Source organism: Salvia hispanica, chromosome 6, assembly GCF_029641045.1.
Source record: "Salvia hispanica isolate PSC_SH4W2 chromosome 6, Shi_PSC_v1, whole genome shotgun sequence".
NCBI classification, from domain to species: Eukaryota; Viridiplantae; Streptophyta; class Magnoliopsida; order Lamiales; family Lamiaceae; genus Salvia; species Salvia hispanica.
The window spans coordinates 44,076,538-44,196,091 of record NC_142697.1 but is presented as its reverse complement, the minus strand read 5'-3'; the positions used below and the strand labels follow the sequence as shown (position 1 = coordinate 44,196,091).

The 119,554-nt window shown below is 36.8% G+C and overlaps 11 protein-coding genes and 11 pseudogenes across 14 annotated transcripts; 1 reads left to right on the top strand and 21 right to left on the bottom strand.

Annotated features, from left to right (window-relative positions):
* The first annotated feature begins 439 nt into the window (after nucleotides 1-439).
* LOC125208427 (dihydroceramide fatty acyl 2-hydroxylase FAH2-like) lies at nucleotides 440-3,155 on the top strand. 3 transcript variants are annotated; one of them, XM_048108033.2, is made up of 7 exons: nucleotides 440-584; nucleotides 1,401-1,481; nucleotides 1,646-1,738; nucleotides 1,854-2,050; nucleotides 2,171-2,276; nucleotides 2,492-2,638; nucleotides 2,799-3,155. In XM_048108033.2, exons 2-7 carry the CDS (start codon nucleotides 1,431-1,433, stop codon nucleotides 2,916-2,918), a joined length of 714 nt encoding a protein of 237 aa, XP_047963990.1. In that variant the 5' UTR covers nucleotides 440-584; nucleotides 1,401-1,430; the 3' UTR covers nucleotides 2,919-3,155. The 3 variants fall into 3 exon arrangements, with proteins under 3 accessions (XP_047963990.1, XP_047963991.1, XP_047963992.1); XM_048108034.2 differs by lacking the exon at nucleotides 440-584 and adding an exon at nucleotides 608-916; XM_048108035.2 differs by lacking the exon at nucleotides 440-584 and adding an exon at nucleotides 958-1,112.
* Nucleotides 3,156-3,157: 2 nt separating this feature from the next.
* Nucleotides 3,158-4,941, bottom strand: LOC125208425 (monolignol oxidoreductase AtBBE-like 15 pseudogene; annotated as a pseudogene).
* Nucleotides 4,942-10,246: 5,305 nt separating this feature from the next.
* LOC125203494 (berberine bridge enzyme-like 21) lies at nucleotides 10,247-12,088 on the bottom strand. Its single transcript, XM_048101846.2, has one exon. It carries the CDS (start codon nucleotides 11,991-11,993, stop codon nucleotides 10,398-10,400), a length of 1,596 nt encoding a protein of 531 aa, XP_047957803.2. The 5' UTR covers nucleotides 11,994-12,088; the 3' UTR covers nucleotides 10,247-10,397.
* Nucleotides 12,089-16,812: 4,724 nt separating this feature from the next.
* Nucleotides 16,813-18,549, bottom strand: LOC125204925 (berberine bridge enzyme-like 8). The gene has a single exon (XM_048103699.2). The coding sequence runs from the start codon at nucleotides 18,537-18,539 to the stop codon at nucleotides 16,956-16,958; it is 1,584 nt and encodes a 527-aa protein (XP_047959656.2). The 5' UTR covers nucleotides 18,540-18,549; the 3' UTR covers nucleotides 16,813-16,955.
* Nucleotides 18,550-22,176: 3,627 nt separating this feature from the next.
* LOC125204919 (tetrahydroberberine oxidase pseudogene) lies at nucleotides 22,177-23,885 on the bottom strand (annotated as a pseudogene).
* A 4,193-nt stretch (nucleotides 23,886-28,078) lies between these two features.
* Nucleotides 28,079-29,802, bottom strand: LOC148923869 (tetrahydroberberine oxidase pseudogene; annotated as a pseudogene).
* A 4,090-nt stretch (nucleotides 29,803-33,892) lies between these two features.
* Nucleotides 33,893-35,513, bottom strand: LOC148923868 (tetrahydroberberine oxidase-like). The gene has a single exon (XM_089059861.1). It carries the CDS (start codon nucleotides 35,511-35,513, stop codon nucleotides 33,939-33,941), a length of 1,575 nt encoding a protein of 524 aa, XP_088915987.1. The 3' UTR covers nucleotides 33,893-33,938.
* Nucleotides 35,514-37,872: 2,359 nt separating this feature from the next.
* Nucleotides 37,873-39,670, bottom strand: LOC125205783 (tetrahydroberberine oxidase pseudogene; annotated as a pseudogene).
* A 3,787-nt stretch (nucleotides 39,671-43,457) lies between these two features.
* On the bottom strand, nucleotides 43,458-45,192 carry LOC125208136 (berberine bridge enzyme-like 18 pseudogene; annotated as a pseudogene).
* Nucleotides 45,193-46,865: 1,673 nt separating this feature from the next.
* On the bottom strand, nucleotides 46,866-48,647 carry LOC125204926 (tetrahydroberberine oxidase-like). The gene has a single exon (XM_048103700.2). It carries the CDS (start codon nucleotides 48,628-48,630, stop codon nucleotides 47,008-47,010), a length of 1,623 nt encoding a protein of 540 aa, XP_047959657.2. The 5' UTR covers nucleotides 48,631-48,647; the 3' UTR covers nucleotides 46,866-47,007.
* Nucleotides 48,648-51,613: 2,966 nt separating this feature from the next.
* On the bottom strand, nucleotides 51,614-53,389 carry LOC125203232 (tetrahydroberberine oxidase-like). The gene has a single exon (XM_048101543.2). The coding sequence runs from the start codon at nucleotides 53,366-53,368 to the stop codon at nucleotides 51,761-51,763; it is 1,608 nt and encodes a 535-aa protein (XP_047957500.2). The 5' UTR covers nucleotides 53,369-53,389; the 3' UTR covers nucleotides 51,614-51,760.
* Nucleotides 53,390-55,983: 2,594 nt separating this feature from the next.
* Nucleotides 55,984-57,732, bottom strand: LOC125208276 (tetrahydroberberine oxidase pseudogene; annotated as a pseudogene).
* A 10,022-nt stretch (nucleotides 57,733-67,754) lies between these two features.
* Nucleotides 67,755-69,592, bottom strand: LOC125204853 (tetrahydroberberine oxidase pseudogene; annotated as a pseudogene).
* Nucleotides 69,593-76,308: 6,716 nt separating this feature from the next.
* On the bottom strand, nucleotides 76,309-76,722 carry LOC125206906 (berberine bridge enzyme-like 18). Its single transcript, XM_048106120.1, has one exon. It carries the CDS (start codon nucleotides 76,720-76,722, stop codon nucleotides 76,309-76,311), a length of 414 nt encoding a protein of 137 aa, XP_047962077.1.
* Nucleotides 76,723-81,043: 4,321 nt separating this feature from the next.
* On the bottom strand, nucleotides 81,044-82,857 carry LOC125204395 (tetrahydroberberine oxidase pseudogene; annotated as a pseudogene).
* A 2,446-nt stretch (nucleotides 82,858-85,303) lies between these two features.
* On the bottom strand, nucleotides 85,304-87,129 carry LOC125208389 (tetrahydroberberine oxidase pseudogene; annotated as a pseudogene).
* A 2,170-nt stretch (nucleotides 87,130-89,299) lies between these two features.
* Nucleotides 89,300-91,024, bottom strand: LOC125206904 (tetrahydroberberine oxidase-like; annotated as a pseudogene).
* A 1,398-nt stretch (nucleotides 91,025-92,422) lies between these two features.
* On the bottom strand, nucleotides 92,423-94,132 carry LOC125206903 (tetrahydrocannabinolic acid synthase-like). The gene has a single exon (XM_048106118.2). The coding sequence runs from the start codon at nucleotides 94,088-94,090 to the stop codon at nucleotides 92,558-92,560; it is 1,533 nt and encodes a 510-aa protein (XP_047962075.1). The 5' UTR covers nucleotides 94,091-94,132; the 3' UTR covers nucleotides 92,423-92,557.
* A 3,936-nt stretch (nucleotides 94,133-98,068) lies between these two features.
* Nucleotides 98,069-99,873, bottom strand: LOC125203799 (berberine bridge enzyme-like 18). The gene has a single exon (XM_048102249.2). The coding sequence runs from the start codon at nucleotides 99,840-99,842 to the stop codon at nucleotides 98,253-98,255; it is 1,590 nt and encodes a 529-aa protein (XP_047958206.1). The 5' UTR covers nucleotides 99,843-99,873; the 3' UTR covers nucleotides 98,069-98,252.
* A 7,976-nt stretch (nucleotides 99,874-107,849) lies between these two features.
* On the bottom strand, nucleotides 107,850-109,243 carry LOC148923867 (uncharacterized). The gene is made up of 3 exons (XM_089061113.1): nucleotides 109,189-109,243; nucleotides 108,745-109,097; nucleotides 107,850-108,458 (listed from the first exon to the last, which is right to left on the bottom strand). The coding sequence occupies exons 1-3, from the start codon at nucleotides 109,241-109,243 to the stop codon at nucleotides 107,850-107,852; spliced, it is 1,017 nt and encodes a 338-aa protein (XP_088917239.1).
* A 1,431-nt stretch (nucleotides 109,244-110,674) lies between these two features.
* Nucleotides 110,675-111,723, bottom strand: LOC125208272 (uncharacterized). 2 transcript variants are annotated; one of them, XM_089062106.1, is made up of 2 exons: nucleotides 111,271-111,723; nucleotides 110,675-110,957 (listed from the first exon to the last, which is right to left on the bottom strand). In XM_089062106.1, exons 1-2 carry the CDS (start codon nucleotides 111,601-111,603, stop codon nucleotides 110,829-110,831), a joined length of 462 nt encoding a protein of 153 aa, XP_088918232.1. In that variant the 5' UTR covers nucleotides 111,604-111,723; the 3' UTR covers nucleotides 110,675-110,828. The 2 variants fall into 2 exon arrangements, with proteins under 2 accessions (XP_088918232.1, XP_047963813.1); XM_048107856.2 differs by having other exon boundaries at nucleotides 110,675-110,933.
* A 2,377-nt stretch (nucleotides 111,724-114,100) lies between these two features.
* LOC125204419 (berberine bridge enzyme-like 18 pseudogene) lies at nucleotides 114,101-115,873 on the bottom strand (annotated as a pseudogene).
* Nucleotides 115,874-119,554: the final 3,681 nt, after the last annotated feature.

Sequence of the window (119,554 nt, the reverse complement as noted above, 5' to 3'; positions counted from 1 at the left end):
AAAACAGTTTTATTAAGTTATCATATTTGCAGTGAAAATTATTTCTTAATTTTTAAATAAGAAAGATTTTTATTGGAATATTTTCATATGGAAATATATATTGAATTAATTAGCATAAGAGAAATTTTTATTAGAATATTTTCATATGGCAATATATAATCCGTATTTAATTAATTAGAATTAGAATATGACCCTAGCGATATATATTTATTGAATTTATTATCATTATCAAAATATCAATGGCGATTACATGAATGGCAGTTTAAGTGAAGATCGTAGATAATTAAATAAATAAATTAATTAAACACAACGACGACTACCAAATATAGTCAAATAATTATTAAGATTTTTTTTCCTTAATTAAGAAATTAGAGAGTCAGCATCACAGGCTGTCGGAATATCGGCGGCCACGATCTTCTCTCCCCATTTTATTTATAAATTTTATTCATTTATTTATGGAGAATCCAATTCCCAGCCTCCTTCACTCTTTCCTTCATCCACTTCACGCTTTATTCGCAGTTCAACTGCGACACTGCTGCAGGCGGCCAGGAGAGTGTGGGTTTGTTTAAACTCTCCGCTTAAAAGTAAAGTTTGTTTCTTTTTTGGATATGGATCTTTGATTTTATTTTTTTTGCTGAACAATTGCTGCTGTTTTGGGTTTTCTGTTTATGGATTATACTTGATGGCGATGGCTCAGTTTGAATTTTCAATAAATATAAATTTAATATATTGCGTTAGGTATCCCTCTCAAGAAGCATGTGAATGCTAATAAAGTTTGAATTTTTATATCTTAATACATCTTAGGCCTTCTTTTGATAAGATATAGCTCTTGAAAATTAGGACCCTCTCTTTAATTTTGCTTTAACTACAATGCCAAAAGATTCTTCTTCATTGTGAAAGGGTGAAATCAACAGGGGTAAGATAATTGACTTTAACACTTGGGTGCAGCTGCCTTGTTTGATCAATTTTAATGGGCTATATGCATTAGGCGTGTAGCTTATTAATTGTCATTAATTAGTTGAATTTGTATCTTCATAAGTTGTGGAAAATATCTTTTGGATAGTTTTTATTCACATTTTCTTTTGCTTTTCTGGAAGTTGCACAGTAGACAGGTTAGTATTCTTGAATGTGCTTCAATATAATGATTTAAGTTGCTCACTTGGAGCTCTTGAATTCTGGTTGTGTGAGTAGCTTCCCATCACGAGATTTGTGGATTTCGGTGATAAATTTACATGATGTTCTAACTGAAAAAATGTTCTTTTGATTACTTGTGAGCATTCTTGTAGTTTATGGAGAATGACTCAGTATCAATACTTGTTATATAATGTGTTCATATGGCTTGCTTTAGTGGAAATTTTAATTTCAGCCAAGTTTTTTTTCTTATAATCTACTCTGCACAGAGTCACAGACTTAAGTTTACGTGAACGGAGATGGTGGCGCAGGGATTTACTGTTGACTTAAACAAACCCCTTGTTTTCCAGGTAAAATGCGCTGGTTTTATTCGTGTTTCTGAAAACTGAAACTTTTCCACTTTTTGCATAAAGCATAGTGCCTTTCTTTTTTTCTCTTCCATCAACCTAGTCTCATAACTCATTCAGTCATCTCGTTCTTCTTGTTTCTAATCTATTTGTCTGAACTTTCATAGGTCGGCCATCTTGGTGAAGATTATCAGGAGTGGATTCACCAGCCAATTGTATGCAAAGAAAGCCCTCGATTTTTTGGAAATGACGTCGTGGAGGTATTGATGTGCAGCCAATCACTTAGAAAAATAATGTTATAGCTACAAAATTGTTTTCAATAGTTTCTTGGGGAGTCATCTCTGGGCTACATCAGTTACTCTTTTCTTTGAACAGTTTTTGACGAAGAATAAATGGTGGTACATTCCTGTTATTTGGCTCCCGGTAGTCGGTTGGTTTCTCTCAATGTCCATTTACATGGGTCGTACAATTCTTGATGTGGCATTATGGGTAGCATTTGGCATTTTTACCTGGACATTGATGGAATATTCGCTACATCGATTCCTTTTCCACATTGAGACGAAGAGTTATTTGTGAGTTTCCTCACACCTTTTTCCAACTAATAGTCTCTGTGTGTTCGAACAGTCTTTGTGCATCTCAATTTGTATAATCTTGTCTTTACCAAACACATCCAAAATTTTAACAACTTGCAGGGGTAACACACTTCATTATCTACTGCACGGCTGTCATCATAAGCACCCTATGGATGGTCTGCGCCTCGTTTTCCCACCTGCTGCCACTGCAGTTCTTTTATATCCAGTATGTTTCTTATTAATGCCTCTCTTGCATTTTTTTTCCTTTAAAGAATGATACACTCTTTTTTCCAGCCAATGCTTCTCTACTTATGATCATGTCCTTCTTCATAATGCAATTTAACTCAAAATCAACATTACTTGCTGATATTGCTACTTTCTCTTGCAAATTATGAAAGCCTCGAGTTCTAATTTTCAACCTGTTACCAATACCAATTGCAGTTATGGAACTTAGTTAAATTGTTGGCTACTCCCACCACTGCTCCTGCTTTATTTGCTGGTGGACTTCTGGGATACGTGATGTATGATGTTACTCATTACTACGTGCACCACGGGCAGCCCACCAGTGAATATCCAAAAAACCTCAAGGTAAATAGTAATGCTTATCTGTTAGAGTTCTGTTCCGTTTTGGCTGTCCTCATCCTTGTTCTTGTAAACATAGGAAAGAATAATTGTACCTCTCTTTCGACCAAATAGGCCGTTTTTCCAAAGAGAGACAATAACGCCACTCTCCTTTCTCCTTGTGCAGAAATATCATCTAAACCACCACTTTCGCATCCAGGATAAGGGTTATGGCATTACTTCCTCGTTCTGGGACAAGGTCTTTGGAACTCTACCCCCATCAAAAGTCGAAGGGAAGAGTAGATAATTTTTTGTTTTAGATTCTTTCTTTAGTCATATTAGCTACCAAAAATGCCTTCTAAAAAAAAGAGCTTTTTGCATCCACAGTTTGGTTCGTCCAGCTTTAAAATGTACGTCGTGCCTCCTTAGCAACTTGTGTGTCCAACTGTATAAATTGTTATGGATTTTGTGTTTAGATGGAGTTCCCCCTTCTTAGCTAACTTGTTTAGGAACTGGTATTATCAATATGTACATTTTTTTTCAATCTATTCAATTTCAAGTTTTTATTGCAAAGTGAAATCTGAAACACATCACTTATACTAATAAACATAGCATATCTTGTCAAACTTTTACATTACTAAGCATAGAGATTTGTTAGTGCATCATGCTGTTCTCTCCACCATGGTTCATCAATGGCAGAGTTGGAATGCTCTGCTCATGTCTGAAGAAATTACCAGGATCAACTTTAGTCTTCACCTTCACAAGTCTGTTGAAATTGTCCTTGAAATACCTCGTGCCCCATGAGTTCGCCTGTATGAAACTCGATCTGTTCTTGTTCATTCCCAGATCAAGATCTCTGTAGTTGACGTACGCCTCTCTGGGGAACGTGGAGGCGTACGAGGCCATGTAGTTGTACAGCCTCCTGATCCAATCCACATGCTTCGCTGCCGTCTCTGGCTTATCGTCTGTCCAGATGCTCATGTACTGGATCATGAATATCACGCCCTTCCTGTGCGGGAATGGAATCTCGGATTCCGGAATATTGGCCATCATCCCTCCGTAAGGGTTGAAGATTATAAATGGGATATCTTCTTCAAGCATCTTCTTCCACAGCCCTAGCAGCCCATCTTCAGGTATGGGAGTTCTGATGAAGTCTGACTTGGCTTTGAAGTAGCTTTTGGAGAGAGATATCCCCTGTAGGAGAATCTCGGGTTGCGCGTTTCTCGGAAAGCCTCCAATGTAGAGCACGGATTGAATCCAGCTCATTTCCGTGCAGTCTTTCTCGGTTAGTCCCAATTCCGGGAAGCTCTGTTGCATCACCTGGAGCAATCTGTCGGATCTTCCGAGGAAGACGGCGTTGTAGAGAGTTTGGACCGTGCGATCGTCTTTCCCGGCACTCTGCACCTTCCGTATGATGACTCTCATGAAGAGATCTTCGTCGACTTTGTCTGCGATTTGTTGCCATTTGTAGAGAATCTTCGTGGCGCCTTGCTCGAGGGTCTTGGGAATAGAGAAGACCGTGACAGTTTCCGGGACCAGGACGAGCTTGACCTTCCAGGCGAGGATGATGCCGTAGCTGGCGCCTCCGCCACCTCGGATGGCCCAGAAGAGGTCCTCGCCCATAGACGCCCGGTCGAGGATTCTACCGCTGGCGTCGACTATTCTTGCGTCGATCACGTTGTCGGCTCCGAGGCCGTATTTCCGCATCATGGTGCCGTAGGCGCCGCCGGTGATGTGGCCGCCTATGCCGAGGCTAGTGCACAGGCCGGCCGCGTAGCCGTGGGTCTTGCTCCTCTGGGAGATCCTGTAGTAGAGTTCCCCCATAGTGGCGCCGGCCTGGGCCCATGTGCTGTTGCTCGTAAGGTCGACAGTGATGGAGCGGAGCTTTGACAGGTCGAGGACGATGAAGGGCTCGTCCGCCGTGGTGGAGATGTAGGAGAGGCACTCGTAGTCGTGGCCCCCGCTACGGACCCGGAGAAGGATGCCGAGGTCCTTGGCGCAAGTGACAGCGACTTGGACGTGGTTCTCGGTGTAGGGGGTGAAGATGAGCGTAGGTTTGGGCACGGTGGAGACCAGGCATCGGAAATTCTGCGCGGAGGATTGTAGGAGAGGGGCGAACGAGGCGTTGCCGGGGGCGAAGAAGGCGGCAGAGAATGGGATGGAGAGCTCGGAATTGAGAGTGATGCATTGGTAGAATTTGTCTGGGATGGTTTGGGAGGATGCAGGCAGAGATAGTGCAAGAATTGCTAGGTTTAGTATGAGAAGGATTGAGTTAGGAGATATCATGTTTGCTTGGTTTTGTTATAAAAGAAAGAGGGGAGTATATATGGATTTTGATGGTCTCTATGCTTGATGGTTATGTACAAGATTTGGACATTTATGGCCTAGTTGCAAAGAATTTGTTGGCCACAATGAGCTTTTAGATTTGAGGTTTGTTTTAGATTGTCTAAATCATTTTATTTGCCACTACAAACGACTAAATAATTTTGTTAATCTCAATAGATTTTTTCAGAAACTTATGCCCACTTTGAAAATTGAAACTTGGCAATGAAGTGTTTGCCCCTGTATTATCATGCCCACTTTTATCAGACAAATCCCACTTAGTTTAATGCATTTCTTGTCATAGTTTAGTGCAAAATAGTGTTGTAAACCAAATTAGTCATATATAAAAAATTACTTCTACTTAGTAGTACTTTTTTAGAGATTAGTCCCAAGAATTAAAATTATTAGTAGTAAACTATTTTAGTTCCCTAATTAATGAAATGATTGCTGTTCTTATTTTTATCTTTGTGATAGCTCGAACCTAGAGTTGTCAACTGGCCCGGCCCAACTCAGCCCAGGCCCTGCCCATCTATGAAACGGAGTGGGCCTGGACTGGGCTCAATAGTTGAAATGGGCTCCATGTGGGCCATTTTGTAAATCCAGGCCCGGCCCAGGCCCAAGACCAGCCCACCTTATATAATTTATATTTTTAATGTAATTAATCATTAATAATAATATATTTCCCGATTTATGCATGTAATCTTGTGCATGAGTCATCCTAATATTTTATGTATTGTTCTAATTTTATAAGATTTCACTGAATAGATTTAATATATACCCAAGTTCTCAACTAAATCCACATGAATGCAATATTCCATATTGACGGTATACAATTTTTTTCTTATATTTATTTTTGTCCAAGATGTATAAAGGATGACTGTGAAGTTTATTTTTAAAACTACTACTCATAGCTTTGATATTCAAACCTCAATCTCTAATAAATAACTATAGAGTAGGATTTTAAAATTTATTAGTTATTTCATAGAATAACTTATATATCATCATCTATTTACAAATGTGGTTCCTCATTTAGTAAAGAATGAAAAATGATATTAGTACCAAGTCAGTAAATGAACTTAATTATTATTTCAATTTTGATTTCGTGTAAGTGAGACATAATACTTTTAGAATCTCTTTAATCTACATAAATAAAAAAAATCAAATAAAGTCCGCCCCGCCCCAGGCCCAGCCCAGTCCCACTTGTGTCACACCCAACCCCTCTGACGTATATCTTATACTCCCTCCGTCCACGAATAAGAGTCCCGTTTTTCCATTTTGGTCAGTCCACGAATAGGAGTCCCGGTTCATAATTACCATAAATGGTAAAGAGACCCCACATTTCACTAACTCATTCCACTCACATATAATTTAAAACTAATATATACAAGTGGGACCCCTATTCCACTAACTTTCTTCCACCCACTTTTCTTAATATTTCTTAAAACCCGTGCTAGATAGAAACGAGACTCCTATTCGTGGACGGATGGAGTAATAAACAAACCCAAAAAATTAAAACTATTAACCCACATGTCAAATAAAACACATATATCAGATACATTCAAAAACCAACATCTATCTATATCACTAATATCTTATTCCTGAAAATTAAATACTAGTGGTTAATATGACCACAACTCAGTGTATATATAAATTTCACATTACAATTATCAAACATATTCTCTAACCAATACATATAACCATAAGCATTAAATATAATAAACAATTTCACATCAATATACATATGCCTCTCCGTCCAGTTCATTATTATGTGACAAATCAAACTTGGTATCTGCTCGGGATTTTCAATATGTCAATATGATTTGACCTGAAGGTCCCAATATGATTTGACCCGTAGGTCCCACTGTGATTTGGCCCGAAGGTCCTAATATGATTTGACCCGTAGGTCCCATTGTGATTTGACCCGTAGGTCCTAATATGATTTGACCTGTAGGTCCCATTGTGATTTGACTTGTAGGTCCCAATATGATTTGACCCGATGTCCCATTGTGATCTGACCCAAAGGTTCCATTATGATTGACCCGAAGGTCCCAATATGTCCACTATGATTTCAGATCCAGATCAAGACCGTCACAGATCCTCTTTAATTCAATGATTTAAGTAATTCTAATGCCATATCTATAAAAATATATCAATTGCACCACTGACATAGCTATTGCACCAATCACATATCCATACATTCAATCCAATTTAACATAACAACCACTCGTAGAACTCATGTAAAATAAAAAATGTGATTTATATATACATGAATAAAAGACTAATTATCTATCTGAACGCACAACCCACTCTACAATCTATAATCATCGCTCCTCCTTACACGAAAAGTTCGATCACTCATCCTTTGAATTTATTTGTTTCTCTTCCATGTACTCCATATTATAAGGAAATCCTCGTAATATATTTACTAGCATCATGTAAGCCGATTTACCCAATGACACTTAAAAAAATTGACACAGTTGCCTACATGTGTCTTTATGAGAATGAAAGTAATTTAGTAGGAGTATATATATTTGAAGTGTTGAACTCATAAATATATCTTGGTTATGCCTTACAGGCCTAGTATATAACTATATATGAGTCCATGAAACATTAATCTTTAATGGATCCTTCTGAATTTTTTTTACTGAAAATGGGCTTATTAATGGCCATATTGGATAATGCTGTGTTGGCTTAATTTATTTGCGTATAATGTACTAATACTATTGATTTAATAGAATCATGCTCGTTAAATTGTAAATGCACATATAAAAAATGATGCACACGTTTAAGAACATTAATGCTCATGCATACTACCTAAATAATTCATAGTTATAGAGGCTCAAACTCTACTTTACAAAAGAGGGAATTGTTGAATTAATTGCTATGCCAAGCAGGTCTTATATGAGTGATAATCCCTAGAAAAAAAAGATTTATACCACGAGAGTCTTGTACTCATATACCAACTTTCTCTTCAAAATCTGATTACATAATTTAGTTAAAAAATGGACATCTCATTCCTCACAATAAGAAGATCGAAGTTCGATTTTAATTATGTTATTGCTCAATATATTCCTTGTATATTCTTCTGCGAGCCAAGTTCCATTATTTGGAAATTTGTATATGCACATAATTTACTTCACCAAGAAAGTATGGTTTCACTTCTGTGGATCACATCATGTTCTAGAGTTTCCACAATGCCAAGCACTGTCACACCCGGAGGAATGAAGCCGGAACTTGATGCGACGCCTCCTTAGATCGCAGTTGCTTTCATGTCCATAATGTTTTTTACCTTTGCATCAATATTCTTAACTTACATTGATCATACATGTAGTCAAGTAGTCAACTATAAATTGGACCAAATATGTATAGCATTTTAGTATTACAAACCATACACATTTATGTGGCCCATCCCTAAACATGGTTGGACCTGCCGTCACCCAACACTGTAGGAAGCACGCGTTAATTTTCACATTTTATTTGGCTAGATACAGTATCATTTATTGAAGCGTGCTTGATACATGAAGAGGATACCAATGAAACCCTAATTAAATTCTATATCAATACACTAGTGAGATTCTTTTAATATGGTGTCACAATAATTGAAGGTTTTCTTGTTGCGTATAAGCATTGAAATTTTCTTGTTGTGTATATAGTTCACATGATGAGAATGATTCGTGATTTTTGTAGGCCCTTGTACATTTGAAAAACATGTAAAGAGTTTATTCCATGATACCTTTTGAAAAAGGACAAGTGCTAATATTTAAGATTAACCTAATTAATAATCATGATCACGGATCACATATATATTAACAAAAGAATTTTGCTAACCAATTTAGTAATGAGTAATACACTATTAGCAATTTGGCATTATAATAAACAGTCAACTTTCTTAGTTTCTTCTTAGCTACCATATTAAGTCACGTCCCTTATATTGAATAACTTGTTTTAAGATATTTGATAAGACTAATCACGTTCTCGAGAAAATTTGGTACAATTAATTAAATCCAGTCAATTAATTAACCCCACTAGGTGAACCAATTATATCTAGCCCTCCATCACAAAGTTCAAACTTTTTTCCACATAGCCATGCATCACAAAGTCCAAACTTTTTTTTTCAGTAAAATATAAAATTTTGTTATTTAAAGTCTAGATTAGGATTTTATGATCCTAAAATATCATGGATTTTTAATCAAACTTTTTTGGAGAGGGGATTTGCAAGCCAACTTAGTTAATTCTGACTAATTTGAGTGAATCCCCCATTAGCTAAAACTGATTGTATATAATATCATTGATTAATGAGATCAATAATACTATCACTTTAAGTTTGACTGGATCAACACATCAACGAAAATCACTACTAGTACTAATTAATTTTTGAATAATCTAAGACTAGAATTATCAACTAAAATACTTCATCTGTCCAAAAAATATAGTCTTATTTGTTGACAGTGCGAGTTTTAATGAGAAATACGTGTTCACTTTTTCAATTTCATTTCTACAGAAATAGGCCCGTAAAGATTTTGGTAGGCATGGCCCACAATAATTGAAACAAGATAGCAAATCTTACCAATTTTGAAAGAAATAAATATGCTCTATTTGTTATGAATAGTGTGGATTTACCATCAATTCTCGGGCTTCAATGAATTGTTTCTTGTAAAGCAAACAATGGAAATGAGAGATTTAACCCCATTTCTTGGTAGTTTTTGGCATTTTTTGTAAAGTACTCCCTCCGTTTCATAGTAATAGAGTCATTTTGCGATTTTGATACGTTCCATATTAATAGAGCCATTTCCATTTTTAGTAAAAGTCAATACATTTTTCCACACCTACTTTATTCTCTCTTACTTTTTTCTCTCTTCATCTCTCTACCTTTTTCATTTTCCACTTTATTCTCCCTTTACTTAACTCACCTAACATAATTTTTCTTAGTCTACATGCCGAAAAGAAATGCATCTGTTACTATGAAACGGAGGGAGTATGAGAGAGAGGAGAAAAAGTGAAAAGTATAATAAATTTTTTTTATTAAAAAATGAGACTATTTTTTATAAATATTTAAAAATCATTAAATAAAACAATTTTTTTATAAATGAAAAGAGTAATAAATTCATATGTAAATTTCTTCAACAAGTAGACTCTAATCATCCATCCTTAAACATTTTAAGATTTGGATTTCGATCCTCAGTGTTTAGGCATGTCTCATCTTCAAATTAAAGATGCCTAATTTTTGTAGCTACCCCACATAGCATACCTCGTAAGGCGTGGACAACTTATGTTCCACAAAATTGCTTCAAATCATCACCATAAATATCCAACTTATTAAATCTCATCTCATTTTATATAATCTTTTAAAAGTACAATGTATAGAAAGTACAAAAAAATTCTATAACGAATTGCACCATATCAACTGTAAAATAGAACACCAAATCACCAATAACTGTATACCCTCTCTTCCAATTTTACCCCTCTATTTCCCGGATTTCCTCCCTCCACTCGAGGGCAAAACCGGAATACTCTGCTCATTCCTGAAAAAGTTGTCGGGGTCAACCGCCGTCTTCACTTTCACCAGCCTATCAAAATTCCCCTTGAAATACTTCACGCCGTACACTTTTCCGTCACTGTAACTGTCCTTACCGTTGTCGGTGGTTCCAATGTCCAAATCTCTGTAGTTCAAGTAAGCCTCCCTCGGATTACTCGAAACGTACGGCTCCATGAAACTGTACAGCGCCCTTATCTGCTCGATGTAGTCCTTGTCCGCCGCCTCCCCCTCGTCCTCCCAGCTCACCGAATACTGGACCTTGAACAGATTCCCGGCGCGGTGAGGAAACGGCGTTTCGGACGCCGGGATCTCCGCCATCCTCCCGCCGTAGGAGTTGAACACAAGCCCCACTTTCCCAATTTCCACCATTTTTTTGAAGATTGTTTCCAAATCTGAAACGGAAATCGGGGTTTTCACGTAATCCGATTTCCGTTTCAGGAAGTTGATTTTGTCCGGCTTTCTGTTCAGCAGCACGGACGGAGATGTTTTGTTGTCGAAATTGCCCCAGAATAGGACTGATTCAATCCACGTCATTTCTTTGCAATCCGATTTTTCGAGCCCTAATTTCGGGAATTGGGAATTTGTGATTGGGAGGAGCTCATCGGCGCCGCCGAGGAAGAGCGCGATGAAGGTGGCGCGGACGCTTTTATTCTTGTTACGTGTTACCGGCTGGAGGAGAACTCTGATGAAGAGACGGTCGTCGATTTTGTCGACGATCTGTTGGTATTGGAAAACGGAATCTGTTCTGTTGTCCGTCTCATATTTCTCGAGACGGAAAACAGTTACTGCGGCGGGGACGGGGACCAGTTTAATTTTAAAAGATATGATTACTCCAAAGCTGGCCCCGCCCCCGCCGCGGATGGCCCAGAACAGATCCTCGCCCATTGATTTTCGGTCGAGGATCCGTCCGTCGGCGACGGCGATCCTCGCGTCGACCACGTGGTCGACGGTGAGGCCGTGCTTGCGCAGCAGGTTGCCGTAGCCGGCGCCGCTGACGTGGCCGCCGACGCCGACGGTGGGGCAGATGCCGGCGGGGAAGGCGTGGAGCTTGCTCTTCTCGGAGATGCGGTAGTAGAGCTCGCCGAGGTAGGCGCCGGCGCCGACCCAGGCGGACTCGTCGGCGACGTCGACGGCGATGGAGCGGAAGGCGAACATGTCGAGGATGAGGAAGGGCGAGGCGGCGGCGGAGACGTAGGAGATGCCCTCGTAGTCGTGGCCGCCGCTGCGGATTTTGATCTGGATGGAGAGCGTCTTGGCGCAGACGACGGCGGCGCTGATTTGGGGCTCCGTTGTGGGAGTGACGATGATGCTTGGTTTGCGGGTGGTGGAGACGTTGAAGCGGCGGTTTCTGATGTAGGCTTGGAGGACTGTTGGGAAGGAGGGGCTGTTTGGGGAGTATGCTATTTTTTCGATTTCGGCTTTGGGGATTTTGGCGTCGGAGAGGCACTTGACAAACGGGTCGTAGACATCTTGAGCGGAGGTGCAGACGAAAATGAAATTTAGGAAGAAGAAAAATCTCTTCATTTTTGATGTGGTACGAACTCTAGCATTGTGCACATATATATACAACTATATGCAAGAATTTAATTTACTAACTTAATCATGTCGGATTTTGTGCGATTGTGTTGAATTTTGCCTAATCTCTTCATGCCTAATTTGGGTATAATATGATTTGAAATGTTAAATTTAGATATTTGCCTTTTTGCGTAGGGTGATTAATTGCATAATTGGAGGAAGAAATGAGAAAGTGGACCCAATTTATTAATTGTGCATGTGAGGTTTTGGCGATATTATGTAGGGATAAATATTATGCCGTTTAATTACACTTTGCATTAAAAAAAAAAGAAATAAATATAGATAATGTGTTATGAATAGTAAATAAAATATGTAGTGAAGTATATTCTTGCCTCTGCTGTGGGTAGAGAATAATTAGTGGCTTTTGCAGATGTTTATATTATAGGAAAATAAGATATTAAAGCTGTTGCAAAACGAATAATTTAGGTCTTCAAGTGGAGTAATAATTTATACTACTAATAGTCTACTACTCCCTCCGTCCCGAATAATTCGGGTCATTTTGACCGGGCACAGGTTTTAAGAATTGTAATGAAAAGTGGGTTGAAAAAGTTAGTGAAATGTGGGTCCTACCTTTATATATTAGTTTTATAATAAAATGTGAGTAGAAATGAGTTAGTGGAATATGAGGTCCACTGTCAAAAATAATAAAAGTGAAATGAGACAAATTATGTGGGACGGACCGAAATGGAAAATTGGGACGAATTATCTAGGACTAAGGGAGTACTATCAAAGAATGAAAACTCACGTACGATTACTTTTCCAATAATCTATTGGGAAAAAGACTCATTTTTATGTCTAGTAATTTACATTTCGAGCAATTCACTGAAATAATAGACTAGTAAGAGTAATTAATATAAAGACAAATTGATGAAATATTTGATGGAATTAGATTTTGTTTGTAATAATCACATATGACGAATATTTTGATGAAATTATATCTGATTTGACAGTTGAAAAATTGGATGTAGCATTTTTTGCCCTGAGATGATTGCGAACAAATCGTATATATTGGCTATTTTAAAATTTGATTGAATTTCATAATATTTTGACAATTTAACATTAATATGAAAGGAAAAAAGAAGTTATTTTATGTGATATAATGGAGTTAAATTAAGCATTGACTCGGGAAAAAAATTTCCAAAGTCAAACAAATATTTGTAAGTATTGCCAAATCTGTGGTTGGATGATTGCTGTGTGCTGTATCTTATTGCGTAATCATAAATAAAATTTACACTTGCCAAATGTCATCGCCGCAAAATAAATTTTGGAGTTTTTGAAAGGTTAATCGAAAAAAATCAATTATTTTGTACAGGCAATGCAATTAATTAAATTGAAGCGTAGTAGGTATAATTTGATATTGTCATAAATTTTCTAGAGGAATGATTTGCACTAAACGAAGAAAAGTCGATAATGAGTAATGACATTCACCCTATTACGTAACATTGACATTTTTTTTTGTATTAATAAAGGTTTATACATACCCTTTCTTAAGGAGTAAAGATAAATTAACAAAACATTATATATACAAAATACCCTTGAGAAAGGAGTAAAGATAAATTAACAAACATTATATATACAAAATACCCTTGAATTTTGAACCGATTTTTATTTAAAACGGTTTTTTATCAACTATTATTTCCTTACTATATTACCCTTTTTATTATATTTGTAAAGTCATATTACTCTCAAATTACATTGATGTAATATAATTAAATTCTGGCGCATTATTTAGGGAAATTACAAATGGAGCTAATCTAAATTTCAAATTTCAAATTGTGTTTTATGCATATCGTAAACAAATCAATATAATAATGTATCTAGAAGTACCATAAACATAATAAAATATATATAAGATTATTTAGAACTTTTAAATTTATTAAGAAAGTGGTTGAATCCTCAAAAGTTTGAGTAATATAATATTCATTGCTAACATCAATTATATTTTGTACTAATATATTTGAATCCAACGATGAAGACGAAATATTATGTACGAATGAGTCGAACAATGCTCCGAGGATGAATTTCAATTCCGAAAAAATAATATGAAGATGATATATTCACGTCAATTATATTTTGTACTAATATACACACAACTCACATGACGAGAAGATTTAAAAAAATGAGATAATACAAGAAGGTATTTGTTTGGATGATAACATTAAAAAATTAAGAAATTGAAAGTGAATTATTATTATTATTATTATTATTATTATTAATATTATTATTATTATTATTAATTGGATACAGTTAACTATTATTATTATTATTATTATTATTATTATTATTTCATTGGATGATAAAATGAAGAAAGTAATTATAGGCATGTCGTTTTTATAACTTTGAATTTTCAAGAATGATTTAATAATTAAAAAGTTAATTAGATGTGAATGACTATTATTATTCCATTGGATGATAACGTTTAGAAATAAAGTTTATACATGTACAGTCGTTTTTATAACTTAGAATTATAAGAATTATTTAGCAATGAAAACAATTGGATGTGAATGACTTCTAGTATTCAATTGGATGATAATGTTTAGAAATTAAATATATATGCATGCAGTTGTTTTTATAACATAGAATCTCAAAAGATGAATTAATAAAAAATAATTAGATGAGAACAAATATTTTTATTGCATATTTTGTTGGATGATACTATATATGTATATAGTCGTTTTTATAACTTGGAATTTTAATAATTATTTAGTAATAAAAAGTTAATTAGACGTGAATGACTAGTATTATTATTTCATTGGATTATGACTTTAAAAAGTTAATTATATATGCATGTATAATTGGAATATTAATAATTATTTAGTAATAAAAATTAATTGGATGTGAATATCTATTTTAATTATTTCATTGGATAATAGCATTAAGAAATTTAATTACATATGCATGTAGTCGTTTTATAACAATATTTTAAGAATGAGATATAAAAAAAATTAATTGGATGTGAATATCTATTTTAATTATTTCATTGGATAATAATGTTTACAAATTAAGTATATTCATATGTAGTTGTGTTTATAAGTTAGAATTGTAAGAATTATTTAGTAATAAAAATAATTGGAAAAACTACTAATATTTCATTGGACGATAACGTTTAGAAATTAAATATATAGTATGTCCTAATCCTAATGTAAGTATAATTAAAAAAAAACATTCACATTTATGAAAATTCACTCGTGTAGTGACAAATATATCATTCCGGCACTTAGATAAGATGATGATGGGGTACGCCAAAATTCACGTGTGACATTTCTTACATGTTTACAATAGTATGAAGTGGAATTCTATAGCAAATCGTGAGGTTTGAGTGATTGTCTTGGCACGAGAGGAAATACGAGAGAGAAAATAGCTAGAAATAAATTTAATTTGTCGAAATTTCCGTTCTTTTTTTTTGGATTGGCTTCAGTTGGATATGACTTATGAGAACATTGATGGTGGTGGAAATATGTGTGTTTTGGGGTTCCAAATTTAAATGTATTTTGTCTGTTAATTAATTAGGTTTGTTTGTTATCTTTGGTTCTTTGTATTATTAGAACGTTGGCAGTTAGATTTAAATATTAATGAACATTAATGAATGAGAACAAAAACAAGTGGACAATAGCATCAAACAAATCATCATGGGCCGGTGAAAGACTTCCTTACAATATGGCCAAGGCCCATTACAAATTGTTCGTGAGGCATTAGTAAATGGGCTGGGCCGGCCTAACCCAATTTCATGAGTGAGTCGAACTAGGCAATACAGAAAATAATTTTTTTTTCATGCATTTCTCACATTTCTTTATGTAATTTTGAATTTATTTATAAAGTAAAAATTGTGATAATTAGACGGTTTCAAGTTATTTGTAAGTTATTTTTGTCTAATTGTAATTCATAGTTCATGGTTTTAGTCTTTTAGAAGTACATAAAATTCTTTATTATAATTTATTAATTAAATAAATTATTTGCACGCCTCTATTTTTTTGAAATTATTTTTGAGAAAGTTAAATTGAAAGATGGGAAGATTAGAAGAAAATATAAATACATCGATATAGGTTTGTGTTAAAATGACAACCCCTCTTAAAATGACACCGTGACACCACTTATACATCAATATTATAAACGCTACACAGCAATATTACAAACACTACACAGCAATCTATAGATTGCTGTATAGTGTGTCAGATATTGTTGGACAAGAAATATTGCTGGATAAAGACCAGCAAATTGCTGACCATCTTTTTTCAGATTTTTTTGGCCACGTGGCAGCTTATTATTCGTCCACGTGTACAAATGATTGACTAGGAATGGTGGTATGATGTTATTTTAAAGGGTGGTGGCACCCTAACATGCCCCATCGAAATAACTAGTTAGGATATAAATAATTAAAATATAGGGTCAATGGCATTATGGTAGTACACATTATTTTTGGGTCTGGCTGATGAAACAAAGCGAACAGATGAAATCGATCATCCTAATTCTAACATTATATCTACTAATTAAAACCGAAAATTCTGGTTTATTTTAAAGTGACAGCATACTATATAAAGTATCAAGTTCAGTTCGGTTAAAAGACGACTTCAATTCTTTCCTTATTGTCAATATTCTACACTCTATAATAATGATATAATCACATAAATGTCCCAATCTCACTATCTACAAAAATTTCCACATATTAGACATTTATTAGAAAGGATAAGTAACTACGATATTCAAATAGAAAATTTTAATAAAATTTCTCTCAGCTAAGACTTCTTGATGATAATTATGGGGTAACGAATTCGCACTTAATTTTAATACTATTACAAATAAAATATACTAGTAATCAATAAAAGCAAAATGGTACACATTCTACAAATTCCATAGTCACAAATCTAGCTAGCTATATATTTCATTCGAATCACACATGTTTACTATATTTGATCACTTTTTCCATGGGAAAACTGGAATACTTTGTTCGTTTCTAAAGAAATTATGCTTATCAACTATGGTCTTCACCTTCACCAACCTATTGAAATTCTCCTTGAAGTAGCTCGCGCCGTACACTAGCCCTTCCATGTAGCTATTCTTCCCATTGTGATTTATTCCGATGTCGAGATCTCTGTAGTTCAAGAAAGCCTCCCTAGGCGCCATTGAGACGTAAGGAGTCATAAACTCGTACAACTCCCTCGTCTGTGTCAAGTACCGGTCCGCAGCCTCTGCGCCTTCCTCGTTCCAATTCGTCGCGTATTGTAGCTTTGCAATGTTGCCGGCCCTGTGGGGGAACGGCTTCTCTGGTGCGGGAATCTCGGCCATTCTTCCGCCGTATGGATTGAACGTCAGCTGTGGCGTCCGCAACTCGACCATTTTCTTGAATAGGAGGTCAAGTGCTTGTTTCGGAATGGGTTTCTTCAGGTAGTCCGATTTTCTCTTTAGGTACGTTAGAGACTGCGGAACCCTACTCAGGAGCTCTGCAACAGGAGTTCCTAAGGGGAAGTCTGTCCAGAAAAGTACTGACTGGACCCAGCTCATTTCTAGACAGTCTGACAATAGCAGTCCCATTTCAGGAAAGCTGTTGTTAATCAGGGCAACTAAATCTCGCGAGTTCCCAAGGTACATCGCGCGGAAAGTAGCCCTGTTGGTTCCATTGACCACACTGAGTGTCAGTCTAAGGAACAATTCCTTGGGAAACTCGTCCGCCGCTATCTCCTGATAGCGGTGGACGAGGTCGACGAAATTTTCGTCGTAATCCCGCACGACCCGGAAAACCGTCACGGTTTCCGGGACGGGCACGATCTTGATTTTGTACGACACCACGACGCCAAAGCTGGAGCCCCCGCCACCGGTGATGGCCCAGAAGAGATCCTCCCCCATGGCCCTCCGGTCGAGGAGGCGGCCGCGGACGTCGACCATCGTCGCGTCGACGATGTTGTCGACCGAGAGGCCGTACTTCCGCATCATGTTGCCGTAGCCTCCGCCGCTGAAGTGTCCGCCGACGCCCACGGTGGGGCAGACTCCGGCGGGGAAGCCGTGGACGGGGCTTTTCTCGGCGATTCCGTAGAAGACTTCGCCGAGAGTCGCCCCGACCTCGACCCACGCCGACTCGTCTTCGACGGTGACGTTGACGGACCGGAAATTGAACATGTCTAAGACGAAGAAGGTGGGGTCGTCAGACCAGTACGACACGCCCTCGTAGTCGTGGCCACCGCTGCGGATCTTCATCTGCATTCCGTGAGCTTTGCCGCAGAAGATGGCGGATTGAATGTGGGAGATTTGGTTTGCGGTGATGATGATTTGGGGTTTGGGTGTGTAGGATTCGTTGAAGCGGAGGTTTCTTATGTAGTTTTGAAGGACGGATGAGTAGGAAGAGTTGTTTGGAGTGTAAATGAGTGAAGAAATGGATGGATCGGAGTGGTTTTCAAGGCATTGGATGAATGCATGGTGGGAAGAGGAGTTGGAGCTCGCCCATGAGAGGGAAAAGAGGGAGAAGAGGATAGAGAATGATATTGTGATTCTTGAATAATTCATGTTTGCAAATTATGTGATGTTGTGATTAAGGGTTTGTGATCGAATTATATAGAGAAAATTTGAAGTATGTGGGAAGACACGTTTGATGCAAATCGGATAATAATTAGATAATGTATAATTTGACCTTGAAATATTCAAAGAAGGTAACGTATTCGACCTCTGACAATCGGCTTGATTAATGCATTGTTAATTTTTGAATGATTATTTGTTTACTTCAAACATATAATCCTCATTTTTACGTATACAAATGTTAGTAGATTTCAGCATATAAGGAAAATATCGAATAAGATATCGATCAACTTATAATAAATGTCTAAATTAGCTGCTATTTTGATTTTTTGGGTTTGAAAATGATTACTTTATCTTCTTGACTACTATTTGTAGGTTTTTTTTAATAAAATATTTGATTGTGACGAATAACATTTCCAATTGTGCTTCTCTTCATCTTCATGGCAGGGATCCAACTCCGAAAATGGAATAAGGTCCCACTTTTTTTGGAGAGGATTAATATGTTGTGCTCTATTTCGATCTAAATTTATCATAAGAAAAGATGATCATAATTCATAATATATTTCATCAATTCACACTCTTTTTGTTTCTGTTTAAGCCTGCGTTACAGTGGACTCGAACTCGAGGCCCTTAAAATTGGACTTGGACAATAAAAATGGAAATATATTATCATATCAATATGTTATGAGTTATGATAGTCATAGTATTATCTTAAATTAGAGGAAACAAAAAAAAAATTCTCTCTTACTCTGGTAAATTGTGAAAATATATGTTTTCATTTATTTCCACCGAAGAGAACATTGGATGATTAAACTTGTGATATTATTGCAGTTTTCGTACAATTTATGATTGTTTCTTGAATTATGCATGACCAAAACTATTTCATCGACGTATTATGGATATGGTTGGTGAAAATTAAAAGAAAATATGGGAAGTAAAATTCTACGTCGCCTGGTGCCTAACTTTCCCACTAATAGAGATGGTTCTCATTTTTAAAAAACAATAGATGAAATTCTTGGTTGACTAATGTAATAGTCAATTATACTGCTGGCGTAGGTACACTAATAATTGAAAATATATTTAATAGAGAGAAGGGTTATGAAAGAGATCGTTGAAAATATAAAAAGTCACCCCAGAAAAAATAATACTTACACTAATACACAATGTAAAATGATCAATGGATATATTTGACTTCAACAGTTCCTTTTATAATGTTTATTTTATTTTGAGTAATCGTTCTTAATATATTTATTTTACTTATATATGTATCTATTTCAACAAAAAATATAATATAGTAAGATCATTTCAAGAAAGTGATGTCTGGTTCAATTTATGGTTAAGTAATAAGTATTTAACTTATTTTAATATTTTTAATTTCAATATTACTTGTCGAACTTTCTTGCACGTATATATTAATGAAGTGAAAACTAAAACAACAAATTAAAAGTCTAGAATCGATGACTTGCACGGAATTCGAGACATTTTAATGGTAATATATATTTTATAAATTATTTTTAGGGGATCAGTATATATAGAAGATTATGATCGATACGACATTACATAATTACGATACCGATATTAGAATGTAAGTTTGATTAAGTAATGTATCCAAATTCTATTTGGTTACATTGTTGTCTGGAAAGTGCAGAAACGTGTTGTGTTCATTTAATTAATTTATTAATCATGACTGTATTACTCTACCACGTGTATATAATTTGAAAATATAAATCGAAAATTAATAGTAGTAGTATTAATATTCACTCCATTCCACCAGCTAAGCACTTTTTTGAGCATGAGATTTTAAAATTTTGATGTTTAAAAATTTAAATGAAGAGAAAATAAAGTATGAGAGATAAAAATATAGAATAGCAAAAAGAAAATAAAGTATGAGAGAGAAAAAAATAAAAGAGAAAATATACTATTTATTGGTAAAAAAGTGACTTACTTATAGAGGGACGAAAAAGTATTCTAGTTCATACATTCAAAGAGCTGAGCTATTTACTTCGTCCGTTGATAAAAATAATCTCATTTGTGATCGGCATGGATTTTAGTGACAAATTAGGTAAAGTAAGGGAGAATGAGAAAAAATAGATAAAGTAAGAGAGATATGAAGAAAAAATATGTAAAGTATGGAAGAGAGGAAAAAAAATAGATAAGATATAAAAAACTTTTTCTATTTTGAAAATGAGACTTTTTTTTTTATATTCTAAAAAAATAAAATAAGACTATTTTTTATAAATGAAAAGATAATAATAATAATACTCCATTTAGTTAAAAGTAAAAACGACTCACTTCACATGTCAAGTGTGTCAACGTAGTGGATGGCATAATATGTGGTATATTTAACAGAAGCACAAAATGAAGGCGAAAATTTAAGCCCATCATTTAATGGGCTGAGACATTTAGGTTAAAAGCCCAAATTGAATTGGTGATAATATTATATACTCCTTCCGCTCTACAGTAATGGAGAAATTTTTTTTGGGCACGAAGATTAAGAAAAATTATGTTAGGTAAATTAAGTAAAAGAAGAATAAAGTGGATAAAAAAAGGTAGAGAGATGAAAAGAGAAAAAAGTAAGAGAGAAAAAAGTAGTTATGGAAAAATGTGTTGACTTTTACTAAAAAGAGAAATGACTCTATTACTATGGAACGTACCAAAATGACAAAATGACTCTATTACTATGGAGGTATAAGTTAGGTATAAGTTGACTTTGGTGAATAAAATAAAATGTGAATCATAACGAGACAGTAACAGCAATGTATAGAGTGTTAAAGAAGTTAACTATAAAGAATTCCAATTATGCACCCAGCCTTCTGATTAAGTATTTTAAAATGGTGTTTTCAGCATCAACCAATTCCTGAATTCCAGGTTTTACTTAATTTAGATCGACATCCCAGACTAACTCATAAATTAAAAATTGGTGTTCATGTAGGGTTAATGATCTGTATACTCGTGAATTAATTGTTAATATTACTTTTTGGATAATTCATAAATTGTGTGTGTAAATACATGAAATTTTGTATGTTGGTATCCCTCGAAATTGGCCAACTAACACTACTGTGGCATTGGAAAAAAGATAGCTAGGATCAAATTAATTAACATCAAAACAATTTTTCAGCAATTTAATTTATCTCTGCCAAATCACTTAGTTTATTATACTACAGAGAATATGGACACATTACATTCTTGAATCGACAACCATCTATCAACTAACCTAGCATATAGGAATATTATATTCACATTTTGTCCATTGACTATGCCTTTTGATATGATCTTATGCCCTAACTCACCCTTCGTGGACAGACTTTGCGAAGGAAGCCTTAGGTTTATGGGCATTGGATTCTCACCAATGTTTGTGTTACAAAAGCTGACATCTTCGATTCTGTTTCGTCCACTATTGCTCACGCAAAAGCTTCTTTTAAAGGCAGAACTCTCCCATACCAATGTATATTTGCACCCCACAACTTCGGTAAGATGTTTTAATGCAATTGATATAATTAAGTCGTTCGTTTTCGACGCAGGAATACAATCCCAAAATGTAGTCCAATATTACATTGCATAGAGTTGTCCCCTTGTGTAGAGCAATAAATATATATGTGGAAAAATATATAGACATATTACAGAAAAGTAGGAGAAAAATAGTAGATATATTTCGCACACACATATATAGTACAAATGATTAAATAGACGTGAGATACTTATTCAATAACACAATCAATTTTGTAAATAAACACTGTGTTGCAATCTTGATGACTAAATATAGTTAGGAACAATACTTTGCTCGTTCCTGAAGAAATTATGTGGATCCACCATGCCTTTCACCCGAACAAGACGATCGAAATTGTTGCCGAAATATTTCCTACCCCAAACACTCGCTTGCGCATAGCTCGTCTTTCCAACAACGTTGTTCACTCCAAGGTCGAGATCTCTGTAGTTGTAATACGAAGCCCTCGGAGATCCCGCGACATAAGGAGTGACGTAGTCATACAACCTCCTCGACCAGCTTATATACCTCTCCGAATCCTTCTCTTCTCCCCAAGAGACGTAGAAACTGAAGGCGTAGAGATTGCCAGCTCTGTGAGGAAAAGGAGTGGCGGAACCCGAGATCTCCGCCATTCTTCCGCCGTACGGAGTAAAGACGATAGCCACCCTCTCCCTCCCTTCCAATTCATTCAAATATCTCCACACGCCTTCTAAGCCGGACTCGGGAATGGGCTCCTGCACGTAGTTTGATTTCATTTTGTCGTATCTCACACCGCCGGCCTGACTTCTGTTGAGCAGAATCTCCGTCGGTATTTCGATCGGAAAACTGGTCATGAATTGGGTGGATTTGACCCAGCTAGTCTCGATGCAGTCTTCCCTCACTACCCCTAGCTCCGGGAACTTTTCTTGGATCAACGCCGTTAGATTCGCGGCGCCGCCGAGAAACAGTGAAGAGAAGGACACAGTGATGGTAGTGTTCACCTTGCTTGCTAAGGCCCATATGAACAAATCTCGGTCAATCTCCGGAGCCACGTGTTGCCAGCGGTGGAGGATTCGAGTCGCGTTCTGTTCCAGCGTCCTGTCAACTCTGAAAACAGTGACTGTTTCTGGAACATCCACCAGTTGCACTTTCCAGGCAGTAATCACGCCGAAACTGGCGCCTCCGCCGCCTCTGATGGCCCAGAACAAATCCTCACCCATTGATTTCCTGTCCAGGATTCTGCCGCTGGCATCGACGATTCTTGCATTGATGACGTTATCTGCCGCGAGGCCGTATTCCCTCTGCAATGGGCCGTAGCCGCCTCCGCTGAAGTGCCCGCCGACTCCCACAGATGGGCAGATGCCGGCGGGAAACCCGAGAACCGGGGTTTTCTCAGCGATTCTGTAATATAAAGAACCAATGGTTGCGCCGCCTCCCACCCATGCAGTTTTATTCTCGACGTCGACGTTTATTTCGCTGAGATTGATCAAATCGATGACCACGAACGGGACTTGCGCCACGTAGGATAGTCCTTCGAAATCATGGCCTCCGCTTCGAGTTCTGATCTCTAATCCGCTTTGCTTAGCGCAACATATGAGAGGCGGGATTTGGGATTCGTGGTCTGGGGTTATAATCACTTGCGGTTTAGGTGTGGTTGGTGTTGAGAATCTAAGGTTTTTGATGGAAGATTGTAGGATTGTGATGAAAGATGAGTTGGTTTGGGTGTAAACAAGGTTGGAAATTGAGGAGTAGTTGTGGAATTCATGTTTGAGGCATTTGAGAAAATCATCATGTTTATCAGCAGAAGTTGCAGCTGAATAAGATAAGATGACAACAAGAGTTAATGTAAGAGAAAAGATCGATGGAGTTTTCATTGTTAGTAATTGTGCGTAGTAAGTATGAATCTCGATGTTTTTATAGATAAAAGAGTATGGAAAACTAGTATTGATTATTAATTTATACTCCTATATTATTGTGCTTGTCACAACCACGTCTTCATAAGTAACTGTATTAACAATAAAATATATGCCCATATCATATGTTAGTTGGAATGTTTGATTTGCAATTCGAGTAACTTTGTCCATAAATTAAACTATAGATGCCACGTCGTGGATCACCAGTAGATATTAAAACAAATTCGAGTTGTTTCCTTTTATAGCAAAATTTTTATTTTCTCTCATACTTTATTCTTTATTTCCCTCTTTTATTTTATTATAATTTCTCCATTTAACTTCTAAATACTCATTTTTTAATCTTTCTGATGGAAAGAAACACTCAAACCAAAATAGAACAGATAGAGTATGAAACATCTTTGTCCATAGATTAGTTCAAATGATTATTGATGTGAAACTCGCGCAAGTCTCCCCCTAAATTAAATCATGGACGTCATTATTTAAGATGATTCTAGCATTTGAATAGTTACTTACTGTCTCTAAGATATTAAAAATTGAAATTAAATCTTAGGCCAGCAGGGCTTCTAAAGACAAATAGATAATAGAAAGAGTAGAAAGATTTTGTCAGATGAATATATGATTATATCGCGACTGGCGTGATTAAAATAAAACGGCTGCTGATGCACGATCATAGGTTACAAAATTAGAGAAAAGCAAAGCAAAACTAAGAAGCAATTACAACCCTAACAATATTTTTTAGATACTATCAATAATATTATTAACCTCATTGACTAATTAATTTAAAAATAAAACTTCAACGAAGAGTGAATATGTAAATTTGGAGATTTGTCTGGATTATAAATTTATTACTATTGACTTAAATGAATTAAATCCATAAGATAGTGTCTTATGATCTAATCTACCCCAAATAATAACCTGTCTTGTAATAATAATTATTATTATCATAGATAGTGATATTCCATCCATCCAACAATAAGAGTTATAGTCATTTTGGTTCGTACCAATTTTGGTTCGTACCATAATAAGAGTCACACTTCATTTTTACCATTTATGATAAGTAGATCTCACATTCCACCACCTCACTTCACTCACATTTAATTATAAAACTAATATAAAAAAGTTGGTTTCATATTCCACTAACTTTTTTAACATACAATTTTTGCATTTCTTAAAACTCGTGCCCACAATAAGAGTGACTCCTATTGTGGGGCGGATAGAGTACTATGTTTCTAGGGCTGATATTTTATAGTACTATGCAATTAAATAATATTCCATATGCGGCACAATATGTTTCTCATTTTATCCTTTTAGTCTGTTTATCGATAAGATAATACTCCCTCCGTCCACGAAAAATAGGGCACATTTGTCATTTTTGGTTGTCCACGAAAAATAGGGCACATTCAAAAAAGGAAAGTTTTCAACAACTTCTCTCTTACTTTTTTCCTTCTCTCTTATTAATAATATGCCCCACATACCACTAACACTACTTTTCTGTTACTAATAATATGGACCCCACATTCCACTAACACTACTCCTTTCTTACTTTTTTTCTTCTCTCTTATTTTACCAATTTTACATTAAAACTCGTGTCATTCACAAAGTGCCTTATTTTTCATGGACGGAGGGAGTGCGTGTCATCTCATATTTACAATAAATGGTTAATAAATTTTTTACTACCCAATGAAGGGAGTTTCTTAATTACTCCATCCATCCAATATTAGGAGTCCTGGTTGAGTTGAGTGCGGGTTTTAAAGAATGTTTGAATGTGTAATAATTGAAGTGTGTGATTGTGTAATGTGGGACTCATTTGCATTATTATTTGCTTATTCTTTGGATGTGTTTTTATTTGTGCTTTTTAGTATTTTATTTTATAGTATTTTTATTTTACTTTTTATGGAAATGTCTAACTGGTACTCCTAATGTCGGATGGATGAAAATGGTCAACCGGGACTCTTAATGCCGGACAGAGGGATACATAAAACGCTGAAATTTCCCTAAACAAACTAATTATTGCACATGAGAGAATATATGGTTAAGTAATACTAACTACTAAGTACTCCCTCTGTCCCACTTAAAATGCAACATTTGAGAATCGCCACGGAATTTTATGTAGTGTTATTTTGTGAGTTAATGAAGAGAGAGTAAAATAAGAGAGATGAAAAAGTAGAAATATAGTTGTTTCCATTTAAGGAAACGTTTCATTTTTAATGGGACAATCAAAAAAGGAAAACGTTGCATTTTTAATGGGACAAAGGGAGTAATTAACTTATTTAATAATTTAAATTTCAATATTACATGATCGAACTTTCTTGCACGATTATATTAATGAAGTGAAAACTTAAACAACAAAGTCTAGAATCGATGACTTGCACGGAATTCGAGGCATTTTAATGGTAATATTTTGTAAATTATTTTTAGGGGATCAGAATAGAAGATTATGATTGATACGACATTACATAATTACGATACCGATATTTGAGTACTGTAAAGTTTATTTAGTAATGTATCCAAATTCATTGTCGTCTGGAAAGTGCAGAAACGTGTTGTGTTCATTTAATTTATTTATTAATCATGACTGTATTACTCTACAACATGCATATAATTTGAAAATAATAGAAGTAATAATACTCACTTCACTCCGTTCCACTGTAAGCAAAGCACTTTTTTGAGAGATTTAAAAAATTAATAAACAGTACTCTATAAAAAAGTTAAGTGAAGAGAGAATAAAATATGAGAGATAAAAAAGTAGAATAGTAAAGAGAGAAGAGAAGAAATGTAGAAGAGAGAAAATGTACTTATTTTTTCGTAAAAAATGACTTGCTTATAGTGGGAGACGGAAGGAGTATTTTAGTTCATACATTCAAAGAGATGAACTATCACTCCGTCTATAAAAAATAATCTCATTTGTGAACGACATGGATTTTAATAAGAAATTTGGTAAAATAAGAAAGAAGGAGAACATTAGATAAAGTATGAGAAAGAGAAAAAAAAGTAGGTAACGTATGGAAGACTTTCCATGTTTAGAAATTAATCTATTTTTTTATGAATATATATCTCAAAAGAAATTAAATGAGACTATTTTTTATGAACAGAAATATAATAATAATCTGTTACATTTAACGGATTTCGCTGAAGCTCAAAATGAAGGCGAATATTTAAGCCTATCATTTAAGGGATATTGACATCTAATATCACGAAACTTTCAAAAAGTTGGGTTTTTCCCACGAACTTTAAAATTGACAAATAATATCACGAACTTTACCACGTGTTTGTTTTTTCCCATGAATGAAAAAATTCCCACAAATAATACTATGATACCGATTTTTTTCATAATTTCTCGACACAATTTCGAAAGTTTCAAGTTTTTCAATATTTGAAGATAGTTTTTCTTGAAGCACACCCTCAAAAATTATTCTTCAATCTATTAAAATAACATGAATTTTTTCATTCGTGGAAAAAAACAGACCCAAGATAAAGTTTGTGATATTATTTGTCAATTTTAGAGTTTGTGAGAAAAACCCAACTTTTTAAAAGTTTTATAATATTAGATGCCAATATCTCATATTTAAATACAAAATGGGCTGAGCTATTTAGGTTAAAAGCCCAATTTGGATTGATGAAAATACTTTATATAAGTTGACTTTGGTGAATAAAATAAAATGTGAATCACCATGAGTCAGTAATATATAGAAAGCGTCAAAGAAGTTAATTATAAAGAATACCCATTATGCACCCATCCTTCTGATTAAGTATTTTAAAATAGAGTTTTCAGCATCAACCAATTCCTACATTCCAGGTTTTAATTAATTTAGATCGACATGCCAGACTAACTCATAAATTAAAAATTGGTGTTCATGATCTGTATATTCGTGAATTATTTGTGAATATTGATTTTCTGATAATTCATAAATTGTGTGTGTAAATACATGAAATTTTGTATTTTCGTATCCCTCGAAATTGGCCAAATAACACTAATGTGGCATTGGAAAAAACTCAAAAACATAGTCATCAAATTTAACATCAAAACAACATTTTTTCAGCAATTTAATTTATCTCTTCCGAATCACTTACTTTATTATACTACAGGGAATAGGGACTTCTTACACTCTTGAACCGACAACCATCTTTCGCCTAACCTAGCATGCTCCCCGTCATAGTAAAACACACACACATATATAGTAAATATCGACGTGAGATACTTATTCTATAACAATGAGTAATATGTAATTAAATTGTAACTCCCCACATATTGTAAATACAACATATAAACATTATGTTGCAATCTTGATGACTAAATATAGTTAGGAACAATACTTTGCTCGTTCCTAAAGAAATTATGTGGATCCACCATGCCTTTCACCCGAACAAGACGATCGAAATTGTTGCCGAAATATTTCCTACCCCAAACACTCGCTTGCGCATAGCTCGTCTTTCCAACAACGTTGTTCACTCCAAGGTCGAGATCTCTGTAGTTGTAATACGAAGCCCTCGGAGGACCCGCGACAAAAGGAGTCATGTAGTCGTAGAGCCTCCTCGACCAGTTCATATACCTCTCCGAATCTCTGTCTTCTCCCCAAGAAACGTAGAAACTGAAGGAGCAGAGATTGCCAGCTCTGTGAGGAAAAGGAGTGGCCGATTCCGATATCTCCGCCATTCTTCCGCCGTACGGAATCAAGACGATAGCCGCTATCTCCGCCTCTTCCGCTTCATACAAATATCTCCACACGCCTTCGAAGCCGGACTCGGGAATGGGCTTCTGCACGTAGTTTGATTTTATTTTGACGAATCCCACAACGCCGGCCGGATTTCTGTCGAGCAGAATCTCCGTCGGCATTTCGATCGGAAAACCGGTCACGAATTGGGTGGATTTAACCCAGCTCGTCTCGATGCAGTCTTCCCTCACTACTCCTAGCTCTGGGAACTTTTCTTGCATCAACGCCGTTAGTTTCGCGGCGCCGCCGAGAAACAGTGAAGAGAAAGACACAGTGATGGTAGTGTTCACCTTGCTTGCGAAGACCCATATGAACAAATCTCGGTCAATCTCCGGAGCCACGTGTTGCCAGCGGCTGATGATTTGAGTCGCGTTCTGTTCCAGCGTCCTGCCAACTCTGAAAATCGTGACAGTTTCTGGAACATCCACCAGTCGCACTTTCCAGGCAGTGATCACGCCGAAACTGGCGCCTCCGCCGCCTCTGATGGCCCAGAACAGATCTTTGCCCATTGATTTCCTGTCCAGGATTCTGCCGCTGGCGTCGACGATTCTTGCATCGATGACGTTATCTGCCGCGAGGCCGTATTTCCTCAGCAATGGGCCGTAGCCACCTCCGCTGAAGTGCCCGCCGACTCCCAGAGCTGGGTAGATCCCAGCAGGAAACCCGAGAACCGAGGTTTTTTGGGCGATCCTGTAATATAAAGAGCCGATGGTTGCGCCGCTTCCCACCCATGCAGTTTTATTCTCGACATCGACGGTTATTTCGCTGAGATTGATCAAATCGATGATCACGAACGGGACTTGTGCCACGTAGGATAGTCCTTCGAAATCATGGCCTCCGCTTCGAGTTCTGATCTCTAATCCGCTTTGCTTAGCGCAACATATGAGAGGCGGGATTTGGGATTCGTGGTCTGGGGTTATAATCACTTGCGGTTTCGGTGTAGTTGGTGTTGCGAATCTTAGGTTTCGGATGGAAGATCGGAGGATTGTAATGAAAGATGATGAGTTGGATTGAGTGTAAACAAGGTTGGAAATTGAGGAGTAGTTGTGGAATTCATGCTTGAGGCATTTGAGAAAATCATCATGTTTATCAGCAGAAGTTGCTGCTGAACAAGATAAGATGACAACAAGAGTTAATGTAAGAGAAAAGGTCGATGGAGTTTTCATTGTTAGTAATTGTGCGTAGTAAGTATGAATGTCGATGTTTTTATAGATAAAAGAGTATGGAAAACTAGTATTGATTATTAATTTATTATTGTGCTTGTGACAACCACGTCTACATTAGTTATACTCCTTCCGTAGTAGTTGATGCATTTCTTTCCGATATGAAAGTTAAGAAAAATTGTGTTAAGTGAGTTAAGTTAAAAAAAAAAAAATTGGAAATGAAAAAAGGTCGAGAGATAAAAGAGAATAAAGTAAGGGAGAGTGTAAAGTAAGTGAGAAGAAATGAGTTGACTTGAAATGACTGTACTACTATATATGGAACATTCCAAAATAACAAAATGACTCCACTACTATGGAACGGAGGAGTAAGTAACTGTATTAAAATAAAATATATGCCCATATATGTTACTCCCTCCGTCTCCGATTAAGAGTCACACTTTGACCGGACACGGATTTTAAGGAAGTGTTTGAATGTGTTATAAATAGAGTTAGGTAGTAGAATGTAGGACTTCTTTGACTTTTTGTGTGTAATAAATGAAGTGTTTTAAAGGTATTTTTGATGTCCAAATATAGTACTCCAAGTAGGAAGTGTGACTCTTAATTGGTGACAAATCGAAATGAAAAAGTGTGACTCTTAATCGAGGACGGAGGGAGTAGTTCGAATGTTTGATTTGCAATTCGAATAACTTTGTCCATAAATTAAATTATAGATGCCACGTCGTGGATCACCAGTAGATAGTAATCTATTTGAGTCAACTTTTTAAAGCGTCATTATAGTCATTATTTAAGACAACTCAAACATTCGTAGAGTTAATTTTTTATCAACATTAATATAAGACATTAAAATTTAATATTAAATCTTCGTCATGTGAATATCCAGGCTTGATTAAAATAAAACGGCTTATGAAGCAAAAATGATAGATTCAGAAATTAGAGAAAAGCAAGGCAAACTCAAGAAGCAATTACAGCACGCTAACAATATTTGTATAATATAATAAGACTTAAATAAATTAAATCCATAATTTTCTCATTAGATATAGTATTAGTATGATCTTATTTAACCCAAAAAAAAGAATGACGATCTTGGCCCGATATTTTATAAATAATGAAAAATATCCTTATTTTTATGGGACGGGGGGAGTATATTGCAAAATTAAAACACATCAGTTGTTTGATGTTTTTTGCTGACAGTTTTAAAATTAATTTGTAAACCAAAATTTGACCAAAATTCACAGATAAATTACCCGTTTGTATTTTAATTGCTCGATTAACAAACATGTAAACATAACTTATAGTACTCCCCGTCCAATGGTAGTTTGGTCATAATCCTTTTGGATCTCTCAAAGTAGTTGAGTCATTTCGAATTGTTTCATTTTTTCAGCAAAATTTTTATTCTATCATACGGACTACTTTATTCTTTATTTCCCCCTCCTACTTTATTCTCTCCACTTAAATTCTAAACACTCATTTTTTAATTTTGTGCAGGAAGAAACACCCAAACCATGGAACAGATAGAGTATGAAACATCTCTGTCCATAGATTAGTTCAAATGATTATTGATGTGAAACTCGCCCAAGTCTCCCCTAAATTAAATCATGGACGTCATTATTTAAGATAATTCTAACATTTGAGTAGTTAAAATTATTGTCTCTAAGATATTAAAATTTTAAATTAAATCTTAGGCCGGCAGGGTTTCTAAAGACAAATTAGATAAAAAAAAATATTAGAAAGATTTTGTCAGATGAATAAATGGTTATATCGCGATTCGCGTGATTAAAATAGAACGGCTGCTGATGCACGATGATAGGTTAAAAAATTAGAGAGAAGCAAATTAAAGCAAAACTAAGAAGCAATTACAACACTAACAATATTTTTTAGATACTATCGATAATATTATTAACCGCATTGACTAATTAATTAAAAAATAAAACTTCAACGAAGAGTGAATATGTAAATTAATTTGGAGATTTGTTTGGATTATAAATTATTACTATAAGACTTGAATGAATTAAATCAATAAGATAGTGTCTTATGATCTAATCTACCCCAAATAATAACGTGTTTATCCTATATAGATAGCGTCTTACCCCAAACAAGATATTCCCTCGCTCCAATCATAGGAGCCACACTTTGCCATTTTGGTCCGTACCATAATAAAAGTTGCACTTCATTTTTACTATTAATGGTAAGTAGGTCATACGTTTTACTAACTCACTTCACTCATATTTTATTATAAAACCAATATAAAAAAGTGGATCTCATATTCCACTAACTTTTCAACACACAATTCTTACATTTCTTAAAACTCGTGCCCCACAATAAGAGTGACTCCTATTATGAGATGCACGGGAGTACTATGTTTCTAGGGTTGATATTTTATGCTATGTAAATAATATTCCATATGCGGCACAATATGTTTCTCATTTTATCTTTTTAGTCTGTCCATCGATAAGATAATACGTGCCATCTCATATTTTCTACAAATGGTAAATAATTTTTTTACTACCCAATGATCAAGGGAGTTTCTTAATTACTGATAAAACGTTGAAATTGCCCTAAAAAAACTAATTATTGAAATTGCCCTCCACAAACTAATTAATCCCTTCCATTGAAATCTGCAAAAATCCCTAATTGGATATGGAATTAATATCGGGCCTAATACGAAAATGTCATACGAAACCTGGTCCCATACTACATTGAATGGTAAAGGACTAAAAGGTTTGGGCCTTTCACCTGAACAAGCTAGACAGATCAAAATTATTCTTGGAATATAGTACTCCTTTCAAAATATATAGTACTACTACTACTATTAAAAACATCAGATATGGATTGCAATGAATTCCATAATTTTCTAAAATAATTACAAAATCATCTATATGGAAATAAGTTTGTTGAACATAATACTAGCACATAACTAAATTTATTCTGAAATACTTAATAAGATCTAGATAGAACGTCGAAATTGTCCTCCAAAAACTAGTCAATCCGTCATTAAAATATGCAATAAGCCCAAATTAGATATAAATGTACATGTACAATTAATGTACATTTATTTTCTCTCTAAGAGTAATTAATGGAACGTGAATCACTTATACGACAGTAATATATGAAAGCGCAGAAAGAATCTAATGCACCCAGCCTTCTGATTAAGTATTTTAAAACAGTGTTTTCAGTATCAACCAAATCCCACGTACCAAGTTTTAATTAATTTATATTGACATGCCAGACTAACTCTAAATTAAAAATTGGTGCTGATCAGAGTATTTGTTTTAGGGGTTAAAGATCTGTAAATTCGTGAATTATTTGTGAATATTTTTTTTTCTGATTATTCATAAATTGAGTGTGTAAATACATGAAAATTTGTATTTTGGTATCCCTCGAAATTGGCCAAATAACACTAATATTGTGGCATTGGAAAAAAGATGGTGATCAAATTTAAGGTCAAAACAACATTTTTTTTCAGCATTTTAATTTATCTCTAGTTTATTACTCCATGCTATAGAGAATAGGGACACCTACACTCTTGAGACAACCATCTTTCGGCTAATCTAGCATGCTCCCATCCCCTGGGATCAATAAGAGATGGTATAGGAATATTATATTATATTCATGACATGTTGTCCATCGACTACGCCTTTCGATATGATCTTACGCCCTGACTCACCCTCCGTTGAAAGACTTTGTGGAGGAACCCTTAGGTTTATGGGCTTGGAATCTCACCAATGTTTGCATTACTAAAGTTGACACCCTAGTTTCTGTTTCGTCCACTGTTGCTCATGCAAAAGCTTCTTTCTAAGGCAGAACTCTCCCATAAACTGCAATGTATTTTTACATCCCACAACTTCGGTGAGATGTTTTAATGTAATTGATATAATTAAGTCGATCATTTTCGACGAAGGAATACAATCCCCAAATGTAGTCCAATATTACATTGCATAGATAGAGTTGTCCCCTTAATTAAATACAACGTCGAAATTGCCATGTAATAACATGCATGTTTATTCCTTGTGTAGAGCAATAAATATATGTGTGGAAAATATGGACATATTAGAGAAAAGTAAGAGAAATATAGAATCCCTTCATAGTAAAACACACATACATAAAATGATTAAGTAGACACTGTGTTGCAATCTTGATGACTAAATATAATTAGGAACAATACTTTGATCGTTCCTAAAGAAATTATGCGGATCCACCTTGCCTTTCACCCGAACAAGACGATCGAAATTTTTGTCGAAATATTTCCTACCCCAGACACTGGCTTGCGCATAGCTCGTCTTTCCAACAACGTTGTTCACTCCAAGGTCGAGATCTCTGTAGTTGTAATACGAAGCCCTCGGGGATCTTGCGACATAAGGAGTCACGTAGTCGTAGAGCCTCCTCGACCAGCTTATATACCTCTCCGAATCTTTCTCATCTCCCCAAGAGAAGTAAAAACTGAAGGAGTAGAGATTGCCAGCTCTGTGAGGAAAAGGAGTGGCTGATTGTGATATCTCCGCCATTCTTCCGCCGTACGGAATCAAGACGATAGCCGCCATCTCCGCTTCGTACAAATATCTCCACACGCCTTCGAAGCCGGACTCGGGAATGGGCTTCTGCACGTAGTTTGATTTCATTTTGACGTATCCCACACCGCTTGCCTGACTTCTGTCGAGCAGAATCTCCGTCGGTATTTCGATTGGAAAACCGGCCATGAATTGGGTGGATTTGACCCAGCTCATCTCGATGCAGTCTTCCCTCACTACCCCTAGCTCCGGGAACTTTTCCTGCATCAACGCCGTTAGTTTCTCGGCGTCGCCAAGAAACAGAGAAAGGAAGGAAACATTGACGCTGGCGTTCAACTTGTATGCTAAGGTCCATATGAACAAATCTCGGTCAATCTCCGGAGCCACGTGTTGCCAGCGGTGGACAATTCGAGTCGTGTTCTGTTCCAACCCCCTGTCAACTCTGAAAACCGTGACAGTTTCTGGAACATCCACCGGTTGCACTTTCCAGGCAGTAATCACGCCGAAACTGGCGCCTCCGCCGCCTCTGATGGCCCAGAACAGATCCTCTCCCATTGATTCCCTGTCCAGGATTCTGCCGCTGGCGTCGACGATTCTTGCATCGATGACATTATCTGCCGCGAGGCCGTATTTCCTCAGCAATGAACCGTAGCCGCCTCCACTGAAGTGCCCGCCGACTCCTACAGATGGGTAGATGCCGGCGGGAAACCCGAGAACCGGGGTTTTCTCGGCAATCCTATAATATAAAGAGCCGATGGTTGCGCTGCCTCCCACCCATGCAGTTTTATGCTCGACGTCTACGGTTGTTTCGCTGAGATTGATCAAATCGATGACCACGAACGGGACTTGTGCCACGTAAGATAGTCCTTCGAAATCATGGCCTCCGCTTCGAGTTCTAATCTCTAATCCGCTTTGCTTAGCGCAACATATGAGAGGCGGGATTTGGGATTCGTGGTCTGGGGTTACAATCACTTGCGGTTTAGGTGTGATTGTTGTTGAGAATCTAAGGTTTTTGATGGAAGATTGTAGGATTGTAATGAAAGATGAGTTGGTTTGGGTGTAAACAAGGTTGGAAATTGTGGAGTGGTTGTGAAATTCATGTTTAAGGCATTTGAGAAAATTATCATGTTTATCAATCGAAGTTGCTGATGTACAAGATAAGATGACAACAAGAGTTAATGTAAGAGAAAAGGTCGATGGAGTTTTCATTGTAGTTTGTGTTTGTGGGGGTTTGGATCTAGTTGTTCTAATAGCTAGTAGGAAGACTATTGCCATCCAAGATTGAATTAAGATATTTGTATTGTTTCTTTTATCGTGCGTGTCACAAACATGTAAACATAAATTAGTACATTATATGAAAAAATATCTGTCCATGTGATAGTTGGAATCATTATTAGTGTGAAAATCGAGCAACTTTCTCTCTATATTTAAATATGGAGCAGTAAAATTTAACAATATTTTTTAGAAATTAACTTCATTGACTAATTAAAAAATTTCTTCTAAGAAGTGTGAATATGCTGCATGATTCGTGTTAAAATGACAACACCTCTTAAGGTAACACCATACCACCAATCCTAGCCAATCATTTGTACACATGGACGAATAATCAGCTGTCATGTGGCAATCATAAAAATTGATCAAAGGTAAATTTTCGCGGACTGCAATATCCAATACGCTAGACTGCAATTTTTTCCGCCTGCAATATCCAATACACTAGCGTGGTGTATTGGATATTGCAGGTTTATAATATTGCAGTCTAGCGTGGTGTCACAGTGTCATTTTAAGAGTGTTGACATTTTAACGCACCCTTATGCTGTAGTTTTAAGATTTGTTTGGGTTATAATTAATTATTATCTGACTTAAATAATTAAATCCATAATTCTCATTAAATAGTGTATTATGATCTTATTGAAGTAGTGTATTATAAGAATCCATAGAACGCCAAAATTGCCCTCCAAAAACTAGTCAATCCCTTAATTAAAATATGGAATGGATAAGCCCAAGATGGAAATGTCATACGAAGCCCGGCCCCATATTATTATAATTGTAAAGCCCTCCAAAAACTAGTCAATCCCTCCAAAAACTATTCAATCCCTTAATTAAACTGTGGTAATTTTGTTTGGATTGGAATTATAATAAGAGTTAATCCATAATTTTTTTCAATAAGTAGTGTCTTATCTGCCCCATATAAGAATGGCTTGCTAAGTATTTTATTGCTATGGAATTAAATAGGTACCTTAATTAGATAGAACGTCGAAATTGACCTCCAAAAACTAGTCAATCCGTCATTAAAATATGCAATAAGCTCAAATTGGATATAGAATTAATTAATATAGAGCCCAAAACTAAGGTGCCTTACGGGGCCTGATATTACATTAATTGTAATGGGCTTGGAATTAAATTATAAAGTCGTAGTTGCCCTCCAAAAAACATACTTAAGCATATAATTTCAAATTTAATACTCATATATGCCTTGAAGGACGGATCTAAAATCAATTAAAGTGTTTATTAAGGCTTTGATTTTTGAGGAAATAGCCTGTAATTATAATGGAAATATAGATACCATTTTATATATTGGTAATTGGTTTATGGGCCATAAAAGAGTTATCTAAAAAAACAATCGTTTTTCATAAATAGAAATCTTATATATGCATTTAACAAAACATAAAAAACATAAACAGACTGCCATATCTAGTCATTAGAAGGATAATTATGTAACACATTAATATAATCAATCATGATGATGATACATTTATTGTAAATGTAAAATACCTAAAATGTCCAATTTTGTACTCCATATACAATTTATGTTAATTTATTACTCAAATATATTGTAGATACAATATATATTGGTGATTGGTTTATGGGCCATAAAAGAGATCTAAAAAACAATATACAATTTATGTTAATTTATTACTCAAATATATTGTAGATACAATATATATTGGTGATTGGTTTATGGGCCATAAAAGAGATCTAAAAAACAATAATTTTCCATAAATAGAAATCTTATATGCATTTAACAAAACATAAACAACTGCCATAGCTAGCTAGTCATACATCATTATCGCGTGCAAGAATAGAAAATTCGAATAAAATTGTAAAAAATGCAGAAAATCAAGTAACAACTAACAACCACAATTTGTTGTCAACAAAAATACAGCATTACTATATACGGCCGAACATTATCTTGGAATTGTTAGGGATAATAATGATCATTTCTGAAAAAATTAGATGGACCGGCCTTCTTATAATACTTCTTCCACCAAACAAATACGACACTAACAATATTTTTTAATTAGATACAGGTTTAGATATTACTAACCTCATATACTTATTAAAAAAGTGAAACACATAAGAAGTGTGTGAATACTTTATTTTCTTAAATAGAACATAGTCAATTAATCTACCCTAATCAATAATGCCTTGCTAGCTAGGGTCGATATTTTATTGCTATGGAAATAGGTATCTTAACACCATTATTAAACATCGAAATTACCCTCCAAAAACTAGTCAATCCCTTCATTACAATCTGTAATGAACTCAAATTGCATATGGAATTTAAATGTATTGAGCCCGAAACGAACATGCTATACGAGCCCGGCCCGTTCCGTTTATTAAAACATTGGCCATAGTGATAGCCTTAAATCTCACACGTAAGAACATATCTTTAGCAAGAAAATAAAATAAAATTACAATCACAATTACTACTTGTCAACATGAAATAGGCGACCATTTCTCTTGGACTTGTTAGGGATAATGCTCTGCTCGTTTCTGAAGAAATTACGCGGATCCGCCATCGTTTTCACCTTAACAAGACGATCGAAATTGTCCTTGAAATATTTCTTCCCCCAAACACTCGCTTGCGCATAGCTTGTATCTCCAACAACGTTGTTGACCCCGAGGTCGAGATCTCTGTAGTTGAGATACGAAGACCTCGGGTTACTTGCTACGTAAGGGGTCAAGTAGTCGTAAAGCCTCCTCGACCAGCTTATGTAGCTTTCCGAACCCGAATTCTCGTCTTCTCCCCAAGAGATATAGTGACTGAATGAGTAGAGGTTTCCAGCTCTGTGAGGAAAAGGAGTGGCGGATTCCGAAATCTCCGCCATTTTCCCGCCGTATGGAATCAAGATGATGTATCCCTTCCCCACGGGCTCCGCTTCTTTCAAATATCTCCACACGCCTTCGAAGCCGGATTCCGGGACGGGTGTCTGGACGTAGTTTGATTTCATTTTGTGGTATTCCACAGTGGCGACTTGGCTTCTGTTTAGCAGAACTTCCGGCGGCGTGTTGACGGGGTAACCGGCGAAGCTGACGGCGGCTTGGATCCATCTCGTCTCTACGCAGTCTTCTCTCGCTAGCCCGAGCTCCGGGAATTTCTCTTGCATCAGGGAGATTAGCCTGTCGGCGCCGCCGAGGAACAGGGAAAAGAAGGAGGCGACGACGGTGGTGTTCACCCTGTTTGCGGTGACTCCGATGAACAAATCCCGGTCCGCCACTGGCGCCACGTATTGCCAGCGGTGGAGGATTTGAGTCGCGTTCTGTTCCAGAGTCCACCTTTTTCTGAAGATAGTGACAGTTTCAGGAACATCCACCAGCTGTACCTTCCAGGCGACGACCACGCCGAAAGAGGCGGCCCCGCCGCCTCTGATGGCCCAGAACAGATCCTTGCCCATTGACTTCTTGTCGAGGATTTTGCCGTCAGCGTTGACTATTCTTGCATCGATGACGTTATCTCCTGCGAGGCCGTATTTCCTCATCAGTTGGCCGTAGCCTCCTCCGCTGATGTGCCCACCGACTCCTACGGACGAGCAAAGGCCGGAGGGAAACCCGAGAACCGGGCTTTTCTCTGCGATCCTGTAGTATAAAGAACCGAGTGTCGCGCCACCGCCCACCCATGCGGTTTTATTCTCGACGTCGACGGTTATTTCACTGAGATTGATCAAATCAATGATCACGAACGGGACTTGTGACACGTAAGATAAGCCTTCATAGTCGTGGCCCCCACTTCGGGTTCTGATCTCTAATCCGCTCTGTTTGGCGCAGTATATGAGAGGCGGGATTTGGGACTCGTGGTCCGGGGTTATAATCACTTGCGGTTTAGGTGTGGTTGGTGTTGAGAATCTAAGGTTTTTGATGGATGATTGTAGGATTGTAACGAAAGATGAGTTGGTTTGGGTGTAAACAAGGTTGGAAATTGAGGAGTAGTTGTGGAATTCGTGTTTGAGGCATTTTAGAAAATCATTATGTTTATCGGCAAAAGTTGTCGATGAGCACAACAATATGACAACAAATGTTACAATAGTAAGAGAATAGGTAGATTGAGTTTTCATGGTTTTTAGTTTGATTTGTGGGTGATGTTGAGCTTGTAGTTTTATAGATAGAACATGCATAAATTGGCCTAAAAGTTTTGATTTAAAAATAGACACCTAGCGTGTAAGAAACATGTAAAAGAATGATTCAATTTTAGTTGCTGTCATGATGAATAGTCAGCCTTTTAGCGCAACTCTACTCTCTAATTGATAATTAAATAACCACGTTTATATAAGATATTGAAGATTAATAATACTACCTCAGTCTTAATTAAATTAATCGAAAATTTTTGGACACACAAGCTTAGAATACTGAATGGATTAAATAAAAATAAAATAGATAGGAGATAAAAAAAATAGATAAGAGAAAATGAAGTAGGTGATGGAACAAAATAAGAGTGATTAAATATATTGTTTTTTATTAAATAAGAGAAATGATTCAATTTTATTGGAACTCAACTTAGCTGGAGGGGTGAGAATATTAAATAGATTGTTTTCCAAAAAAAAGTGCTATATCTTTTGGCCAGTTGTTTCATGGGACAATAAAAAATTACAATTTGACCACTAAATGATAGAATAAAAATATTTTGGCAAGTTGTATCTTGGACATATAAGTTGACCACTAAATGTTAGGCATGAATTGTGTGATTAAATACCACATCAAAGGAATACTAATGACCAGTAATAAATTAAAATATTAGTGAGAAATAGGAAAGCAATTAGAACATGAAAAATACTCTCTATTCTAAAAAAAATGTAGTAGCAGTACTTATTTATCTTAATAAAATGTCACATTTCTGTTTTGAAAAACGTTACTGATTTAATTGGATGCTGCTAATTTTCTTTTTGTGTTTTGGATACATTTGACTGGTTGGTTTGGTTTGAGGCTTTGAGATTTTTTTTGGTTATAAAAAATTGTCAATACATTTTGTCTATTTACTTGCTACATTATACAAAATCTTGAGTTTACTCACGTAAAGGCTTTTTTAAACTAAACACGGAAAATTTGGATTGTCAGACAATAAGAAGAGAACCAAAATGATTGAAGAAACCGATACTCATTAATATAGGATAAAATAAAATTATGCTCACATAAGAATGTCAATAGCAACTTATATATTTTTTTAAAAATCTCTCTAATAAGTTGAAACAATTCTATCATAATAATATTATAATTACTTTTTCTTTATTATCTTTTATACTTTTTTAATTGTGCATTAAAACTCGTGTTAGTTCAAAAGTGTTCTATTTTTATAGTAAGAGAGAGAGTGTATATTAATTATTCTTTCCATTTTATAAAAATATGTGCAATTTCCATTTTTGTCAGTCCAATAAAAATATGTGCATTTTCGTTTGTGAAAAGTTATCCCAATTTATTACCCTTATACATCAAGTTATTTATAACTTATACCATCATTAAAACACTAATAATAATACGGTCTCATTATCCAGTAATACAACTTTAACTGTTATTTTCTTTCTCTCTCACTTTATCAATTGTGTCTTAATTCACGTGCCATATTATATGCTCGTATTTTTATGGGACGGAGGGAATATGTTTTAACTAACCATCTTAATTTCGCTAAATATCTTTATCGCTCGGCTAAAATAAAGAAATTTTTACATCTAATACCCATTAATTTATTCCCACAATGATATAAGTCAATCACAGTTTAAATTTAAAATGAAGTTCTAGGAAATAATCTTGCAACTCTGTTGAGAGAAGAAAAGTCGATTTAAATTGCAAATTTGCGATAAGACTACGCTGTTCAACTTAAGAAATATGAACTATATATATCCATTAGTGGTAGTATTAATTAGTTTGCTTGTTACTTCTCCATAACTTATAAATTTCGTCGCGACTAATTCAAGGTAGCGATTGGAGTGAGAGTCTCTATGTACAAACTAGTATTTTATAATCGTTGAATAGTTGGTTATATTGTTTATAATAAAAAAATCAACTGTAATTCATATAGACATGATCTTTGTATAGTTTTAAATTTGTAAATAAAATACTGGAAATTTGGATCTATAACTAAAATATAAAATCAATAGGATAATGAATGTGATGGTCCAACAATAAAAAAAAATGCCAAGGGCAGTGTCGTAATTTCATGTAAGTTAGTTGCGATAGCTAAGTTTTGACCGTTGAGGTTCGCGCTCATTCGTTGCGCCACATCACCTTGGTCAAATAAGTTTATTTATCATTTAAAAGATCTCCTATAAATAAGAGTAAATAAGATATCTAAACCCTATAAATTAAAAAAGATATAAATCAAACAATAATAAGAAGATATGTTTGAGATCTTGCAATCTTGTTGGTCAAGATATGGTGTGATACGAGGCCTGTATCACATTTCTATTTTGAAAAACATTAGTCATTTAGTTGGATGTTGCTAATTTTCTTTTTTGGATTCATTTTGCTTATTGTGACCTTTTTCCTTACTCGCTATTAATTAATTGGTCTGAGGGTTTGAGCTTTTTTCTATTATAAAAAATTGCCAACACACCTATTTACATCATCTATTTACTTACTACATTTAACAAAATCTTGACTAATTAATTGGTCTGAGGAGTATTACTTAAGTAAGACTTTTTCTTGAAAAAAAGAATAAATTTTTAGCAAGAAATGAACTGAACACGAAAATTTGGATTGTCAGACAAGAAATAGAAAACCAAAATGAACGAAGATACCTATGGCCAGTGGCGGATCCAGGATTGAAAAACGGAGAGGGCGTAATAAAATAATAAAATATTAAAATAATAAAATATTAAATATAATACTTCAATATGTTTTTTTAGCAAAATGAAAGTCTATTACAATTCAAGTAGCTCTAGCATCTGTTAACTGAGACAACTGATTTCTACGGGTATCCATATCTTGAAAATATTTTAAGATTCTTTCATTAGAAACACTAGCAAAGATGGATCTTTCATTGTATCCTTCTAAACTGTCATTCAACCACTCATCTCCCATCATATTCTGCAAGTCAGTCTTGACAAATTTCATTGCTGAAAATACTCTTTCAACAGATGCAGTCACTACGGGTAAGATCAATACCAACTCAATCAGAAAATAAACCAACGAAAAAACTTTATCTTTCTTGGTTTCAACAATCTTCTGAGATAGGCTAGCCAAATCTTCAATAGCATTCAATCGTGCCTCTCTTCTCACAACATCAACAAAAGTTTCAAGTTGTTTAAACAATTCAGTATGTTGAGTCAATGTGAAGTCCTTTGGATAAAGAATAGCAAGATGAACAAGCTTATCAATATTAAAAGCAACGAAATCATTTTTTGGATCGAGGCATGATCATACAACTTAGCAAGTCTGTGGATGTTATTTCAATTGAGCTTGGGGCGATAAAGGTTATTTTTTTCGGTCAACGAGGCGACATCGAAGGCAACAGAGGGGGCGGATATGGAAAATATACATCCGGGATAAGGGAAAATTAGTCGCATGGTGGGGGCGACCGCCCCAACCTGCCCCCACCTGGATCTGCCACTGCCTATGGCTATAATCATAATATGATAAAAATAAAATTTTGCCCAAATAAGATTGTCATACATAGAAAGTCAAAATTGCACTCCAAAAACCAGTCACTAAAAAAATATACTCCGTACTAGGCTTCTTTGGTAGCAATTGGCGGAAGCCGGAAAGCTTTGCTCGTTTGGGAAGAAATCATTTGGTTCGACCATGGTTTTCACTTGAACAAGACGATAGAAATAAACGAAGATTCAATTAACCATTCAATAATTTTGCGTGTGAAAGTAGTACATTTTTTTTAGGTTTGCTTGAAAATTCAAAATAGTAGTAGTACTGCTATATAACTATCGTATGTCAACCAACTTATTACTACAATATAATAAAAGAAATAATCACATACACAAATATCAATAACACTATAAAACAAAACAATGGGATACTACAATGCATTACCAAATTCACTCACTCCCCTTCTTAATTCACTTGAAATACAGGGCGGGAATGCTCTGTTCGTTTCTGAAGAAATTTTCCGGATCAACTTCAGTCTTCACACGAACAAGACGATCGAAATTTCCCTTGAAATATTTCTTACCCCAAATGCTCGCTTGTGCATAACCGGTCTTTCCATTAGGGTTATTGACTCCGATGTCGAGATCTCTGTAGTTGAGGTACGCAGCCCTCGGAGACCTCGAAACATACGGAGCCATGTAACTGTAGTACCTTCTGCTCCAACTCATGTACCTCTCCGCCACATCGCCGTCGTCCCAATACACCGTGCTAGCAAGAATGTACAAATTACCTTTCCTATGAGGAAACGGAGTCTCGGATTCGGATATTTCTGACATTCTTCCGCCGTATGGGATCATGAACACGAGGCCCTCACTCGCTTCCGGTTCCAATAACAATCTCACGATGCCTTCTATCCCGAACACAGGGATCGGTTTTTGTACGAAATCCGATTTTGTTTTGAAGTGTCTGACGTTGTTCTGTGTTCTGTTGAGCAGAGCTCGGAGCGGATCCTGATTATCGGGTGATGATCCGGTGATCTGTGCGAAGAATAGCGCGGACTCGATCCAGCTTACCTCAGAGCAGTCTTCTCTTACCAGACCTAACTCAGGGAAGTTTTCTTGCATCATTGGAAGTAATCTCTCGACGCCGCCGAGGAAGAGAGAGAAAAATGTAGCTTGAACCGTTGAATTCAATGGGTATAAGTAGAGTCCAATCCCCAAATCCCGGTTAATCAGAGGAGCCACGTTTTGCCAGCGGTGGAACAGTTGAGTAGCGTTCTGCTCCAGTGTCCTGTCCACTGTGAATACAGTTACTTTTTCTGGAACATCCACTAGTTGTACTTTCCAGGAAATGATTACGCCGAAGTTGGCGCCTCCGCTGCCTCTGATGGCCCAGAACAGATCCTCGCCCATTGATTTTCTGTCAAGGATTCTGCCGTTTGCGTCGATTATTCTCGCATCGATGACATGATCCGTGGCAATCCCGAATTTTCTGACCATCATGCCATAACCGCCACCGCTGAATTGGCCGCCGATGCCGACAGTCGGGCATAGGCCGGCCGGGAATCCGAGGACCGGGCTTTTTTCTGCAATCCTGTAGTACAACTTTCCGATTGTTGCGCCGGATTCGACCCATGCGGTTTTTTCCTCGGCGTTGACCGTGACTTCGCTGAAATTGATCAAATCGATGACCGCGAATGGGACTTGGGATACGTAAGATAGTCCCTCATAGTCGTGGCCCCCGCTTCGGATTCTGATTTCCAGACCACTTTGTCTGGCGCAGGATATGATAGGTGGGATTTGGGATTCGTGTTGCGGGGTTATGATCACGTGTGGTTTAGGAGTTGACTCAGACGCGAATCTCCTATTTTGGATGGAGGATTGAAGGACGGAAGTGTACGATGTGTTGTTTGTCGTGTAGACAACGTTGGAAATGGAGGAATTTCGGGTCTCGAGAGAGAGACATTGGAGAAAATCGTCGCGCTCATTGGCATAAGCTGCCAACGAGCACGTCGATATGATAATAAATATGAATGATAGAGAGATGGAAAGAGATTTCATGATGTATGATAATTTTTTGAGAATAAGATTTTGTGTTTTATAGAAATATTGCATGGATTGGTGTGATATTTATAGGGTTTTTTCAATGCATGGTAATGACGCAAGCAATAACTAAGTAATGAACGATGCTTGAATTTCGCTGCAGCCGTTTCATTTTGAATTTTTATAATATGCCGACTTTTCCAATTGAAGTTCTTTGACGAGAAAAATAAAAGCTACATTCTACCTTCTTTAGTTAAATACCTTTATCGCTCGGCTAAAATAATGAAATTCATGTATCTAATTATATTAGTTTATTGACTTTGTTCTCGCAATTAAATAAGTCAAATGTCAATCACAGTAGATTTTCAATGAAGTTGGAGGAAATTATCTTGCAACTCTGGTAAGAGAAGAAAAGTCGGATTTACATTGCAATAAGACTAGACTGCACTTTTCAATTTTACAAAAATGAACTATCTATTAGTATAATATATTCCCTCCGTCCCAGATAATTCGACTCAGTATTCTATTTCGGATCGTTCCACATAATTTGCCCCACTTCACTTTTACCATTTTTTATAGTGGACCTCATATTCCACTAACTCATTCTTACTCACATTTTATTTTAAAACTAATACTTTAAAAGTAGGACTCACATCCCACTAACTTTTTCAACTCATTTTCCATTAGATTTCTTAAAATCCGTGCCAGGTCAAAGTGTCTCAAATTATCTGGGACGGAGGGAGTAATTTGTTCGCTTCTTGTAAATTTCATCGCGACTAATTAGTTTGCTTCTATATACAAACTAATATTTTATAATCGTTGAATTAGTTGGTTGTGTTATTTATAAAAAAAATCTAAATGTAATTCATACAGACATAATCTTTGTATGATTTTAAAATTAAATAAAATAGTATAATTTTATTAAACAAATAGGTATGTACAATATTAATCAAAATATAGGATTAATAATAATGAGCTTGGGCTGGGCTTCTGACGAGTTTGAGCCTAGGCAAAGGACTAATTGAATGATGAGTCCGGCCCAAACCGTTTCATTTTTGGCCTATACAAAGGGCAGTATCGTACTTTCATGTAAGTTAGTTGTGCTAGAAAAGTTTAGACGCTCCGTCCCATTAAATACTCATTCCGTCCTAACGTTTGCTTTTCGACGCATAATTTTATGTAGTGTTATTTTGTTAGTTAAAGAAGAGAGAGTAAAGTAAGAGAGAGGGAAAAGTAGAGATAAAGTTATTTCTATTTTAAGAAATGTTTTATTTTTAAAGGAACAACACAAAAAGGAAAACGTTTCATTTCTAGTGGGACAGAGGGAGTATGCAACATTTGCTTTTCGACACGAGATTTTATTTAGTGTTGTTTTGTGAGTTAATGAAAAGAGAGTAAAGCAACAGAGAAGAAAAAATAAAGAGAGTATTGTTTTCATTTTTTGAAATGTTTCATTTTTAATGAGACAAACCAAAAAGAAAAACGTTTTATTTCTAATCGGGACATTTTATTTTAGTCCCCAGTGGGCTAATCCACACTGCAATTTGGGCCTATCAACTTAACCCACGCATTACTTTTTCAATATATATCCATAATCCCACCATTTTTGAAATAATTATTTCGGTATCATAGTCCAAGTCCAATTGATTTGCTCCCTTTATATTTTTTTTTTCTCAAGAGGGCTAGCTGCTCTCCAAAGCAAACAAACACATAACAAAATATGAATCTTTTATTTAGATTTTTTCCTATTTCAAAATGTTTTCATATCCAGTCAACTTAGCATAAAAAAGTGTCTATTGGTAGACACCGAACATACAAACATGAACACAAAATTATGTAACAAATCAAGCAAATCAAATCGAACACACGCCCTTGTCGCTCGACCACGAGTGAATGGGCGGAATGCTTTGCTCGAATCTGAAGAAATTCTCGGGATCAACCATAGTCTTCACCAGAACAAGACGATCAAAATTGTTCTTATAATACCTCTTCCCCCAAACGCTCGCCTGCGCATAGCTCGTCCTCCCCACAACGTTATTGACTCCAAAGTCGAGATCTCTGTAGTTGACATATGCAGACCTCGGATTGCTCGAAACGTAAGGAGTCATGTAATCGTAATACCTCTTCACCCAATCAACATACCTCTGCGCATTCTCATTATCTTGCCAATACACAATAGTCTCCACTTTAAACAAGTTCCCCGCCCTGTGCGGGAACGGAAGCGCCGACTCCGAAATCTCCGCCGTCCTCCCGCCGTGCGGGATGAAGGCGATCAGCCCCGCCACCGCCTCCGGCGCGAACAGAAGATTCAACAACCCCCTGACCCCTTCCTCCGGAAGAGGCTTCTCCACAAAATCCGACTTCATTTTCAAAAATCTCAAATTCGGATCCTTCCTGATCAGCAAATCCGCCGGCGTTTGGAGATCCAACGGCAACGCGGAGGTGAATCGGCCGAAGCTGACCACGGAATCGATCCAGCTCATCTCCGCGCAGTCTTCTCTCACCAATCCCAGCTCAGGGAACGTTTCTTGGACGAGCGCGACTAATCTGTCGGCTCGTCCAAGGAAAAGCGAAAAGAAGTTCGCCGAAACCGTCGAACCGATCCTGTTCAACAAGATCCCGACGAAAAGATCTTTGTCGGTGTAGGGCGCGACAGACTGCCACTTCTGGACAAGTTCTGTCGCGTTCTGCTCCAAAGTCTTGCTGACTTGGAAAACAGTGACAGTTTCTGGAACATCCACCAGCAGCACCTTCCATGCAACAATAACGCCAAAACTGGCGCCTCCGCCGCCTCTGATCGCCCAGAACAGATCCTCGCCCATTGATTCCCTGTCCAGAATTTTCCCTCTGGCGTCGACTATTCTCGCGTCGATGATGTTATCCGCCGCCATGCCGTATTTCCGGACCATCGTGCCGTCGCCGCCGCCGCTGAAGTGGCCGCCGGAGCCGACGGTGGGGCAGAATCCGGCCGGGAAGCCGAGGAGCAAGCTCTTCTGAGAGATGTGGTAGTACAGCGCGCCGAGGGTCGCGCCGGCGCCGAGCCAGGCGGTTTTCGCCTCGGCGTCGACGGTTACTTCGCCGAGATTGAACAAATCGATGACCACGAACGGGACCTGCGATCGGTAGGATAAGCCCTCCATGTCATGGCCGCCGCTTCGGGTTCGGATTTCGAGGCCTGTTTGCTTGGCGCAGCGTATGATTGGTGGGATTTGGGATTCGTGGTTCGGGGCTATGATCACGTGCGGCTTGGGAGTAGATTCTGTGGTGAATCTTAGATTCCAGATGGCGGCTTGGAGGATGGAAGTGTAGGAGGAGTTGGCTTTGGTGTAGACAAGGTGGGAAATCGGGGCGTGGTTGTCGGGATATTCCGACAAACATTCGAGGAAATGGTCGTGGCCATCGGCGGTGGCCGCCGGTGAGAAGGTGGAGATGAAGAAGATGATGAGAGTGAGAGTGGAGAAGGAAGGAATCTTCATGGTTGAGGGAGATTCTATTTCTACTTGTGTTTTAAGATTAAGTTAAATGTGTTCTATTTATAATGTTTAATGAGTAATGGTGAATGGGATTTTTCGTTGCCATCGTCTCTATTGGCGGCACTTCTTTGATTTTTAAAAAAATAAAATATAATGTGAGTTCCTTCCTTTCTTGAAAAATACATTTGATGTTGATTTATGAACTTTTTCTTGGAAGCTGGAAAATTAGTGTCTAATCTCAGTTGTTTAATGTTAGATGCAGGGTTTAGTAAAAAGAAATAAGATGAATAAATCTCAAGTCGTTTCTTTGGAGACTTTGATTAACATTAGAAAACATTAAGATATTATACTAGTACTACTTATGTTGATTAGATGCCGGATTTAATGAGTAATTAATAAGATGGGTTACCTTTCCTCTATATTTTTAAAATACTATTATCAATTTGTCGAAGTTATACAGTAACTAATTAAGTATCGTGACATCCTTTCAAATTGGGTGGCTCATTAGTTTTTTATTTTCAATTGTTAAACGTTTTTGAACTAGCTAATAGATGTTCAACATATTCAACAAAGGTCAATTATTTCATCTAGTGTACGCTTTTCTAGTCTTTCTTGGTAGCTTATTAAGTCCAACTCGAAACACATGTATGTGATAGAGACTACAAAATGAAAGACCACTTTGGTAGTATAATTAATTAAAATTTAAATTCGAACTCATATTTTAATAATACTCTGCATATAGTTAGAAGCAGTTTGCAAGATTTTATCCAGGAATTAAAAATGTAGTGTGTTTGATTAAAGTTAACTGTTTTATAAAACTGTTAATAAAGTAATGCAGTGAATATTAAAAATGAGAAATCGATCTTAATAATAATGCTTGAATATCATAATTTCAACCGTGGCAACTGGCATGCATGTACATAATTATCACCTTATCCGATTAAACTTGTACTACCTAAATGATTACAGGTAACTGAGTTTGTGCAAATGGCAACCCCTCTTAAAGTGACACCGTAACGCCATCTATATAGCAATATTATAAACGTTACATAACAATATTATAAACACTACACAACAATCTATAGATTGCTGTATAGTGTGTCGGATATTGCTGGACAAGAAAATTTGTTGTATAAGGTGCAACATATTGCTGGCCGTCTTTTTTGGCGGTCTTTTTTTTTTGCCACGTGGAAGCTTATTATTCGTCCATGTGTATAAATGATTTGCTAGAAATGATGGTATAGTGTTATTTTAAGGGATGGTGGCACCCTAACATGGCCCAAGGTAACTGTTTATAAAGTAATGCAGTGATTTTGATGATTATGGTCACTTTTTAACTAGTTATAGTCAAAGATTCGTCTCCTTGTCAAATATGATGGTTTATTTAAGTTTGTTGAATATTATACATCACAGTCATGATTCGTGGTTTTATTTTAACTTTCATAGTTGGCACTATTGACATTTTATCTTTCGTTGAATTCATTATTCTCACTCTTGTTGAATGAAGTTTTCTGTTTTAACTTTTAGCCTTCTTTCTTAATCATAAGAAAACGTTTAAAGGGAGCAAGTTTTCTTACTACTAACATTATATAATATCTCAAAGTGATAAATAACATAAAAATAGAAACACGGATATCTAAGAACGTAACATCTTATAAAAAAAGATTATCCCATTATAAAAACGGATATGTCAAGTTCATAAAAACGGATATGTCAAGTTCGAGATGAATGGCGCTAGATTAGTCTCTTTTTTCTAGCTCCCAATAAAACTCGAATAACTATTGTAATTTTAAAAAAGTGATCTCGGTTGTGCTTGTTTTATTTTGGATTTGAGCTAGCTAGGGAATTTGTACTTTGCCTGATTAGATACTCTCTCTGTTCCTTGTTAATAGAGACATTTTCTTTCGGTACGGAGTTTAAGAATAATGTGTTAAAAGGACGATGAAAAAAGTAAGAGAGAATAAAGTAAGAGAGACGGCGAGAGAATAAAGTAAAAGGAAAAATCATTTTTTGCCAAAACTAGAAATGACTCTATTGATTTAGAATTTCTCAAAATACTAAAATGACTCTATTAACATTGGGGGAAGAGAGAATTAAGCTTTGGAAATATAAGGGACAACCATATAATAGTTTTTTAAAATTAAATAGTAGTACTAAGTTATGAGCCCAAAATTTGTAATGTTTCAGCCCAGTTAAAAGCCCAACCAATTCAAATGTAGAAGACCGCCATGTTTATGGCGTGTGGGCTGATGAGGGTAAATAGTTAGTTGGGTTGAAGAGGAGAATTGGTTGGGCTAATAATTAATGATTAGGCTTGGATTTTAATTTGAACCCGTTAATGATTTGTTAATAAACCCCAAAAGTTATAATCTTATTCTCGCAATATATCCTATTCAAGTTAATTAAATTAATGTTATTATTGGTACAAATAATAAATACTAGTATAATAAAGGCTAATCTCGGAAGTCAGATATTTATAAAAATAAAAAATATAAAAAAGTCTCATTTCACATAATTTCACTCACATTTAATTATAAAATTAATATAAAAAAGTAAAACTTATACTCCCTCCGTCCACGAATAGGAGTCCCGTTTTTCCATTTTGGTCCGTCCACGAATAGTGGTCTCGGTTCATAATTACTATAAATGGTAAAGAGACCCCACATTCTACTAACTCATTCTCTCCACATATCATTTAAAACTAATATATACAAGTGGGACCCCTATTCCACTAACTTTCTTCCACTCACTTTTCTATACATTTCTTACAACCCGTGCCGAATAGAAATGAGAGTCATATTCATGGACGGAGGGAGTATTTAGCATTTAGCTAACTTTTTCCACTTATTTTCCTTTGCATTTCTTGACATTTGTAAGAATGAGACTTTATATTGTAAACAAAGGATGTATAAAGAAAAGGAAATTCAAATATATGCAACCATAAAAATACAGCACTTACACAAATAAATCAATTTATCAGGCATCAAAAAAATTAAACAATTTCTTAGAATAACAATGCTTTGAACAACAAATACAATTACTATTACTCCTAGAAACTTAACGTAAGAGACTAATCAGAAAGCCTTATTCAGAGACGTAACACAACACAAGTTCACTTTCATCAGAATATATCTTAGTTCCCTTTCTTAGTCCACTTCGCCTGCAACGGCGGAATGCTCTGTTCATTCTTGAAGAAATTGGTCGGATCAACAACTGTCTTCACCCGAACAAGACGATCGAAATTATCCTTGTAATACGGCTTCCCCCAAATGCTAGCTCGTGCATAACTTGTCTTCCCATTAGGACTATTCACTCCTATATCGAGATCTCTGTAGTTGAAATACGCTTCCCTTGGGGAGTTCGAGACGTAAGGAGTCATGTACTCATAATATCTCCGGCTCCAACTTATGTAACGATCCGCATCCGCAGCCTCAGAGTTTTGCCAGTAAGTCAGGCCAGCAAGTTTGTAGAGCGCACCAGCTCTGTGAGGAAATGGAGTCTCTGATTCTGATATTTCATCCATTCTTCCACCATATGGCACCATGTAATAGTTAGTCTCGTCGGCTTCTGGTTCACGTAGCATGCTCACCATCTCTTCGATCACGTTCAACGGAAGGGGCGTCCGAACATAATCCGACTTGGCTTTGAGCTGTCTGAGACCGGGCTGAGTCCGGTTGAGCAGAGCATCTAGTTGATCTATCGGCATTTGGTTGCTAAATAAGGTGGATTCGATCCAACTCATTTCCGTGCAGTCTTCTCTCACTAACCCTAACTCTGGGAAGATTTCTTGCATGTATGAAACTAATGCGTCAGCGCCGCCCTGGTACACTGAGAAGAAGTTAACCAGGACGGTCGTGTTCACCCTGAGTACGATGACTCCAACGAACAAATCTTTGTCGGCTTGAGGCGCCACGTATTGCCAGCGGTGCCACAGTTCAGCGCCGTTCTGTTCTTCCACGTTCCTCGTGATTGAGAAAACAGTGACTGTTTCTGGAACATCCACCAGCTGTACCTTCCAGGCAGTGATCACGCCAAAACTGGCACCTCCACCGCCTCTGATGGCCCAGAAAAGATCCTCTCCCATTGATTTCCTATCGAGGATTCTGCCATTAGCGTCGATTATTCTGGCATCAATAACATTATCTCCCGCGAGGCCGTATTTTCTCAGCATTGCACCGTAGCCTCCTCCGCTAAAGTGGCCACCGACGCCAACAGTAGTGCAAATAGCCCCGGGAAACCCTAAAGTGGAGCTCTTTTCTGCAATCTTGTAGTACACAATACCGGTGGTTGCGCCCGCTTCAATCCACGCAGTTTTCTCCTCCACGTCGACCGTGACTTCGCTGAGATTGATCAAATCAACGATCACAAACGGGACTTGTGAGACATAAGACAATCCCTCCATGTCATGGCCGCCACTTCGAGTTCTGATTTCCAAACCAGTTTTTCTAGCACAACGTACCACAGGCGGGATTTGGGATTCGTGCTCTGGGGTAATGATCACTTGCGGTTTGGGAGTAGATTCGGACGCGTATCTAAGGTTTCGGATGGAGAACTGTAGGATGGAAGTGTAAGATGAGTTTGCAGGAGTGTAAACATCATCTGAAATGGATGAGTAATTCTTGAATTGATAGTTGAGACATTGAAGGAATTTGTCTTGCCTATCAGCAGAAACTGTGAGAGTGATTGACAAAATGAGAAGAAGAAAGAATGAGAGATGAGTTGAGATTGAAGGATTTTTCATGGTTTATGATTTCGATGAGAAGATGAATTAAACTTTGTGTTTGTATGTTGTTTGAGAGGCATGCATGGCTCCCTATTTATAAGGTACTTCCCTTTGAATAAATCTATTATATTAATTTTCAAAGTCTACTGTCTTAATTTTCCTGCAAATGTTTGATTTTTTTTAATATGCCATTCTCATATATATATACCTTATCTTCTAGGTCTGCTTAAATAGATAAATTAAACTGAATGGTGTGCAAATTCAAGTTGATGATTTTTTCTAGGTCTCCTCAATCGGATTAACTTACTTCGCCCAAATACCAAGTCATTTTATTGGTAAATATGAAGATTCTACAATAATTTTGACATTCAATGTAGAAAATTAAAATGTACTTCAGAGACGGTCAATGATTTTGATAAATTAGTCACGACTTTCCCACAAGGGAATAAGTCAATTACATTTTGAGAGGTGAAAGTCGTGTAAAATTGTATTTAAACCACTTTCATTTTTATACTTGATGCAGAAACACTGCCATTCATATAAATTAGAATGACTTGGACAATTATACAAATTAAGAAATATCAGCTGCTTGGAATTGGTCCGATTATGTAGATCTAGAATCAAATATTTAACAATTGAACTTCTTCATTCAGTTCACATAATAAATAGGATCATTTCAAATCTTAATGTCCTTACTAGAACATGGGAGCCTTATAAATAGGGTTCATGCGTGCCTCTCAAAAAACACAAACACAAACTCATTTTCTCATAATCAAATTTGCTAAGGGTCCGTTTGTTACGTGAAAATGGAATTTTATGGAATTCTATGGAACTGAATCAGAATTCAATTCCAAATCTTTTTTTGGCAAAATGAAATATTCCCCCGGTTTCATTATAGTTGATTCATTTTACCATCTCGGGAAGTTTCTTCATAGTTGAGTCATTTCCTTATATGGTAACTTTTTTCTCTTCCTTACTTTACTCTCTCTTACTTTATTCTCTCTAATATATTCACTTTATACTTTATTCTCTCAACCTTTTCCTCTCTCTTACTTTTTTATCTATTTATTTAACACACTCAATATTCATTTTTGGAAACTCTGTGCCGAAAAGTTTCGCTTCAACTATGGCGAAACGGATGGAGTACTTGATATGAAATTGATTTTGAAAAATTGAATGTGTGCATTGTGCATTGTGTGTGAATGTGTTCAATGTGTGTGTAAGAATGTGTGGAAGTGTGGGTGAATTTGTGCAGTGTGTGAATGTGTGTGTAAGTGTGTGATTGTGCGTGAATTTATGTGTGCAATGTGTGCGTGAATGTGTGTGTGCAGTGTGTGCGTGAATGTGTGCAGTGTGTGTGTAAGAATGTGTGCATTGTGTGTGCAGTGTGTGCGTGAATGTGTGCAGTGTGTGTGTAAGAATGTGTGCATTGTGTGTGCAGTGTGTGTGTAAGAATGTGTGCATTGTGTGTGCAGTGTGTGTGTGTAAGAATGTGTGCATTGTGTGTGCAGTGTGTGTGGATGTGTCTGTAAGAATGTGTGCAGTATGTTATTTAATAAATATTTGAAATTCTACTACTCCCTCCGTCCCTGAAAATTTGTCACCTATTTCCATTTTCGTTCGTCCCTAAAATTTGTCTTATTTCACTTTTACCATTTTTTATAGTGGACCCTACATTCCTCTAATTCATTCACACTCACATTTTATTATAAAACTAATATATAAAAGTAAGACCCACATGTTACCAACTTTTTCAATCCATTTTCTATTAGTATATTTCTTAAAACCCGTATCCGGTCAAATGGTGAGGAATTATTAGGGACGGAAGGCGTATTTTTGACATGTAATTCAAATTGTGAAATTGAGGATTTGGAATCGTAATTTAATTCCAATTGCAATTCCAAATCCAAGAAATTTTATGATACCACCGTCTCTTTGTAGCTGAGTCGTATTCTTTTTTGCATCGTCCCACAATAATTGAGCCATTGAATTTTTTGGCAAAAAATAACATATCTGTCATACTTTATTTTCTCCCATACTTTATTTTCTCACATACTTTATTTATTCATCTCTCTACTTAATTCTTTCTTACTTCTCTGTTTTTTTTTCTCAACTCAACACATTTTACATATTTTTCTTAAATTTTGTACTCCTTCCGTCTGCGAAATGTTGTCCATGTTTGACTCGGCACGAATTTTAAGAAATGTGAAGAAAGGTGAGTGGAAAAAGTTAGTAGAATACATGTACCACATTTATATATTGGTTTACAATAGAATATGAAAGTAATGAGTTAGTGGAAAGTGGTTTCAATTTACCAAAAATGGAAAAAAGCAAACTTGACAATATTTCGCGAACGGATTGAAATAGCAAAACTGAACAACATTTCATGGACGGAGGGAGTATAAAAAAATACCTCTACTAATAGATGATGGAGGGAGTAATATTTAATAGCAAAATAATGATACATGGTCACAAAATGGAATACCTGTAACTAAACAATGTAATCCCTCAAAGAGAAACTAAAATGAAAAAAAAAAATAAAAATAAAAGAGAAACTAAAATGATGTAACGTTTTATTCATTTTGTAAGAAATTTAATCAAACAAATATTTCAACCTTTTATTAAAATCAAAACAACATGTAACGTTTTATTGTAAGTAACTACATCAAATAAATTTAAGCACCTCTTATTCAAATCAAAACAATAGCATGCAGCGTTTTATTGTAAGAAATTACATCATATAAATAGAAGAACCCTGAATCTCAAGCATCTTTCTCAGAATGCAAAGTTGGAATGCTCTGTTCATTCTTGAAGAAATTATCTGGATCAACTACAGTCTTCACGCGAACAAGCCGATCAAAATTATTCTTGAAATATTTCATGCCCCAAATGCTGGCTTGTGCATAACTCGTCTCTTCTCCAACGCTATTGACTCCGATGTCGAGATCTCTGTAGTTGAGGTATGCTTCTCTTGGACTGCTCGAAACATAAGGCGCCATGTAACTGTAGTACCTTCTGCTCCAACTTATGTACCTCTCCGAATCTCGAGCATCGTTGCCCTGCCAAATCACGGTGCTATAAATCTTGAACAAGTTACCTGCCCTATGAGGAAATGGAGTTTCTGATTCAGATATTTCAGACATTCTTCCACCATATGGGATCATTACGACAGTAGCCGGAATTTCTGGTTCGTATAGTAGTCTCTCAATTCCTTGTAAACCTAATTCAGGAATAGGTTTTTGGACATAATCTGATTTTACTTTGAGGCTTCCTACGTTTGGCTGAGTTCGGTTAAGTAGTAATTCGAGTGGCGCTGGGGTTGTGGGGGCTCCTGAGAAATATAAGACAGATTGGATCCAGCTCATTTCAACGCAGTCTTCTCTCACTAAACCTAACTCAGGGAAGCTTTCTTGCATCATCGGAAGTAATCTGTCGGCTCCGCCGAGGAAAAGTGACCAGAAGTTGGCTTCAATGGTGGCATTCCGTCCATCTTGGCTGGAATTCACCCTCCTTAAGATGACTGCGAGGAACAAATCTTTGTCGAGATTCGGACCCACATTTTGCCAGCGGTGGACGAGTTGAGTCGCGTTCTGTTCTGACGTCCTGAACACTGAGAAAACAGTGACTGTTTCTGGAACGTCCACCAGCTGTACCTTCCAGGCAGTGATCACGCCGAAGCTGGCGCCTCCGCCACCTCTGATGGCCCAGAACAAATCCTCGCCCATCGATTTTCTGTCGAGGATTCTGCCCTTGGCATCGACTATTCTTGCATCGATGACGTTGTCAGCGGCCAGACCGTATTTTCTCAGCATGGTGCCGTAGCCTCCTCCACTGAAGTGTCCACCGACACCGACAGTTGGGCAGATGGCGGACGGGAATCCTAGAACCGGACTTTTTTCTGCAATCTTGTAGTATAAAGAACCAATGGTTGCGCCTGCTTCGACCCATGCGGTTTTTGCCTCGACGTCCACTGTGATTTCACTGAGATTGATTAAATCAATGATCACGAATGGGACTCGTGAGACATAAGATAGTCCCTCTAAGTCATGGCCACCACTTCGAGTTCTGATTTCCATGTCATTTTCTTCAGCACAGTATATGACACGCGGGATCTGGGATTCGTGCTCAGGGGTTATGATCACCTGCGGTTTAGGAGTTGATCCTGAACCGAACCTTAGGTTTTGGATGGAGAATTCGAGGACGGAAGTGTATGATGAGTTGATTGGGGTGTAAACATTGTTCGAAATGGAGGAGTAGTTGCGGAATTGCTCAGTCAGGCATTCTAGAAAATCGACATGATCATCGGCGGAAGCTGCCCAAGAGCATGAGATGACTAGAAGAAGAATGAATGTGAGAGATGAGATGGATGGAGTTTTCATGATTGATAAGATGATGAGCTTGCGTTTGAGAATGTGTTCTATTTATAAGGCTTAATTGTCATGGTAAAAGATGGTACAAAGTTGATGATAATAAAATATTATTTGAATTTTTATTATTTGATGTACCATATGACATGAGACTATTTTGAATATTTCCAACGGCGCGCTTATTTGAATTTTTACTAGTTTGTGAGAAGAAAACGAACATTAGTCACTTTTTTAATATTTTTGTTTGATTATTACCACATATAGAATAAATTGGATGGCCAACGGAATTTGATGGAAATCTTGGAGAAAGATCCTAGCAAATTTAATATGGATGATAGACTGAATAGTCTTAACCATCTAGATTAGCTAATAGTTTGAAGTTACCCAATTTGACAATTTATCTTGCGTAAACAGTTTTTATTGGTGAAGTATTTTGATGCCGAGACCAAATCCTTCAATTTACTAGTACTTTTTTAAATAAAAGAACATGCGTACACTATGATAAATAGTACTTTACTTGAGTAATACAACTATACAAGATTCAAAAAAGGGTTAAAATTGAAAATAGAACATGTCTATTGCAAATAAATTAATTTACTGATACAAATAAGTACCGATAGAAATCCGGAAAGGATCACCTAATTCTTTTCCTGATACATTTCCTAATCCATCTCTCACATAGATGGTAATAGAACCCACCATCATATTTTATGGGTTCCATCCAAAAACCACTTGGTGATAGGAGGAGTGGCACATGAGATTTATATAGTAGTTTCAGTTTTCTTTTAACACCGATATGTGACAGTTATATGTTATTTTTCTAGTTTCAGTTGCCAACAAGTACAATTAGGGGTGGGTAAACGGTTTTCGATTAATCGGTTAACCGAGAACCGAACCGAAACCGGTCGGTTATCGGTTAACCGATAACCGACATTTACGGTTATCGGTTCGGTTCCGGTTTTAAGTTTTGCTAAAAGTCGGTTATCGGTTATAACCGATAATCGTCGGTTATAACCGGTAACCGAATTAAATTCAATTTTAATTTCAATTATATGTTTATTTAATACTAGAATAAATTATAATTTACTTCAAACTTTGTCACAATGGAAGAAATTGTAATTTATATCTAAATTTTGTCTAAATCAATGTAAAAAAAAAGTCCATTTCAATTTGTGTCACTGTCAATTAGAGTATTATACTTATAAATTTATATCTCAAAGTCAATAAAGTTCTTAAGAATTACTATTTTAATTTTAAATATAAAATAACCCTTCACTTATTATTGCAGACAAGATTTTAAAGTCTAGAATATAGATCATGTAAAGTTCAAGTCTTTTAAAGTGCCTAAACAATTTATATATTACTTTTAAATAGGAGTATAATAATAATAATAATAATAATAATAATAATAACAATAATAATAATAATAATAATAATAATAATAATAAAAGTAGATGAAAAGTTAAAAGTTAAAATTATAAATAATTTTAAATTCAATTATATTTATAATTAATAATAACAGAAATTGTAATTTACTTTTAAACTTTGTCACAATAGAAGAATCTGTGATTTACTTCCAAATTTTGTCAAAGTCTCATATTGCATATTTGCAATGTCAAAAAAATCTATTTTAATTTGTTACCTGTTAGTTATTTATACTTATAAAGTTATAATATATCAAATTCAATAAAGTTTCTAAATATATTTTTAAAAATAAGATCTCTCAAAGTTAACAAGTGCTTAGAGCATCTCCAATGGTCGGCTAGCGACCGGCTAGCCGATTCTTCGCGCTGGCCGATCGGCTAGCCGAACCATTGGAGGCGGCAAGCGGCTAACCGGCGAGCCGATCGGCGTGGGCTGGCCGATTGGTGGGCGCTGGCCGATGCGCTAGCCGATCGGCTAGCCGCCATTGTGGCGGCCCGATCGGCCAGCGCCGATTTTTGTTTTTTTTTTTGTTTTTTTACAAACCTATATAAACGCGATTTTCGTTTCATTTTCATTTGCACCACTTGTTTTAACGAGTTTTCTCTCTCTCTAACTTTCTGTACAAGAGCATCATCGCGCGATGAGTAACGCGGGTGGTAGCGGTGGTGGTAGTGGTGGGGATGCTGAGGAGTACGAACGGAGGATGAACGAGGCTATGAATGCGTACATGAACCGTGAGATGGAACGGTACATGCGTAGGGTGGAACAGCAGGCGATACCTCGCCCTCCACGAGTTGTCCACCGCCGAGCAGTGATTGATCGGGGATCACGTAGCTGCACATCAGCGGCTGTACGACGACTACTTTTCAGAGAACCCGCGGTTTCCCGCCAACATGTTCCGGCGGCGTTTTAGAATGCGCAGGGAGTTGTTTATGCGCATCGTTGGGGCATTAGAGCGTCAATATCTGTGTTTCCGCTTCAGGCACGATGCGGCTCCCGGTCACACCCCTATTCAAAAGTGCACGGCGGCAATCAGGCAGTTGGCCTACGGAGGCGCGACAGACATGTGGGATAAGTACCTCCACATCGGTGAGTCGACAGTCCTGGAATGTCTGAAGAATTTCTGTGGGGGCGTGATAAACGTTTTCGGTGAGCAGTACCTTCGAAGCCCTACTCCCGAAGATTGTCAGAATTTGATGCAGATGCACGGGGAGAAGCATGGGTTCCCCGGGATGTTAGACAGCATAGATTGTATGCATTGGGAGTGGAAGAACTGTCCGACTGGCAGGAAGGGGGCCTACTCGACCGGCTACAAGTCAAAGAATCCCACGATAATCCTCGAGGCCGTAGCTGATTACCGGCTGTGGATCTGGCATGCGTATTTTGGGGTAGCCGGGTCGAACAACGACCTCAACGTCCTGAACTCGTCTCCCCTCTTCAACGAGAAGTGCCAGGGCGTCGGTCCAGCCGTCTCATTTGTGGCCAACGACAACCGGCATGATATGGGCTATTACTTGGCGGATGGAATATACCCTCGGTGGCCGGTCTTTGTGAAGACGATCAGGCAAACAAGTGATGAAAAGAAGGCCTACTTTGCGGAACGACAGGAGTCGGTGCGCAAGGACGTGGAGCGCGCATTTGGTGTGCTCCAGTCTCGATGGGCGGCAATTAAGGGTCCAACGCGTTTGTGGGATGTCGGATGCGTTTCACAGATAATGTACGCCTGCATTATCCTATACAACATGATCGTCGAAGACGAAGGCGTACAACTGACTAGTTGGGTCAATGACGATGAAGCCGGTCCAAGCCACGGAACGGCCACCGCTAGTGTACGACAGGGGGTACCTCTCGATGAAGCCGGCCGCCTCAAGGAATTTGCCAACATGCGCCAAGTGGATGCTCATATTCAACTCCAAAAGGATATAATTGAAGAGTTGTGGGCACGGAGGATTGCACGGCGATAGTTTTTTTTCTTTATTATGTACCTTTTTAAATGTAATTTTTTTTATCTATGTACCTTTTTTAAATGCAATTAATGAATTTTCCCGTATATGTCTCGTAAATTTAATTCCATAATGTAATCGTAATTTGAATTCCGTAAATGTAGTATATTTTGAATTATTTTTATTGCGGCTGGCCTATGGCTGGCCTAAATCTGATGTGGCAGGTGGATTTTTTAGTGTTGCTGACGTGGCAGGGGAGAGAATGGCTAGCCTATTGCTGGCCTATGTACCATTGCGGATGCTCTTAAGCAATACTACTAAATAAGATAACCTTTCACTTATTATTAGAGAAAAGTTTTCAAATTTTAGATCATTTAAAGTTTAAGTCAATTAAAGAGCCTAAAAATATATCATATATGTATTGCTTGTAAATAGGAGTATAATAATAATAATAATAATAATAATAATAATAATAATAATAATAATAATAATAATAATAATAATAATAATAATAATAATAATCTGTAATTTACTTCTAAATTTTGTCAAAGTCTCATATTGCAAATTTACAATGTCAAAAATGTCTATTTTAGTTTGAATTAATTTATTATGGTGTAGGATAAAATTGAATGATTATGACTAAAATGCAAAAAAATATGATAAAAAATTTGACGTTTTCGATTTTACAATCATGCAGAAATGCGTAGAATTGAGAATACACAAAATCAATTAACAATCTTTGTGAGAAAATTTTAGAATTTTATATATTATAGATTGAATCATTGAATTGAATGATTGATCATTGAAGGATGGCCGTGAAATAGTTAATTCAACTTTCAGTGATAAACTAATAGTGTGATTAGGTGTAGGTTGAGTCATCTATCACAACCTTAATCATGCAAAATAAACATTTGAATAAGTTAAATCAATTCGGTTAGTTCGGTTATAACCGAGAACCGACCGGTTCTAACCGAGTCGGTTAATTAAGTAACCGAACCGAAGATCGGATCGGTTCCGATTAATTAACCAGCCCTAAGTGCAATATATGTCATGCAATAAACCGAATCGCTAGACCACTACAACAAATAAAATACTCCCTCTGTTCCTTGGTAATATAGTCATTTTGCCATTTTGATACGTTCCATAATAATAGAGTCATTTCCGTTTTTAGTAAAAGTCAACACATTTTTCCTCACCTACTTTACTCCCTCTTACTTTTTTCTCTCTTCATCTCTCTACCTTTTTCATTTTCCACTTTATTCTCCATTCACTTAACTCACCTAACACAATTTTTTTTAATCTCCGTGCCGAAAAGAAACACATCCATTACTATGGAACGGAGGGAATATGAGATTACAAATTTTACAAAAAATAAGAAACAAGATGTATTTCAAGTTCACATTGTAACGCCCTGAATTTTCGTTCCCTTCTTTCGAGATAAATCGGATTTATTAGCTTAATTAATTTCGTTTAGAAGATGTGTAATCGTGCATTCCTCGTTGTATTCGACCTTGGAGTAATTTAAGTATTTTCGTTGGAAGAAATAAAGTGCAAGGAAATTATGTGTTCAAGGATGAAAGTAAAGCTATGCTTTTATTAAATAATAATTGAAGAACAAATTACACAAGAATGTTGGAGATACATCTAGCACATGTTACATATGTGAGAGTGACAACACACACATCTATTCTACACCATTATCCTACACTAGTCAACAAGTTTAGAAGATAGCTATTTTGGTGATGGAGCCAAAGGATCTCTAGAGGAGCATCTTCTTTCTTTCTCCCTCACTCTCTTTCTCGATTAGGGAGCAGCCACAAGACTCCAAATTTCCAGCTATGGTACCTGCAAATTAACACAAAAATGGGGTTAGAAGATGACTCACAAATAAAGAGGAAGGGAGACACAAGCTCAATTAGGAAAGGGAAGTAGTAGGCAAGGTAGAGGCTGCAGTATAGAGCCTGAGGTCAGCCATTTTTGGCACATTCTCAACTAGCATCAAAGAGGAACCAAGACAAGAGAGCTTAGTAGAATGAGCCTCTACACAAGCCCAATATAGACATGAGCAAGATTTTAGTTTTCCATCGATCAAGGCTGAGGAAACAGCCAAGAGAGAGACAGCCACACATACACCAAAGTAGTAAGAATAACATGAACATGAAGCTCAAAAGAGGTAGAGCTGGCAGCCCCAAAATAGGAGCCTTTGCCTCCAAGTCTCAAGCACAAAAAGCCAAGAATAGAGCACTATATAAACAACCCCAATCTTCTTCTCCTCCCCTCATTCTCAACACTATAATTTCACCAAATAAGTCAAGGAATATAGCAAGGAAGGGAGGAGGGGCAAGGGTGAGATTTTGAGGCTGGACATCGGTCCCTTCCAAGAGGAATCATCAAAGTGAGGTAACAACCTCAACACCCAATAACCTTGCATCATATAGAGCTAGCACAGTAGGTAACCAAGAACTTAGAACCATAGCAGCTCTGAATGAAACTTAGACACAGAACCCATAACAATAAGACTTATTCCAGTAGCTACATTCTTTCTCAAATCCCTCTCAAATGCAATTAGACTCCCCATATCAAGTGATGAATCAACAATAACAGTCTGCCCAAGATCAAAGCTTTAGTAATTCTAAACTAAAAAGGGGCTAAGGGATTGGGAACTTAGCTTTGGAGTGAGGAGTATTCGGCGGAGCTGCCCGGTGACGGACGGGCAGCAACGAGCTCCAGGAGATCTGGCTAGAGCGGAGGCGCTGCCAGAGCAGCAGAGCGAGGCGGCTGGTGTCGGCGCCGTCGAGGAGAGATCGAGAGAGGGCCGGAATCGCTGCCTCCTAGAGAACTCGACAGAGAAGAGCTTAAGAGGAGAGGCAGCTCGGCGAGGACGGAGACAACGGAGCAGCAGCCGGCGAGGCGGCGAGTTACTGAGGCACGGAGTTGAGGCGACGCCTCCTCTCCACTGCTGACGTCACCGAGGAGAAAGAGAACTCGCCGGAGGGCGTTCGCTGGAGAAAGAGAACTCGATGGAGGAAGGAGTACGCACCGACGGGACTCCGAAATCCCGTCGAGATAGCGGCGATTTCGCCGGAGAGGAAAGCCGCGCTGCCGTGTTCTCTAATTTTAGGGATTTGAAAAACTTAATTGGTGAATGGAGAAGTGAATGAGAGAGAGAAGTCCGATTTCGCCGGAGAAGAGGCGTGAGAAGAGGAGAACTCGCCGCTGCTTTTTCTCAGTTTGGGAAAATTCTAATTGGAAATTTTGGGGAATGAGCAAAGGAATGATGTTTAGAGGGAGTTGACCGATAGGAGTATATAATTGGACTGATTCCAATTTAAATTGTTGGGCCACTACTAAATTCTAGATTGGGGCCAAAGGAATTAATTCTACACATGAGCTGAAATTAAAGAATTGGGTCAAGTATCATTCTTTATTTGAAAGATTTGGAGAGTAAAGAAATTGTAATTTAGTTAAGAAAGTGGGCCGAGAATTATTTAAAGCTTGGATGAACTACAATTTAATTTAGCTTGGGCCATATGAATTAAATGAGGTGATGAGATATTCCCATTTAATTAGTGGGCTAAGAGATTTACCGTTTGGGCCGAGAACTCTTAATTTTGGACTTAAGAAGTTAATTGTTGGATGGGATTAATTTAAGGACTTGAGTTGGAGCTCAATTGATTAATTCCCGAATAATTTGCTAAGTTTCCGAAGATGGAAGATATTTAACTGCGAGATGCGAAGGGCCGACCGGCGTCGCCTCGCGACGCCTCGGACGGCCGCTAAGGAAATAGGAGGAAAGAGAGACGACGTTCTCGAGCCACGAAAATAATTAAGTTTAATAAAGAAGTGCTATTAATTAAATTTCCCGATTTAATTAATATGCAAGTTTCTAAAAATTTCCTAGAAGTGAACGAAGGATAAGAGAATTAATTAGGGGCATGCATTCCTATAAGTATGAGAACTTCTTGAGTCTTATCAGTACGTTGTTTGCTTTCAAAAGGCTATCTCTGCGAGTAAAGGCGGAGTGAGGAAAAATCAATTTAAGGAGTTTTAAGCGAACGAGGTGGGCTTTCGAACTAAAGTGTTTTTACGTGGCCTTTTGAACTAAAGTATTTTAGTGAGCTTTTTATTTATGATATGATGTTACGTAGGCTTTCGAACTAAAGTGTTTTTACGTGGGCTTTCTGTTAAAGTTACAGTTTTTACGAGAAATATTTTACGTGGGCTTTCTATTTAAGATACGATTGTTGCCTTTATGTTTAAAGTATGGTTTTTATGAAGAGTGTCAAGGTGATATGAAAAGTACAGCTTACGTTTACAGTTTCATGAGCAATATTTTATGATGAGTGCTATTTACATCAAGTGAAAGTGATGTTATTTAGTTATGTGACATTATGTGTTGCTTTACGGGTGCTTGTGAACTGTCAGCCTTCGTTGATATTTTGTTCGACTTTGACCGATAGAAATGAGTTTTAGTCGAAAATGTTTATGAGGAAAGGAAGTTTTTGAAAGTTATGCCAAGCCATGTTTTGTTTTGAACTTTGCCTATCTGATTGTCTAGCAAGGGCGATGTCCCTACTAGACCAGGAGTTTGTGAATTAGTTTCACCAGGAGTTTGTGAATTGGTTTCACCAGGAGTTGTGAATTGGTTTCACCAGGAGTTTGTGAATTAGTTTCACCAAGAGTTGTGAATTCGTTTACCAGGAGTTTGTGAATTAGTTTCACCAGGAGTTGTGAATTCGTTTCACCAGGAGTTTGTGAATTAGTTTCACCAGGAGTTGTGAATTCGTTTCACCAGGAGTTTGTGAATTCGTTTCACCAGGAGTTTGTGAATTTATTTCACCAGGAGTTGTGACTTCGTTTCACCAGGAGTTAGTTCAGATATGGCATAAGTTCCAGGAAAATAGAACAGCAGATCGCTTTTGATAATGACAAGGAAAATGATTTAGTGTTCTCGGAACTTTTCCTAAAACCCCGAGTTCATTCAAGAGTGGCTTGACAAAAATCAGTTTCTAGTAAAAAAATATTTCGGCATGTGTCCACTGAGTACACCAAGTACTTAGCCCTGCATATGTTTTAAAAATGTGCAGGTTGAGCAGTGATGACGGCGAGCGGTGTTGAGCATAGACGATGAAGATCCTTCGATAGAATAGTACTTGGATGCGTCGTGTCTCCATACACGATGTCATCTGCTCTTGACTCTTCTGCTGCAATGTAAAAGTCGAGATTTCATTCTCTTGTACCATGCACTCTGATTTATATATATACCAAGTTATTTCAGTTCAAGTTCAGTTGTGCCACAGTTTTCCCCTTTCTTCCCCGCTTCTTTCATCCTCCCATAGTCACGATCAACCGGGCTTTCTATCCTTAGAAAGTGCGGTCGTGACACACATAGAATATGATGGAGGATTTATATATGATGTGTTGCATCTATTATTAGTTGTATAAAGAAAATTTATTTATTTTTACTATAAATTAAAGGATAGGCAATTATCTAAAAAATCATATTATATGTCATCTTGGAGCATAATCTCATGTCCGATTATTGAATATTGCAAACCTATGAACATCAATATTTTTAAACATTGAATTACGACATTTGACTATTGAATGTCTGACTTCTGAGTATAATAATCACGTTCGAAGCTTGAAATACCCTTTGTCGTTTGAAGATCAGAACTAATTTATGAGCATTATCTACCATAAATTTAAATTTAAAAAATTCGTCACAATAAACTCGAATGTTTGTCTGTCTATTGTACGACTAAAAGTAGTTTTCGATGGTCAGTTTGATGTTTTAATTTATACAGTATCATATTAATTGTGTGTTACGTACAATAAATATTGTTTAACTACTAATATGGGTTTTAAGAAAGTGATCAATTGTTAACTCATTATTTAATTGCTAACTACAACTAATTTAAGGTCATAATATTTTAAAAAACGTGTGGTCTACAATTTGACACGTGTAATTTTCATTTTTATTAATTAAATCGAAAAAGATAAAAAAAAAACTTCAAATTAGGGTTTTGAATGAAAATGTCAATATTGTGTTCCGAAAATATCAACACAATGCTTTAAGAATGTCAACAAAATGCTTTAAAAATATTAACTCATTGCTTATATTGACATTCTACATGTATTATATTGACATATTTTATGTAGTTTGTTGACATTTCTTCTTGTACGAAAAGATTAAAAATTTTTGAATTTTTTTTCAAATTTTGACGTCAGAACATATGCATGTAGGATATCGTTGGAATCCTTATGAAATTATCTTTAATTTGATGTATGTTATATGAATTTAAAGTTTTGGGATTTCTTCTAAAAGTTAGTTATAACTAAACATATAGTTAATTGACATTAATACCCCTATTGATATTTTTTAGAATTAATCATATGACCTTATTGACATTTTTCGTTGATCGTATTGACATTTAGGGATTAATAATCTAAGCTCTTAATTTGAATATCTAATGGCTATTATTTAGTTGCAGTTAGCAATTAAGTTATTAGTTAGCAATATAACACTCCTCATGCCTTTTATTGGTAATGCAAAATCAAAATAACCCTTTTTATTTAAATTTTAATATTAAAAATAATGATGCATTTAATATGATCATAAATGAAAAAAGAAATACCAGTTTATTAGTAAATTATGAACTAATAAAGTAAAAATAAAATGATGTAGTAACATTTTATTATAAGAAACCTTTATTCAAATCAAACTATAACATTTTATTGTAATAAGTTACATCACTTAAATAATAATAACCCTTTATTCAAATCAAAACAACAACATTTTATTGTAAGAAATTACATCAAATAATTATAAGAACCCTTCATTAGGCATGGAGGGGACTGAGATAAAGATATATCTCAATCATCCAACGGAGGAATGCTCTGTTCATTCTTGAAGAAATTATCGGGATCAACCACAGTCTTCACCCGAACAAGACGATCGAAATTATTCTTAAAATATTTCATACCCCAAATGCTGGCCTGTGCATAACTTGTGTCTTCTCCAACGTTATTGACTCCAATGTCGAGATCTCTGTAGTTGAGGTACGCTTGTCTGGGATTACTCGAAACAAAAGGAGCCATGTAACTGTAGTACCTTCTGCTCCAACCTATGTTCCTCTCTGAATCTCGAGCCTCGTTGCCTGCCCAATACACATTACTGGCAATCTCGAACAAGTTACCAGCCCTGTGAGGAAATGGAGTTTCTGATTCAGAAATTTCAGACATTCTTCCACCATATGGGATCATTAAGACAAAAGCTGCAATTTCTGGTTCGTATAGTAGTCTCTCAATTCCTTGTAACCCTAATTCAGGAATAGGTTTTTGGACATAATCTGATTTCGTTTTGAGGCTTCCTAAGTTTGGTTGAGTTCGGTTAAGTAGAAATTCGAGTGGCTGTTGCTGAGAAGGTGGTATTATGGGGGCTTCTGAGAAATATAAGACGGATTGGATCCAGCTCATTTCGACACAGTCTTCTCTCACTAAACCTAACTCAGGGAAGCTCTCTTGCATCATCGGAAGTAATCTGTCAGCTCCGCCGAGGAAAAGTGACCAGAAGTTGGCTTCAATGGTGGCGTTCCGTCCACCTTGACTGGAATTCACCCTTGTTAAAACGACGGAGACGAACAAATCTTTGTCGAGATTCGGAGCCACAGTTTGCCAGCGGTGGACGAGTTCAGTTGCGTTCTGTTCTAAATTCCTGCGGACTGAGAAAGCAGTGACTGTTTCTGGAACGTCCACCAGTTGTACCTTCCAGGCAATGATCACGCCGAAGCTGGCGCCTCCGCCGCCTCTGATGGCCCAGAACAGATCCTCGCCCATCGATCTTCTGTCCAGGATTCTCCCCTTGGCGTCGACTATTCTTGCATCGATGACGTTGTCAGCAGCCAGACCGTATTTTCTCAGCATCGGGCCCCAGCCCCCTCCACTGAAGTGCCCACCGACACCGACGGTTGGGCATACGCCAGCCGGGAAGCCAAGCACTGGACTCTTTTCTGCAATCCTGTAGTATAAAGAACCAATGGTCGCGCCTGCTTCGACCCAAGCGGTTTTTTCCTGGGCATCCACTGTGATTTCACTGAGATTGATCAAATCTATGATCACGAAAGGGACTCGTGACACATAAGATAGTCCCTCTAGGTCATGGCCACCACTTCGAGTTCTGATTTCCAAGTCATTTTCTTCAGCACAATATATGATAGGTGGGATCTGGGATTCGTGCCCTGGGGTTATGATCACCTGCGGTTTAGGAGTGGAACCTGACACAAACCTTAGGTTTCGGATGGAGAATTCAAGGACGGAAGTGTATGATGAGTTGATTGGGGTGTAAACATCGTTCGAAATGGAGGAGTAGTTGCGGAATTGCTCGGTCAGGCATTCGAGAAAATCGTCATGATCATCCGCGGAAGCTGCCCAAGAGCATGAGATGATTAGAAGAAGAATGAATGTGAGAGATGAGATGGAAGGAGTTTTCATGATTGATGATTGGAAGTAGATGAGTTTGTATATTTCATGAAACAATGTGTCCTATTTATATGTACAAAGTTCTTGAAAAGTCATTCTTATCCTCATGTGTGCATTATGATATTAAATTCAATATTCCATCGGCGTGCCTATTTCAATTTTAAATGTCTGTGGTCACTATACCACAATTCCACACGTACATGGAATTGGATCGAAATCTAGAAGAAAGTTCCTAGCCGTTGGTTTTTAATTTTCATAATAGTTAATATTGTAAGTTATCTAATTTGACAATTTATTTGGCATAAACAATTTTTATTTGAAAAGTATTTTTATTAGTACTAAGTCATTGAATTTATTATATATGTCTTATTTCGTGATAAAATTACATTGCTCTAATTAATAATGATATGCGTTTGATTTAGAATATTTACAGAAAAATAACTTGTCCATTTAAAATAAAAATCATTAAAACATTTTTTGCGTCTCAATTTTTTTTTTCTTAAAATTTAAGTTTTTTTTTTAGTGATCATCCAAATGAAGGTGATTGTTTTCTAAAGACATTGAGATTAGTATAAAAAATGGCTAGTTTCGAAATGAGAGTAACCGTTTATAAAATCACAATTGAAATATTTAGCATATTTCAAAAATATACGAAATGAACTAAAATTTGTTTTATAATGGCAAATTGGCAATATTGTTGGTTAAGTAAAATACTACCAGGAAAGAAGATTCAAAATAACTGAAGACAGTATTTAAAAACTAAAGAAATAACAATTCAACTAAATTGTTATTCAACTCTCAGGTTTAACTTAAACACGCAATGAATACTTCGATTAAAATCTTGACTTATAAGCTCAAAACTTCAAAATGTAGGAAATTTATATTTGTTTCTTTTTTCATTATCTTTGTACCGATACACAATTCGTCGAGTGATGGGCTGCCAGCGAGACGGCAAGTCTCACGTGTGACAGGTCGAGTTATATATAGGGTATGGTCGTATGGATCAAAATAAGACGAATTCTCATATGAAAAGTAAGATTAAACTAAAAGTCATATCCTAGGTTAGATCGTCGATACAATTAAGTCCAACAAAATTCGTAGTTAGTGGCGGACGCAGAAAATATAGTTACGAGGGGCTTCAATGTATACTTCATCTGTCTAACGGTAGTTGCGTCGTATTTATTTTTGGAAAGTCTTAAGATAGCTGAGTCATTTCTTATTTAGAAAATTTTTTTATTCTCTCTCCACTTAATCTCTAAGCACTCATTTTTTAATTTATGTGTAAAAAAATGCTCCAACTAAGATGAAATTATAAAGTCAATTTCATAAATTTCATAAAATTTAAGCAAAAACTTTCATCTTTTTCATTCTCAATTTCACATAATAAAATCAATAAAAAAACCTACAGAAAAACTGATTTTCGAATAATTAAATTAATAAAGGAAATTAAATAAAAAGAGAACAACTAAACTTATAAATGAAAGCTGCAAAGTTACAAAGTTCTCGTGAATTGTGTGGGAAATTGTAATAATATTTTATCGATAAAGATTTAGGAAAAAATAGAGTAGGAACTCTATTACTATTATATTACAATTGATTGATTAATCATTTATTTAAAAATAAATAATGAATTTGGAATTTAATTTACACTTTCTTAAAAAAATTAAAACTTTCTAAATAAAAATGAAAGCAATACTTTTGTTTAAATAAATAAATAAATCTAATATATTTGACTTTAAATTGGATTGCTCTTATTTTAAAAAAAGGATTAAAAGATCGATCATATTAGTACATAATAATTGATTTGACATTAATAAAGTTGTCTTCTTCCTCGTGAATACGCCAACAGCCATTTTCATCCTTTTGCCTCTGTAATTTTTTCCCTAAATCTAAATTCAGCCCTTCCTATCATCCAACTTTCAGAGATGTGTTCTTCAACCACGTTGATTTGGGGAGGGCTGGTGAGAGTGCTCGAAATTTTCTGGAAATTTAAAATAGAAAAAATCACCAAAATAGCTTCTTGGGAGGGCTCATCCTCCTGTCCGCCAATGTTCGTAGTAATAAAATAACAATTGACAGAGCAGCCTCCTCTGATATAAATACTCCCTCTGTTCCATAGTAATTGAGGAGTTCCTTTTCGACACAGAGATTAAAAAAATTGTGTTAGATGAGTTAAGTAAAAGGAGAATAAAGTGGAAAATGAAAAAGGTAGAGAGATGAAGAGAGAATAAAGTAAGATATGGTAAAGTAGGTGTGAAAAAATATGTTGACTTTTATTAAAAAGGGAAATGACTCTCTTAATATGAAACCTATTAAAATGGCAAAATGACTCTATTACTATTGAACGGAGGAAGTAGAAAATAAGACGCATTCTCGAATAAAAAGTTAAAAATCAGGTTAAATTAAAAGTTACTAGCTACTCCCTCCATCCTCCATTAATTGACATCAGTTTACTTGACACGAGTTTTAAGAAATACTAGTCTAGTGGAAAGTAAGTCCTACTTTTATATATTAATTATATAGTAAAATGTGAATGGAACGAGTTAATGGAAGATGAAGTCTATTATCAAAAGAGAAATGATTTAGAGACATAATGACACCCGAAAACTGACATTCTGATAGCCACTGATAAATATGGGTGATGATGAGCAGTTCTGGGGATGAGCAGTTCTTTGAATCACCTGGAAAAACGTGTGAAAAGGAAACTAGTGAAATGGCAGTTGATGAGCACGACCAAATACGAGAGCCTAACCCACACAACATACCCTTGGGAACCAAGCGAGACTGAGGACAGCCACGCATGTCCGCTACATGGCCACAGTTGTGTCACTTGATAATGTATGCAGGCACTGAAAATCGAAGGGGAACAGGTTTTGGTAAAGCACACAACAATGGTGTAACAACTCTGCCAAGTGCTAACATTGTTGAATGATTAACGTTTTATTCATTTCTTGTAAGAAATTTAATCAAACAAATATTTCAACCTTTATAAAATCAAAACAACATGTAACGTTTTATTGTAAGTAATTACATCAAAAAATTTAAGCACCTCTTATACAAATCAAAACAATAGCATGCAGCGTTTTATTGTAAGCAATTACATCAAAGAAATAGATGAACCCTTAATCTCAATCATTTTTCTCAGAATGCAAAGTTGGAATACTCTGTTCATTCTTGAAGAAATTATCTGGATCAACCACTGTAACATCTCGATTTCCTGAACCCTAATTTTAGAGTCCTAGAATTTATTTTGATGACGTAGAGACGTGAAATATTTATGAATGCATTTATTGCATGAGATGCTATGGCCGAGTCGAGTCTAGGGTTTGCGTTGGAAGTTTGAAAAGTCAAACTTGTTTATTTTATGATGTGGCATGTGATTTATTAATTTATGAGGTGAATTATTTGTTTAAGGGTGAGTGAGAATATTAGAGAAAGTTTCCCTAAATACTAGCCACCCAATTCTTGAGAATTTCGACCCCCTTGATTTTTGGAGAATGGATTCTATTTTTTCGGATTTAATTTAATTCTTGGGATATTTATCCAAATTAAATCCAAGACCCAATTATTCCTTATATTGAAGAGAGAAAAATCGCCCCCTTGTTTCCTAGGTGATTTTCGAAAATCACCTATGTTGGGAAGGAAATATTATTTTTCTTGTTTAATTGATTCCATACTTGATTTCCTTCCATACCTAGAATTTAAATATTCTACCAAATCTTTCCATACCTCAAGAGATCTTGCCTTATCTTATATTAGTTATTATTAAAAATCCATGCCTTATTTAAAAGGCATAGGGAACGCCTATTTCCAATCCCAAGTTGGGAGAATTCTTATTTTTATTTTGCTCCGTGATATTTTATTCTACTCCGTAAAATATACCAAAACAAAATCTTGGCTAATTGGGAGCCATATATTTCGAAATTTCCATGCTTGATACCCTAGTCTATTTTTGTTAATTCTCCTTCCCTACTTCACATTATTTATTTATTTAATTGTGGAGAATGAGATCTTACCAAATATTCTATTTTATTTACCTAAAGATTTTATTGAACTCTATAAATAAGGAGCCAAAAACCTAACCCTAGCCATCACAAATTTTTGCCTCCTACCCCATAATTTTCGCCCCCTCTCTTCTCTCCACACTCTCCCAATTTTCTTCTACTTTACTCCATTAATCCTTCATCCTTTGTGAAGAATTGAAGTTTGACCCAAGAATCTTGAAGAACCGAGTCTAATACTTAATTTCTAACGTTCGTTTTTCTCTTAAGGTATTTTTATATCCATCTTCTTCGTTTCTACTCGATTCCTCTTCTTTCTAACCGATTAATCGGTATTCTTGAACGCTTATGCATCTTGTTTGAGTGAAAGTGAGATAAAAAGGGGTATGTAAAAATGTATGCATGTAGTATGTGTGTGTGGCGTGTGCGTGTGTGTGTGTGTGCGTGTCGTGTGCGTGTCGTGTGTGTGTTGTGTTGTGTGGTGTGTGCTTGATGGCTCAATACTCTTGTGTAACTTATGTTGGTGTTAGATCTAGAGTTGTGATGCGAATGGAATTTATATGATGATCATGACTTAAGTTTGATTAGTGATAATAAGATGAACCGATGGGAAAAGGAAAAGTGTAGAGACATGCATGAGTTAGGAGTTTGCGCTGAATCTGATTTGTGATATGTGCCTATGTGATTAAAAAGGTGAAACCTCAGTTGCGAAGCCGGATAACAAAGGAAAGAACATACTTGAAACCTAAGCAGTCGAGGTGGGCTTTACTCTTAAACTCTTTTATGTGCAAATATATGAATGTGGAGAAATAAGGGTGGTTTAACTGTTATGCCATGCCCATGTCTGTTTTATTGTGATATTGTGCGTCTGATGCCTAGCTTGCGAGTTCGCTCCATTGGGCTATAGGGCTATGGATATGTTTATACGAATTCGGGTCTGAGTATGGGCCGCAAACCCTACCAGGCTGTGTTCACGAGGGGATCGGGAGCCGTCCTTGCTAGTCGGCCGGTCTCGTGGGCGAAAAGTGTGGCCACACTTTCGTCGCACCATGGAATGATTGTGATTATTGAATTGTTGAGGAAAAATGGGGAGTTATTTTGACTGGCCAGTCTATGGAAAATATATTTTTGTAATACTCGTGATATTCTCTTATAACTGCTTAAAACTCGAGTTCACTTGGTAAGGGTGGCATAACTTATACTCCCTCCGTCCCAAGGTATTAGACCAACTTTCCTTTTTGGGATGTCCCAACATATTAGACTCATTTCCTTTTTTAGCAAAAAGCATCTATCTTATTTTATTCTCCACCTACTTTTTTCTCTCTTCTCTCCCCTGCTTTTTCCCTTTCTGATACTTTACTCTCTCCACTTTAACTATCTAAATATCAATTCCTTAAATCATGTGCCCAAAAGAAGTGAGTCTAATACTCCGGGACGGAGGGAGTAAAATGTTTTGGCAATGAGCTCACTGAGTATTTCAAAATACTCAGCCCTGCATGTGTTTTCCTTACGTGCAGGTTGAACGATGACGAGCGGTGGCGGGTGTTGAGCATGATAATTAATTAAGATGGTTGTTTTGAACTTCAAGCGTAGTTGTGTCTTCATCCATAGCTATTTTTTCTCTTGGTCGCTTTCCGCTAAGTTTTTGATACACTTATGTTTATTTGGAATGTTTTGCACTCTCCTTTCGGTTTAGAGGTCTTAGACTATCTTGTGGTTTTTATCTTGGAAACTATGTCATACTCTTGAGATTTTGATCGTCATTTATTATACCTTTCTTTCCTTATTCAAGTTTCTAGGTGAAGTTGTTGTTTTAAATACTCTGATAGTTCTTTCTAACCTTTTGGTCAACACTCTTTAATTGAAACCCTAGCCTTCGTTCATTTCTTCGAGTCCGTTTGGTAGCAGTCGCCGCATTTATTGTACCCTAGGAAGGCGGGCTGTTACAACCACAGTCTTCACGCGAACAAGCCGATCAAAATTATTCTTGAAATATTTCATGCCCCAAATACTGGCTTGTGCATAACTTGTCTCTTCTCCAACATTACTGAGTCCGATGTCGAGATCTCTGTATTTGTCAACTACATGGCTCCTTATGTTTCGAGTAATCCCATCTCCGGGATTAATCGAAACATAAGGAGCCATGTAACTATAGACTGTAGTACCTTATGCTCTAACTTATGTACCTCTCCGAGTCTTGAGCATCGTTGCTCTGCCAAATCACCGTGCTATAAATCTTGAACAAGTTACCAGCCCGATGAGGAAATGGAGTTTCTGATTCAGATATTTCAACATTCTTCCACCATATGGGATCATTACGACAGTAGCCCGAATTTCTGGTTCGTATGGTAGTCTCTCAATTCCTTGTAACCCTAATTCAGGAATAGGTTTTTGGACATAATCTGATTTCACTTTGAGGCTTCCTAGGTTTGGTTGAGTTTGGTTAAGTAGTAATTTGAGTGGCGCTAGGGTTGTGGGGGCTCCTGAGAAATATAAGACAGATTGGATCCAGCTCATTTCAACGCAATACGATGAGATATCGTATTTGCACGATCAGTGAAGAATTCCAAGGGGGAGGATCATTTCACCCTCCTTAAGATGATTGCGAGGAATAAATCTTTGTTGAGATTCGGACCCCCAGCGGTGGACGAATTGAGTCGCGTTCTATTCTGACGTCCTGAATATTGAGAAAACAGTGACAGTTTCTGGAACGTCCACCGGTTGTTCCTTCTAGGCAGTGATCACGCCAAAGCTGGCGGCCCCGCCGCCTCTGATGGCCCAGAACAGAACAGATCCACGCCCATGGTTGTTATGTCAAGGATTCTACCCTTGGCGTCAACTATTCTTGCATCGATGACGTTGTCAGCGGCTAGACCGTATTTTGTCAGCATCGTGCCGTAGCCCCCTCTACTGAAGTGCCCACCGACACCAACGGTTGGGCAGATGGCAGACGGGAATCCTAGAACCGGACTTTTTTCTGCAATCTTGTAGTATAAAGAGCCAATGGTTGCGCCAGCCTCGACCCAAGCGGTTTTTGCCTCGATGTCCACTGTGATTTCACTGAGATTGATTAAATCAATAATCACGAATGGCACTCGTGAGACATAAGATAGTCCCTCTAAGTCATGGCCACCACATCGAGTTCTGATTTCCATGTCATTTTCTTCAGCACAGTATATGATAGGTAGGATCTGGGATTCGTGGTCTGGGGTTATGATCACATGCGGTTAAGGAGTTGATCCTAAACCGAACCTTAGGTTTTGGATGGAGAATTCGAGGACAGAAGTGTATGATGAGTTGTCACGAGTGTAGACATCGTTCGAAATTGAGGAGTAGTTTCGGAATTGCTCAGACAAGCATTCTAGAAAATCCTCATGATCATCGGCAGAAGCTGCCCAAGAGCATGAGATGACTAGAAGAAGAATGAATGTGAGAGATGAGATGGAAGGAGTTTTCATGATTGATAAGATGATGAGTTTGCGTTAGAGAATGTGTTCTATGTTGGGGATTCCGGGGTTACAAGAGATAAATGCTTGTCGGGCGTAATACAACCCAAAGAAGAAATACAAATGGAAAAATCTGAAACAAAATTACATGTTAATAATCGAAACAAATAAACCGTGAAAAGTAGAGCCGAGTTGAGGAGGCATTTTTCCGCAAGACGAGATACGCCCCGGTAGTGCTCTTCGGATTGTCGTTTCGTCTCCAAAGATAAACGACTAACGTCTCTGATGAAGCAGCACCGCAATCAGTAGAGCTCCGGCGAATGGGATGGAGGAGAGGACAGAGTTTTCGACAGAAAACAATGCAGACAATGCAGAGAGAGAAGAGAGCTTATGATGCTTGTGTTTGTTGCTTGTCTATGGTTTCTAGTATGTTAGAACGCACAAAAGACTAGCATATTTATAGGCTCCATCCACCTGCAGGGGTCAACCATTCTTGATGGTTGTCATCATGGAGAGTCTGTAACTGTCGAGGGTTACAAAACGTTATGGATTTTGAATCCCCAATGTATCTAGACATATACATCCTGAAGTGAGTTTGACTTGATCAGGTCTGCAATCATCCTGATCAGTTCGTTGGTCTGTGCCAGCTCCAGCCTGGTTCGCTACACTTCGCCAACTTGATCAGGTCACCTGGATTCCACCAGCCAGCTTGATCAGTTCGCTGGTCTGTGCATGGCTCGGCTCGGCTCGGCACGGCACGGTGGGCGGCGGCGCGTGTGGGCTCTTCGACCCAACTTGATCCACTAGAATTTATTAAGTGTATTAGAACACTGACTCAACTTATTTTTAACACAAGTATACCCGCAAGTGTACGGGGCTAATGTAGCAAATATAAGCAAAGAGTATCGTATCCACAGAGACAATGAGTGTCAACCTAATTACCACGAACCAACCTCAACTACTATCTAGATGAATCGGAATTTTGGTTTTTCTAAATCTATTTAAAAGCAAGGTAAAAACAAATTAAAAACAAATAGAGAACTAAAGCAAATAAGAGAAAACAGATGTAGATCAAGGATGAGGAAGTAGAATTCTATGGGATCGATAACAACTATCCTATGCTCAATTAACTTCCTAACTATGCCAACAAAGGGTCTCAAGGGTTATTAAGCTATCACTAAGGTAAAACTATATCTTTTCTCAAAGCATATAATTTGTAGATTGCTACCTAGAACCGAAGTGTCCTTCCTAGAACTAAGGTAACAACTCCTAAAAGCTCCTAAGATACTTAGCTTCATTCAAAGGCTCAAATCTGTCGATTATATTGGCAATGACGTCAACTTCTCTTCTTTCAAATTAAACTACTCACTTCCCAGGTATTGTAGTAAAATCCACATGCATTTATAAGGTGATCAATCAAATAAATGTATAAGCACAAGAGGAGTCAAAATAACCACATGAGCCAAGACATAGGAAAAGGAAATCAATTAAACATAAGAATCATTCTATCTCCCCCGTAGAACTCTACGAAGGGTTTAGCTACTCATGTTCAACACAAAAGTCAAAGAAATTCAAAAACATTGTTTGAACAAGAATAAAACTAAGAGTAGAAACTCTTAGAATTGGATTGGGCGGATTGGAGGCCTCGTCTTCAATCTTGCGATGAATACTCGTCCTCTGCTCGTTCTTCTCTTCTTCCTAGGTGAAAAAGTGGTATTTTTGGGGTAGGAGGCGTGTAAGTTGTGTTTGGAGACGTTTCCTAGGCATATATATACCTAGGGTTGACTTTGGGACCAAAATAAACTGTCGAGCGAAGCTGGCGGGTCGCCAGGTTGGGTGTGCGTTGAAGCTGGCGAGTCGCCAGCTGCTTACGGCATTTTTTTCGTCTTTTGCTGGCGGGTCGCCATGTTCGTTTGCATCCGAACCTGGCGGGTCGCCAGCTATGTCACTGCTCTGCGCAGTCTTGGTAAAACGACCATAACTTCTTCTACCGAACTCCGATTGAGATGTTTAAGATATCCATGGAAGCTCTTTCGAAGACAAAGAGAATGGTATGCATTACATGCGAATCGGACTTCAAAATCTCCAGATAAGCTGTCTCGAACATTGAGCAGCTGCACATCCACATATTTTGTACATTTTTCTTCACATTCTTCACAAAATGGTCAAAATACCAACATAATAGAGGAGTAGCTATAACCATGTCTCAAAGTACACAATATATGATCAAAACCAAGTAAAACTACCCTCTAAAGTCATGTAAAATCTAAGTGAATCAAACACTTAATTCATACACCTCAGTAAGAGGCTCTCACTTCCAATGTGGGACAACTAACAATAGTTGATTGCTCCCTACATTCAAGACTCCAAGCTTACATAAAGCTCAATTGTGCCCAACTTTAATCCACTATTTCTCACTCACCGGGAATCGGATTTGAGAAAGTGAATATACTACGATCATCTTCGTGGAACGTAGACCGACGCTGTAGCATTTAATTTCCGAAATTAATGACTCATCACATTTATTATTCGGTCAAAGTCCATTAACCGGGCACATTTAATCCATGATTCCAACATTCCATTTATAAGGCATTAATTGTCATGATAAAAGATGGTACAAAGTTGATGAAAATAAAATATTAATTATTTGAATTTTTATTATTTGATGTACCATTTGATATGAGACTATTTTGAATATTTCCAACGGCGCGCTTATTTTAATTTTTCCTAGTTTGTTTGATTATTACCACACATAGAATAAATTGGATGGCCAACGGAATTTGATCGAAATCTTGGAGAAAGATCCTAGCAAATTTAATATGTGATGATTGACTGATAGTCTTAACCATCTAGATTAACTAATATTTTGAAGTTACCCAATTTGACAATTATCTTGCGTAAGCAGTTTTTTATTACTGGTGAAGTAGATATTCTGATGCCGAGACCAAATCCTTCAATTTACTAGAATTTTTTAAATAAAAGAACATGCGTGTACACTATGAAGAAGAGGACTTTACTGATATTACAATTATACAAGATTCAAAAAAGGGTGAAAATTGAAAATAGAACATGTCTATTGCAAATAAACAATTTACTAATAAAATATTTACTATAAATGTCACGCAATAAACGGAATTGCTAGACCACTACAACAATTAAACAAAATATGAGATTAATGATATGTTGCATCTATTTGTGGGGTCTACATTAGAACGATGTGCATGGTTAGTATTGGTTTAAAACTTTCCATTTTTAGAAATAGTCTTAATTTTGATTGATGGTCCAAAATGATAAAACTTGTCAATTTTTATGGATAGATGTAGTAGTATATGTCATATGAGCTTAATCTCATATCGACTTTGTAATTAAGAATGTAGCATTGTTTGTAGCTCAAAAAAACCCGAGTCCGATAATTGAATATTGCGAACTTAACATCAATATTGTTAAACTTGAATTAGGATATTTGACTTTGTAATTAAGAATTTGTAGCTCAAAAAAAACCGCGTCCGATAATTGAATATTGCGAACTTGTTAACATCAATATTGTTAAACTTGAATTAGGATATTTGACTGTTGAATGTCAGACTTCTTAGTATAATATCGTTCGAAGCTTGAAATTAAAATACCACATCTGACTTGACTTATGAGGTTTGAAAGATCAGAACTAATTTATGAGCATTATCAACCATAAGTTTAAATTTAAGTATTGCGTTACAATAGGCTCGAGTGTTTGTCTGTCTATTGAACGACTAAAAGTATTTTTGGATGGTCAGTTTGATGTTTTAATTTTTATCATATTAATTGTGTGCTACGTACATTAAATATTGTTTAACTACTAATATGCCTTTTATTGGCAATTCGATCGGAATCAAAATAATAGTATAACAAAGTGAAGAAGTTAATATTAAAAATAATGATGCATGCAATTGGATCACAAAATGGAAAAAGAAATACCTATTTATTACTAAATTATGTAATCCCTTAAAGAAAAAATAAAATGATGTATTACATTTTATTGTAAAAAATTGCATCAAATAAATATACCTTTTCTTAAATTAACGTTTTATTGCTAGAAATTAATTACATCAAACAAATATAAGAAATCAAAACAACAACATTTTATTGTTAAGAAGTTACATCTAACAAATATAAGAACCCTTCATTCAGCATGGAGGGGTCTGAGATGAAGATATATCTCAATCATCCAACGGCGGAATGCTCTGTTCATTCTTGAAGAAATTATCGGGATCAACCACGGTCTTCACCCGAACAAGACGATCGAAATTATTCTTAAAATATTTCATACCCCAAATGCTAGCTTGTGCATAACTCGTGTCTTCTCCAACGTTATTGACTCCAATGTCGAGATCTCTGTAGTTGAGGTACGCTTGTCTGGGATTACTCGAAACAAAAGGAGCCATGTAACTGTAGTACCTTCTGCTCCAACGTAAGTTCATCTCCAAATCTCGAGCCTCGTTGCCTGCCCAAACAACATCGCCAGCAATCTTGAACAAGTTACCAGCCCTGTGAGGAAATGGAGTTTCTGATTCTGAAATTTCAGACATTCTTCCACCATATGGGGTCATTGCGACAAAAGATGAAATTTCTGGTTCGTATAGTAGTCTCTCAATTCCTTGTAACCCTAATTCAGGAATAGGTTTTTGGACATAATCTGATCTCACTTTGAAGTTTACTAGGTTTGGTTGAGTTCGGTTAAGTAGAAATTCGAGTGGCTGTTGTTGAGAAGGTGGTATTACGGGGGCTTCTGACAAATATAAGACAGATTGGATCCAGCTCATTTCGGCGCAGTCTTCTCTCACTAAACCTAACTCAGGGAAGCTTTCTTGCATCAACGGAAGTAATCTGTCTGCTCCGCCGAGGAAAAGTGACCAGAAGTTGGCTTCGATGGTGGCGTTCCGTCCACCTTGGCTGGAATTAACCCGTGTTAAAACGGCGGAGATGAACAAATCTTTGTCGAGATTCGGAGCCACAGTTTGCCAGCGGTGGACGAGTTGAGTTGCATTCTTTTCTAAAGTCCTGCGGACTGAGAAAGCAGTGACTGTTTCTGGAACGTCCACCAGTCGTACCTTCCAGGCAGTGATCACGCCGAAGCTGGCGCCTCCGCCGCCTCTGATGGCCCAGAACAAATCCTCGCCCATCGATTTTCTATCCAGGATTCTGCCCTTGGCATCGACTATTCTTGCATCGATGACGTTGTCAGCGGCCAGACCGTATTTTCTCAGCATCGGGCCCCAGCCCCCTCCACTGATGTGGCCACCGACACCGACAGTTGGGCATACGCCGGCCGGGAACCCGAGCACTGGACTCTTTTCTGCAATCCTGTAGTATAAAGAACCAATGGTCGCGCCTGCTTCGACCCAAGCAGTTTTTGCCTCGGCATCCACCGTGATTTCACTGAGATTGATCAAATCTATGATCACGAAAGGGACTCGTGACACATAAGATAGTCCCTCTAGGTCATGGCCACCACTTCGAGTTCTGATTTCCAAGTCATTTTCTTCCGCACAGTATATGATAGGTGGGATCTGGGATTCGTGCTCTGGGGTTATGATCACCTGCGGTTTAGGAGTGGAACCTGACACAAACCTTAGGCTTCGGATGGAGGATTCAAGGACGGAAGTGTATGATGAGTTGATTGGGGTGTAAACATCGTTCGAAATGGAGGAGTAGTTGCGGAATTGCTCGGTCAGGCATTCGAGAAAATCGTCATGATCATCGGCGGAAGCTGCCCAAGAGCATGAGATGATTAGAAGAAGAATGAATGTAAGAGATGAGATGGAAGGAGTTTTCATGATTGATGATTTGAAGGTAGATGAGTTTGTATACTTCATGAAATAATGTGGCCTATTTATATGTACAAAGTTCTTGAAAAGTCATTCTTAATATCATGTGTGCTACATGATATTAAATTTAATATTCCAACGGCGTGCCTATTTCAACTTTGACTATAGTTTCTGAAGAAAAAACGAACACATTTAATTTAAAGTCGCTGTGTTTTACTAATACCATATTTGAATGGGCAAATGGAATTGGATCGAAATCTAGAAGAAGGTTCCTAGCCGTTGGTTTTTAATATTCATGTGTGATGATAATCTTACAACCCAGGTTAATTGATACTTTTTTAAGTTATCTAATTTGACAATATAATTTATTTGGCGTAAACAATTTTTATTTGAAATGTATTTTTATTTGTACCAAGTCATTGAATTTACTATTTATGTCTTATTTCGAGATAAAATTACATTGCTCTAATTAATAATGTTATACATTTGATTTAGAATATTTACAGAAACAATAAGCAGAAAATTAACTTGTCCATTTAAAATATGGTAGTATCGACGGTAGGAAAAAAAAAAACCGTGAAAGACATTTTTAATGCAATTAAGGACACTAATTTGTGTTTGTTTCCAAATATACCACCAACGCTTTAAAAATATCCTTATTGTTGGTGTCCTAATTAAAATTAGAGAACGCAAATGAAAGTGTCCTACAAAAACAAAAGATTAAATTAATTTGTTCTTCTAAATTTAGAAACACTTTCTTTTGCGTTCTATTTTTTTTTATTTTTAAATTTTTTTCGGCGCAAGTAATTGCCTCTTAATATTTTATCCTTAAAAATTAAATTTTTTTAGCGATCATCTAATTAAATGAAGGTGATTGTGTTCAAATAACATTGAGATTAGTACCAAAACTGACTAGTTTCGAAATGAAGGTAACCGTTTACAAAATCATAATTGAAATATTTAGTACTCCATATATAAAAAATAGAAAGAAATGAACTATTACAAGTGTATAACAAAATATGTTGTATAATATGAATAAAAAAAGGCGGTTGTTATAGGTAGACCATCTTTATCAGAATCCCATCATCAAGTGAAGACAGAAAAATGGAAAAATACTTTCAACTAAACTGAACAAATAACAATTCAACTAAACTGTTATTCCACTCTCAGGTTTTAAATTAATCACGCAATTAAGACGTCGATTAAAATCTTATAAGCTTAAAACTTCAAAATGTAGGATATTTAAAATCTTTTTTCATTCGATATAGAAGATGAAAGTATAATATGAATAAAAATAGGCTGTTGTTATAGACCATCTTTATCGGAATCCCATCATCAAGTGACGGGCCGCCAGCGAGACGGGTGGTGTGTCGCCGACGGCAAGACTCACGTGTGACTGCTCGAGTTGGAGTTAATTCACACCATATTTCATACACATTTTCTTTGTATTATACTAATGCATTTAATATTTTAATTACCACATATAGAATAAATTGGATGGCCAACGGAATTTGATCGAAATCTTGGAGAAAAATCCTAGCAAATTTAATATGTGGTGATAGACTGATAGTCTTAACCATCTAGATTAACTAATATTTTGAATTTACCCAATTTGACAATTATCTTGCGTAAACAGATTTTATTGGTGAAGCATTTTGATGCCGAGACCATATCCTTGAATTTACTATAGTAGTTTTTTTAAAATAAAAGAACTTGCGTACACTATGAAGAAGAGGACTTTATTGAAAATAGAACATGTGATCTATTGCAAATAAATAAATTTACTAATAAAATAAGTACTATAAATGTCACGCAATAATTAACGGAATTGCTAGACCACTACAACAATTAAACAAAATATGAGATTAAAGATTTTACAAAAAATAAGAAAACAATATGTATTTCCAAGTTCACATGGAATATATGATGAAGGATTAATATATGATGTGTTGCATCTATTATTAGTTGTATAAAGAAAATGTATTTTTTTCTATAAATTAAAGGATAAGCAATTATCTAAAAGAATCATATTATATGTCATCTAGGAGCATAATCTCATGTCCGATTATTGAATATTGCAAACCTCTGAACATCAATATTTTTTAAACATTGAATTACGACATTTGACTATTGATGTCAGACTTCCGAGTATAATAATCACGTTCGAAGCTTGAAATACCCTTTGTCGTTTAAAGATCATGACAAATTTATGAGCATTATCTACCATAAATTTAAATTTAAACACTTCGTCACAATAAACTCGAATGTTTGTCTGTCTATTAAAAAGTAGTTTAAGATGGTCAGTTTGATGTTTTAATTTATATCATATTAATTGTGACCTACGTACAATAAATATTTTAACTACTAATATGCCTTTTATTGGTAAGGCAAAATCAAAATAACCATTTTTTAAAAAAATATTAATATTAAAAATAATGATGCATTTAATAGGATCATAAAAAGAACGTAATAAAGTACAAATAAAATGATGTTGTAACATTTTATTGTAAGAAACCTTTATTCAAATCAAACTATAGCATTTTATTCTAAGAAATTACCTCAAATAAATATAATAACCCTACATTCAAATCAAAACAACAACATTTTATTGTAAGATATTACATCTAATAATTATAAGAACCCTTCATTCAGCATGGAGGGGACTGAGATGAAGATATATCTCAATCATCCAACGGCGGAATGCTCTGTTCATTCTTGAAGAAATTATTGGGATCAACCACGGTCTTCACCTGAACAAGACGATCGAAATTATTCTTAAAATATTTCATACCCCAAATGCTGGCCTGTGCATAACTCGTCTCTTCTCCAACGTTATTGACTCCAATGTCGAGATCTCTGTAGTTAAGGTATGCTTCTCTGGGATTACTCGAAACAAAAGGAGCCATGTAACTGTAGTACCTTCTGCTCCAACCTATGTTCCTATCCGAATCTCGAGACTCGTTGCCTGCCCAAGCCACATCGCCAGCAATCTTGAACAAGTTACCAGCCCTGTGAGGAAATGGACTTTCTGATTCAGAAATTTCAGACATTCTTCCACCATATGGGATCATTACGACAAAAGCTGAAATTTCTGGTTCGTATAGTAGTCTCTCAATTCCTTGTAACCCTAATTCAGGAATAGGTTTTTGGACATAATCTGATTTCACTTTGAGGTATCCTAGGTTTCTTTGAGTTCGGTTAAGTAGAAATTCGAGTGGCTGTTGATGAGAAGGTGGTATTATGGGGACTTCTGAAAAATATAAGACAGATTGGATCCAGCTCATTTCGACGCAGTCTTCTTTCACTAAACCTAACTCAGGGAAGCTTTCTTGCATCATCGGAAGTAATCTGTCGGTTCCGCCTAGGAAAAGTGACCAGAAGTTGGCCTCGATGGTGGCGTTCCGTCCACCTTGGCTGGAATTCACCCTTGTTAAAACGACGGAGACGAACAAATCTTTGTCTAGATTTGGAGCCACGTTTTGCCAGCAGTGGACGAGTTGAGTTGCGTTCTGTTCTAAAGTCCTGCGGACTGAGAAAGCAGTGACTGTTTCTGGAACGTCCACCAGTTGTACCTTCCAGGCAGTGATCACGCCGAAGCTGGCGCCTCCGCCACCTCTGATGGCCCAGAACAGATCCTCGCCCATGGATGTTCTGTCCAGGATTCTCCCCTTGGCGTCGACTATTCTTGCATCGATGACGTTGTCAGCGGCCAGGCCGTATTTTCTCAGCATCGGGCCCCAACCCCCTCCACTGAAGTGCCCACCGACACCGACAGTTGGGCATACACCGGCCGGGAACCCGAGCACTGGACTCTTTTCTGCAATCCTGTAGTATAAAGAACCAATGGTCGCGCCTGCTTCGACCCAAGCAGTTTTTTCCTGAGCATCCACTGTGATTTCACTGAGATTGATCAAATCTATGATCACGAATGGGACTCGTGACACGTAAGATAGTCCCTCTAGGTCATGGCCACCACTTCGAGTTCTGATTTCCATGTCATTTTCTTCAGCACAGTATATGATAGGCGGGATCTGGGATTCGTGCTCTGGGGTTATGATCACCTGCGGTTTAGGAGTGGAACCTGACACGAACCTTAGGTTTCGGATGGAGAATTGAAGGACGGAAGTGTAAGATGAGTTGATTGGGGTGTAAACATCGTTCGAAATGGAGGAGTAGTTGCGGAATTGCTCGGTCAGGCATTCGAAAAAATCGTCATGATCATCGGCGGAAGCTGCCCAAGAGCATGAGATGATTAGAAGAAGAATGAATGTGAGGGATGAGATGGAAGGAGTTTTCATGATTGATGATTTGAAGTAGATGAGTTTGTTGTATACTTCATGGAATGATGTGTCCTATTTATATGCACAAATTTCTGGAAAAGTCATTCTTAACCTCATGTGTGCCACATGATATTAAAATTCAATATTCCAACGGCGTGCCTATTTCAACTTTGACTATAGTTTCTGAAGAAAAAACGAATACATTTAATGTCTGTATTTTACTATACCATAATTCCAAATGTACATTAGTTGAATGGGAAAATGGAATTGTTTGTCTATTTAAAATATGATACTACCATTAATTGAATAGAATACTAATGGATCCACACTACGATTTAAAAAAAAAAAAAACCATGGAAAATATTTTTAATTAAAAGGACACTAATTTTTGTTTGTTTTCAAATATACTATCAACGTTTCAAAAATACCCTTATTGTTATTGTCCTAATTAAAATTAGAGAACACAAATAAAAGCGCCCTAAAAAGGCAAAAGATTAATTTAATTTGTTCTTCTAAATTTAGAAAACATTTTTTCTGTTCTAAATTGTTGTTATTTTTAAATATTTCTCATCGAAAGTAAGTGCGTCTTAATTTTTTATCCTTAAAAATTAAATTTTTTTCAGTGATCATCTAAATGAAGGTAATTGTTTTCAAATAAATAACGTTGAGATTACTACCAAAAGTACTGACTAGTTTCGAAATGATTGTATAACGGCAAGAAGATTCAAAAATAACTGAAAACAGAAAAATGGAAAATCTGCTTTCATATAATAGGTGACAGCATTTAAAAACTGAACAAAATAACAATTCAACTAAATTGTTATTCAACTCTAAGGTTTAAATTAAACAAATAATTAAAATCTTTACTTATAATTAATCTCAAAACTTCAAAATGTAGGAAATTTATATTTCTTTTTTTCTTTTTTCACAATTCGTCGAGCTAGCCCCTATGATTCACATTAGATATAGAAGATGATAGTATAATATGAATACAAATAGGCGGTTGTTATAGGTAGACCATCTTTATCGGAATCCCATCATTAAGTGACGGGCCGCCAGCGAGACGGGTGTTGTGCCGCCGACGGCAAGACTCACGTGTGACAGCTCGAGTTGGAGTTAATGCACACCATATTTCATAAACATTTTCTTTGTATTATAGCTAATACATTTAATTTATTTAGGGTATGGATCAAAATAAGACGCATTCTCATACGAAAACTAAGATTAAACTAAAAGATCATGTTTACGTTGCTAACTTTTTAAGTTGTTAACTCTAATAACTTGTCAATGTAGTGAATGAAAAATATCAGCACGATGACATTAAAATGTCAACACGGTATATTGAAATGTCAACAAAATTATATGTTGATATTTTTAATGCATTGCGTTGATTAGTTAGCAACTTAAGAAAATTAGCAATCGATCACACCTCGATCCTATCATAGGTTTAGATCGTCGATACAATTAAATCCAACACAATTAATAACAATTGACAGACCTGATATAAAAAATAAGACGAATTCTCGAATAAAAAGTTAAAAACTAAGGTTAAATTAAAATTTATTAGATTAGAATGATCAACAGTCTAAATTACGTCAAATTAAGATTGATACAATTAAATCTAACACAATTAATAAAAGTAACAATTGATTGACAGAGGAGCCGCCCCTAATATAGACAGTAGACACACAACGGTCTGTCTTAGGCGCAAGTACATCCAATTTTAATTTGTAAATTTCCGTTGCAATACAATAGTTAAAAGATAAAACAGTGATAGTTAGTTTTATTAAAAATAATATTTTCATATATAATCTCAAGCTTCCAGAAATTAAGTACTCCCTCCGTCCCTTCATACTCGAACTTTTCATCTTTACAGCGTAAATTTAAGCATAAATAATTAGTGTAATAAAATTAGCACAATGATAGTTTATTTAATAAAAATAATATTTTCATGTATAATCTTAAGCTTCCAGAAATTAAGCACTCCCTCTGTCCCATGCTACTCACATTTTCATCTTTACTGCGTAAATTTAAGCATTAAGTAATTAGTGTAATAAAATTAGCATTTCAAAAGAAAACACTTAATAAAGTAGTACTCCTACACTTAAAATAACTCTAATATCTTAATTAAATTTCCTACTTTTTATTTAAAATAAAAATAATGCAAATAGTTTGGAAAGCTTCGAAAATGAAAAGTGCAACTAACATGAGATGATGTAGAGAGTAATTATTTAAGGACAATCAAGAAAATTATGAAAAATAGACATTATAACAACCCCTTATCCGCTACTAAATACAGCATGTTGGGAATGAAGAACATACTGTATCTAAATAAAACTAATTAATCCATACTTAAATATCCGAGACAGACGACAAAGGCGGAATGCTCTGTTCATTCTTGAAGAAATTCCCCGGATCAACCACAGTCTTCACTCGAACAAGACGATCGAAATTGTCCTTGTAATACGGCTTCCCCCAAATACTAGCTTGTTCATAACTCGTGTCACCAATAACGTTATTGACTCCGAGGTCAAGATCTCTGTAGTTGAAATATGCTTCCCTGGGCGAGCTTGACACATACGGAGTCATGTATTCGTAATACCTTCAGTAACGGTCCGTATCCGCCGCCTCAGAGTCTTGCCAGTAAGTCAAGCCGGCAAGTTGGTAAAGCGCACCTGCTCTGTGAGGAAACGGAGTCTCAAACTCTGATATCTCCTCCATGATTCCACCATATGGAACCATGTAATAGTTAGTCTCGTCTGCTTCCGGTTCACGTAGCATACTCACCATATCCTCGATCACGTTCAACGGAAGGGGCGTCCGGACATAATCCGACTTGGCTTTGAGCTGTCTGAGACCGGGCTGAGTCCGGTTGAGCACAGCATCTAGTTGATCTATCGGCATTTGGTTGCTAAATAAGGTGGATTGGATCCAGCTCATTTCCGTGCAGTCTTCTCTCACTAGCCCTAACTCGGGGAAGATTTCTTGCATATATGAAACTAATATGTCCGCGCCGCCCTGGTAAACTGAGAAGAAGTTTACCAGGACGGTCGTGTTCACTCTGAAAACAATGACCCCGACAAACAAATCTTTGTCTGCTTGAGGCGCCACATATTGCCAGCGCTGCCACAGTTCTGCGCCGTTCTGCTCTTCCACGCTTCTCGTGATTGAGAAAACAGTGACTGTTTCTGGAACATCCACCAACTGCACCTTCCAGGCAGTGATCACGCCAAAGCTGGCGCCTCCGCCGCCCCTGATCGCCCAGAACAGATCCTCGCCCATTGATTCCCTGTCCAGGATATTTCCATTGACGTTGACTATTCTCATGTCGATGACGTTGTCCGCAGCGAGGCCGTATTTTCTCAGCAATGCGCCGTAGCCTCCTCTGCTGTAGTGCCCACCGACACCGACCCAGGTGCAGATAGACCCGGGAAAAGCCAGAGTGGGGCTCTTTTCTGCGATCCTGTAGTATACGACACCGGTGGATGCGCCTGCTCCGATCCAGGCCGTTTTCTCGTCCACGTCGACCGTGACTTGGCTGAGGTTGACCAAGTCAACGATCGCGAACGGGACTTGTGAGACGTAAGACAGTCCCTCCATGTCATGGCCGCCGCTTCGCGTTCTGATCTCCAGACCGCTCTGCTTGGCACAGAGTATGACAGGCGGGATCTGCGTCTCGTGGTCCGGAGTTATGATCACTTGCGGTTTCGGAGTGGATTCGGATAAGAATCTTGTGTTTCGGATGGAGGATTCGAGGATGGAAGTGTAGGAAGAGTTTGAAGGGGTGTAGACAACGTTGGAAATGGAGGAGTAGTTATGGCACGTTTGAGAGAGACAATGAAGGAAATGGTCTTGTTCATCGGCAGAAGCTGCCCATGAGCTTGACAAGATTAAAACAATAAAGAGTGAAGTAGTTTTCATGATTTGTGAAATTGAAAAGATTAATTTATGTTTGTGTTTGAGAGGAAAGTACTTATATAAGGATTTTAAAGATGTATTGATTCATCAAATTTATTTTCTTATTTTTTTAGAGTGATCATAATCATTTTTATTATTCATTAGCTTGATGTATTTATTCATCAAATTTATTTTCTTATATTTTTAGAGTGATCATAATCATTTTTGGTTATTCTTTAGCTTTCAGTTTAATTCCTATTGATAAGTACTCCCTCCGTTTCATTGTATCGGAGGCATTTCTTTTCGGCACGAAAATTAAGAAAAATTGTATTAGGTGAGTTAAGTAAAGAGAGAATAAAGTGGAAAATGAAAAAGGTAGAGAGATGAAGAGAGAAAAAAAGTAAGAGAGAGTAAAGTAGGTGTGGAAAAATGTGTTGACTTTTACTAAAAAGATAAATGAGTCTATTACTATGTAACGTACTAAAATGACAAAATGACTCTATTACTATGGGACGGAGGGAGTATTTTTTAATGAGACAATCCTACCCTAATTTAATTATTACTCCGTATATTCGTAGTTGGTAGTATGATTAGTACCTTAGATTCTTCAAAAACATAATTAATATCGAATGATCCATTAGAATAAAATATCACTAACTTGGTCAAGGATCCAACTCCCTTGTTTTCCATCACTCATCATGATTAATTATAGGTATTAACGATTAATCAGATGGATACTTCAGTTTTACTCAATTTGACATTGTGATTCGTAGTGAAAAAAATGATACTCCTATCTAAATTCCAATTTTAATTTAGGGCGAAAATCTAATACCAGTCTTGTATATATACGCAATTACCTTTCTCTTAAAAGATGTTCACATACAACCACTCCTCCTAAATGATTTGGATATTTCCTCAAACAATTGTATTTTTTTTTTCACGTCAGAAGACCTCAAACAATTGTATTTTTTTTTCACGTCAGAAGACCTCAAACAATTGTAGTATATCTCATAATAGAGTTTTTCCCAAACAAAATATTGTAGAAATTGTACATGCATTTTTTCTCGAACATTTGTTAGGAACTTAGTATCTAGGATCTACATAATTTTCTTGGAAGTCTCTTCCGTACGGATAATACTCCTTTTTAATTAACTAAATAAATAATTCTTCTATAAAATCCACTAGATCCTATCCCATTTTTAGTAAAGGAAAACAAATTTTCGCATTTGCCACTTTTAGGTTCGAAATATCAAGATTAATTTGCTTTGAAAAGTCAAAAAAGTTGCTCAAGGAGACACCTATTATTTTTTTAGCGTAAAGTGTGGCGAATTATTTTAAATAATAAAAAGTAGATTAATTAGGGGAAAAAAATTGACAAAAGAGACTACCTTTTGAAGCTGTAGATAAATTAAAACAAATAGAATCAAATAACGGAAAAAAATTTCAATACAAATATTATAGAAATGTCACTCGTACAAATACATGGTTCAATAATGAGCCTTATTCATAACAAAATGAATAGAAACAATGTGAATAAAATATTTAAATCTTCATAAATCATACTCAAACATCCGCGGCTGCAGACGGCAACGGTGGGATGCTCTGTTCATTCCTGAAGAAATTGTCCGGATCGACCGCGGTTTTCACCTTAACAAGGCGCTCGAAATTATCCTTGTAATACGGCTTCCCCCAAATGCTAGCCTGTTCGTAACTCGTCTCCCCAACAACGTTGTTGACTCCAATGTCGAGATCTCTGTAGTTGTAATACGCTTCCCTGGGCGAGCTTGACACATACGGAGTCATGTACTCATAATACTTACGGCTCCAGCTTATGTAACGGTCCGCATCCGCAGCCTCCGAGTCTTGCCAGTAAGTCAGGCCGGCAAGCTTGTAGAGTGCACCAGCTCTGTGAGGAAATGGAGTCTCAGATTCCGATATTTCATCCATTTTCCCACCATATGGCACCATGTAGTAAATAGTCTCGTCCGCTTCGGGCTCACGTAGCATGCTCACCATCCCTTCGATCGCGTTCAAAGGAACCGGTTCCCTGACATAATCGGACTTGGCTTTGAGCTGTCTGAGACCGGGCTGAATCCGGTTGAGCAGAGCATCTAGTGGATCGACCGGCATTTGGTTGCTAAATAAGGTGGATTGGACCCAGCTCATTTCCGTGCAGTCTTCTCTCACTAGCCCTAACTCGGGGAAGATTTCTTGCATGTATGAAACTAATCTGTCGGCGCCGCCCTGGAAAGCTGAGAAGAAGTTAACTTGGACGGTCGTGTCCACCCTGAACACGATGACTCCGACAAACAGATCTTTGTCGGCCTGAGGCGCCACGTATTGCCAGCGGTGCCACAGTTCAGCGCCGTTCTGTTCTTCCACATTTCTGTTGATGGAGAAAACAGTGACTGTTTCTGGAACATCCACCAGTTGTACCTTCCAGGCAGTGACCACGCCGAAACTGGCAGCTCCGCCGCCTCTGATGGCCCAGAACAGATCCTCGCCCATTGATTCCCTGTCGAGAATGTTTCCTTTCACGTCGACAATTCTGGCGTCGATTACGTTATCTCCTGCAAGGCCGTATTTCCTCAGCAGTGTGCCGTAGCCTCCTCCACTGTAGTGCCCGCCGACGCCGACGGTTGTGCAAATGGCCCCAGGGAATCCGAGAGTGGAGCTCTTTTCCGCGATCCTGTAGTATACGACACCGGTGGTTGTGCCTGCTTCGATCCAGGCAGTTTTCTCCTCAACGTTGACCGTGACTTCGGTGAAGTTGACCAAGTCAATGATCACGAAAGGGACTTGTGACACGTACGAGAGCCCCTCCATGTCATGGCCTCCGCTACGGGTTCGGATTTCTAGACCGGTTTTTTTGGCACAACGTATGATAGGCGGGATCTGGGATTCGTGTTCTGGGGTTATGATGACTTGAGGTTTTGGAGTGGATTCGGATATGAATCTTGTGTTTCGGATGGTGGATTCAAGGACGGAAGTGTAAGAAGGGTTTGAAGGAGTGTAGATAACATTGGTAATTGAAGAGTGGTTCTCACATTCTTGAGAGAAACATTCAAGAAAAGATGAGACAGAAGGAGTTTTCATGGTTGATGATATATTGAGATGAGTTTTGTTGGTGTTTGTGTTTGTGATGTTTGAGAGGAATACATTTAGCTCTATTTATACTGATTGTTTTGAATATGTAATTCCATTTTAGACTGCTTTGACCTCTCGATCGAAAGTTCGTGGAAGTGAAACTTATCTGATCAACCTAATTCAATTTTTTTCAAGCAGACACGCTTATTAGCTATTTGAAATTAATAATTCGCCATATATTAAATATCATAAAGTAACACATGCAACAGTAATCATTTTCTTAGCTAGCTTGTTCAGATACATTGAATGGCCTAATATAATATCAATAACTCATTCCACTTGCTTATTTTATTTCACTCATGATCAAAGTTATCTTCAAGAATTATACTATATTCTAAATTTGAATAATATTAATTACTTAGAAGAATTATTTCGTATAATAAAATGAAACTAATCATAGACTTGCAATAAATATTACTAATAACTATATAAAGTGTATAAGTATAGAATATTAAAATGTAAATTTGTTATTATAACAAATAACTAATTAAGCTTAACGAGGTAGTAGATATTATATCACAACTTATAAAACATTGATTAAATATGATATTATATCACAACTTATAAGACATTGATTAAATATACTATATATATATATATATTTAAACTAATTCTAACCATTTGGTTTGATGTATTAGATCAGTACTGTCACGATCAAGCTTTACTAATTTAACGAGTTTAAATTAATTTCAAAAATTACTTAAGCAAACAATATTTTTTTAAAATACAGTAATGCCAAAATGTTGTTTTACAAAATAAAATTCGAATAATGCAATTAAAGACGTATTTTCTTTTAAATATAGTGCCAAATTAAATTTATTAGAATTACTAGAAGGCTTAGGCTATGATTGACCCATTCCGTCGTGGAATGCCGCTACCAAATTGAACTTCAACTTAGTAATTTTCATTTCTTTGTCTGCAACTCAGACTAGTACTTTTGATGATAAATATTTAAAAATTAATTCTTGTTTTTAAAATGATCGTCTTTTTCCAATGATCGAACACATACTCATTTACATGAGTCGAGCTAGATATGAACTTGATAAAAGCTCGTCCGAAATTTATTGACGAAGCTTATTAATATTAATTTTACGAGTTAAAGCAGTCTTAAAAAGAAAAAAAAAACATAAAACATGGTAAAGTATAATACAAATAAGTAATAAGCGTGTATACGCTAAAATAATTTGAATGAGTTAAGATGACTAGATAAGACTATGCTATTGCGTTTGCTAAAGAATTAATTTATGGCCCAATTAAAAAATATATTACGGCCCAGTATCTCTGATGGGGTGAAAGACGTATGGCCCAAACTAAGACAAGCAAACATGAAAAGGAAATATCGATATACTACTCCTACTATTTCCCCATTGTTTTTTTTTTCTTTTTCCTTTTTTTATTCTTTTATTATAATAATAATAATAATAGTCCACGGTACTTAATAAAAAACACCACGTATAATTAGTAAGTTAGGATGATTTTAAATATTAATTCAAAATCCCCAATTAGAATTAGTTGAATTTTATCATTGTTCTCAACACAATAGTATATTACTCTCTTCATTTTATAGTAATAGAGTTAATTTGTCATTTTGGTACGTTCCATATAATTTCCCTTTTTAGTAAAAGTCAAAACATTTTCTCACACCTATTTTACTCTCTCTTATAATTTCCCTTTTTAGTAAAAGTCAAAACATTTTCTCACACCTATTTTACTCCCTCTTACTTTATTCTCTCTTCATCTCTCTACCTTTTTCATTTTTCACTTTACTCTCCCTCTACTTAACTCACCTAACACAATTTTTCTTAATCTCCATACTGAAAAGAACCGCCTCCATTACTATGAAACGGAGGGAGTACTCAATCACATCATCAATTTGAAAAAGTTATATGCCAAATAAACAACAAGTTACAAATAGAAAATGAGATTATTTAAACATGAAAAAATTCAGAATAATGTTCAAATTCATAAATTTTTATGTCTGATTTTTAAAATTGGAAAAATTAAAATAATGTTAATATTCATGAATTTTATGATTGATTTTAAAATTATGAGACAAATTAAAATTTGACCAAAATATATGTTTTGTCTGTATTGCCCTTTCCTTTACACAATTCAAATTTGCACACTTAAATTGAAAAGTCAATGTCAATCGTCGAATATCCACAAGTCAAACAAATATAATGTGACAAACTAAAGAATAATCAAAATCGCAAAACGAGCCAATGAGCTTATAGATACGTAAGCACGTTATCTAGAATGAATGATCAACTGCCCATCTATGTGAAACAATAATTATTTGACTCTAACTTTGGCCTTAGAAAGCAATCCATCAGGTTATCATAAACCTAACGTCTCTTTATTCAGGACCAAACTCATTCGATGAAGCCCATATTTATTAGTGAGAGGTTTCTATTTCAATTAATATGTAGTTATCGTCACTTCAATTAAAAACACACGTAGGGTGGTATCCAATATTTCCAATTGTGGACTAGGGTTGCCAATTTAAATTTCATATATGCATTTAAGGGATACATACATTATCCACATTGTTAAATTAAATTATCCATAAGTTGACTTGCAAATAATTGGTCAAAGAGCTTTTGTATACTACCAATTGTATGGTATATATACTCAATCAACAAATGTGATTTCATAAAACTAGTCTATCCCCTTCAACTGTAGGCCGGGCTGGCCCGACCCAGCTCGGCCCAGGCCGGGTATGGGCCGGCCCACCAGTGAAAGCGGACCTGGGCTGGGCTCATTAGTTGAGATGGGCTCTAATTGGACCATTTTGTAAACCCAGGCCCAGGACCATATGAAGCCCAGTCCAAGCCCAGGACCAGGACCAGCACAGGCCCGAGCCCATCAGTGGCCCACCTTCTATAGTTAGTGCTTTTAAATGTAATTAGGTGATTAATTAGTTATAATAGTATATTTCCCTATTTATGCATGTCATCTTGTGCACGAGACATGTTAATCTTGTCTATTATTCCAATTTTTTTGGTGTCTCCGAATGGATTCAAACAGAAATAGTTTAATATCAACAAAAGTTTCCTACTAAATCATGATTGCGACATTCAATTTTGACTGTATCTAATTTTTTTTCTTATAGATTTTTTTTTTATCTAAGAGGTAAAAAAGATGGTTTTGAAGTTAAACCTTAAGAGTATTACGTATTCAAACCTTGTTTGATGAATAATTATAAATTTTTTAAAATTTGTTAGGTTCATATACTTGTAATTATAAAATGCAACATCAATTCATGTGTCATTACCTACTAACAAAACTAACAATATTGGTTATTCCTTTAGTTATACACTTTCTTTTAAATAGAATAAAGAATAGGAAAAATATTATTAACACAAAGTCAATAAAATGAACTTAAACACATTATTTAGATTTAGATTTAGTTAGTGAGATATAAATACAAGTTATATGTTTTATTTTGCATATAATACATTTACGATATTTTTAAAATATATAAACACAAAATTGAAATAAAACTCAGTCCAGTCTGGGCCCACATGGCAAGTGGGTCTAGGCCGGGCCGGGCTAAGCAAAATTTAAAAAAGCCCGGCCAGCCCAGCCCACTTGACATCTCTAACTGTAGCTGCTGTGATAATTGAAAAATTAATAACTATTTATCGGATCATGACTTTGGATACGAAGCAATCTTAAATATTTTAAGCCATTTGAGTCAATTGTCTTATCATTTAAATTATCTACTACTATCAATTAATGAGGTAATTAGTTATCGGCAAATGACAACCCTGGCCATATCAAAACTTTTTTTAAATAGTGTGGATTTGATCCTGATCTAAACCTTTGACTCACTGCTTAAAACTAAAGTTTTGCACACTTTAAGTTACCCTCACTAATACTAATTGCTTCTTCAACATATGGAGTAATAAAATATAAGAATAATACTGTAAATAAAAAGTACATTAAATATATCTGCAAATTAGCATCAAATGACTAATTATTTTTTTGTAAGGAACATCAAATGACTAAATACTACCCTAATAAAATGATGAAATTCAAATTAGACTAGAGCAGATATAGAGTGAACTGATACATATATCTAAGTTGTGGATACTCTTAATTTCATTTTTTATATTATAGCCACAGCAATGCTCTGTTCGCTCCTGAAGAAATTCTGCGGATCAACAACTGTCTTCACCCGAACAAGCCGATCGAAATTCCCACCAAAATATTTCTTCCCCCAAACACTCGCTTGTTTATAGCTCGTCTCTCCTACAACGTTGTTGACCCCGATATCAAGATCTCTGTAGTTGACATACGCCCCCCTCGGATTCTTCGAAACATAAGGAGCCATGTAATCATAAAGCCGCCGAAGCCAACCAATGTACCTCCCCGGATTCCGGCCATCGTAAATTTGCCAGTACACCACGCTGAACAAATTCTCCCCTCTGTGAGGGTACGGAATGGCGGAGCTTGAAATCTCCGCCATTCTCCCGCCGTAGGGGGTGAAGGCGAACTGCGCCATCGCCGCCTCTGCTTCGTAGAAAAGCCTCCATATGCCTCTTAGGCCGTGTTTGGGGATCGGTTTCTGCACGTAATCGGATTTTCCTTTGAAGTATATCTGCTGCGGCATAGTTCTGTTGAGCAGAATTTCGATCGGCGTCGCGATTGGGAATCCGGCGAAGTAGACGGTGGATCGGATCCAGCTCACCTCGGTGCAGTCTTCTCTTTTCAGGCCTAATTCTGGAAAGCTTTTTTGCATCAATGGAATCAATTTTTCGATGTTACCGAAGTAGATTGAGCTAAACGAAGCTTGGATCGTCATGTTCGTTTTGTTTTCGGTGGAATTGACTCTTCTTACAAGGACTCTCACGAGCAAATCTTTGTCGAATTTATGCGCGATGTATTGCCAGCGGTGGACCAGTTCAGTCGCGTTCTGTTCCAGTGTCCTGTCAATTGTGAAAACAGTGACAGTTTCTGGAACATCCACCAGTTGTAACTTCCAAGCAACGATCACGCCGAAACTGGCGCCTCCACCGCCTCTGATGGCCCAGAATAGATCCTCGCCCATTGATTTCCTGTCAAGGATTCTGCCGTTGACGTCGACTATTCTTGCATCGATGATGTTGTCCCCTGCCATTCCGTACTTTCTCAGCAGTGTGCCGTAGCCTCCTCCGCTGAAGTGGCCGCCGACCCCGACCGTTGGGCAAAGACCGGCCGGGAATCCCAGGACCGGGCTTTTCTCTGCTACCCTGTAGTAGATGGATCCGAGGCTCGCCCCGCCTCCGACCCATGCGGTTTTGGTTTCCACATCGACTTCGATTTCACTGAGTTTGAACAAATCGATGATCGCAAATGGGACTTGCGCCGTGTAAGATAGCCCCTCGAAGTCATGGCCCCCGCTTCGCGTTCTGATCTCTACACCGCTCTGTTTAGCGCATTGAATGAGAGGCGGGATTTGAGATTCGTGTTCTGGTGTTATGATCACTTGCGGTTTAGGCGTGGATTCCGTCAGGAATCTAAGGTTTTGGCCTAGGAATCTTAGGATGGGAGTGTAGGATGAGTTGTTTGGAGTGTAAACAATGTTTGAAATTGAAGAGTAGTTGTTGAATTGTTGGGAGAGACATTGAAGAAAATCTTGGTGTTCATGTGCACTTGAGCTTGACAATATGAGAAGAAGGATGAATGGAAGAGTAGGAATAATTGTAACAATCTTCATGATTTAGATATGATGACTTTGTGTAATTGGAGAAGCTTTTAGTTGTATTCTATTTATAGGATTTTTTGAAAAAGGTTGTCTAACAAAGCTAGAAATTAGAAAGAGGACATCAAGTTTGAATAAGGAGGCCATGTTTGAAACGTTACCAATCTGTCGTCAGTAGGGTCTGAGCAAAATGTCAGACAGAATAAATAATTTGGGTTTAATTGGAGGGTAAATTATCTAGATTATCTGAAATTTCCAAATATTCTGAATTTGATTGACATTATGTCATTATATATTTTTATTGCTTGAGTTGACAAAAGGTTATGGCCATATGACAATTTAAAAATATATGGAAGGAGTATACATATTTTTATACTTTGAATTAGTCTTCCTAGACTACAGTAATGATTACTCCCTCCGTCTCATTTTAGGAATCCCGATTTACCATTTTCGGATGTCTAATTTTAGGAGTCTCGATTGAAATATTTCATAAATGGTATATTCCATAATATAAAAAATTATTGTAAAATATTCCATAATAATTAGGTCTCACATTCCATTAACATTTTTCCACTCACATTTTATTATAAAACTAATATAAAAAAATAGGGCCCACATTCCACTATCTTTTTTCACCAACTTTTCTTTACATTTCTTAATACTCGTGTCGAACTCAACCGGGACTCCTTCAATGGAACAGAGGGAGTGATATAATTATAAATAGGTAAATAGGAGTATTTATGAGTTGCTGATGCTCTTACGCAGGTCTGTAAAACGTTGATTTATTGAGTAATAATATTTCAAATACACCCATCATATACAAAGGAAGCTCAAATTATTGCGGCGGCATAATCGATGTCAACGGCTTTTTGGGGTGTAATATTTGACAATTTTATAGAACCTAATTAATGTATTATTGATGTTTGACAAAATTGAATATTCACGTTCGTAAAATTAATTAAATCAATACAATTGGAAGAGATAAATGTAAGTAAGTACATAGTTGACCTTTTTAGATATTTTATATTGAAAATCAATTACTAAATACAGTTAACTTAAAATAAATTACATATGAATTATTCTGCAATAATTTACGAACATATTAAAATTTTTAATTAAATATCGACAAATTTTAAAAATAAATTGAATTATAGTATAATTATTTCGAATCAATCTCAAAATGATACAAAAAAATATCAAAAATATTTTATATCATTTCTTTTTTATTACTATAGAATAATAAAATTTATTTCAATATCACAAAACGTTATACATACATGTATAATTTAAGTATATTTATTTTTATTTAAAATATCTTGTCTAATATTTTTAACCAACAGTAATAGTGTTTACTACATGCTGGTTGAGTACTTCCATATTATTGAGACAAATATGATACATTTGGTCATTTGGTGACATACACTTGTTTGACTAAGCTTTCATATTTGAATTCCTGTTAACACTATCAATAATTAATATAATTATATAAAAAGTTGGAATTTCTAGATGATCACTATATTGACTAGCCGGCAAACCATATATTCGATTTTGTCAAAAGGTGTATGGATGTATTATATGCTGCGATATAGATATCATTATTATTTCCTCCGTCCACGAATAAGAGTCTCGTTCTTCCATTTTTGTCCGTCTACGAATAAGAGTCTCGGTTCATAATTACCATAAATGGTAAAGAGACCCTATATTCCACTAACTCATTCTACTCACATATTATTTAAAACTAATATATATAAATGGAACCCATATTCCACTAACTTTCTTCCACTCACTTTTTTTAACATTTCTTAAAGCCTGTGTCATTAGAAATGAGACTCTTAATTGTGGACAGAGGGAGTTATATATACACGGGTAGTTAATATACGACCTAAGAATTCCCCAACATTGAATCCAATTTAGCAAATTATGAATGATGTGTCGATCAAACATATTAAAACGTCGTCGTATTGTTACACATTTATCTTTTGAAAAAGAGAGCAAGTTAACATCCGCCTGTTACTCTTTGACTCTGACTCACCCACGTTTGTGATCAAATCAAACGTTTCAATAATATCATCACGCATTCGTTCTTGAAATTAATGGGTTTATTTGCTCAACATTTTTTCGAACAATGGACAAAACTTAAAAATAATCTTTATCTTTATTTTCAAAAAAGCTTAGTTGGTTTTTGGCCGTGCTTGATACTATTATACTATATCATTTTTATCTCCCATCACAAGTGTGGTGAAAACCTTCTGCATAAATAGGGAGGTCTAGGGATCAAATTTCACCGTTCCTCTATTCTGTAACGACTCCATATTGGGTATTTCTTGGAAGTTTATTTAACTTCAACATCCACAAATAATGCTAATAATTAATAGCTGGATATGTTATTCTTTATAATCTAGTTTACCATACATACTGATATTATGGCAGTAGTTAATGCAATTATACTAATTAGTATAGTAGTAGTACTATTTAAATTCTTACTGACTATGTTTTAGTGTCCGGATCGGCGGAATACTCTGTTCATTCTTGAAGAAATTTTCCGGGTCAACCATAGTCTTAACCCAAACGAGACGATCAAAATTGTTCTTGAAATATTTCGAGATTGTGTGGTAGAGCTGGCTGAGCGTTGCGCCGACCTCCATGCGGCTGTTTTCGCCTTCTCGTCCACGGTTACTGCCCAGAGGTTTCTCATGTCGACGATTACGAAAGGCTCCGACGAGGAGGTGTAGGAAAGGCCTTCGTAGTCGTGGCCGCCGCTCTTGACTCTGATCTGGAGGCCGAGAATGCGGGAGCAGCGGACTGCGGCTTGGATTTCCGACACGTGGAAAGGCGTGACGATGAGGTCGGGTTTCACCGGCGAGGCAGAAGCTGGCAAGAGATTTTGTGCTAGTAAAAGAGATGCGTATGTTGCATTTTGAGGAGTGTAGATTATATCAGTTGCTGAATTTGAGAGTTGGAATTGTTGGATTATGCATTCGAGAAGAATCGTGATAGCCATGATTGAGGGATGAAGAAGCTCCGAAGAGGAAGAGGGTTTGTCAAAATTAAGAGGAGGAATTTAACACTAGTACCATCCATTTCTTAACTTGTGCTCTGAGTGTTTGTTCATCTTCTATTTATAAATCCTACTAGTAAATTTTAAAGTTATGTCAATCTTCAACTATATATGTTACTAAGTGATTTGTATAAAACACTAAATATCTACTAATTATTTCATAGTCTTATTCAAAATACGACTATTTGTCCCAATTTGACCTGACACAAGTTTAAGAAAATGTAAAAGTGAGTTGAAAAGTTACTTACATATAGGTCTTGCTTTTATATACGTATTAGTTTTATAATGAAATGTGAGTGAGAATGAGTTAGTCAAATGTGAAATCCACTACTAAAAATCATAAAAGTGCACTAAAAAAACTCACTATTTAGTGACGGTTTCGTCACTAATCATCGAAATTTCCTCACTTAGCAGAGTTAGTGACAAATTAAGTATCGGCAGATCGTCATTAAAAAGCTCGTCAGTAAAAAATTTTATTGGCGGATTTGTCTATCACTAAAGTGACTAACTCACCCTATAACGGAAAACATATGCGGCTGTCATAATAAGTCTGCATTAGTGACGGTCTAATCTGTCACTAGTTAGTGACTGACGTTTTTCAATCATTTATCTGCCACTAGTTATTGAGTTCTCGGCTGCCATCACTGATTCTGTCATTAGTTAGAGTTTTTTTTTTATAGAGATAAAAGGTGATAAATTTTTAGAAATGGATGAAATGAAAATAAGTGAAAAATTTTAAGAGATGGAGGAAAGGAAGTACCAAAATATTAAACAAAATCCATACAATCTATGTGGTGTAAGGCCAGGTTGAAGGTAGCTCCATCCAGATATGATAAATCTATTCATCATAATAGTTTGTCGCCTATAGGCCACCACAAAAGGCACAACTTAATTTTTCAATTGGTCATCCAAATTAGCATGTGTTAAAAAACACTTTCAACTGTATATGTACAACTAGCTACTAGTACCACTACATTATAAATTTCATATCTAATTTTCTTCCTCAGTATAAAATGATTTATTAAGTAATTTAACAAATATATTTTAGAATTTATTGACTATTAAATTGGTGGTTCTTAATTAAATTTGAATTACTCAATCCGTCCTCTAAATATAAAAACATTTGAAATGACAAGTGTTTTAATGCAAAATATACAAAGTAAGAGAGATAGAATGAAAAGTATGTTAGTAAAAGTGAGTCCCCATCATTAAAGAGAAAGAAATTTCTTTAATTTTTTTTTAATTTTATTACTGTTGATTTCTCTTAAAAATTTTATTTTATTTTATTACTGTTGAAAATCATATGTATCATCTCTATCTTTTCAATAACTATATGAACCTACTTTGAGTACATGCACTATAAGGGTCCGTTTGATAACCTAGTAAAGCCAAGATATAGATATATAACCATTCATTTCTAAATGTTTGGTATCCTATTTACACTATCTCAAAGCCCGTGTAATTGACTATGGCCCATCTTGGCCCGGCAGATACAGCCTCAAAATGTGCAGATACGTATCTTACCAATTTGGTGGGATACTATTCCTACCTCAATTTATGGATCCAGACAAAATAAAAAATCTCCTCTGTACCCTTCTACCGTCAAATCTCAACGCTAGGGCAATCCTCCATTCACAACAATCCTCCATAGTTGACGCAGGGCATCGATTTGATTAGAATTTCATCTCTTCCATTCACAACAATCCTCCATGGCTGACGCTAGGGCATCGATTTGATTAGAATTTCATCTGCAAGGATTTCTTCTGGTCAGGTATTCCTTTTCCGTTTTTTCTCTATTTTTCTATGATCTTTTTCACCATTAAATTCTTTGTGAGTTATCAATTTGTTGTCAGTTTCGATTGAATTTTTCTACCCCCAATTCAACTGCTCAGTTCTTCCTTTTCCGTTCTTTCTCTATTTTTCTATGAACTTTTTCACCATGAAATTCTTGGTGAGTTATCAATTTGTCGATTGTGATTGAATGTTTCTACCCCCAATTCAATGTAATTGATGAGTTTCAAATATATTTGTTGTTTATTGTGATTGAATTTATCTGTCCCCAATTGAATAGATATAAATCGTGTGATTGAATTGTTCTGGCCACAATTCCATATTCTGCCTCCTGATTTTAGCCAAAAATAAAGCTTTTTACAGTGAATTTATCTGGCCACATCCAGCATAGAGCACAAGATTTTATTTGACAGATTATTGGATTGTTTGTAAATTTTTTCAAGGTTTGCCTTATATGTTTGGGTGTTTGAATCATTTGTAACTGAATTGTTGTCTAATATATAATCATATTATTATTTTTTTTATCAGATCACAAGATCACAGTGTTATGGAGACTGGTAAATTATCTAATGCATCAATTGCCTTAATACTTGAGGACATTATGCACAACTACAGGTTCGAAACAATGTGTATCCTTTACCTAATAGCTGCAAGGACTCGTAGCAGAGCGCGTAGTCGACGAGCAGCGTCTAGACAACCATTCACCATAATAAGTCGGATGCCAAATCAAGTTAATCACATGGATAGGTTAGTAGGAGCCACAGATGTCGATTGTGTGAACAACCTCCGAATGTACCGTAACACATTTGGGAGGTTATGTCAGTTACTTAGACATATAGGAGGTCTTACGGATGGGAAATATGTTGTTGTGGAGGAGCAAGTAGCTATATTCTTAAGTATCTTAGCACACCATAAAAAGAATAGGATTGTTAAATTTGATTTTTTGAGATCGGGACAGACAATATCTCACTATGTACATCGTGTTCTACATGCGATTTTAAAGATGCACACCCTTTTTTTGGTGAAGCCTGACCCAATAACCGATGATTGCCTTGATCCACGATGGAAGTGGTTTAAGGTAACTTTATATATGTTGATTCTAGCACTCGTTAAACCAATTCAATGCTGCTCACTTTGTTGTCGAAAATTATAGGGTTGTCTGGGAGCCCTTGATGGGACGTATATCAACATGCTTATGCCAAATGCAGACAAGCCAAGGTATCGGACACGAAAGGGACAAATATCGACAAACACATTGGCTGTGTGTGATCGATATATGAGGTTTGTTTATGTTTTACCGGGATGGGAAGGCTCGGCTGCAGATTCTAGAGTACTTCGTGACGCAGTCAATCGGGTTCATGGATTGCGAGTACCAAGAGGTAATTTAACATATCACACACCTAGTGCTCCACACATTGTCGGCTGACATCATTTTTTAAAATATTTGGTCACTTGTGAATTTTGTTTTATTTTATGGTATGAACATAGGGAATTATTACTTGTGCGACAATGGGTACGCAAACTGCGATGGATTCTTGACTCCATACAAAGCTGTACGTTACCATTTAAAGGATTGGGGCCCTATTGCAGAAATGCCTCAGAACCCAAAGGAAATTTTTAACATGAGACACACCAGAGCACGTAATGTGATTGAGAGAGCCTTTGCTGTACTAAAAATGCGTTGGGCAATTCTGCGTAGTGCAGCATTCTACCCGGTTAAAGTCCAAATTCGATTAATTATGGCCTGTTTTTTGCTTCATAATTTTATTCGCTCTGAGATGACATCTGATCCAATAGAGCAAGAAATAGATGGTGTTGAAGGTGATGAGGATGCTGGACATGATGACGAAGGGATAGAATTTGTGGATGGTGTAGAACCTTCAACGGAGTGGAACCAAAAACGTGAAGAAATGGCGCAAGTCATGTGGGACCAGGTGTGTGCAATTGCAATGCGTATTATTGCATTAAAATTTTATGCATGTGTTTTACAAATTTTTCCACTAAATTATGTTTCTGTTTTAATTTTGATGTGTCTTTCTTTTAAAATAATTTTCATTTCATATGTAGAGACAAGGTGCTGGAGCATGATGACACTATGTTGGTGCTGGATTGCAGTTGCGGAGGGGAAAATGTCTTTAGTGTGTGAGCAAGGCTGCACAATCATGGTGCAATGACTCTAGAAAAAATTTGAAGTCCAACTAGTTCTAATTTTCATAGCTATTGTGCTTGAATTATTTAGATTTGCAATAGGTAGTGGAACTGGTATCTAGTATTATTATTTCTCCTTTTTTATATTATGTTTTGGTGAACAAGTTGAACATGATATGCATGATGGTTATTATTTCTCTTTTTTGGCAATGTAGCTAATGGTTATTTTTGCTTTTAATGATTGGTCGTTGCTGTCTTGTGTGTTTGCCTGATGGTAGGGTGAGTTTTACCTTAAATGCTAGGGTGAGGTTTACCTAAGAGCTCTGCTCTCAGAAAAATCTCTGTTTTACTAAGAATCAAAAGCCTTGATGTTACTAATATTCAGTAAAAATCTCCAAATGTTGATTATACAGTAAAGGCAACAGAGAATTGGAATAAATGTTCAAAAGTTATAAATGATGTGGGGAAAATGAAAACCGACTAGGTAGCAAAGAAGACAAAAATAAGAAGAAATCAACAAAATTTCAGTAATCAAACTCATGCATAGGTAGTTGGCTGCAAGTTATTCAGTTTTGTTGCAGGCAAAGAATACATCCATGACCAATGCACAATCATCACACATCATCACTTGGAGACATGATGAAGATTTTATCCTCTTTATATATGAAAAGAATTTCATAATTTTTCTTCTCTAGAAGAGATAATATTTTTCTTCTATTAGCTATACATAAAATTTTCAATTAACTGCAATTCACCACAACTTGCACAAAAACACTACCCAATCACGTACAACTATTGGATATACTGAAAGAAAATAATATAAAGAAGAATGTATGAATGGTAAGGAAAAATAAGCAAACACAAAATAGATAATGATTCAAAATACGTTTCCAAGTTCAAAAAAACATCACAAAAAAAGGTTCACCATATGCGAAAATTGAAATTGGTTCAAAACACATTACTAAATTCAAAACATCTTAAAAAAAGGCTTCTTAGTCTATTATTCTCCAATAAAAAACATGAAATCATTTTGGCGAGAGCTGCTCCAACACCATTTGCACATACTCCTTCTTTGCTATCTCACGCAGCCCCATGAAAAAGTCGAGGCGTTCCACCTTATCCAGAATAAAGCCACACACGGCAAACTGTTGCCTAATTGTTAGGCCCGGCACAACTTCAACAAGATCGAACACTTCTTTTCGAGCTTTGGTGAGGTCAAACTCATATCCGATACGAGAAGCCAAGCATTGAAGACGATCATTGGTAGCATCGTGCATTTTTCCAAGCATATCAACGAGACCATCATCCATTTCTCCCAGAGCCTTGCGCTTCTTTGTCTTTGTCGATGTATTCTGCGTTATTGTTTCACCCACGTCATTAAATACACCTTCTGAGTCAGCAATAGGAGACTGTTGGTCGGGCACTTGGTTGGGCATGAAGAAATCTCCGAAGCCTGCATTATAGTTATTACCTTCGCCAAGCCCCCCGAGGTTCTCTTGTGAGCATATGTTGTTTACTGCATCCATTATGTCCTCCGCGCCTTCCCCGTTGGCTCGATCCTTACCAAAAATCTCCTTCCAGTCGTCAAAGTAGGGCCATGATTTGGCACGCATGAACTTTGCATTTCCATCTTTCTGCAAAAAAATAAATTAAGAAAATTTAGCATCAATTATCAATCAAACCTTCACAATCAATAAAGAAAAAGTTTTATCAGCAATAAAACTAAGTAAAGAAGATTTGAGAATGATAAATTACTTTTTCTCGGAGAAAAGAAAATTAATCAAGCCACGTCCTAGTCATGGTGAATAAAAATTGGCAAAATTTATGTTTACTTCTTTCCCTTCTCAAATAAAAGAAAATTAATCAAGCCACGTACTATAGATTATTGCTACACAATTCAGTTTCTATACACAGGCATACCTTCACAATTTCTGCCCACTGTTGGTCATCACAGTCAATTTTGTGGTCTTCATTCAGATTAAAACCGACACCACTTAAATTAAGGATCTGTTGAAGAGAGTAATAGCTCTTTTTCCATGCAGACACCTTCGATATGATATTGGGATTAACCTTCAGATCAGTTGTCGGAAACTCGCGGCGTAGCGCCTCTTCCAGCCTAACAAGGTATCCGGCGCGAAATCCATTATCAGATTTCCAACCCTGAGCAACGAGCTCCTTCAAGGTCGCGAGTAGAACCCCTTCCTCCCGATCAGTCCAAATACGCCGAGTCCTTTCGCTTTTGGGTTGTTGGGGTCGAAGACCCCCGCCAGTTCCTGGTCGTAATATCATTCAAACACACACCAAATTCAGCGCATATGATTCTGCGGAATTAACGAGGCCAAAATGAATTATCTAAACACAAACCGCGACCACCAGAAGAGGAGCCCACGATTGCTTTGCTACCCCGGAAATCAGCCATGTGGCCTAGAAAAACCAACTACATCATGTTTGGCCATGACAATCACACACATATAGTGAAAAAACACAACACGTGAAGATTTAGAAGAATTTAATAGAGAGCCTAATAGTAAGATTTAATAGAGAGCCTAATGCCAGTAACAGAAGTTTGTTTACCTTTCGAAGAATCGTGCACAAGAACGAAGCCGCTTGAGAAATAAGGAGGAGGGGAAGGAGAGTGAAATGCGATGTTCTTTTTTGTTTCTCCCACGTAGAGTATATATAGGAAATAAACAGATTCAATCATTTAGGTTTAGAGGGAGCCGCCATAGTAAGGATGGAAAAAAGAGCGCCAAATTTTTGATATCAGATTCAATCATTTAGGTTTAGAGGGATCCGCCATCAGAAATAAGGAGGGAAAGAAGAGCGCCAAATATTTGATATCAGATTCAATCATTTAGGTTTAGAGGGATCCGCCATTAGAAATAAGGAGGGAAAGAAGAGCGCCAAATTTTTGATATTGTTTTTTGTTTCCAGTATATAGGAACGAAAGGATTTGATTAATGCACAAGATTTGATTTGTTAGCTACTTCACGAATTACAAATAATTAAATATTACTTGAAAAGAAATATTGTTTTGTTAAAAATCCTCTGATCACATACCTCTTTTAATATGACACTCAAATATTGTTGCATGAAGCGGGTAAATTTCTTGAGAAGATACTCGGGCGCTAGTACGTACTAACATATTATTGTTTTGTAAAGATGTTTTAATACACATAATAGATCTTCTCGGGTGCTAGTACGTACTAACATATTATTGTTTTGTAAAGATGTTTTAATACACATAATAGAGAGTTTTCACATGGCATCATTTTAAGAAATGAGAAATACTTTAAAACAATTGAGATTTGATTATGGAGTAGCACAAAGTTTAAGAAAAAAGCAATTCTCACTAAAGAGAAAGAGGAAAAAGTTGCGAGAGCATTTAGCTAAGGGAGACAGGAACCGTTGCACAACCTTATAGGAATAAGGACAATTTTGCAATCTTACAACAAAAGGTCATAAACTTCTGCACATCTTGATACTTATAAACCACAACCAAACTTTATGGAACATAAATACAAGTGTTAAATCCAAAGCTTGCTACTGACAGCCTAGATTGTCAAAGCTTGGGCCGTATTCTACATTCTACATCAAATGACAGGTCATCAAAGAAATACTTGAACAGAGATCACAGAACATACTCAGCCAAGACAAGTTTTTAATATAACCAACATGATCAACAGGTCATATTCAACGTAGCTAGCATAAAAACACTAGCTAATCAAGTACACCTATTGGATTTTATTGAAAGAAAATGATAGAAAGAAGAATGGATAGATGACAAGGAAAAATAAGCAAACACAAAATATATATTGGTTCAAACCACATTTCCTAGTGACAAAAAACATCACAAAATAGCTTCATCATACTGAAAATAAATATTGGTTCAAAAACATTACTAAATTCAAAACATCATAAAAACGCTTGTCTTATTCTAAGTCTCTGTAAGGAGCTTGCTGGTCAGGCTTTGGATGGGCATGAAGAAATATCCGAAGTCCACACTATGGCGTGTCTTCCACGTTGGCTCTGTCCTTACCAAATATTTGCTTCCAATCGTCAAAGTAAGGCCATGATCGGTCACGCATGAACCTTACATATACATCTTTCTGCAATAAAAAAGTAAGAAAATCCTGCATCACTTATCAGTAATGAAACAAAAGTAAGAAGTAAGAAAATTTATCAGTAAAAAGTAAGAAAACCCTGCATCACTTATCATACTTACTATAATTAAAAAGAGTTTTTATCAGTAATGAAACAAAAGTAAAGAAGCATATAGATGATTTGAGAATGATAGGAATCACTTTTTTCTCAAAAGAAAAGAAATAAAATAAGCCGCTTCCTAGACACATTGAATAAACAATTGAGAAAATTTATTTTACATCTTCCATCCAACAAAGAGCGTAATATGTATACTACAAATTAGATCATTAGACACAAGCATACCTCCACAATTTCTGCCCACTGCTGGTCGTCACAGTCGATTCTGTGGTCTCCATTCAAATTAAAAGCAACCCCGCTCTGCTTAAGGATATATTCGAGAGTGTAATAACTTTTTTTCCATGCAGACACCTTCGATATGATATTGGGATAAACCTTCAGATCCGTTGTTGGAAACTCGCGGCGTAGCGCCTCTTCCAGTCTAACAAGGTATCCGGCACGGAATCCATGATCTGATTTCCAACCTTGAACAACAAGCTCCTTCAAGGTCGTCAGTAGAACATCTTCCTCCCGATCAGTCCATATACGTCGATTCAAAATACCTTGAAAATCAGCCATGTTGCCTAGAAACCAACGACGTCAAGTTTGGACACGACGATCGCACATATAGTGAAAATACAAATAATTTGAAGATTTTTTGGAAGATTTAACGTGTATGAAGTGTGTGCATAATCTTCTTGTTAATTATTTACAAAACATGGTTCAATAACAAGAGTATTTACCTTTCAAGAATAGTGCACAAGAAGAACAAAAGCCGCCGCTCGTGAGTATTAAGGAGGGAAAAGAGAGAGCAGAAATTGGAAGTTCAGTTTTTTGTCCCACGCAGAGTATATATAGGAAATCAAATGATTTAGGTTTGAGCGTGAGATTATAAGGGAAAAAATAAGCCAATTGTGATATTCTTTTTTTATTGAATGGAATTTAAAAGATTTGATTAGGCAATACAAAGGACAATCTAGGAAATAAATTAATTTATTAAGGTCAAATTTGTCATTGCATATCTATTTCTTATTTCATAACTTTCCTACCAAACAAAGTGGGCTTTTTAGAAAAATAATTAACTAGGTTATCAAACGTGTGTTATTAAAATTATATCTTTTCCTAACTTGGCTTTAAATCTAGATCACTAACTAACCTAGGTATATTCCACACCACTTATCAAACGGACCCTAAACGCAGTATACCCTTTCTGGGATCATTAATACACAAGAATGAGGCGGTGCAACCAACACATTTGACACTTCAAATTTCTTTTTCTATATTACTAGAATGAAAGATGACAAACATAGAAGAAGAGAAAAATTATACACCTCTAAATATTTTCTCAGCTAATTAACATATCAATTAGTAGTACTATATTAGAATATGTAGACTATTATAATTTATAAGGTGTCAAATGTACCATACAATAAAAGGTTTATTATATAGTTTATAAGTTGAAGGTTTTTTAGTTTATAACTTTAATTTTGGAGAGTTTGTTTTATATTACCCTGGACATGACATTAAGAAAGATTCAATTATAACACGGACTTTGAGAAAAAAAATAGTTAAATTATATCCTACATTTTGAATACAGATTAAGCATAAAATTTAGATTATTTTATAGCTCGAGCTTACAAAAAAGTTTCAATTATAGCCATAAACTTTAGGAAATTGTTCAATTATAGCCAGCAATAACAACAAGGTCAAGTTTGCAGTTAATATATATAAATTTTATAATTAGCTTCATTTGATTGATGCATCATGAGCTAATATGTCAATCACGCCAAAATAATTTTCAAAACTAAGGCTAGAATTATTTTTCTCAGTATTTAAGCTATAATTTTTTTTTTTTTATCAAAATTCATATTCTAATTACTCCATTATTTTTCCAAAATTTAGACTATTAAACAGAATAACCCAAAGTTAAAGCTATGAATTGAAAAAAAAAACTAAAAGTTCACACTGCATATATATTGTTAAAAATTCTAATTAAAATACAAAAATCCAAATTTCCTATTTTTTTAAAATTTTTATACAATTACAGTTTGCGATTGGTGTTGGCGTTGATAGTTTAGTTGAATCATTCATTTATTTTTTGGTTTCAAATAGCAAGAGATTTTTTGTTTGTGTTTTTTTCTGAAATTTTCTCATATCTAGTACTCCCTCCGTCCCTCTATAGCTGAGTCGTATTCCTTCGTATTTCTTTTTTGGTTGTGCCACTGTAGCTGAGTCATATCCTATATATTTTAGTTAAAAACACCAACTTTTCTTCTATCTTACTTTACTATCTCTTACTTTATTCTCTATTCATCTCTCTACCTTTTTCTTTTCCTATTTTATTCTTCCTTCACCTTTTTAACACAATTTCTTAAATCTCCTGAAAAGAAATGTTTCTATTACAGAGGGACAGAGTCCATAAAAAATAGTCTCATTTTGTTATTTTAAGATGTCTATGAAAAATAATCTCATTTCAAAAAAGGAAACTTTCTCTCATTTTTTATCCATTTTTCCTCGTCTCTCTTACTTTTTGTCTTTCAGTCTCTTACTTTATCTATTTTCTCTTCCCTATCTTAATATACTAATTTATCATCAAAATTCGTGTCGTCAATGAAACTATTATTCGTGGACGTAGAGAGTAGCTATTAATTGATTTATGTTTTTATTTTGTTATATACATAGATTTTCTCATAGCAAGATTAATTCATTCATCTTACTGTGTAGTAATGAATTCATTATAAACTCTAGGGATCAAATCACCAAAAATCCACTAATTATCGAGACTTTTTCAGTTCAATAGTTGAGATATAGTTATTCTCTCAATATACAAAAAACAAAAACAAAGCAATCTATTGATTAAGTACAACACGCAATGGGAAACACTAACACTAGGATCTTCACCGATCTAAATCCAAGATATCCAAGATTATCACCTACACACTCAACTATAAATGGTGACACGAGTGAAGTTGAGAATGGGCCAGCTAGGTAAGTTGGGCCTCACACATATTTGGGCAGTGACATATAAAAAATAGCTGAACTCGATTATGGATAAGACCAATAACGCAAGTGCCAATACATAAATTTTTAAATAAAATAGCAAAAATAGTTTATTCATCAATCATCCAACATTTTGTCGACCTTCTAATTTCGAATAAGTACCTAATATGGGTTATGAAGTCCATCTTCTAAGTACGATCCCAATGGCGGAATACTTTGCTCGTTTCTGAAGAAATTTGAGGGGTCGAATTTAGTCTTCACACGAACCAATCTTTTAAAATTATTCTTAAAATATTTGAGCCCCCAAACACTAGCTTGATCGTAGCTCGTATTCCCAGCTTCATTGTTTCTTCCGATATCGAGATCTTTGTAGTTGAAGTAAGCCCCCCTCGGATTCCGGGTGACGTAGCGCGCCATGAAGCCGTAGAGCCGTCTGATCGCATCAAGGCGCGCTTGTGATTCTGATTCACTCCTCCAACCCATTTCGTATAGGATCATGAATATGTTCCCCTTCCGATGAGGAAACGGCGTTTCCTCATCGGAGAAGGTGTTCATAACTCCCCCGTAAGGACTAAACTGCAAGTCATACCCTTCTTCTTCTAGAAGAAACCTCCATAACTCTGTCAGGCCGCTCACTGGCATCGGAGAGCTCACGTAGTCGGATTTTCCTTTGTAGTAGCCGGCGCCGCCTACCGGCGTCCGGTCCAGCAAAACGTCCACCGTCCGATTCTCGATTCTCGCGAAGAAAACAGCTGATTCGATCCAGCTCATCTCGATGCAGTCTGATTTAATTAATCCGAGTTCGGGAAATTGCTCTTCCATTATTGCCAGAAGATCGTGGGTCCCACCGAGGTACAGCGCGGCAAACGATGCCACGACTGTACGGTCTCCTGTCTCTGGGCTGCGGCCCAGATCCAGGAAAAGTCTGATGAGAAGATTCTCGTCCATTTTGTGGGCGATGTATTGCCATTTGTGGACTAGCTCTGTCGCGTTTTCCTCCAACGTTCGTGTCACTCTGAAGACCGTGACGGTTTCCGGGACGGAGACTAGCGTCACGGTGAATTCTAGAACAATCCCGAAGCTGGTACCTCCGCCGCCTCTGATTGCCCAGAACAGATCCTCGCCCATGCTTTTCCGGTCCAGGGTTTCACCGTCGGCGTTGATGACCTTAGCGTCGACGATGTGGTCGAGGGAGAGGCCGTGCTTGCGGGCTATCATGCCGTAGCCGCCGCCGGTGAAGTGGCCGCCGACGCCGACGGTGGGGCAAGCGCCGGCGGGGAAAGCGAGAGTCCTGCTTTTGAGGGAGATTGTGTAGTAGAGCTGGCCGAGCGTTGCGCCGACCTCCACGCGGGCTGTTTTCGCCTTCTCGTCGACGTTTACTGCCCGGAAGTTTCTCATGTCGACGATTACGAAAGGCTCGGATGCGGAGGTGTGGGAAAGGCCTTCGTAGTCGTGGCCGCCGCTCTTGACTCTGATCTGGAGGCCGAGAAGCCGGGAGCAGCGGACTGCGGCCTGGATTTCCGACACGTGGAACGGCGTGACGATGAGGTCGGGTTTCACCGGCGAGGAGGAAGCTGGCCGGAGATTTTGTGCTAGTAAAAGAGATGCGTATGTTGCATTTTGAGGAGTGTAGATTATATCAGTTGCTGAATTTGAGAGTTGGAATTCATGGATTAAGCATTCGAGAAAATCGTGGTAGCCATGATTGATGGAAGAAGAAGCTCCGAAGAGGAAAAGGTTTGTCAATATTAAGAGAAGGAATTTAACACTATTTCGATCCATTTCTTAACTTGTGCTTTGACTGTTTGTTCATCTTCTATTTGAACATACGTCAATCTTCAATTATGTTATTAAGTGAAAAACGCACTAAAATATCTAAACTAATTCTACAGTCCTATTCAAATTGACTCATTTTTAAAAGATGAAACATTATAACTAATCATTTGTACCCTGTAGGCCACCACAAGAAAGGGCACAACATAATTTTTCAATTGGTCATCCAAATTAAAAACACTAGCATGTGTAAGTACCACAGCCACTACATTCAATAATATCCGTATTGGCAAGTGTTAAAAAATTGAAGTACTTTATTTCTAATTTTCTATACTATATAAAATTACTCCCGTTCCGGATAATTCGTCCCACTTTGACCGGGTATGAGTTTTAAAAAATGTAATGAAAGTGAATTAAAATTAGTGGAATGTGGGTCCTACTTTTATATATTAGTTTTATAATAAAATGTAAGTAGGAATTAGTTAGTGGAATATGAGGTCCACTGTCAAAAATGGTAAAAAGTGAAATAGGACAAATTATGTGGGACGGACCAAAATGAAAAAAATGGGACAAGTTATTCGGAAGAGTATTTATTAAATAATTTCAGAATTATATTGGACAGTTTTGAATATTAAATTGGTGGTTTCAAGTTAAATCTGAACTAGTAGTATCTCTTTTCTCAACAAAATGATGAAATATTGTAGGTGTTACATCTGATTTTATGATTTTTCTAAAGCCCATGACTATTTTATTGCTGCTGGAAATTAAATGCATCATCTCATCTCAACCATTTCAAAAACTGTGTGGAATCTACCTTGAGTATATGCAGGCAACTGTATACCCATTTTGGGACCATTTATCAACTTGCACATTTTCCATGTATTTTTTATAAGGGTGTCTCCACCGGCTGACGTCCCGGTAGGACATCGCCGACGTCCGACCGGACATCCGCCGTAGTGAGCGGGACGTCCGCCCACGCACGTCCCGAGTGCCCCTCCCATGGCCTCGTCCCTCGCGCGCACGTCCGACCGGACATCCGCCACAGTGGCGAAGGCCGGACATCCCGGTCGGACGTCCAAGATTTTTAATTTTTTTTTTTAATAAACTCTATAAATAGGGCTCCCCCAACTTCATTTCATTCACACCACTTGTGTTGACAAGTTTCTCTCTCTAAATCTACAAATTTCATTTCTACTACAATGGAGTACAATAGAAACTCCCCCACCACGAGCGGAGGAAACACACCCTCGATTCCCATCGGATCGGAGGGAAATTTTGCGGGGATGAATCCCCAAATGGCGGGGATGGCGGGGATGGGCGGTATGCCGGCGATGACTCCCCAAATGTTCTACAATATGTACACTTGGATGAGTCAGATGGGTCAGATGATGCCAGGGGCAGCGGGTATGCCGACAAATATGTCGGGGATGGGTGGGACGATGTCAGGGGCAGCCGGGGATGGGCGGTATGCCGCCAAATATGGCGGCGGGGGGGGGGGGGGGGGGGGGGGGGGGGATGATGCCCGGGGCAGTGGGGATGGGCCGTACGCGGCCAAATATGTCGGTGGGTGGGTCGATGGAGAGGCGGAGCTCGAGGACGCCTAGGGAATCTGTCTATCGGCCATATATAGATTTGTTGGCCGATGATTCCCCTGTTCCGGAGACTCAGTACGCCGGCATCGAGACTTTCTCTTTTGAGGATCTGGGGCTATCGTCGATCCGTGAGACTCCCGATGAGGCGGAGCCAGCTGCATGGGGCAGGAGCAAAGGCAAGGGCAAGGCCAGGGGCGGGGGTAGGGGCAAGGGCAATGGCAAAGTCCCGAGCTCTTCCTCGCACACGGGGGCAGAGGAGGAGGAGGGCGAGGATGAAACTGAGAGGAGGACGATCTGGTCCGTGTGGGAAAATGCCGCGCTTGCGAAGGCATGGATCGGTGTTGTCGAGGATCCCTATGTCGGGGCGAACCAGTATGTAGACCGAATGTGGCATCGCATTAGTGCCGCCTACTGCAACGTCAAACCGTCTGGGGCAAAGCTTCGCACACCCGAGCAATGCCGGAAACAGTGGCTTCGGTTGAGGCCTAAGCTCAGTCGTTTTGCCGCCCTCTACCAAAACAACATGCGCATGGTAACCAGCAGCATGTCTGAGGATGACGTGAAGAGAAAAACCTTGGCCTAGTACCCCAACAAAGAGTTGAACATCAAAGAGTTTGACCAGTGGGAGGCCTTTCTCGTGGTCAAGGATTCGCAAAAGTTTGCGATTGGTGTCGAATCGGGCTGGAAGCGGACGAAGATCAACTCTTCCGGTGAGTACAGCAGCAGTGCTGGTTCGCACGAGCTCCCTGAAGCCGAGGAAGTGGCCCCGCTACCACGAACAGACTCTCGTCGTCGTCGTCGCCCGATGGGGCAACAGGCTGCGTAGCGGATGGCGAGGGGAAGAGGCAGCGGGTCCTACGAGGTCGAATCGGAGTCCCCAGGAGGCCAGTGTTGAAAAGGCTGTGCAAGGATGTGGTCAACCAATGTCGGCGCGATTTAAGGATGCCACCCATTGATGATTATGGCGTTGAGATCGGGGGCGGGGACGTTGGAGGCGGCAGCGGCACGGGCGACGGGGACGAGGACGAGGAGGAGGAGTGAGAGCCGAGGGTATTATGTAATTTTATTTTTAAACTATATTTTTTTTAAAATTATGTAATTTTTTTTAATTATGTAATTTTTTTAATGTAATTTTTTTAATGAAGTTTTCGAATTTTCCCGTATTCCGTTTCGACGTATTAATTCCGTAAATTTTTAGTCTGTAAATTGAATAATTGTGGGAAGGGCTAGTGGAAGTCCTAGTGGGAAGTCCTAGTGCAGTGGGAAGGGCTAGTGATGTGGCAGTGGAATGGGAAGGGCTAGTGCTGACGTGGCAGACAGTTTTTGTGGAAAGGGCTAGTGGAAGTCCTAATGGGAGGGACGCCACCGGAGACACCCTAAGTTCGCAGTCATTAATACACAAGAACCACCGACACATTTAACACTTCAATTTCTTTTTCAGTATTGCTATAATGAAAGATGGAAAACATAGAAAAGAAATATGATACACCTTCTAATATTTTCTCAGTTAATAGAATATGTTGATTAGTATAAGGTGTCAAATGTAATGGCATTATCTCAACTAAATTAACCGTAAAATAAAAGGTTATAAGTATAATTATCTTTTATAATTGATGTTTTTTTAGTTTATAACTTCAATTTTGGAGATTTTATTTTTATACTACGTAGTACTACGTACCTGGACTTGACATGAAAGATTTAATTATAGCACGGAGAGAAAAAATCATTTTGAAAACAGATTCAGTTATAGCACAAACTAATTTAGTTTATTTTATAGCTTGAGCTTCCAAAAAAGTTTCAATTATAATCCAAACTTTTGGGAAATTGTTTAATTTTATAGTCAGCTATAACAACAATGTGAGTTTGCTTAGCTTCATTTGAATGATGCATGACAGCACAAAAATAATTTTTCAAAATTAAGGCTATACTAAGAGTTCTTTTCTCAGTATGGAGTATATAATAAATTGGGACAATTAAACAAAATAAATCAAAGTTAAAGCAATGAATAAAGAAAAAAAAACTAAAAGTTCATACTATATATATAGAGAGAGATTTGATATGACGAGGGACACTTTATGAGCAGCACTTGAGCGCCCTTCTTCTAAAATATAAAAATCCAAATTTCAATTTTTTTTATATTTTTATACAATTCAAGTTGATTTGTC

Bases quoted from the DNA above. Each gene is read 5' to 3' on its own strand.
- LOC125203494 (XM_048101846.2), bottom strand. From the start codon at position 11,993: ATGAAGAGATTTTTCTTCTTCCTAAATTTCATTTTCGTCTGCACCTCC.
- LOC125208427 (XM_048108033.2), top strand. From the start codon at position 1,431: ATGGTGGCGCAGGGATTTACTGTTGACTTAAACAAACCCCTTGTTTTC. The intron at 2,277-2,491 runs GTATGTTTCTTA...TACCAATTGCAG, and splicing joins CTGCAGTTCTTTTATATCCA to TTATGGAACTTAGTTAAATT. The intron at 2,639-2,798 runs GTAAATAGTAAT...CTCCTTGTGCAG, and splicing joins AATATCCAAAAAACCTCAAG to AAATATCATCTAAACCACCA.
- LOC125206906 (XM_048106120.1), bottom strand. From the start codon at position 76,722: ATGGAAATCAGAACTCGATGTGGTGGCCATGACTTAGAGGGACTATCT.
- LOC125204926 (XM_048103700.2), bottom strand. From the start codon at position 48,630: ATGAAGATTCCTTCCTTCTCCACTCTCACTCTCATCATCTTCTTCATC.
- LOC148923867 (XM_089061113.1), bottom strand. From the start codon at position 109,243: ATGGCTGATTTCCGGGGTAGCAAAGCAATCGTGGGCTCCTCTTCTGGT. The intron at 109,098-109,188 runs GTTTGTGTTTAG...TATTACGACCAG, and splicing joins CTCCTCTTCTGGTGGTCGCG to GAACTGGCGGGGGTCTTCGA. The intron at 108,459-108,744 runs GTATGCCTGTGT...ATTTTTTTGCAG, and splicing joins AGTGGGCAGAAATTGTGAAG to AAAGATGGAAATGCAAAGTT.
- LOC125204925 (XM_048103699.2), bottom strand. From the start codon at position 18,539: ATGAATTATTCAAGAATCACAATATCATTCTCTATCCTCTTCTCCCTC.
- LOC148923868 (XM_089059861.1), bottom strand. From the start codon at position 35,513: ATGAAAACTCCATCGACCTTTTCTCTTACATTAACTCTTGTTGTCATC.
- LOC125203232 (XM_048101543.2), bottom strand. From the start codon at position 53,368: ATGAAAAATCCTTCAATCTCAACTCATCTCTCATTCTTTCTTCTTCTC.
- LOC125203799 (XM_048102249.2), bottom strand. From the start codon at position 99,842: ATGAAGATTGTTACAATTATTCCTACTCTTCCATTCATCCTTCTTCTC.
- LOC125206903 (XM_048106118.2), bottom strand. From the start codon at position 94,090: ATGAAAACTCCTTCTGTCTCATCTTTTCTTGAATGTTTCTCTCAAGAA.
- LOC125208272 (XM_089062106.1), bottom strand. From the start codon at position 111,603: ATGGCTGATTTTCAAGGTATTTTGAATCGACGTATATGGACTGATCGG. The intron at 110,958-111,270 runs GTATGCTTGTGT...TAAGTGATGCAG, and splicing joins AGTGGGCAGAAATTGTGGAG to GATTTTCTTACTTTTTTATT.